At 34.3% G+C, this 113,179-nt stretch overlaps 5 protein-coding genes, 1 long non-coding RNA gene and 1 pseudogene across 12 annotated transcripts; 4 read left to right on the forward strand and 3 right to left on the reverse strand.

Moving 5' to 3' along the window:
• Positions 1 to 722: 722 nt before the first annotated feature.
• On the reverse strand, positions 723 to 7,116 carry LOC128186596 (uncharacterized; annotated as a pseudogene).
• Positions 7,117 to 17,933: 10,817 nt separating this feature from the next.
• Positions 17,934 to 19,782, forward strand: LOC128189194 (uncharacterized). Its single transcript, XM_052860698.1, has 3 exons — positions 17,934 to 18,081; positions 18,488 to 18,601; positions 18,684 to 19,782. The coding sequence occupies exons 1-3, from the start codon at positions 18,027 to 18,029 to the stop codon at positions 19,661 to 19,663; spliced, it is 1,149 nt and encodes a 382-aa protein (XP_052716658.1). The 5' UTR covers positions 17,934 to 18,026; the 3' UTR covers positions 19,664 to 19,782.
• A 3,866-nt stretch (positions 19,783 to 23,648) lies between these two features.
• LOC128189870 (uncharacterized) lies at positions 23,649 to 25,763 on the forward strand. Its single transcript, XR_008244285.1, has 3 exons — positions 23,649 to 23,803; positions 25,192 to 25,305; positions 25,402 to 25,763. It is a non-coding gene; the product is annotated as an uncharacterized LOC128189870 (long non-coding RNA).
• Positions 25,764 to 28,899: 3,136 nt separating this feature from the next.
• On the reverse strand, positions 28,900 to 40,226 carry LOC128189361 (uncharacterized). Of its 5 annotated transcripts, none has more exons than XM_052860935.1 (11): positions 40,161 to 40,226; positions 40,019 to 40,080; positions 34,975 to 35,950; positions 34,396 to 34,702; positions 34,125 to 34,235; positions 33,763 to 33,954; positions 32,701 to 32,973; positions 32,269 to 32,504; positions 31,265 to 31,377; positions 30,835 to 30,895; positions 28,900 to 30,446 (listed from the first exon to the last, which is right to left on the reverse strand). In XM_052860935.1, the coding sequence occupies exons 3-11, from the start codon at positions 35,893 to 35,895 to the stop codon at positions 30,345 to 30,347; spliced, it is 2,316 nt and encodes a 771-aa protein (XP_052716895.1). In that variant the 5' UTR covers positions 35,896 to 35,950; positions 40,019 to 40,080; positions 40,161 to 40,226; the 3' UTR covers positions 28,900 to 30,344. The 5 variants fall into 5 exon arrangements, with proteins under 5 accessions (XP_052716895.1, XP_052716896.1, XP_052716897.1 ...); XM_052860936.1 differs by having other exon boundaries at positions 40,040 to 40,080; positions 40,161 to 40,178; XM_052860937.1 differs by lacking the exon at positions 40,019 to 40,080 and having other exon boundaries at positions 40,161 to 40,221.
• A 2,796-nt stretch (positions 40,227 to 43,022) lies between these two features.
• LOC128190318 (uncharacterized) lies at positions 43,023 to 60,737 on the forward strand. Its single transcript, XM_052862333.1, has 30 exons — positions 43,023 to 43,222; positions 43,383 to 43,486; positions 45,343 to 45,915; positions 46,048 to 46,170; positions 46,285 to 46,485; positions 46,586 to 46,777; positions 46,891 to 47,040; positions 47,261 to 47,631; positions 48,046 to 48,139; positions 50,046 to 50,303; positions 50,463 to 50,756; positions 50,866 to 50,895; positions 51,030 to 51,578; positions 51,670 to 51,693; positions 51,850 to 51,867; positions 51,998 to 52,558; positions 52,662 to 53,027; positions 53,209 to 53,343; positions 53,575 to 54,162; positions 54,265 to 54,810; positions 54,909 to 55,004; positions 55,437 to 55,730; positions 56,146 to 56,409; positions 57,471 to 57,542; positions 57,927 to 58,106; positions 58,310 to 58,558; positions 58,836 to 58,976; positions 59,775 to 60,106; positions 60,202 to 60,334; positions 60,646 to 60,737. The coding sequence occupies exons 2-30, from the start codon at positions 43,414 to 43,416 to the stop codon at positions 60,735 to 60,737; spliced, it is 6,999 nt and encodes a 2,332-aa protein (XP_052718293.1). The 5' UTR covers positions 43,023 to 43,222; positions 43,383 to 43,413.
• Positions 60,738 to 61,754: 1,017 nt separating this feature from the next.
• Positions 61,755 to 67,487, reverse strand: LOC128188768 (asparagine-rich protein-like). 3 transcript variants are annotated; one of them, XM_052860021.1, is made up of 9 exons: positions 67,441 to 67,487; positions 64,897 to 64,964; positions 64,578 to 64,727; positions 64,296 to 64,370; positions 63,826 to 63,972; positions 62,854 to 63,218; positions 62,636 to 62,726; positions 62,364 to 62,461; positions 61,755 to 62,243 (listed from the first exon to the last, which is right to left on the reverse strand). In XM_052860021.1, the coding sequence occupies exons 2-9, from the start codon at positions 64,955 to 64,957 to the stop codon at positions 62,172 to 62,174; spliced, it is 1,059 nt and encodes a 352-aa protein (XP_052715981.1). In that variant the 5' UTR covers positions 64,958 to 64,964; positions 67,441 to 67,487; the 3' UTR covers positions 61,755 to 62,171. The 3 variants fall into 3 exon arrangements, with proteins under 3 accessions (XP_052715981.1, XP_052715980.1, XP_052715982.1); XM_052860020.1 differs by lacking the exon at positions 67,441 to 67,487 and adding an exon at positions 67,123 to 67,405; XM_052860022.1 differs by lacking the exons at positions 63,826 to 63,972; positions 67,441 to 67,487 and adding an exon at positions 67,123 to 67,407.
• A 32,455-nt stretch (positions 67,488 to 99,942) lies between these two features.
• On the forward strand, positions 99,943 to 102,367 carry LOC128188971 (FMRFamide receptor-like). Its single transcript, XM_052860320.1, has 2 exons — positions 99,943 to 100,082; positions 100,399 to 102,367. Exon 2 carries the CDS (start codon positions 100,672 to 100,674, stop codon positions 101,815 to 101,817), a length of 1,146 nt encoding a protein of 381 aa, XP_052716280.1. The 5' UTR covers positions 99,943 to 100,082; positions 100,399 to 100,671; the 3' UTR covers positions 101,818 to 102,367.
• Positions 102,368 to 113,179: the final 10,812 nt, after the last annotated feature.

Raw genomic sequence — 113,179 nt, forward strand, 5'->3', positions numbered from 1 at the left:
CTTACTGCGTTCGACAGGTTTGGTACATGCAAACTCTTAAATTGTATCTTAAAAACATAAGACTTAAAGTATGTATCCTAAATAAGGACCAATGCAATCAGCACATATTACACATGTAATAAATTCTTAATGTTTACTGAACTTCTAAGAAGAGAGATATAACACTCAGTGGGTGTGAATGACTATTGTAAAGGCAAAGTTTACATGTTTAAATGAACAAAGACTTAAAAAGTATTGAAAACATGTATATTTTGATAAAATGTTAACTCTATTCTAATTTTTATTATACATGTATTAATTCCAACACATGTAGAAATTGTTTAGTTGCCTTATTGTCAAAATTTTTTATCAAAAAAGACACTAGTATGTCAACAGAATAAAAGAATGTGTTTGAAGTGTTATAGATTGATTTGTCATAATTAAATCTTTATATGAAAAACATGCAATTTTCATGTGAATTTTGCATGAATTTCATATGAATTTGACACAAATATCTAATCGCATGAAAAACATACGAAAAATTATTCGCATGAAAATTGTACATTTTTCATGCGAATATCATGCGAACATATTCGCATGATATTCGCATGAGAAACTTTTCATCTGATTTTCGCATGATTAGCGCATGATTTTCATGCGAAAAGGAAATCGCATGAAAATTATGCGAGCCACTTTTCCCTGTGTAGTTGGAAAACGGCGAAGAACAATGAAAATATTTTAAATTCCATATTTTCTTTTCAAGGTTAAAAACTTTTTTACATGACCAATTATTTCCAAAAGATGAAAGTCAATTTCGCAGTTTAATAAACAGTTAAACAAGTTCATTTCAAAATATACACTATACAGTAGACTCTTATATGGGAATTAAACATGAACAGGGGAAGCAAAAAATGTTTTGATATGCTATCTAGCATACAGAATTTTTATTTTTCTACAATATACCATACAGGTGAATGAAATATATTTTTGAAAAACCTAAATATCTAAGTATCTTTCAAAAAACTCGTCGTTCCTCTTGTGTTTCTGGCACTAATTGTTTCGGTAACGTTAACGTCTAAATGAGTATTTACACAAGTGTATCATCCAAAGCAAAGCTGAACTTGGCCAGCGTAAGTATGTCTTTTATCTCCATTATCTCATATAGAGCCTTGTGGAAAAAATCAGGTGACTAAACATGAAATAGAATGAAATTAATTAAAAATTAAGAGAAAAATATGTATAATCAAACAATCGGTAATTCTTCATGAGATTCATTGGCAGCAACCTATTAAACTATATTTTTTATTTTTTAACATCAAAATGCTAATTTGTAAAAAAGAAAAGGCTAATCAATTTTACCTCTTGTCTCAGAACTTGCAGATATGCAATCTCAATCCCAGTCAAAGAAGAGAACTTGGAACTATTTAAAAATAAAATTGTTGAATAATGGAATATTGATATCAAAAATGCATCCGTAACTATTAGACGTAAACTCATAATGTATAGCAACAAGGAGATAAAATTACCACAAACACCAAATATCAAATTAAAATGTTATCTATACAGGTAAAGTATGTTATATGTTTTGAAGGGGCATGGCCACGATTTTGGTCAAATTTTATTTTTCTGGTTTTAATATTTGCAATGCTTTAGGAATGCATTTCTAATGATCAAATGAATGGGTGCCAGTCGTTGAGTTTTAAGCAAGATACAGGGCTCACAATTCTTCGTCATGTAAACAAGGCTCTGGTCCTGTTTTTGTTTACATAAGTTCAATATATGAGTAACAAAAACCTTTTTAAAGCTGATTTGTCTATCTTGTTATTCATTTAAAGCATAAATAAACAGTTCCTTACGATTAACACATTTATTTTAGGTCTAAAACTTGAATTTTCACTTCAACATTCGAAATGTAAACAAACGCTTTGTTTACATAGCAAAGAATTATAAGCTCTGTAACTCGCTTATAATGCATCAAATGACACTCAAATTTTGGTTGCCTATTAAAATGCCTTACTAAAGCATTGTAAACATTAAAATCGAAAAACTAATTTTTGACAAAAATCGTGACCATGCCCCTTTAAAATATTAAACAATGTATTATTAGCCACTAATTTTGTTTACCTTGGTAGGTTGTGATGATTAATCCATCTAAGAACATCTGCTTGTTTCCATTTTTTCACTGCATCGGATGCCTGACTTTTCCGTCTTGGTTTTGAAGTGAATGTGCCTGTTCCCTGCATTAAACAAAATGGTTCTATATTAGCTCTAAAGAAAGTCAGATAGTTTTAATGTTCAGTATGGATGTTTAATACGATTTCGGAGTACAATATTGATATTTATTACATGTTAAACTCAATATACGGTGGAAATTTTTTATATTCCACTGTGTGTTCTTACGCAACGTGATGTCATAATTAAACGTTTCGTAGCTTTAGCCAGACTATTGACATAAAATGAAAAAGTAACAAAATAATGTTTCAATTTTTTTTATAATTTGATAAAAATATACCAGAAAATGAAATGTTTGTTTGTTAATATTCAGGGAACTTTTTTCCATGAGTAAAGTTGTTGACATCTTGTGAATGTGTTGTGCGGCTCACAATTATAATAATGTTTACAGAAAGATTGAGGTTTAAGAAAAAAATTAGGTTTAACTTGTGATAAAACGTGATAAAAAGAATCTATCAGGATTTGCGATGGTGTATGATTTTTATCCAACTCGTTGTGCGTTTTCTATCACCTCGCCAAGGCTCGGGAATAGAAACACATGACTCGCTGGATAAAATTCACATGTCATCGCAAATCATGAGAGTTCCTATATTGATTTCTGAAAACAGGGATAAATAGAAAATTGAAAACTCACCTCTGTTGAAGCAGGAGCTGCCTGGGAAATGACTGGTTTCTCTGGGATGGCCTTCCTCTGTCGACTTAGCACTTCCTTAATCAAACCGCTCATTTTGCTTTCAAACGGATATTTATCAGTGAACTCGAAAAATAGCTTGGAGCCGAGAATCAACCCAAGCCACTCTCGGGCCTCATAATTTCTTTCCATTTTGAGAGGAATTATTGGCTTCCTCAGCTTAAAAGCATATTCTGCCTCTATAAAAGTATCCGCACAAAAGTACACTTCATATATAAGCAATATTAAAATCACAGTAATCAGTCATTTTGAATGCCTGTTTGCATTATATAAGATTTTCTAAAAATTGTAAGCAAGAAAATACCTGCTCTACAGGAAGGGCTATCCTGGTACTTTTTGGAGTAACATATCAAAACAATTTCAGCACCCTCAACTGCCTGAGCCATAGCATCTAGAGTGGACCCCTGCATGTCATCTATGTCCATCCAACACTTGACCCCGTTCTCTTGCAGGCTATCACGAATGTTTTTGATTATTTTTTGATTCGCCCATTGGTAGCTAATCATCACATGGCCCTTTTTAGTTTCGGAGTGTGATAGGACTAATTCCTGTTCATAACTCTTGCTTTTATAACCTGTATTATAAAGTAAACTCTGCTAGCTAAAATTTGTAAGCTGGTCTAGATATTTCAAAATAGTGTATCTATAAGCATTTTAATATTGAAAACGATCTATAACATTATCCACTGGTCAACATAAATTTAAGATACCTATTTCCTCATACTTTACTTTGGAAGTGAGCTTTTCTCTCATATTCCAAAGAGCTCCATCGCACGCATTTTTTATTTTTTTGTTTTGAGATGTTCGAAACTTTATCAATGTTTCCATGACTGCATCATCTTGAAGCATTATATCCTGGTTGTCTTTGTCAAATGACAACACCCACAGCGCTCCAAAAGCCTCTTTGAAATTTAAAACAATTTAATTTATTAAATATTTGTAAAATATTATTTTCAATTCTTTTTTTTATAAAGTTATGCTAGAAATTAAATAAAATGAAAATCTTGTTGCAGTTGTAACTGTGCATAGTATTAACATTGTATAATATAAACCTATTTGCTCGTCTTCATGCTTCGATTGCGATAAGGCCACAAGAACTGGCAATGAACCTTCGGCCACCAATGACTTTTTATTTACATCATTTTTCGCTATTCTTCTGATAGCTGAAAAAAAATTAAAAACAGATAATCAGCAGATTCTGATATTTACATACAACATGGACACGAATATTCCAAGAAAAGAATAGTAAACAAGTAAAAATATATTCGGCAAATAACCAGTTAAGTTACATACTAATCATATAACCCGTAATCAAATAACCCTTACATTTAAGATGAATTCCATCGCTCATCTAAGCCATTTACCAAGTTTTTTGCAAGATATTCGGTTATGAAACGCTTTTTAAAAACATCACGTTCAATATCTGACCGATAGTGACCCTCTAAAGCCATCACCAAGAAACTTTGACCACGGCGTAAACTTCTTTTTTGATAGAACCCGTTATACCTTTTCCATTCATTTACTCAACTTAAATGAGAGGACATATAAATATGTTTTGTCTAACCAGGTTCCCCTTCCTCTCTATGACCGAGGAGACATTTCTTTTTGCAGAGGATTCTAACCATCAGAACCATATTCTTAGACTGCTGTCTATCTGACCAGAAGTTTAAAAAAATGTATCCTTGCTATTTCTATTTAAGTCTACAAAATACACAATAGCGGATAAGACGATTTTTATCAATGAGTGTATAATCACGACATGATTACTAAACCATATTTTCAGAAAATTTTATAGCACTGGGATGATGTGGGTCATGGATTTCACAACTTTCAGTCCTCTAAATACTAAAGCAGAAACATAGTAAGGAAGCTAGTATTTTCATGCTCACTTATTTTAACATTTTAAAGGAAGATAAAAAGTATTACGTGTGGATATACATTATAACATCATTTTACTTTCAGGCTAACAAATTGTTAAATCAAAGTACAGATATTACTGAAAAGCGCTAACCTAGCTTGGTTGTAAAGGAAATTCACTTTGTGCAAGCTTAGTTTATAAGAATCGATTTGATATTTCTATATTTCAGCTTCGATATGCGCAATATATTTCCTTATCACTTCGTGGCAACCCCTGCAGTGATGTACGTAAGCCCTGCACATTAAATTCACAATAGCCCGAGCAACAATAGCTCGTGCAATTATGTACGTAAACCTCTAACCAGTTTAAATGATGTATATTTCTGCTCATAGGGAGCAGTTATTCGATGCGATGCACCGGAAGCAGAAGTCTAACGACAATAAAGCGATGAGCTATGCTTAGCACTTTAAAAACGGGTGACACCTTGAAATTATTTTTACCAAATATATTTTATTTACACTTTTTTAAGAGACAACAATCCTCTTACAACAAAAACATTGCATTATTTAAAGGTAAACATTTATTATAACCTCACCAAAGATATTTGTGGTGCTGTTTTGTCATTCCACATGACCGTCACCTACTAGTATTTATATGTTATTATTATTTTTCAGATATTTTCACTCTTGATAGTCATAAACAGTTTTAAACTAAATATTGTTTAATTTAAAGAAATTTCACATAAACAATGATGATAAGGCCTTTTAGTTTTCAAGAGAATAAAATTGTCTGTTCATAAAGGACGACTTATGCCGCACAATTTGCAAAGACGGGAGAAGGACAACGCGGCAATAGCTCACATAAATGATTATAAACTAATAACGTGTGAAAACTCTGTATAACTGTTTTGTCCCTGATCATATATTTTTAACTATAAAACTACCCGTGATGATATGTAAGTTATAATTACTTCTGGTTAATTCCATGGCAGACCAGCCTTTACATCTTCGACGGCGGTCATTAAATGCGTAGGTTAAACATTTCAGAAGAAACTTGAAGAGATCCCTATTTGTTTCTAGATGCTTAGCTTCAGAGTCATCGACCAAGTCAGCCAGGGTAGCTAGAGTAACCAAAAGAATGGAATCACTTCTGGATTTTAGGTAGGGCAAAAGCACTTCAACAAATCCAATTTTCCTCAGCTCAGTATTGCAATTTTCGCTTTGAGCAATATTGTGAATTATGGATATATAGTGATCAAGAAGTTCGTCATCATTTTCCTGTGATTAAAAAGATAAATGCATTGTACTAAAACGTTGAGACAAAAGACGATTCTAGTCACACGGTATACCTTGTCTCAAGCAGGCTGCTTAATTTTTAAACACACTTTAAGACCTTTTAATTGTAAAATTTAGAGATTAAGAATTTTTCTATAAACATTTTCTCTTATGAAATTTTATCAAGAATTTGTGTATTGATTGGTTTACGTCACCTTAACTGTGATCTAATATATTTCTATTTTGGAAATGATATTAAAATTTACAGTAGTAGTTAAATGCAAAAACACGATTTTCCCCTAGATAACAACAATTTATATCAACATCGATATATTCATAAATTCTTGAAAATATTTGTCATTTGAAAACAAACTTGAAATTAATCACTATTGAATAAATATAAAAATTTACAAGTACGATAACACACCCGCATGTTGTCCTCCAGATGACTTGATGTCAACCTCTGTAAAGCCTTCAGGATCTGGGGCAGGAATTCGCCATGTTCCACCAGTAAGTGACAGTGCCTAGCATTAGCATCAGTAAAGTTCAGCAGTGTTCCCAAACAACTGTTCAGTGGCTTACATACTCCATCGATCAATTCATTTTCCTCATCATAATATCCTTTATTTAAACAGAACACAACTACATCACAGGCTGTTTTTACTCCGTTAAATTGAACAAACACATCTCCGAGCTCTTTTTCAAATTGATGGTTAATTTCTAAGCTTGCGTGATCTAAAGCAGAACTGTGTCTTCCCAGATCATATGCTGCCTGAACAAAATCTTCATCAAAAAATTCCTTTTCATTAAAGTGTCCAATAATGTCCGAAAGAATATAAAGATTTTTTTCAAGAGATTTGAACGTGTTGGTTTTCATTTCCTCAATTTCGTTCTCTGTCAGTAAGATACTTTTCTCCGACATGGACTCAGTTTCCTCTAAATCACTCTCTTCCAGTACCTGATCGGCTGTCATTTTGTTCGATGACATATTCGAATGCTTTTCTAGCATATCTTCGTCAGTCGATAAGGTCTGAATTGGCTAACAACAATAGTTTGTTCTCTCTTGGACGTTACGGAACCCATCTATATATATAATTTAAAAACCTTATTCTGAAATCATTGTAAGTTCTATGGTCAAAACAACGACATTGAGAGCTGCTCGAGACAACAAAATTGTTCCATTATTTAAAGGTAAATAACCCAAATCATATCATATTATTGATCAATAACTTTGATAATTAAATGCAAGCATATGTACATGTAGATCTTATCGAAAGGGCACAAGAAATTGTAACTTCTTTTGATAACACATCACTGAGGAAACTCTCATAAATAGCCCTTACCTTTTTATTTCATACAGCTTTCATAACAAGAAATCTTCCGAAACCGGATTGTATACATGAAATTACCATATAACTTGCATAAAAAATTACCGTTATTTCAAGCAAAACAGTGATAGTTTCTGTTATGTAAAATCTTTGATATAAAGCAAGTGTTTGGATTATTCATGTTATAATAAGTACGTAAATAAGTACGTACAATCTGTGTAATTTGATGTAAGGTAAAAGTCTGACAAGACGAACTGCGATTTTCTAACAGAACTGATTTCATTTTAAAACTTAGCTACCTTTGCTTTATCATTTATTCATTATTTTCTGAAGAAACCGTAAACCTCTAACAGGTGGTTTGTTAACTTGCTGGTTGGTATGTTTGAAAATAGAATCGTTCGCTCTTCAGAGAAATCAATATATTGTGTTGTAATATAAGTTTATCCAATAATACCATGGAACTTTCGTTGCGATGAATACATACAGTATCGAACGTTTTATAGCTGAACACTAAATCAATAGATGTACCTAATTATTGACAGTTAGCAATTGGTAATAATGCATGATGGTTAATATCAATGGTACTTTTCCATAAGGAGAAGAGAGAAGATGTTTAAAAAAAATTCAATTTATATTCTGAAGTATGCCCCAGGTTATTGTTTAAACACTTTTTGATGAATTTCAATGACAATATACATACCCGTGAAAGAAATACCTTTGAAATAGATGGAAGGGAAAATATTCAAGGTATCCTCATTGACACATTATTATTTTTCACTTAAAAGTTTACAGGAACGAAAACAAATTTCTTACGAAGATTTATTTCGGAAAATGTTCACATCTTTTCACCGATAAAAAGTGCATCACAGCATGGCAGTGCCCCATACCACTAAAATTATATTATAACCAGTGTACCATGAGCAAAAGAATATTTTGGTGGTTTTTATACAAGATGGAATTCGTCATAGTGTAATTATTTTTTCCTCAAATAAACATGAAATATTGTCTATTGAAAGTACATTTATAAAGTAATTACAGCTCCAGTACAGCACACATTTTTTAGTTAAATTGCTTTCAAGATACCTGTTGTAAAAATAGCAAAGAATAGCAAAGTTATTTAGAAAGCTACTATCATGGCATTTTATAAAAGTAAGATAGATATCAGGTCATCTATATTCAAAGAAACAGTATAGTTCATTTTCCTCATCTTGATAGTTTCTTTTTTTTTAAACGCGGCTCAATAAAAGAATAAAAATTGTGCATATACTGAAAGTTTGATTCTTTTCACTGCAATAATAAACTTGTGATTGTGTGTTAAAAATATTCCGGAAGATAGAACTTTCATCAAAACTTAAATTTCTTAGTTCAAGCTAAACACTTTAGGCACTGTCCACTATATTTCTCTTTTATTTCATCTATCCCTACAACCCCAATATACTGTAAGACGTTTAAAATCCACGGTGTAAAACTTTCACGATTTCTAATAAAGTACCAATCGGGATTAGTTTAATTTCACGCTGTTAGAAAATTAATTGATCAGAACATAATAGAATATACGATGGGTTAAATTTCGCGGGAAAATGATAAATCGCGAACATAGTAAAATTGATATCATCGTGTTTATTTGCTAATACACCGTAAGCCGCAAACCCCTTATGAATTAAAATTATTTTGCTGTAAAGGTCTCATCTGTGTGAACGTACAATTTTCCTCTGTGTCGCGATGAAATTATTAAATTTCAGGCTCCTTTTCAAACTCGAAGAACACTAACATCAAATATATAGATTAATGCATCATTAACAAACAAAATGTGCACATAAAATAAAAAATAAATGCATAAAATGCAAAGAGCACGAAAAAAAAGTTTCAGGTGTGGGCTTAAGTGTAACGAAATCGAAGGGGTTATTTACCTGTGTGACTATGCCTATTTTTGAGCGGTGATAAGAGATCTCTACTCTTGGTTCAACCTTAAAACGTTTTTTTAATTGACACACTTCACGCAGAAAGAAAATGAAAATCCCTGGCAGATCTAGATGTTTAAATATTCTTAAAATAAAATGATGTATTGATAACAAAAGTAGAATAATTATTTTTATCACTTACAAGATATCATGTTCTTATTTGTGCTTTATTTTCATCTCTTTTGATCATTTTCTAGTAAATTCTGACTTTGCGCCCTCTTGCTGAAATCCACGCTGAAAAAATTACGATCGATGCCCATGTGCTGTTGAACGAAAGGCTAGGATTGCAATGTTTACTGTATGGTCTGTTTAAAATTATTAGCTTTGGCGAAATATTTTGAATTTCACGAAGCATAATTTTTGCAATATATATATATATATATATATATATATATATATATATATATATATATATATATATATATATAACTTTTCAGAAAAATTCATGCTTTGTATTTTTCATTCATTGAGAATTTATTGCACAATATGAGCTGTAGGAATCTAATAACTATGTTCTAATAACTATGTTGCAAGTTGTACTTTCTCAAGTTAAATATTTGTACATGTATCAGTTAAGTGCACAAAATAATAAAAATATTCAACCAAAAGAGTTGTTATAAGAGGTTGTTGATGGCTTGTAATCAACTGGAATAAACCATTGAGACTTGCATAGCATTTGGCTTTGCTATATCTTTTTGATTCCATTGTTTATTTATATACAATTGAGCATCTTAATCCCAACTTTAATTTGACTTCATTATCTGCTTTATTATATCTAAACCAATAATTACATTTCTTTGAGAGAATTCATATAAAAAAACCTCTTTCTTTGAGTTTAAAAAACCAGAACTACTGTTTCCTCTGTTTTGTTGTCATACATGATTGTGGGTGGTATGTTGCACTACCAACCCTCTTGGATATGTGTCAAAAGAAACCCTTAAGGTCGGTAGCGGGTTTAAAATTTTGCGCCCTCTGCGCAGGGTATTGCGCATTACTGTTGTAAAATGTAATGATACAGGTTATCATGTATCGTTTTTATTTCAGAAAAAATTTTTATCAAAAAATTATTTTAAGTGAAATGAATCGTTAGAATAATGTCAGAAGTGTTTAATTTTTTTTCGCCGCTTCTTCAAAATCGACGTTATTGTCGTCGGAGTAAACGTCTTAGGATGACGTCAGTTGAGACTCTGATGAAACAATTGACAACAATTAACGTCGTGCATTTTCTATTACAGCGTCAACAATTAAAATCAAAACTATAATTTGCAAAATAAAAACATATACGCGACCCTTCTACGTTCTGTGTCAGTGGAAATGTATTTTTTCTTCTAATAGAAAGAAAATTTAATTTGTTTCGTAAACATCCTTTTGTTTTATACAATTCTATAATGTAAAATGGCTGGCACGGCACGTTTATAGGATCAAGCTATGAGGACGGCTATAATTTAGCAAAAAGTTTACTTATACGTTAACCTTTCATCGCTGAAAATTTAAAGAAAATCGTATGTTTGTAGTTTTTTAAATATGAAATTGAAAATGAAAACCTTCATTTTCCTGTATAATCCTATATAAAATGTCGGTGATGAATCGGACATACGACCAAAATTTGAGCGCGTCAATTTACTTTATATTTTGCACATATTTAACTCATAAGTTAACATTTCACTGTAAAAAATTTAAAGGAAATCGTTATTTGAAACATTCTCCCCCGAGACTCCTTAACACAAAATGTTTATTCGTAGATACAAAAATGGATATTGCCTAAGAGTATTCATTTAAGACTTTTGGCATCCGTGTAAGTACATGTATGTTAAACAGACAAACCAAAAGCAACAAATGAAGTGTAATTTTACTTACTACACTTTGTTTGAACGTTTCATAAATTTTGGCCCTTACTCAATTCTTTAAAAATAAATCCTTTCAAAACTTTTTCATTTATACTGATCTTAATTTTGAACAATTTTTGTACGACCAAGAATATGAATCAAGGAATTCATTACATATATATTGAAAACAATAGGTATAAATTTAAGAACAATGTTTGATTTTAAAAAGGCTAAAAAAATAGAGAAAGTTTGTTGATTGTGATGGACATTCGAACAATCTAATAAACGGCTGCAATGTCTATATATATATATATATATATATATATATATATATATATATATATATATATATATATATATATATATATATATATATATATATATAGATATATAGATATATAATTTAAAAGGAATAGCTATTGATACAACCTAACATACCTTCCAATAAGAATCGAACAAAATTAGTGGCCGATGCAGGATATTCTTAATTGAGATAACATTGAGAAAATATCGAAGGGAATTTTTAAAAACGTATTTACTACACGTCTATGTAAACTATTGATCTACAAGCTAGATTAAGTACTCACTTTTCTGTGCTATTGGAGGGATAACAGGGTGATTTTCGACCATTTAGTCAACTGAAATGTGACTGGTAACTACAGGTAACCGAATAACATAGCTATGTAAATTAGACCGTAAAGTTAACATTCCGGGTTTTTAAAAACATGGAGATTGTTGATTGTGATTGACATTGGAAAACTGGCATAAATGTATGTATTATCTATATATAGAATTAAAAAGAGCCGGATTGCATACCCACCAAGAAGTACTAAAGAAAACCAATGACAGGTGAAACATATCCTAAATTGAAGTAAAATTGAACAAAATCGAATGGAATTTAGAACATAAAATATTTACTAAACTGAATTACTAGATAAATTTTATATAATCAGTTAAGTGAAATGTGACTAAATCGTTATAAAAGCCAACTGGGTGAGATAACTCTGCGAATTTGTCACCTGTTCAGACCGTTAAGTTAACATTAACTTGGCTAAATTACGCAGATGCAGCTTGTACCTTTTTTACCCAACAATTGGGTCCTTTTAACTCTACTACAGTTGTTTTTTTCTGCTACGATTTGTTGGGATGTTAACCCTCTTTAATACGAATGTTAAAATCACTTGACAAAATGTCCCATTTTTGGAAACAAAAAAGGATTTTACATGAGAGTTTAATTTACCACTTACATGTATGACTTGTGGTATGCCCGCACGCATGTTACATTGACAAAAGACCATGATGAGGTGTAATTTCACTTACCAACGCTTTGTTGAAATTCCTGCAAGTGGTATATTTTCAAAGAATGTTTTCTTGCTTATGATATATTCACTGACTTATTTCTCGGAAGATCTATTCTTAGATAACATTCACCCTAGAAAAGCCATTGCAACGTGTGCTTTTCCTCCCAAATGATTTTTGTTAGACCAGACATTTAAATCTTGAAAATCAATAAATTTCAGTCATAACATGATATGCAACTACGTGTCTTGGCAATATTTAGTTAGTCTTCTTTATTTGATTGTTACATTACTAATATTATTCGTCACTTAACTATTAAAGATAAGAGAGGATGGTTATCTTGGTGTTAGAAACAAGCATAACAAAACAATTACAGAAGTGGGTGTAATGAAACATTTTTGAAACAAAATTTCACAGAAATTGTGTCACCTCGTTAAACGTTATAAGATTTCAAAAATTGTTCCAAAGCATTTAAATTGCTTGAAGCTATTGGTTTTAAATGCAACATTACTTCTAAAGCAATTTCATAAAACTTATTAGATGAGACCATTTAAATTTCGTAATATGATCTGGGTGTCATCTAACATATTAAGAATGCTCAATTCTTTTAAATAACTTTTGACTACATTTGAAAAGTCAAAAGCATTTTTATAAATGTATATGATGTAAATGTTCACTCAGCAAATTTCACAAACATCCATAAGTTTTTGACAAACTGAGCACTGTTTGGAGAGTGTCCATGTAAATGACGTCCTTTTTATCTAAAACAATGTCAGTTGGATTAGTAAAATTCCTCGAAACATCCCATTTATACAGATCCCATTTTCTCAAATCCTCCCACTGTTTAAAGAATATGTTGCTCGTTGAGTTGTTTTCCCAAGTGTATTCTTTTTTCATTATTCGAGCAACTACTAGTATATCTTGAATCTGTGTTGGAAAATACAGGTTTAAAATTCAAAGGCCATACCCTTTTCAAACGGGAAATAATCGTAAAACTGTGGGGGAAAAGGGGGTGTCTTCTTCTTCTTCTTCTTCTTCTTCTTCTTCTTCTTCTCAAGAACCAATGCAACAGTATTGCCAATATTTTTTATGAAAACTTCTATATATAAAGCAGATTCTAAATTGTACAAATGATGAACCCTAGTCTAATACTGGGACCCTTAAAAGGGATCAAAATATATGTTGTAAGCGTGATCTGACCATGTGTCCGTTTATATAAGATGGGGCTCGATATTCTGAAACGAAAACAAGGCACTTTATTTGTATTAACTGTCAGAATCAGACGTCAATTTTGATTAAATAGGAATATTTTATGAAATACTGGTAGATCGTAGTTCTGAATTCAGTTCTACAGTAAACTATGCCAATTGTTTTACACCGACTTTTGAAATTCTTTTGGTGTATATACTTATTAGAATGAACATAATTTATGTTTTTAAGCTGTAATAGAAGTCTAACTATGTTTGATCTAATTATGTTAAATTGGCAGGCCGATCAACATCAAATTATTAGGGTAGACTGATTTAGTTGGATTTTTTTTATTAATAAGTATGAACTGTAAAGAACAATATTAATAGTCATATTAATGTTCTTGAACATTGCTGAGGGTCAGAGATCGTTTAAAATTAATTGACATGCATACTCGCGCGCACGCACGCACGGCATTTTGCTTTCCTACTGTCTGTCAGTCTGTTGTCCAACAGTTTCCATTCATTATCTTGCAGAGCTTGCACATACTTAAAAATTAGTCATCTTTCATGATCAGGAAGTCATGTGACAAGATACCAGGTAGTATCAGTTTTTAATATGCTATTAGAGAAGTTAGGTTTACACTAAGGTGTACAAGATATATATAATTATTTTTGGTGCAGCATCTAATGTTTGGGCATTAGGAGCAAGTCAGCAGTCTATTACAATTGAGGGTAAATGAAAAAAGTGCTTGCTTAATTATATAAGACAGTAGCTTCTCTCAAAAACAATCTGAAGATATTGAAGATGACTGACATTATGTCATTATTCTAATTTATGTCAACATTTTGTTTACATTATACAAGAATCTGGATTGTTGCATGGATCATCGATCATCAAACATGTTTTCTGTCATGCAAGAAAGTCTTTCTATGGCACTGATCTTCAGCTCGATAGACACAAGGCATCCATTTTCTGGCAAGGCAAAGGGGGCATGACCTGTGGTCAGCTTTTCTCTTAGTAAAAACATTACTAAGGGTGCAAGATCCACCTCAGATTTTCGTCATACCTTGTGGCGGCCATAAGACATAATGCAAAATGGGGCTAAATTAATTGAGCTGCTTCAGATTTAGCATAATCAAAATCTCAATTTCAAGATTGTTGCCATCCACCATTTCAGTTTGGTCCAAGATTCTGCCAAGGGATGTATGGAGTGGTGGGAGGAATCCAGTTGTTTCAAAAGAGGTAGGGAAGCCCGAAACGAACAAAAAAGGGCTGTTGTTTCTGTACAATAAAAATTGGGTGGGAAACAAAAAAGATATTCTGAGCTGTACATCGATTGGCCTGGTTTGTTTGCTGCAGACAAGCTTATGGTCTTTCTGACCTGGGCAATACTTTTTGTATCGCTTGCAACATACACTGCTAAGACTGTTGTCTGACACAATTGTGTTCGCGTCGCCTCGAGAAGAAGAGGAGGGGTCATTTGCTGCGCTATGTTTAAAAGGTTCATTGTTATTAATACTTGACGGTGAATTCATGTTGTTTTTCTTTCATCTAGTCAAATTGGTCTCAGAAATGTTGACTTGGGAATTTTTTTTTTAGTTTCGTACTTAGTCAATCCACAGAACATTTAACTATTGATCAGCAGGTTGTTTATTTTTTATCATTTCAATCAAGGGCACCAATTCACCCCTGTTATAATGTACGCGTCTTTAAGATAAATCCACCACCCTTCTCTTTTTGGATTATAGGGGAAATACCAGTAAACCAGTTCATGACAACTTCATCGTCATGATCTTCACAAAGCAATGACTAATTACTTCCATTAAAACTTTTCTGTTCCTGTATCTATTTTCAAAGAAAGTCCCATAAATCCTGCCTTTCCGATAGCAGTTGTGTCATAGCTGCTAACTACGTTTAGATCGTTGTTTGTTCGACTCAATCTTAACCAAACAACGTTTTTCATGACCAATGACTATTGGATTTAGATTCATTAATAATATTACCACCAAAACCAAATGAACGAGAAGATTATTTACTGTCATTAAGATAATCATATAGGGAAGCTAATGTATCAATGATGCTTTGTTAACACCAGTATCTACAACAAAAAGAAAGGGAATTCATCCGCCATAAACCCTGCTGTATTATACCAGATTATCAAATATGTCATAAATTAAAAGATATACAGAAAAGGATTAAGAGTAAAGTATGATGGGACTCTTGTATATATCGGTTTAAATGAAAAGTTCTGTTCTTTGGCAGACCTGGGTTAATGGTAATGTGTAATGAAAATGAATTTTTTATGAAATGCAAGTAATTACACCTACTTTTCATTACATTACTTCCATTAAAATGCCAGTAATGACCATCACTTTTACACTTGAAAAACATTGAGCTTATTTCTTTTTACTCAAACCCCTTTACACTGTAACCATTATTAATATAACTCAGTAGAACTAAGCCGAGTAGTTTGTTGAAACACTTATCATAATATGTTCACAAGAGGAATAAGTGAATTTGTGTATATAAAAGGTTGGTTTACGGTAGAAATAAATCTGGATAATTTAGAGTTATCGTATATGGATGAGGATCGGATATCGTTAACATCAATTTGACCCAATATTTAGTGTGATTGGACTTACCAACGTTAATACCTGTTTGAGATATATTTCGGTAAGTGTTCTCGTTGAATGATATGACCTGTTTATCTTGAGACCAGTCGTGAAAACCCCATCGAGACGAGTCCATGTGAATTATAAAACACTCTCTATCACACTAAATATTTTTATATTGAATCTCAAATATATTTCAGGCAAAATCTTTATGTCCAGTCAACAGCTCAAAATTTGTAACTCATGCAAGCGCAAATACAGCTTTTGGAACAATGGTCATACCAGGCTGAAGCTAGAAGCCACAAACAGCAGCCACTAAGCCCGTAGAAGCTAGCATCCAAAAGGAAATTCATCACAGTAATGAGAGTACTCGAACAGAAAATTATATTTTACTTTTTTACCGGCATATTTTAATTAATATCAAGGAAATTTATGCCTGAATATTTTCTCTGAACCTTCACACTTCGGAGGCAGTAAAGCTCGCCTGGATAAAATTATAAATGTGTTTGTGTGTACTTAATTCAATTGAATATTGGTGAAACGAATAGAACGCACCCATAAAAATGGTATGACCGGACATCCCTTAAAATGAACTGTTCCAATGGTATATAAGTGAGTGCAGCCTGCAGCTGAGGCAGTCTAGCTGAGAAGCTCGAAGGCGACACATTGGCTAGGGTGGGAATTAGAAATAGTTTCACCATCAGTATTGGTATCTGGGGAATTAAGTTGGGAATCAGGACGTAGTAGATCTGCATAAGATTGAGGCACCTGGTTCCCAATATTAATAGGAACCCAGTAACGGGAAGTCTGCAGTGACAGCATACCGAGTCTAAAGAATACCTGGTAAAGTCTCTGGTGAATCTTTTTAATAGAAGCAAATCACTAAAGCTCAGGAGGAGTGGAGGAAAATCTTTTTATAATCGGATCAATTAAAATACTCAGAGTATATTAGGAAAATTATTTATCCCTTAAAATGAACCGTTAGATTTATTGTAGGTGGTACATTTATACAATACAATACATTGGTATTTGTATATACGAATGCTTAAAAATTGATCTCCGAGTCTGTTTACTTTTCTCCGAAAATAACATGCATCAAAAATCATAGAAATCCTCGTATTATTGCAAAAAAGCGACGATCAGACAAATTATATAGTGATCTTATTCTCATTCAAAAATTAGCCTCAATCGTAACTTAAAACGAAAGAAATTCAAACATGAATTTGGGATTATTTTGTGTCAGCCATGTTTTAAACTTTGTCTTATTTTAACATATCAAAACTTAATAGAGGTTACAAATGGTCCATTATCTTCCTTATCCTTGAAGTGTGCATCAAACGAATACCAAGGCAGTGTAGGGGACAAATGGGGCTATTATTTTCTGGTCTCAAATTTTGGCTGTAGGAGTACCATCAAGTGGCTCCCGGGGGTTTGGGCTCAACTCTGGGATTTACATCTCACTTGAGATTGACCACAAGAACTTGGAAACATTAGAATTAAGTAGAGGACATCAAGAGCTATTCATAATAAGCGTTAGAGGGCACCTATGACCCCTACAAGGGTCCAGTTAGCTTACCCAAACTTTGTTATATTTGTCTATATCCATAAAGTAATATACTGTGTACTTCATAAATGTGTGGAAATAACTATTGTGTCAAACCCCTTATCCGTTGTAACGAGGATATACCATGATTTTGAAGATAAGAATCGTAAATACTATTCGTCTAAACACTGAATTGGAGAATATTTGCGCGACACTTGGCGTTTAAAACCAAAATGGGGGTTCAAAATCTAATAATATTAGTTGCGTGGATTTTATTCACTACTCAAGGTAAAGTTATGAAAACAATTTTCACAGCTGCCTTCTTTCTTTTGTCCTTTTTATAGATGTCCAAAGTAATGTGAATATATATGGTTTTTCTCCTTCATATTCTCTGTATTTGATACAGAGAACAAATTTGAAGTTCTTCAAATAAATTCGGTAATTTTGTTGCGCTTCGAGTACATTAGAAAAAGGTTCAAAAAACTATCCAAGCGCATAATACTAGTTATAACCCCTGGAGAATACAATTATCTGATAAACGGTACTAGAATCATCTTGTTTTTCGCGGATGTTTCAATTCCTAACACCTTTTCTTTATACAAATATGAATTAATAAAAGTCATCATTGCATTTACATAAATTTATAGATATTTTTTAAATAAAAAATTGAATATCGTTTTGTTTTATGTCAAAGTTTGTTCGGTTGATGGTCGAACTCTGGCTGAATGTCTGCTAGATGTACAACACGGAGTCTGTCAGCAGTATTCTCACATAACCATTTGTACAAACGACGGGAAGGTTCATAACGGTAGGTACTCCCACAGCAATAACAACCTCTTGTATACCACCTGCATGTCCACTTTTACCTTTCCAATATTTTCTTTTGGTAGGTGTTTGTGACTACCAGAGGGCTATTTGTGATGCGTTTTATGTTCACAATGAGACTCTATCAGTGGTAGGAACTGGTTCAAACGGAGTATGTCATAGTATCATCCACCACAGTACATCCACATCACCCAAACCTCTCAGCAACACAGAGACCAGAGTGTTCGAAGCAATTGCTCATGGAATAGACAGTCGGCTTCTAAGAACTCAGTCGAGTGGAACAGAGGTTTCAGAGGCCATCAAAATATTCTCCAAACAAGATCACATACACGGTATTTACATCAGAAACCCAAACTGCTGGGCCCATGACATAGATTTAACTTGCATTTCACCTTGGAACAGCAAAGGTCAGGCGCGTAGAGCGGGCACGCTTATATCTCCTCGTCATGCCGTCTGGGCAAGACATTACAACATACCTGTCAATACTACCCTGCGATTTCTCGACATGAATAATAAAGTGGTGGACCGGAGGATTATTAAGTCTGTCCCCCTTCCCGTTCCTGCGCATGCCAACTACATGAGTGGTTACGACATGGTAATCGGACTTCTCGATCACGATGTTCCTTCTTCCATCACTTTTGCTAAAGTTTTGCCAAGAAATTTTACTAAGATCTATAGCACCCACCTGCACCATGCTCTTCCGGTTTTGAGCACTGATTACGAAGAGAAAGCTCTAGTTGACGACTTGAATGCAATGAACAACAAAATGGTGAGCCTGTCAGCCCCAATTTTGTCATACCGCCAAGCTTACTATGAGAGTAAAATTGTAGGTGACAGTGGCAATCCAAGCTTTTTCGTCATAGACAACCAGTTGGTGCTATTGTTTGTTTTCACGTATGGGGGCGCTGGATCTGGGACATCCGTTCAGTTCCATTATGACGACATCAATGACGCAATGCATTCATTGGGAAGCAGACACTCTCTCTCAGAAATCGATCTATCTCAATATGCCACCGAGTCACAAATAACCAATGTCTTTGGTTAGATATCACTTGTAATTCGTTGAACTTCTTAGCTGTAAAGTGATCCTAATTATAATGAATTATGAAATTAGACCTAGTAGCATTGTATAGCTTAATAACACATGGTACGCACAAGGTCCTAGCAATGTGTTTTTTTTATTCCTGATTACTTAAACTGACTCATCAAGACTAAATATTAATGTTTATTAATTTATACTAAAATAATGAGCATTTTAGGGCTTTACAAACCCTCAATGGTACTTTAAGTTTCTGTATGGATTCGGGTTAAGCCGCGATAAATCATTGATCCGCCCAGCAATGAATAGCTCTACACTTTTGATCGTGGTGGACATGGTATACCCTACAGATACCCTACTGCTTATTCCTAAAAGCAGAAACAAAAATCGAGAGTGTTTATGAAAAAAGAACTAATTCTAAAACTGTTTCAAATCAAAAACTATTTATTACTTAGTTTAAATGATTGAGTTCAGTTCTACCCAAGTTGGAGTTTGAACTCTAAACCTGCAGAACCTACTTATAAGCAGTGCGCCACCAGTGCGCCTACCAATTCAAAATATACTATACATAAATAATGAGCAAAACTTCAAAGGCTACGATGAAAAATATAGCAAGATACAATTTTTTGTCTAAGTGCGCATGAAATATGTTTAAAAAGCATGATAATAAAAAAACACGAAAAATGAGTAAACACAAGATCTAGAACACGTGATTATGTGAACTAACGTACTAATAAAATACGTGTACATGTAACGTTGGAATCAACTCAACCATCAGATCATACTTAGGGATTACGTATATACAGGTTTGAGATTTCCAAAAATAGTTTTACGAAGTCCTATGCCAGAATTCAAAAACTGTTTTAAAAACTATTTATAACAATGTTATCAACAAAATCTGATATTGATAACCATGTTTTGTTCATTTGATGAAGATATTCTACAACAAAGGTATATTAATATTGAAATAGAGGAAATTCGGACAAGTTTTTGCTGTCACGCTATGGAAAAAATCTTAAAGAAAACTTTGATCATTGACCTTACATAATGTTAATGTCAACAGCATACAGGCGATTAAAATAGTTTTAGGCAAAAAATAGTTTGGAGCTCCTATTATTCAGTGTTTTGCAATTACTCGATCAAAAAAATGGTACAATTTTGAAAATTGAAAGAGGAAATTCGCACTTGCATAAAATCAAAGTAAGAGCTTAACAGATTCATTGAAATATGAAATTAGTAAAGCTATTCGTATTTAATCATTTTCCATTCACCAAATTATTTCTATTTCAAATAAGTTTAATATAAAGAAAACATTGGTAAATATGTGGACAATTTTGACATTTTTTCAATAAACATTAAGAGGTAAAAGTTGATCATTGACCTAGTTCTTTAGTGAAAAATAGCACCACAAAAGTAAGACTACAATATACAATAAGTAGTTTTTCGTTCATATAAGTGGAATTTCTTCGCATCTCGAGTAATCGTAATCTCTAATCTGGTATTCTATTTCAAGAATGCAAAAAATTATCATAAGAATATAAATAACCTTCTTCAGTAATGCTTATTGTAACAACTTCATGAATAAATTAATGATATTTCAAAATAATCTATGATCATCAACGAGTATAAATATTGGTTTTGATAAATAACTTTTGACTTCCTCAGGAAAGCAGACAAATGATTTTAATTTGTAACGTTTTCAATTTGTCTGCTTACCTACCGGCAGTTATATAGATGACGTCAAATATATTCTATCTATCTATATAATGAATTATAAATAATATATATAATATATACAAAAAATAATAGTACAAAAAGTATAAACATTAATAAATGTACACGCTGGTCTCAGCTTTATAAATTATAACAGAGATTTACAAAGGATAACTAAAAAAGACTACTGTAGATTATGAAAATAAGCTATTTCTTTTTGGTATAAGATGGAAGTTGCTTTCGCATGTGTCAAATTTGACACTTGTGATAGATAAACTAAACCGCATTTGTTGTGACGTTTGTAGTTTCTGGTCAGTGGTGATGTAAAATTACCCTCCAAAGAGTTAACCTTGTATTGATTTATTAATTAATGATCAATTAATAAATTATTTTGTATTAGTTATAAACAGCAAAGATATATCAGTGTTTTGCACCATACAAAACCCTGTTCCAATGATTCAAACCAATAAAATGTCTGTATACTTTAAAGCCGCATGGTCCGATGTTTTGGCTATTACAGTATCAAATGATTTCCCACATAAACCAATCATCTCAGAAAGTTATAAGCTTTCGCCTATTTACATCAGAAGAATTGGTTTGGTTTCAGTGTTACAAATATTCAACAAAAATAAAAGTAATTTCTTATACGCATACAAAATAATAAAAGATATTCAATTGTCAAAAAAATAAAATTATTCTAGCTTCTATCATGCAAGTTCATTAGCAATACCATCCTCAATAGGAATTAACGGAGGGTTAATTTTTAGCAAAGAAGCCGTTCAATACCAAGAATTTTTCACAAGATATTATGGACTCGTCTCTGGAAAAAAACTATCCCTCGAACATAATCTGAAATTAATATTAAATATTCATTAGCAGTAAAGGATCAGTGCCCTCTCATCTTAAAACATTTAAAAAGATTCCAATAGTTTGAGATTCACATCAAGCATTTGATTCACATCCTCATTGTATTTGCTATTATGTTGTAGATCCTGTCTGAATAAACAATAAAATTCCGGTATTTACACCAGTATATCCTCTAAAGCAAATGTACACTTGGCCAGAGTTGGAAGATTTTTTATCTTCAACATATAACTCAATGTTTTGAAGAAGAAATCTGGAGACTGAAAAGTGAAATGATATATTTTTAAAAAAAAAGGATTGCAATGACAAATATAATTAATACTTTTATATTGTAGTTTAAATTCAGATTTATTTTAATTAAAGTAACTAAGAGGGCAGGAGAGTTATTGCCATTAAAACGATATAAATCTCCTGAAACAAGGGCTTTTGAAAATTTTCAAAATACAAACCTTATTTGAATTTCACTTTCTTTACAAAAAAATAGTGAATAAATAAAAATATCATATTTAGTTTTAAGTAAATCAAATTTGTTGACAATCTAGTGTCCTTCAGGAGTCTGATTTATATGTTTCAATTCAAATTAACAGAACCATAGTTGCATTACAAATTACATAATCCAACACAGAAATTTTACATTAATTTTACCTCTTGTCTCAGAACCTGTAGAAATGCAATCTCAATACCTGTCAGTGAAGAAAACTTGGAACTACAACAAAAATTGAAATTTACAAAATTATAGGTATACATGTAATTGCCTGATTTCCTAAACTGGGTTATTTCTAAACCAATTAAATCCACAAAAATTAATATTTATGAATAAGATATTTAATTTCTGTATTGGCGGTTGTACATTTAACCGATAATTACAACATGGCCTTGAAACAACATTATACGTTGCTTTAAAGTATATATATCAAAATATTTTAGAGTCTTGGAATTTTATTGTTACTGTTAATTGCGATGAATTTTACGGGCAAATGGCAACAAGGACTTTGTCCTCTCCTTTACCAACTGTAAGCTGTCGATCTTTGTTTATTCATATACATGTGTATATACACGTACCTGCATGTTATCAGCTGATATGGCAAAGCAGAGGTAGGATATTTCTACACAACTTGGTTACTTAACCTGCTTGGGCTGAAATTAAGATTAACATAAATATACATAAATATACGGTATTTCCGAATTCTTATTAAATGATTTCGCTAAACGATACTTCCAGCAAAAGGTTAATTTCGCGAAATTGGTAACTCATGCAAGCGCAAATACAGCTTTTGGAACAATGATCTTTGCAGGTGTCGATTTTGTTTCTGTTAAGTTCGAATAAATCGAGTTTATATCCATTAAGTAATGTTCCGTGTACTTAAAAACTTTGTAGAAATAATTTTTGTGACAAACCCTTTATCTGTCGTAACGAGGATATACCATGATATTGGAGATAAGAATCGTAAATACTATTCGTCTAAACACTGAATTGGAGAATATTTGCGCGACACTTGGCGTGTAAAATCATAATGGGGGTTCAAAATCTATTTATATTAGTTGCATGGATTTTATTCATTACTCAAGGTAAAGATATGAGAAAATTTCAAAGCTGCCTTCTTTCTTTTGTCCTTTTTATAGATGTCCAAAGCAGAAAATGTGAATATATATGGTTTTTCTCCTTCTGAAACTCTGCATTTCATACAGAGAACAATTAAATTTGTAGTTCTTCAAATAAATTCAGTAAATTTGTTGCGCTTCGAGTACATTAAAAAAAAGTTCAAAAACTATCCCAGGTCATTAATATGTTTTACGGTGCTACCGTTCTGGCGAGCGCAGCAAGAATTACACACACCTTGCATCATTGTCGACTTATAGTTTTATTTAGGTATCAATGAACGTCAAAGAATGTTTGAGATAGTATTGCTCTACAATAAGTATGCCAAAGGTACTAATTTTAATGGTTATGATACATACAGTACAACCCCCTACCCAGAGAGAGAGAGAGAGAGAGAGAGAGAGAGAGAGAGAGAGAGAGAGAGAGAGAGAGAGAGAGAGAGAGACCGGTTCCTGTTTGTTGGTGTGTAATTTCCCACTTTTAAATTTGATGGTCTGACTATATGCAATATCTACATAATTTTTTTTACTGTTTATTTTATTTTTTCATTTTATGCCTTTTTATTTAGTTCAAAATGTCCTATTTCCTCCCTACTCATATACTTACCTGCCTACTGTACATGCATGCACAATTAGCTTAAAAATAGATCGATATAACAGTAAAGTATGGCTCTTGCTAGTATATATACATAACATCTCTATATTAAATTTTTTTAAAAACAAATCATATGTCAATGAGGCAGGTATCGCAGTCTATACTGAAATAGCCAGTACACTCATTACAGATGTTTGATCCACCTCTAAATTTATCGCGGGAAATATAGCGCGAGTGCACTGTGACGTCATCCATGACTTTGTTCGTCTTTGTTTACGTTTCTCGACTCAATACGGAGGTATGGAAGCATGTAACAAATCTTTTCAGTCTCGCGAAAGCATATGCGGTACTCAAAACGTGTCTTCAAACTTTAAGTCACCGTAAATTACGAGTTAAAAGTCGGTCATTTTTGGCATAGCACCACGGGTGAAAACATTAGAGAGCATTATGGGACGTAGACAAAAAAGTTTGTTTGATAAACTGTAGGTTTAGCTCGTTCTTTTTCCCGCGCACACTGGTTCTTAGAGCTCGCTTCGCTCGCCAGCGCTGCGCGCCGGCGAGCTGCGCTCGCTATTATATTTATAACCCCTGAAGAATACAATAACCCGATAAGCAGTACTCAAATCATCTTGTTTTTTCTCGGATGTTTCAATTTCTAACATCTTTTGTTTATACAAATAGGAATAAATAAAAGTCATGATTGCAATTACATTTATAGTTATTTTTTAATCAAAAAATGATTATCTTTTGTATTGTGTGAAAGCTTGTTCGGTTGATGGTCGAACTCTGGCTGAATGTCTACTAGATGTACAACAAGGAGACTGTCCGCAGTATTCTCACATAACCATTTGTACCAACGACGGAAAGGTTCATAACGGTAGGTTCTCCCTCAGCAATGACAACATCTTCAATGATTGTTGGATGTCGTTGCCACATGTCCATTTTAACCTTTACAACTTTTTCTTTTGGTTAGGTGCTTGTGATTACCAGAGGGCTATTTGTGATGCATTTTATGTTCACAATGACTCTCTATCAGCGGTAGGGATTGGTTCAAACGGCGTGTGTCATAGTATTATCATGGGGTGATATCTGAGTTACTGTTATCTATTCATAAATGTACCTTTCCCTTTGTACAAGGCAATAATTCACTTCAGTTATAATTGCTTAATAATTTCATTTACTTTAACACTTTGATTTTATTGACTCCCTCATATTGAAGTTTTACTCTGTGACATATATCACTCGTGCTTAAGTGCTAATTTCTACTGTTTTCAATTCTTATTTATATTGTGCTATACATCATTGTCGGGAGAGGGGAATTCAAATAAAGTGCTTTTTTACCATTTAAAGCATTTTAGTCTATTGTCGTCGGATATATAGAAACACCTTATTTTCCCCGGTGATAGTATCACCCCCACAGTACATCCACATCTCAACGAACTATCAGCAAGACAGAGACCAAAGTGTTCGAAGCAATTGCTCGTGGAATAGACGGTCGACTCCTTAGAACTCAGTCGAGTGAAACAGAGGTTTCGGAGGCCATCAAAATATTCTCCAAACAAGATCACATACACGGTATTTACATCAGAAACCCAAACTGCTGGGCCCATGACATTGATTTAACTTGCATTTCACCTTGGAACAGCAAAGGTCAGTAGCAATAGAGCGGACACGCTTATTTCTCCTCTCCATGCCGTCTGGGCGAGACATTACAACATACCTATAAATACTACCTTACAATTTGTCGATATGAATAATGAAGTGGTAGAGCGGAGGACAATTCGGTATATCCCCCTTCCCGTTCCTGCGCATGCCAACTACATGGGTGGTTATGACATAGTATCGATCCTTCCTCCATCTCTTTTGCTAAAGTTTTGCCAAGAAATTTTACTTAGATCTAAAGCACCCACCTGCACCATGCTCTTTAAGGTTTTGCGAAGCTTCAATGGTATCTACAATATTCTGTATGGATTCGGGTTAAGCCACGATAAATCATTGATCCGCCCAGCAATGAATAGCTCTACACATTTGATCGTGGTGGACATGGTATGCCCTACAGATTGGTCTAAATGTCCCGCTTATTCCTAGTAACAGCAACGAAAATCGAGAGCGTTTATGAAAACTAATTCTGATACTGTTTCAATTCAAACACTATTTATTAATAAATGATTGAGTTCAGTTCTACCCAAGTTAGTGTTTGAACTCTAGGCCTGCAGAACCTACTTATAAGCAGTGCGCGACCAGCGCGCCTACCAATTCAAAATATACTATAAATGAACAATGAGCAAAATTTTAAAGGATAAGATGAAAAATATGGTAAGATACAATTTTTTGTTTAAGTGCGCATGAAAAATGTTTGAACAGCATGATAATAAAACAACACGAAAAATGAGTAAACACAAGATCCAGATCACGTGATTAAAAGAACTAACGTACTGATAAAATACGTGTACATGTAACGTTGGAATCAACTTAATTATGAGATCATACTTAAGGATTACGTATATTCAGGAATTATAACAATGTTATAAACAAAAACTGACATTAATAACCATGTTTTGTTTATTTGGTAAAGATATTCTATGACAAAGGTAAATTAATATTGAATTAGAGGAAATTCGGAGAAATTTTTGCTGGTACGCGATGGAAAACATCTCAAAGAAAAAAAAAATTATTAACACAGATTGCATATGCCGATTAATTTCTGAGAAGAAGATTTTTAAAGATTTACTGCATATATTCCTATGTTAAACTTCGATCCCCCATTGTGGCCCCATCCTCAGGTGAGCTAAAAAGGTTAAGTTTACAATTCAATAAGTGGGTTTCTGGAAGAACAGATTTTGAAAATTTTCGTAAAAAATATTGACAATTTTTTTTACACTTTTTTAATCTTTAGCTTTTAAGATCTGTGTACAAACATAGAATTGTGAGCAAATCTCTGTATCTTGCTTATAATTCGAAGCTTAACACTCAAATATGGTTAGTAAATAGACATTGTAAACAACATGCACTACATGTATAACAAATAAAGAACACAATTTATTTTTTCGAAATGAATCATATATATATACATGGATATACCTACATATTTCCGTAAGCGATATCAAACTCTATTTAAACTGAATAAACTAGAGAAAATGCCGAGCATCTCAACAAAACCTATTGCATTAATCTACCATTACGCAAAAGATAATGTCGAATTACCGATAGAATGAATTGTATTTCAGTACCCCTACATCAGATTTTGCTTAATTTGCGCAGGTAAACAGTTAACGTAACTGTTTGATTTACCGAAGTCTCTGATTGATTTGATAATTAAAAATCACGAAATACAGACGATAGTTTCCAGGTTACAAAGCATAAATAATGAAAACGAAACGAAAATCAGAACAAGCTAACACCAACGTCATGTGTGAAAACTGTCAACGCATTGAAATATTTAGCCTCAATTTACTTCACAAAATCGGCACCAATATATTCTTCATGTTTCAAAACTTCCCTTCATACGCGAGCTGTTGCACAACAAGCAAATTCATCATAGTCAGATCGACCCTTTTTCGTTTAATGTCATGGCTGCTTTAAACAAAGAACCTCGTTTTAGAAGTATGGAATACAAGTCTTGATAAAATGGGTATGCAAACCCGGGCCGTGGCAAAATAAATGCCGGGGCAGATCGGCAATCGTCAATTCCAAATACGCATTATTTTGCAGCAATATCTAAAGCGAATACAAATATACTAGTCCATCAAATATCCTAAAATTTTAATGAGATTGGCAGATTAATAACTGCCAATCTTTTGTTTTGTCCAGGCCAAGTTTTGCCTACCCATTTTACCGGATGCCGAGCCCGATTGAAACACGCCTTTCCTTTATTATTATTTTCGTAATAACTTCGATTTGAAACAAAATTACCCCTTAATTTTTGCAATTTATATTTTCCTTCCCATAAGGATAATTTATGCTAAACTACGTTGAATTTGCCTCGGTAGTTCTTGAGAAGAAGATTTTTAAAAATGCACCCCCCTTTTTCTACAGTTTCAAGGTTTTCTCCGCTTTGAATACAGATCGGACTTTAATTTTTGCAATTTATATTCGCCCTCCCATAAGGATGCTTTGTGCCAAATTTGGTTGAAATTGGATAAGCAGTTTTAGAGAAGAAGTTCAAAATGTAAAAAGTTTACAGACGGACAGACGGACAGACGGACGACGGACAAAATGTGATCAGAATAGCTCACTTGAGCTTTCAGCTCAGGTGAGCTAAAAATTTCTGGCCCAAAACATCAAACACGTATTGTTCATGTACTGTTCTAGTACATATAATTCAGTTATATTTGAGAAACAACAATGCATTGGGGGTGGGGGGGTGCGAGAAGGGGGTGGGGTAAAGATATTACCTCATAAAAATTTAGTCAATATGATTAGTTTCTTGTAAAAAAATTTTACACTTTTCAAACTTTTTGTGTCCCCCCCCCCCCCCCCCCCCCGGGAAAAAAGTTGGAGTTAAATTCGTTCCGTTGAGATTTCATCTTTATAATATTTTAATTTGAATAAATGTCGCCTTTTTTCAGCAAAATAATTGGGCCAAGTACCGCCTCTCTTGTTGCTGCATGCCTTCATAATTGTGAGTTATCAGAAAAAAAAGTATAAATATTTTCTACAGAAGTTATCTCTCTTATCTGAGGGACATCACACCTTGATTAATAAATTAATGATATTTCAAAATAATCTATGGCCATCAACGAATATAAATATTGGTATTGATAAATAACTTTTTACTTCCTCAGGAAAGCAGACAAATGATTTTAATGTGTAGCGTTTTTCAATTTGTCTGCTAACCTAACGGCAGTTATATAGATGACGTCAAATATATTCTATCTATCTATATTATAAATTATAAATAATATATAAAATATATACCAAAAGAAAAAGTATAAAAAGTATAAATATAAATAAATGTATACCCTGGACACAGCTTCATATATTATAAGAAAGATTTACATATGATAACAAAAAAAGACTACAGTAGATTATGAAGATAAGATATTTCTCTTTGGTATTAAATGGGAGTTGCTTTCACATATGTCAAATTTGACACTTTTGATAGATAAAAGTTAACCCCATATATTAGGACGTTTGTAGTTTCTGGTCAGTGGTGATGTAAAAATTACCCCTAAAAAGTTAACCTTGTATTAATTTATTATTTAATGAACAATTAATGAATTATTAATTTTGGATTAGTTATAAACAGCAAAGATATATAAAAGTTTGGCACCATACAAAACTGTTCTAATGAATCAAACCAATAAAAGGTCTGTGTATTTTAAAGCTGCATGGTCCAATGTTTTGGCTATTACAGTATCTAAAAATTCACACAAACCAATCATCTTAGAAAGTTATAAACTTTCTCCTATTTACATCAGAAAAATTGGTCTTGTTTCAAAGTTACAAATATTCAACGAAAATAAAAATAATTTCTTGTACGAATACAAAATAATAAAAGATATTCAATTGTCAAAAAACATTAAATTATTCTAGCTTCTATCATGCAAGTTCATTAGCAATACATTCCTCGATAGGAATTAATGGAGGGTTAATTTTTAGCAAAGGAGCCGTTCAATACCAAGAATTTTTCACAAGATATGATGAACTCCTCTCTGGAGAAAAGATGTCCATCTGACATGATCTGATTTTAAAAATAAAATATTCATTAGCAGTAAAGAAGGATTAGGGTGCCGCAGCAAGAAAATATTTTATACTCGACCACTTTACTTGGTTTTTCTTTTCAAGAAGATCAAAAATTACACGATCAGTGCCCTGTCATTATAAAACATTTAAAAGATCCCAATAGTTTGAGATTGACAAAAGTCATTTGATTCTCATCCTCATTGTATTTGCCATTATGTTGAATTTCAGTATTTACACCAGGGTATCCTCTAAAGCAAATGTAAACTTGGCCAGAGTTGGAAGATCTTTTATCTTCAACATATCATTCAATGTTTTGTAGAAAAAATCTGGAGACTGAAAAGTGAAATGATATAATTTTTTTAACAAACCAAGATTGCAATGACAAATATAAAGATAACTTATATTTGGAAGTTTAAAATCAGATTTATTTAAATTAAAGTAATTAAGAGGGCAGGAGAGTTATGGCCATTTTAACGATATAAATCTCCTGAAACAAGGGCTTTTGAAAATTTTCAAAATACAAACCAAAAATATTTGAATTTCATTTTCTTTACAAAAAAATAGTGAAAGGCTTAAAATATCATCTTAGTTTTAAGTAAATCTGATCTGTTGACCAGTGTCCTTCAGGAGTCTGATTGATATGTTTCAATTCAAATTCACAGAACCATAGTTGCATTAAACAATTACATAATCCAACACAGAAATTTTACATTAATTTTACCTCTTGTCTCAGAACCTGTAGAAATGCAATCTCAATTCCTGTCAGTGAAGAAAACTTGGAACTACAACAAAAATTGAGAGATTTTAAATAAACAAAATTATGAGTATACATGTACATGTAATTGCATGATTTCCTAAACTTTTGGTGATTCTTAAACCAATTAAATCCACAAAAATTATTATTCATGAATATAGATAACATGGAAAATCTCAAAAACAAGCACAGCTGTTTCTATTACTGCAGAGTTGTCATTAAAGTTGCACATAATAGCAATTATTTGGGATATGAAATCATAAAACTGTAAAACCTTGCAGGAGGGAACCGTACCATAGGTGAGATTAATATATAACTGTATCAGTTTGCTGTTTACTGTTGTTATTCATTATATTTGAGGGGATAATGATTCAACTGTAATGAGCTTTCTGTTTACCTCGCCAATTTGTGATGATTCATCCATCTCAGAACATCAGTTTCTTTCCAGTTTTTCACCACTTCTGATGCCTGAATTTTGGTATTGGGTTTTGAACTTGATGTCTCTACTTTCTAAATCATGAAAGAAGGTACATTAATGTTAAACAAAGATATTTTTAGAATGTGACATTTTTTTCAAAATGTGATGGATTTTAATCTAATGATAAGGTAAAGTTTAATGTCTCAAAAAAACATTCATTTGATGAAGTGGTTTCACATATCAACCACAATATATCTTAAATCTTCAGGTATTTTCAAAGTTTTTTATATATAAGGATAAAGATTAGGTAAAAATGCTTGACTGTTTATATAATTGTAAGGCCATACCAATATAATTTCTAGTTCGTTGGACACTCAATGAAAATAGGTATGAGCAGGCGAGCGATTATATAATAAAATTATTTCTATCATACTAGGCAAAATTTTTAGGCGGTACATAAATAAATTTGTGCAGACAGTTATATTTTTTCTACTTGTTTCTGATTTATAAATTAAAAACTATTGAAAATATGAAAAAATATAGAGCGGAAATAGAACAGAAAGCAGCGCATTATTTCCTGGATGCGGGAAATTAATCATAATATTATTTGTACAGTTTTATTAAAATACCAGTGAGGGTTCCGACGAACAAGAAATTCTATTGGTGTTTCCTAAATGAAACGTTTTTTTTTTCAAAGGAGCTGACACTTCTAAGAAATTTTCTGATTTTCAAAAGAACCACCTTGTCACAGATATTTATCGCCCTGACCACTTTGACAATCAATATTTTTAAATAATCAACAAAAGTGAGGTCACAAAAATTAAGTCATTCCAAACATATATATGTATATATATATACAATGTATACATGTATTGAAATCACTGGTTAATCCAGAAATAAAGTTTTGGTGAATAAAAGTTGTCTTAAATATCAAACAAGTGGGAATGTGGACAGAAAGTAAATAATCAGTAGAATATACTGACCTGTGTAGGGGCAGGAAGTGTACTGGAAATGACTGGGTTTTCTGGGATGGACTTCTTCTGTCGACTGAGCACTTCTTTAATCAAGGCACTCATTTTGCTGTCAAATGGATATTTATCTGTAAACTCGAAAAACAGCTTGGAGCCAATGATGAATCCGAGCCACTCTCTGGCCTGATAGTTCCTCTCCATCTTCAGAGGAATTATTGGTTTTCTCAGCTGAAAGGCATATTCTGCCTCTGGAAAAAAAAATTACCATCCTAAATTTTGATGAAGCTTCAGATGTTGGCAAAACTTTCTATGGTTTGTGGAAAAAAATTAGACTTCAACAAATTCTTTGTTCTCTTACAGTTTTTTTTATCGGCAATGTAAAAGATATTTGTGATTTGCATCATAACAAATAAGTGATTTTTCTTCATCACACAATGTACAAACCAGCTCTACAGTTAGGGCTGTCCTGATACTTCTTGGAGTAACAGATCAGAACAATTTCAGCCCCCTCCACTGCCCGTGCCATGGCGTTCAGTGTGGAGCCCTGCATGTCATCTATATCCATCCAGCACTTGATCCCGTTGGCTTGAAGATTGTCCCGAATCTTCTTGATTGTATTTTGATTGGCCCATTGGTAGCTGAGCATCACGTGACCTCTACTGCTTCCAGCAGAATTAGATTGTGTCACATCCGTTTCACTTCTATTGAATTCTTTACCTGTATAATTAAGCTCTAATACAACATTGTCCATAAAATTCAAAGCTTATCATCCTCTTCAACTAGTGTTAAAAAATGTGTTAAATTCAGCTCATTGCACATACAAAGGGTCATTTTGTTAATTAAATGTCAATATTGATGCATGTATCAACTAGCTATTCCAATGCTGAATTAATGATGGCTTAAAAACTACATCTCTGCTAGAAAATAATATAGCAATACCTCATTCAGACTTTTTGTAAATGTTTTTAAATGGTATGGATTGGGTTCCATTTCAAAAGGTCACATTGTCTGTCTGAATGAGTATGTGATATCACCTATTCGATTTAATTGGCTCTGTCAACAATTCAAAAAGGTGGTTTCCATTATTTCATAACATATCCTGTATGATTTATTTTGTACATGTATATATATGATAATAGGTTGCTTTAAAGACAACTCATTAAAAAAAAAGTCTTCTTTTAATGCAATTATCAATAAAAGTATTTAAAAATATTATATACATAAGGAATTCTACAATACTTCTGTATGCTGATTATTGCGCTTGGAGTATTTGTAAACTTCATTTTCATAAATAAAAAATAAAAGAAAAGTTATCCATTATTCCGTAAGTTGTTTCATCAAAGCAATAGCTGAAAGGCTACTACTGCTAAATGGTTAGAGGAATGGAACCTAAACATCCCAAGCAAGTCAATGACAATATTATCAAACAAATAACAATTGTTGAGAAAGGTTGATTTTCTCCAACCCACAAGTCATAAAACAATAACAATACTTTACTTAACTTACCCAAGTCCTTATACTTTTCTATGGCACTGAGCTTTTCCCTCATATTCCAAAGGGCTCCTGAACATGATTTCTCAATTTTTTTGTTCTGAGATTTTCTCGAGTTTACAAGAGCTTCCATGACCGCTTCATTTTGAAGCATTATATCCTGGTTCTCTTTGTCAAATGACAACATCCACAGTGCTCCAAAAGCCTCTATCAAATAAATTAATTCAATTTCACACACAATTGAAAAGATAAATTTTTTTTATTTTGAATTCAATGACATTAGGAATAGTGTTAAGAAATGCATCAACGTAAAAAATTCATAACATAGAATAAATTCATGGATCTTAATTTTGAATTGAGATCCTTTTCACCCTTACCTATCTGTTCATCTTCATACCTAGATTCTGTTAAAGACACAAGAACTGGCAAAGAACCTTGTGCTACCAGAGACTTCTTATTAACATCGTTCTTCGCAATTCTTCTTACGGCTAGAAGGAAAATATATGATTTATATAGATACTTAACATATTCTACTAGGCATTAAAAAAAATGTATAAGTTGTCTATTGTTCTATACTCTTTAAATACCAATATATCTTGAAACTCAAATAATTACAAGAATAAGTTGTAGATAACCTAACATAATTACTTCTAGCTAATTCCCTTGCAGACCAGCCTTTGCATCTTCGATGGCGGTCATTCATTGCGGATTTCAAAGTTTTCAGGAGAAACTTGAATAAGTCTCCTCCGGTCTCTAGATGCGCGGCTTCCGAGTCATCCACAATGTCTGCTAGACTGGCCAGGGTCGTTAGTAGGATCTTGTCTTTGCTTGATTTGAGATAGGGTAAAAGTACCTCAACAATGCCCATCTCCCTCAGCTCATGGATGCAGAGTTCACTCTGAGCAATATTGTGAATTATTGAGTGGTAGTATCCCAACGCTTTTTCATCTTTTACCTACATAAAAAAAAAAAAAAACTATATCTGATACTCATAATATAAAGAATTCTTATAGATGTAGAATTATTGATTTTCAGGTATTAATTATTTTACACAGATTTCCTAAAACATGCTGTACATTTCTAATTCATGGACACTGGTTCTACCAATACAAATTGTTGTGAGCATTTATTTTGTTTACTATGTGGATATTTGCTCTCATGAACCAAAGTATTATGTACAGGAAGGGATAACATGCTTGAAGATTTACATGAAGTAGGATCACATACCCGCATGCTGTCCTCGAGATGACTTAATAACAGCCTCTGTAAAGCCTCCAGGATCTGGGGCAGGAATTCTGCATGTTCCACCAATAAGTGACAGTGCCTGGCATTAGCATCAGTAAAGTTCAACAGTATTATCAAACAATTGATCAGTGGCATTGACACTCCCTGAATTAATTTGTTCTCTTCATTATAATATCCTTTCTTTTGACAGTACACCACCACATCACAGACGATCTTCACTCCTCCAAGCTCAACAAACACATCTCCAAGCTCTACTTTGAATTGGTTATCAATATCCAAGCTTGCTTTCTTTAAAGCAAAATGACGACTTTGAAGATTAAATGTAGCGTTCTTGAAATCTTTGTCAAAAGTTCCTTTTTCATTTAAGTGCCCATCGATGTCTGAAAGAATGTCAAGATCTTTCTTCAGAGCTTTAAATGTTTGGGTTTTCTTTTCTTCAATTTGCTCTGCTGTCAATGGGACCTTTTTTGTCTCTGACACTTCCTCTGTCTCCTCAGCATCACTCTTATTCTCTTGTTCTTCATTCTGATCTGCAGTAGACTTTTTAGATGACATCTCAGTTGGTTTCTCGGCCTTCTTTGATGGTGCCTGATCTTTATCATGACCAGGTGAGTTATCCACAGCTTTACTATCTGCAGACATATTTGATGTGGTTAATATGCTTTCTTCAACTTTCTTATCTAAATCTCGTGTTGAATTCACATCTGTCTTGTTATTCACTTCCAATGTTTTTTCTGCCTTGTCCACCGAGCTGTTTACTTTATTTTCCGTTAAATCATTCTTTATTAAAGGCTCTGTGGTTTTAATTGAAATTTGCACTTCTGGTGCTTTATGATTTAAAATGGGGTGTTCCACAGGTTGGATTTTGGTAGGCTGGTTACCCTTGGAAGCTCCTGATCCCATTACATCAAACCACTCCCATCAGGATCCATGCACCACTCAAAATATCTAAATCAGCCTAAAAAAAACAAAAAAATAAAAATAACAAGAGGCCCAGGGGCCACATCACTCACCTGAGCAACAATTGCCTTAATTCTGATCAAATTAGCATTACAGTATCAAAATATCTTGACAACTAAGTACAGTAGATCTTGCTAAAAAAAAATAGAAAATCTGTCAATTTTTATCCACCTCTTTTTTTGGGTAAATACCAAGCCCCTTTTGTTGTTGTACCTGTAAGAAGATTTTTCTCTATTCCAATTTACCCCCCCCCCCCCCTCCATTTCGTGGCCCCCCTTTTCTCTAGGGAATCATGGTTTCATCAAACTTAAATCTGCATAACCTGTGCTTTCACACTAAGTACTGAGTTTTGGACCGAAAACTTTCCCAGAATATTTTTAAAGATTTTTTCTATATATTCCTATGTAAAAATTCAAACTGCCGTCACGGCCCAGCCCTATCACTAGGGACTGTGATTTTGCAAACTTGAATTTACACTATCCGAGGATGCCTCTACACAAGTTTAGGCTTTTCTGGCCAAATAGTCTTTAAAAAGAAGATATTAAAGATTTTCTCTATATATTCCTATGTAAAAATTCATCCCCCATTGTGGCCTCACCATACCCCATGACTATTATTTAAACAAACTTGAATCTTTACGATCTTGGGATGCTTCCACTTAAATTTGGGCTTTCCTGGCCTTATAGTTTTGAGAAGAAGATTTTTAAAGATTTTCTCTCTATATAAAAATTTATCCCCCATTGTGGCCCCGCCCTACCCCCAGGGACCATGATTTGAACAAACTTGAATCTACATTATCTGAGGATGGTTACAATTTGAGCTTTCTTGGCCATAAAGTTTTGAAAAGAAATTTTTTTAAAGATTTTCTCTATATATTCCTATATAAAAATTTATCCCCTAATTGTGGCCCCACCCTACCCCTGGGGACCATGATTTGAACAAACTTGAATCTACACTATCTGAGGATGCTTCCACTCAAATTTAAGCTTTTCTGGCTTATAGTTTTTGAGAAGAAGATTTTTAAAAAAAATTTCGATATATTCCTATGTAAAACATGACCCCCCTCTTGTGGCCCCACCCTACCCCCGGGGACCATAATTTGAACAAACTTGAATCTACACTACCTGAGGATGCTTCCATTTTAATTTGAGCTTTTCTGGCATGATAGTTTTTTAGAAGAAGATTTTTAAAGATTTTGTCTATATATTTCTATGTAAAACTTGATCCCCTAATTGTGGCCCCACCCTACCCTTGGAGACCATGATTTGAACAAACTTGAATCTACACTATCTGAGGATGCTTCCACTCAAATTTAAGCTTTTCTGACCTTATAGTTTTTGAGAAGAAGATTTTTTAAAAAAAATTCTGTATATTCCTATGTAAAACATGACCCCCCTCTTGTGGCCCCACCCTACCCCCGGGGACCATAATTTGAACAAACTTGAATCTATACTACCTGAGGATGCATCCATTTTAATTTGAGCTTTTCTGGCCTGATAGTTTTTTAGAAGAAGATTTTTAAAGATTTTGTCTATATATTTCTATGTAAAACTTGATCCCCTAATTGTGGCCCCACCCTAGCCCCGGACACCATGATTTGAACAAACTTGAATCTACACTACCTGAGGAAGCTTCCACTTTTATTTGAGCTTTTCTGGCCTAATAATTTTTTAGAAGAAGATTTTTAAAGATTTTCTCTATATATTCCTATGTAAAACTTGATCCCCCCATTGTGGCCCCACCCTACCCCTGGGGACCATGATTTGAACAAACTTGAATCTACACTACCTGAGGAAGCTTCCACTTTGATTTGAGCTTCTCTGGCCTAATAATGTTTTAGAAGAAGATTTTTAAAGATTTTCTCTATATATTCCTATGTAAAACTTGATCCCCCCATTGAGGCCCCACCCTACCCCCGGGGACCATGATTTGAACAAACTTGAATCTACACTATCTGAGGAGGCTCCCATTTTAATTTGAGCTTTTCTGGCCTGATAGTTTTTTAGAAGAAGATTTTTAAGGATTTTGTCTATATATTTCTATGTAAAACTTGATCCCCCCATTGTGGCCCCTCCCTACCCCTGGGGACCATAATTTGAACAAACTTGAATCTACACTACCTGAGGATGCCGCCACACAAGTTTGAGCTTTTCAGGCCAAATAGTTTTTGAGAAGAAGATTTTTGAAAAATACCAACAAATTTTCAATAATTCTCAATTATCTCCCCTTTAAAGAGGGCGTGGCCCTTCATTTGTACAAACTTGAATCCCCTTCACCTAGTGGTGCTTTGTGCCAAATTTGGTTGAAATCTGCCCAGTGGTTCTTGAGAAGAAGATGAAAATGTGAAAAGTTTACAACGCCAACGCCAATGCCGACAACGACAACGACGACAGACAACGGACAAATTGTGATCAGAAAAGCTCACTTGAGCCTTTGGCTCAGGTGAGCTAAAAACAAAACAAAATTCAGACTTAGTCCAAAAATAAGACAATTCCTTTTGTAATTGCTGTTCATTTTAAATTAGACTATTTCTTACATAATCAGTTGATAATCATTGCCTGACGTCATGACGTCAGGCATATATAAGGTTTAAAAGTTGCAATCTCCGAAACAGTGCAGACAATGGGACAAGCAATATCATGATTTTTCACAAAAAAGATTAACCGATGCATGTTTAAGAGGTCAGCATTTACATTCACAATTGATGAAAATGTTATATGGCATGTAATAACAACAGCGAGCAAGAGTTTTCAAGTAAATGGGACGTTCACCGTGCAGTGCACGTGTGTAATCCTGATTTAAAAATAGATCAGCATTACGGCAAAAAAGCGGAAGGGGGTCATCGCAACAAGTTGTAACATATTTTCTATAACGGTACAATGTAAGTAATGATTGGTGTTGGATTATCATTATTACAAGGGAGTCATCAGTTTGGATTAAAACAAATATATATTTATACAGCTGGAATGTTTACTGGAGGAACTAAATCGCCGAAGCGGGGTGTGACCCGATTTTCGTTCAGTTGGGCGATTTCATTAACCTTGAAAAGGGACCATTATTCGCGTGTCTTACTAAATGTACATTACTACATTTAACAATTACTAATCAAGTGTGTTTCTTAATTTGTTAGATTTCTTCGTAAACATTAGATCCAAAGTATAATATACATGTATGTAGCTGTTACAAAAGAAATGTCAAAAAATTCATCTAACCCTATCCCAATGGATGAGTTCATTCGTTGCGTGAACCCAGGATTTCGCGCCATAATGTCTCATTCATAGTTTTGCGCACCGATTAGTTGATGAGCTGTTGGGGTCATGCGAATACCCCAGAGCACATCATGTGTTTACATCACAGGCACATATCATCGGGGGTTGGGGTGAGGGGGTATGCTTTCCCCTCCCCACTCTTTTGGCAGCTGGCACTTTTCTTAGCTCTATATGATAAATGGAAATATCATGGATTTGCCCCCCCCCCCCCTCCACTTTTGTAGGAGCATGCACTAAATGAAACTGCAAATAAGGAATTCTAATTTAATTGAAGTTACAGTTAAGGTTTTTTTTCTTTCACCCTTTTTTAATTGCTTGTCAAGATGATTTTGATGAAGCTGCCCACACACATTCAAAAACAATACGTGTTTGTATACCCTTTCATATTTCATATGGTTGGAAATTTTTTAAAATGCCTTTCAGTTGATTTTGCATCTTCATATAACAAATACATGTACAATTTAAAAAAAACTCGACTATTTACTCTCCAGATTTCAAGCTTACATGCACTTATAAATATAATATGTGTACATTCCTAATAAAAAAATGAATTAAATAAATAAATGAATTTCAAGTGATATATATGTACATGTTCTAGATCGAAGAAAAGGCGGACATTTCGTCTTAAATTTTCACGTTCCGATTATAAATTTATGATCAGCAGCGAAAATTAAAATTAATTTCTAATAAGATAGCCTAATTGATACATGCATGCTTCCATTGAATAATTTTGTTTAGTCAGGCAAGCTTTTTGGAAAGCTATTACTTGTAATATTTTAAAGTTTGATATAATTTACCTTATCAACACGTTTATTCACCTGTGACCCATCCACTGAGGGTGTAGCTAGGTCTAGGTGCGCTGAAGTAGAAAATGTAGAAAAAAAATCCTTCTACTGTATCAATTGGCTATTTGTTTGGTTTTCATATCAATGTCCTTACTTGTAAATGATTTAATCCGGTTGTTTTTGTTGTTGACTATGTAAACAAACATTACCTTGATGTCATTTTGCATTTTTATGACTCCCGAACCCGACTTAATTCTCACTCGTTTAAAAAAAATTGCGGGTTTTGTAATATTGATCGTCGCTGTTAAACCATCGTCGGAAGCCAATGGTTTTTTATCCGTTAGTCTAACGGATAGAAAACCATTGGCTTCCGACGATGCTGCTAAACACACTCTCAGTGATACAAGTTTACTCAATTACACGTGTTTAACTTAAAAAAAAAAAGAAAATGATAAGTTGTACATAAGAATTTTTTCTCTGCGGTATACTTTTTGACGTACGGTGTGCATGCGCGAATCCAGAAAATATTTCCAAGGGGAGGGGGGGGGGATGAGACACATTTTTGGTAATTTTATAATTTTAATTTAAAGAAATTTTAATTCTGCAGGAGGAGGTCTAGACCCCTCTGACACCCCCCCCCCCCCTTTCTAGATATGCGCATGATGGTACGTGTTGTCATTTTCTTTATAAAAATATATGTATTAGATAGCGAAGTTTTGATCATCTTCCCAAGTCAAGGGTTTCTGATCCGCTGTACTCTACATAAATTGTTGAGCATGTTTATGTAGAGCACAGCGGATCAGAAATCGTTGACTTGGGAAGATGAGTTTTGATGTACAGAAACTATTTTAGTCCAGTCGGGAATAAATCGACAAACCAATGATCATATATGAATACAATTAAATAAAGAATTTGAGCCAAATTTATTTTCTTGGCACAAGCACAATTACAGAAGGTGGTTAATTTCTAGAATTCTTCAACTAACAACAAACTACATGTCAATGTAAATTGCACTTAAATTATTTTTTTATACACGCTAGAGCTAACCATTTTACCCAATGAATTACATAGGTTTTTCCTATTAGTTTTTAAATTTACATAATATTTGCAAGAGAAGAACAACTTGTAATTCATTAAAAAAAATTAAAAATATACAACACAGGCAAGTGGCTTCGAGGGGGGCCGGGCGGCTGGCCCCCATTTTTTCTTGCAGTAACTTTTTTTTTTGATTTACGTATAAAAAAAATGAATTATCTAATACCCCCCACTTTTTTGTGGGGGTGTAAAAATTTGGAATGAAAATAAGGTGAAAATGAAGATATAGATATACTAACCCCCCCCCCCAAACGGATTAGGATTTTGAAGATTTTAAAGAGTTGCCTTTTTTTTTCGCTTGTCAAGATTTTTTGGATGGGTCTGTCCCCCTCCCCCCCCCCCCCCCCCCCCACTTTCAAAAACGATGCTACGTGCTTGCAACCCATAATAAAATTAGAATTAATAAAACTGAGAGAGAGAGAGAGAGAGAGAGAGAGAGAGAGAGAGAGAGAGAGAGAGAGAGAGAGAGAGAGAGAGAGAGAGAGGCGTGGGGAATTCTCCTGACGTGACTGAATATCATTCCACGTGGCCCGCCTGGGGAAACTTTACACGGATTATACGAGATTCATTCACGTGTAAATGTGCCGTTATCTCTAAACATCGCCTTGGGTCTAAATTGAAAAATAGCAAAATTGTTTTACCATTCACTCAAATGCTGAGCGTTTGATTGCATTTTAAAAAAGAAGTGACTTGAAATTGGGCTTGGTAAAATGTGTTGCGAGTAGGAATATGTATACAACTGTTTACAACTTCCGTCAAGTTTTTCAAGATTAGTACAATTTAGGTTGTAACTTCACATCACTTTTAATTAATGCAAGAATTTGTTTTCATATTTATCTGTTATTATGTTTCTTTATACCTTATATTTAAACATGCCACATGTATCTATTTACTTAACCAATAAAGAGAACAAGATGTTTATTTTAAGCAAATATAAAATGCATAAATATATTTGATGGATGTATATGGGGCTTTTTTTCGCTGATACATTTGAATATGGGTAAAGACTTTCCTTCGTCTAGCCGATTATATGCATACATAGTATAATATATCTGGTGCATGCATATATAAATTTGATTTTATATACATTTTTAAAACATATCAAAATATGTTGAACTGGTTCTATATACCATTCGAAATTAAAGATATCTATCTATCTATCTATCTATCTATCTATCTATCTATCTATCTATCTATCTATCTATCTATCTATCTATCTATCTATCTATCTATCTATCTATCTATCTATCTATCTATCTATCTATCTATCTATCTATTCTGAACTTATAACAAATATTTATTATGTTGCATAGATAAAATAAACTTTTGACAACATATCTAATAAGTTTTTAAAAAGATAACTATATTTTGCTACTTCATAACGTATTCTACAAGCCGTAGCGGCGAGAAAGATGGGTTCAATAGATAAATATACAAATAATTGTATTTCTGTACTATAAGTATAAATATGAACTGTGATTTTTTACTTTAAAAACTTTTTTTTAATATCCCAAATGAAAAAGTTAATTATATCTAGAATTCTAATATACATGTATACTACAACATGGTATAATTGACAGCTCTGCATTCTGTTGTACAGTAGCGTATGGCCTTGGCTTCGTTCATGTTTGGCCTCAACTTCAGGACATTTGATGTTTTATTTCATTCTAGAACTGAATCGAACCGTTAACGCATGATTACTCAAAGTTGAAACTAATTTTATAGGTATAAATTGTATATATCTTATGTTTTGGAATGGAATAACCTTTGTAAAACTAAAATGCGTTGATAAATCAATTATACAGTGTATTATATTAATAATAAGACTTCTCAAAATAGACCACTATATGTAAACTTATATACGTGTATTTGAATTGCGGTCCAGCAAGGGGCGACAAAAAGGTGGAAATCTATTTGCAAAACTACGACATTTATTGCTGTCCCGATAAGATAACGCCGATCCCCGGGGGGAACGGACTACCCATGATGGTCAGTAGAAACCGTCCACTAGTTGTGTATTGAAATTCATCGGATGAGACAGACGATACCTCCACGGGAAATTGAATTCATTTAAACTCTTCAATGATTTAATTCATCACAAATCAGATTGAACAGATTAAGGTAAATTCGCCTTTTTTTTATTAAAGTTTTAAAACATCTTTTTTTTATTTTGAAAATTAACTTCGTAACTTACGTGTACAACATAATATTGATTAATCAGATTAATTTTTCAAAGTGAACAGTGATGATGGCCCACATATATTTTTTAATTTTCACGCAGGGCTTAATTAAGGGAGTTTGATTTGACAGGAATGGTACACATCTCCGCGGTCCTGCTGCTGCTGAGCTCCTATCATGGAGTACTTGCTCAAAATATACCCGCATGTAAGTCGACTTCAGAAGAATGCATAGAATTTCCACAGTTTTCCGTTTTACTTTGTTTCTTTTGAAAAACTGTGCATCATAATTTGAAAGACAAAGAATATGGGCTAATAAGATGGAGCAATTTATATTAGAAAAAAAACCTTTCTTTGAAAAAATAATTCTAAAATGATGAAAGTATGCAAATGTAAAGCAACAATTCTTACTAAAGTTAGTTAGAATATGCTCAAAAACACGAAGAAAACAGATATAGTCAAAACTGTTGTTGTTATCAAACTCTTCGTTTCTTCACAATGTCGTTGCTTCTCTGATAACCCGATCACTGAGCTACTCAAGTCACAATAACCAAGGACACAAATTTATTCACAAAAATGCGGGGGTTTTTTCAATTATTTAAAGCCATATATGAGCTGCAGTTTTCATGTTGAAAGAAGATGGATGAATAAGGCGTGTAAACTGCCCATATGTGGATAGACAAGATACTTTAAAATTAAAATATGAACAAATCTTATAATTCTTTCTAAATTATTGAAAACAATGTATATTTACCATTAAATATGTTAAATATTTAGAATAGGTTGATTTAAATTGGCGTATGCGTGTCAAAACCTCCAACTGGTGCCATTTTTAGAACTTCAATGCCTTTTCTTTTATAGAGTGGGTCTGGGCTCCATATTTTTGTGATAGTCTATATAAGGTTTAAAGGAAATCAAACAGATTTCAATCAACAAAAACGTGGAGAGATGACCCACTATACTTTAAAAATGTCATTTTATATCCCAAAAATTTAACGTTTAGAGAAATACTACAAGTCCGTAAATTCGTGGTTGAAGTTGCATTTAGCATTTCACAATGAAGTATGTTATGACTGAAATGGCTCAGTGGTTAGAGCACCAGACATTAGGTAACATTATAGAGCAAGGGTTTTTAGGTTGTGGGTTCGATACAACCAAAACTTTAAAATTTATTTTTTTTTCTTATCGTTTGTTAAAATATTCAAAACTGAATAATGTTAGAAATTGTGCGTTTGTAAACTTGTAATATAACATCATCTAGTAAATTTGGTAGGAAAAAAAAATTAATTTGAAATTGTAATTTGCGATAAAACCAAATGGGCATTTGCGCTATCTTGTCCCCCCATCTTCTTTTTTTTATGAAAATGTTATTTTTTACTGAAATGACAAAAATATCATGGTTTTTTAATATCTTTTAGCCATATTTTTGTTTGAAAAGGCCGTCAAGAAGCCTTAAATGGAGTATGATTGATTTATTGTCGTCCTGTACAAAAATTCATTTGCTATATATTCCTTAGAAGAGAAATCTTTCCTCTGACAGAAATTAATGGTTTTTCAAACCTTATTCATCATAAAAGTTAAGTTATATGCAGAATTATCATACTAGCAGCTTTTTGTAGGAAAATAAAATTCTAAAAATACAGCTCATATTGCTTTAAAAAACACTCAAATTGTGATGCAAAATGAAATATCAAATATATATTGGGTTATTGCCGAAATTGTTTGCTGTTGAAGGCTCTTCTTTTCTTGTACTCAAACCTTGACAAATATTATATTGAACGCAAACCCGTAAAATCTACAATCGGCATTGAATATCTAAACAAAATTACATCATTTTAAGATTTTAATAGTACTTTTTAGGGAAAAGTAAGATATGCTGTTTTGTTTTGTTTTTTTACTTACTGAGTATCACTTTTCTATGGGAACTACATTCGCACCTTAATTATTCAACAATGCCCGTTGAGTACCAAACAGTACATTCAATAAGAAATAATTTTGATAAAATCTAACAGTTCACTCAAAATGAATTTGATATGCCAAACTAGTGTCCTGTTCTTTTTGCAGTGGCTTCATTCTCAGGCCAGTGTGTTGGACCAGGAGCCGTGGCGTTTGCTCTCGATGGTTCAGAAAGCATTAATACGACTAATTTCGACCAACTTAAACAGTTTGTCAAAGCAAATATAGACCAATTCGTTATTGGGGCAAATAATATTCAGATCGCCGCTTTTGTGTTCAGCCAGCAGATTGGGGATGGGTTTCAATTTAGCGGTCAAGACACAAAATATACAGTGTTTGCCAAGTTAGACGCACTGAATCTAATCAGAATGGCCACTTTCACCGACGTAGCCATCAACGAGATGATTCGACTTCTCATACAGCCCAACGTCCCCTCCCCTAAGGTGGGCGTGGTCCTAACTGACGGAGAATCCTACGACCCTGACAAGACCCGGATAGCCGCCATCACAGCCCGCGCCATAGGCATTACGCTCATCGCAGTAGGAATCGGCGTCACGCCCGGATCCTCGGCTGCGACAGAGCTGAACGCAATAACCGGAAATCCATCACAGGTTCTACTAATTAATGGATACAACCAGTTGACGAACCTGACAAGTATACTTAGCGATTTACTGTGTCAAGGTCAGTTTGAATTAAAATAAAGTATTTGAATCATTAATTAAATATAAAAAAAAAATACTAAAATGTAGATATCATTTAATGAAATACATGCATGTTTTAAAAAGATAAAAAAAACACTTTTGTCCTGCTTAGCAATAACGACAACCACAAGCACGACGACAACAACAACGCCTGCACCAACAACTACACCGATCCCGACAACCCAGAAACCGACATTACCTCCCCTGACAACGCAAAAACTGCAAACCGATAAAAGTAGGTCAACTGATGAAATAGCGGGATGGGAATGAAGAGGGGGTTGATATTTGCTGTTGAACTTTCCTTCCGTGATATTTGATATGCTTATTTTTAATGGTGGCCTTATTTCAGTCACTAACCCCCTGTGTGAGGGCTGTATTATAGCTGACGGGGTGGGCTATAACAGGCACGGCTCCAGCTGCCAGCGCTTCGTGCAGTGTTACCTAGAGGACGGGACGGCGGTGGCTGTGGAGAAGAAGTGCGGGTTCGGACAGTTCTTCTCGTTATCCGACCTGACGTGTGTTCACTCTGAATTCTCAGACTGTCCGTACGGTAATAATCCTCAACAACTCCTATGATTACTAGCCCATATTGATACAATTAAAGTTATTGAACTTTGAAATGAAACAAGTTGTTTCATTTGTTTGCTTAGATCCCTGTATTGGACAGCCAGACGGCGCAAGTTGGAATATGGGTGAAAATTGCCAGGGATACTGGACCTGTATGAACGGTCACTCCATGCCTTCGTGCTGCGGGAACCAGACAAGATATGTCTCAGGGACCGGATGTACGGCTGACACGACGTGTATTGAGGCGTGTCCACCCAAAACCTCAGTTTTACCATGTATGTCTTGGCATTCAGTCCTAACTCAACTTCCAGTTAGTGTGTACCCGTATCTGAAATTTTGTTTCCCATTTGCATATACGTATGTGTATACCTAGTGTTTTTGTTTGCAGTTAACTGTGAAACCCAGGCCGATGCTGACCCTAGCTACTACCTACAGAATGTGAGCGGAAGTCTGCTGCGGCGGCGCTGTGCTCCCGGAACTCACTATGACAGCGGATCATGTGGTTGTTCCATACTTATCACTGTAGCACCATCAACAGGTACATACCCCTTGTCGTAAAACTCTTAGGAAAACATTGATGCATAATAAGTTTTAATTCATTTTTTTGTAACATAGGTAATGATATGCCAGGTGGCAGTAAAAAGAAAATTTGTTGTCATGTTGTAAATTTTGTATTTACTGCCACCCGGTCAATTCAGAATTTGCTACATGACATTACTGATAGTTTGTCGTTTATGTGGATATTTCTTGCTGTGTAGCGTGTTCCCCCATGCTGTATCACTCTCTGTCGGACCAGTACTTCTACGACGCCCACAACATCATCCCCGTGGGAATGGCGAACGTTGCCGTCTCTATCGGCTCTCTGGCTTTTGGCGGGAACGGCGAGGTCAACATTTGGCGCTTGGCCAACTATGACTTTCAGAACGTGCTGGTCGTTAGGTTTGAGTTGACGGTAGGGACGTCGGCCAGCCCTAGAACGGAACAGGTTCTGGTGAATTGTCTCCACTCTAACGGGGTAATGGTGCCAGCATCTGTCGACATTCAAGTCATCAAGACACAGACGGCTGCGCAGTTAGTTTACACGATCAGAGCAGGCGGGCAGTCAAAGACTCTGACGTCAGCAATCACGGTACCGTAATCAGCCACTCTACATGTAGTCGATGCCCCTAAATAGACGTTGAATTTTGATTGGAAATACTAGTAAATATTATCGATATGTTCAATGTGAATATTTTTGGAGGTCTTCCAAATCCTTGTTTTTTCATGGGGTTTTGAATGAGGATAATAATAAAAGATAATTTTTCCCCAGGATTTACGTTATAATACGATAACACTGAGGTGTGATTATCTTCCAAATCCCTGTTTTTCTTGGATTTGTGGGGCCTTGGGGTGGATGAGGATGGGGGGGGGGGGGTGATGGATTAGGATAATAGTATCATCTTGACTTACGCGATGATATGATGAAATTGAAGAATTAAAAAGGTCATTTTTAGCCGTATTTGTTTGAATTATTATTAAAAAATGTGTTTTGATTTCCTTGCAGCCTGGCGTTGCTACAGAGGTTGTGTACGCCTATGATGGGGCAGTGTTTGCAGTGTACTCTGGTCCTGGGACCGAATCTTCAACCGCTCTCAAGGGTTAGAACATTTCTCAGTGAATGAAGCTATATATTTTCCAGAATTTGATTACGATATTTCTATAACAATATTGTGTTGTTGTTGTTTAAATAGGAAATGTAGAGAGACGACAAAGTGGCTTTCTTCTGGGAAGACCCGCGGATATTTCGAGTTCTATTAATAGACTGTCGGGAATCATAGCAAAAGTAAGAGCATATGTATTCAATTTACATGTTTACTTCATATATAATACTTTTTATGATCTATATAAAGTCTTTTTTATATTTATTCTTACCATAATTTCATTTTTCGAGAGTTCAAGCTATCAATATACATGTATTCAGAGATATTTTTACACAATGTATAGCGATTCATTTCATAACGTTCCAATCAAAGTTTGACTATATACACAGAACTGTTTTTATATCATGTTCTCTCCTTTTAATAGTTTGAGGTCTACAGCTGTATTAGTGACTACATCAAAAACCTGCTGGTTTCGATGTGATTTCTTGTGAATATGTCACCTTCCATTTGATTGGCCACAGTAAAACTTCATCTGTGATTGGATAACAAAGAAAAAAATGCCACGTGATTGTGATTTTGTATGACAAGACTGAATAATATTTATAGTTATATTTATTGAACAAAATGTTAATTTTTTAATAAAGTTTCTATGCCATCAAAACCAGTTGTTTGTCTAATGTGTTTCTGTCAAATACCGCTTTTCTCATTTTGAATAAATAAATTTCAATATATTTTTGGTGTTCATATTTTGTCCAAAGATCAAGTTAATGAGCAATAAATAGTTTCCAAATGGAATGAACTGTTTTTGCACCAATTAATACAACACACTCTTTTGCTTTTTCCTTAACTTGAATGCAGCATGAATTTCATACAATACTTATAATGATTAAAAATAAAATACATTTATATAGACAAATATGCGTTATAAAATTATCACGGTGAATTAATACACATGCATGTACATGTAAATTGAAACACCCTAAATTCTTAAGTTTTTTTAAAAGTAGATCTGAAAAAGATTCTAACTGATAAAAACTTAAAATCGTGATCTGGTCACCATTCTTGTCCCCATCCACATGTACATTTCCGCATGATAATGAATCAGATAATTTTAATGAGTTGCCGAGAACGACGCAGTAGCTACATCTGTGTTTCGTTGATGGTGTCCGAGCTTTGGGGGTTACGGTTAACCAGAACCGTTCATAAAGGATACAGCACAGGGAGAGCTCAGAGGGATGTCTGCAATATAACGCTGTCAACAGAAAGGTAAAGGAATGTAGAATTTCTTAACTCTTGAATAAACTTGAAATAAACTTTTACTATGTTCTTGCTTTGAAGATGATATGATATATTCCAGTTAAGTAATTCATATCGTTCTTTATTTTACGGTACAGAGTGTTTTTTAAAACAAAAATTAATAATGTAAACTGTTGCTTGATTTTTGTTCTTTTGCTAGATTTACCATGCAGTTTCAGGGGTTTCCATTGACGTTTCTCAGTATTTTATTTCTTCAAGTGCAGTCTAATTTAGCAGGTATGGGTGCATGTAAACACATAAACATAACATTTACAACTGTATTTGAACTGTTTTAGCTCTAGAGACGTATAGAGTCCCATCACAGTTGTCAATCCATATCTGAAACGTATTCTCAGTTTGGTAAATACCGGTAATTAAACAAAGAGTAATTATGAATACATTAAGTGTGTGAAAAGTTCGTCTGTTTTGTTTGTTTTTGACAAAGTATATTAAAGCTTGTAAAGTAAAATTGTGTTATACATGTACATGTATTTGCTATGGTTAGTTTTAATTTAATGAGATACCCAATTGTATATTTATTTTCACAAGTAGGAAAACATAATCAAATTATCACAATCATTCTTATTTATCTCGCTAACTACTTCAGAGACTGTCTGCAATGGACGGGTGAATCTGGTCGTTGCCATGGACTCTTCCTCTAGTCTGACATCCATACAGTTCCTTCAAATTAAAAACTTCACAGCGAAAGGACTACTGAAGAGGTTCACCCAAACAAACAGCATCGCCACCGTGTCGTTCGCGGATAATGTGGAAATCGTCACAGACTTTGGGGAACTGAACAGCGATAAAATCATGATGTATAACTCCAATAGAGACTACCACACCAGGATTGACTTTGCTATAGGTATACAATTGTAAATGATCACAGACGTGTGTGACACATTTCATTTAACAACAAACCTGGCTTGGTATTAAATTGCTTCTGATATAGAAATAACGTGATTTTTATCATTAAGCTTAAAAAACGCATTTAGGAATAATACACAAAATTCATATATTACAGGAAACATGACAGATATGATGTCCAATAGTTCTATACTTGATCAGAGTGTTCCGAAGGTCGCCTTAATTTTGACCGATGGAAAAAGCACGAGTGGTATCGAACTTCTTCATCAGTCTGCAATGTATGCCGACAGAAACAATGTGTATGTGATGGCCATCGGGGTGGGCGAGGAAGTGAACCTGTCCCCCACGGAACTTGATAACATGACCCACGGGATAAACGAGCACCAACAAATCATTCCCTACCGGGATCTCACAAAGTCTGTGGACCGCATTGTCGAACAGATCTGTTATCGTAAGTTCTTCAAAATATACTTGGAAAATTGAACTCAGGAGTGTGGAGAGAAGCAGTAAATATGATGTTGCTTCATATTGAATTTAAAGAAAACCTATTTTTGTTTCAGTTTCACAGAACGGGCCTCTAAGAACTGGAGGTAAATACCTACTAGTAACTGTATCAAAACCCATTTCATGAAGAAATGTTTGGGTCAATATCACATAAGTTGACAGTATTTATTTTCGTTAGTTTGCCTTTAAAAATAATTGACCGCTTTCATCTTTATTACAGCCATACGAGGACGCTACCTTTTAACAATCGTTTTTGACGTCACGATTCAGAGCCTCGATTTGACAAAACAACTAATAGCCAAACTTTTGGAATACATCCAGTATGAAAATCCTTCGGTAAATCTGATTATAGCCAGTGTAACTGACGGACCAAACTCCATTGGACGTTTTGACGAAGCTTCAAGTCAGCTTGAAGTGCTGAAGTTCATAGAACACATGACGACATCGTCTCATCAATATTTTGACGCTGTAGCGGCTTACGACAAAGTTGAAAGTGACTTTCTGTATGCGCCTAGTGATTCTTCCAACATCGCATTGTTTATTACTGATAAACCTATTCAGACCGACGATTTCACTTACACACAGAACTACTTTAAGACAAAGTCGGAATCAAACAGCGTAGATGTGCTCTTTGTTGGGGTGGGGTCGGCGGTGAGCCCGGACTCGTCCCTCGCTTTGTCTGGTTTTAGAGTAGCTCACAGAATCATCGCGTCCAACACCTCAGTACTGACAAGCGGACTCAACAATATAATCAGAGCAATCGGAACAGGTAATATTAAAATTTAAATTACATTACATACTCCTTTGCAATTATTTTAAGAAAATTTGCAATGTTTAAAGTGAATTTTCTTTTCATTCAGAAGTCCTCAAATACCCAGTACCAGGTATGTTACAATTCATGTGTATTTATTTGTTCTAGAAGAATGAAAAGAAATATATATTATTCAAAGTACAAAATAAAATTAAGAAAGGAAACAATAATTAGGAATGAAAAAGTAATAACAATTGCAAGACCAAATAAATTTATCATTTCTTTGCAGTAAATGTATCACATGAAGGTAAGAGACGTAATTTATTGTTATTCATTGCATTAACTAAACATATATATCTTGGGCTTACTCTGAACGAATGAATACCCACTTACCAAACTTCTTCCAATTTCAAAGGCTTTCATTGTTTTACATTCAGCATTCCATGGTCCAGCGGAGATTTTGATCGGATATAGTAACTGTCCACACATGTTCAACATCGAGAAATTCAACAGATATAATAAATTTCTGGAGAATGTGGTCAGAAACATCCACATGGGACCCGACAACGTTCAGCTGACCTTAGCAACTTATTGCACTGGTATTAACTATGTCACCAGCATTAAGGATTACGTCATAACATTTCACGTGCCGTTTGGTCTACAACGAGGAGGCGTGATTACACAACTGCAGTGGACAACCGAAAACGTCATCAGGGAAGTGTTGGATGTTTATGATGAAGTAGAGTCTGACGTAAAGATAGCAATCGTTATCATTTCTGATCCTTTCATGGAAGAAGATTTGACTGGACTTTTAAAAGAGGCGGACGACGAAAACATTTTGATTATGCCTCTTGCATTGTACCATGATAATGTCACAAAGGAAGGAATAGAGGAGAAAGTTAATAAAATGTCTACAGCTATTCCACCTTTATTCGTGTCTTGGACTGACCTAAGATCTAATGGGGTAGTGCAAACAATGAATATATTGGGAAAATACTGTAAGTAATTTTTCTGAGACATTTTGAAAAATATATTTGTCACGGGTTTCCAAATACATTATAAGCATGTTATTTTCCTTTTTGTCTTTTTTTTCCTTTACAGTAACTGGAAACAGAAACGACATCCTCATTTCAGCATCCAGTATGAATTTGAATGACGACTTGTTAAAAAATAACTTGAAACTCTATGTTAGGGAGCTACAAAATGTCAACAACCGAGAGACGTCCTCCACACTCGAACAGAAAATGATCACAGATATTCAATTTTACAGCAGAAACATGCTTAATGACAATGTGCGAAACATGCATGCGGGACTTCATGGTATTTTGATGAGTTTTTTGTTCTCAGAGGACCCAACAGAAAACAGAATTGGTTTTGTGATTTCAAGGGGATCTTCCTCTAGTCCCAGTCTTACACTATCCACCGCCCGCCTTTTACAAGACGCAAATATCCAAATGTTTGCTTTAGGTACGGAAAGTATATGAATTTGTATGAGCAACACTTTTTCAAAATGTCTTTATTTTGGTTTTTTCCTTTCTCTGGTATATGAAATAATATGCAGAGTCTGTCCAATGGTACATATATAGAATGAATTGCTCCTTCTCTTGTGTTTGTCGACCTTACGGTGTTAGTTCATGTATTCCGACAGGTTATGGGGTAGATGGAACTAGAGACAGGGAACTCTCCTCGATAACTGGAGATGAAGCACGTATAACAAAGCTTACATCAGCATCTGACATTATTGGAGCAATGAACTCTGTTAAAAACATGATGGAGTCTGTCAGTAAGACTACGTTTACTTTTCTTAGTTTACTTTACTCTGTCCCATGATGTTTATTCGAAACATTTTTTAAAATTATTTCACAATCATAAGTATCTCAAGATTCTAACAATATTTATTCACTAGAATGAAAATATTACCAACATTTAACATGGGACAGAGTAAAATATCAATAACACAACTATAGTCCCTTTTTATAATATAATGACATAACTGGATGATGATTGTTTTCAGATTTGGACACGGATAAAGCGACGCATATTTCCGTTGCTCTTGATACTTCTTTGAATGTCACGGATACAGACGTAAAGAATCTGAAAGTTATGATTAACATGTTCATCAAGCTGTGGTCTAATGGCAAAAACCTGTACTTGACATTTGGACAGTTTAACAGACACTACTACCCTGAGTTTGTCCGCCAGGCCATTAGCGACACCACGCATACAGAGATGATGCAGCGGGTTTATAGCTTTGAACGTCAGAGTCCACGTGACAGTTCCCACCAAGTTTCACGAACCCCACAAGCTCTTCCTCTCCACATTACAATCAGAAACCTGCATCAGACAATGAAGGCTTTGGGTTCCCCGGGCAGCTCACAAGTGGTGGTCATGATGTTTGACAAGGAACCTGTAGACATCCTGTTAACGGATATTGCAATCAGAGAGGCTCGTATTGATAACGTGCATTTTGTAACGATTTCAATTGGAATTGACTCATACCCGGATACTTTTACATACACCCTTCCATTGTACTCACTTGGTGACGTGAGCTCTAACGCTATGGGAACCCTAAACGTTACTTTGCAGTCTGTTTTACCACAAGGTACATGTAATTTTTGTTACTTCGACCTTTTAACATTATAGTCTGTTTGTTCCAGTATGATGTTTGGGTAATTATCTGAAATTTACACATTCAAATTTGTAGGTCAACTGGATATGATATTTGCTTTGGATGCTGATTCTCTTATTTCCAATGAAGTCATGAATTGGATGAAAGTGGCCACACAATTTCTGACGTCTGGGATGTCGTCGCGCTTTTCCAAATACGGCGTTTTCACATTTTCTGATCAAATTAAAGAAGTTGTTGATTTTTCCGATTATCAGAGTGGAAATCTGGTTTCGTATTTGAAAAGTATATCTGGTTTTGCCAGGCATCCGTCAATTCAACCGAAACCAAGCGTGGTGATAAACAAGCTGCATAGTCTGATTGACACCTCCATGTCTACAGCTGCAAAGATAGGTCTTATTCTGATTGATGACGACACGGATAATGACAAAGACTTGCAGTCGTTTTCAACTGAGGCTTGGGAGAAGGGCCTAAATCTGATCTCTATTGGAGTCGGTAAACACGTGGACCAGCAAGAGGTCACATCAATCGCCAGGTTCCAGAGCGACCATTACCTGCAACTCCGAGACTGGGACACTTTGAACACGGACGGGTTTTCGTGGGCAATACAAACGTTCCAGAAATGTTAGTTTTGTTTAACATCAATCTATGTTTTAATATCTCATGACGGTTGACATTCTTGGTAACATCAATCGTGTCTTTTGTTTTGTTTTTGGTTTAAGTGGAGCCGTTACATCTGTACGTTAAGGAGACTGTACCACCAGTAACTACCCCGTCCACCACGCCCTCTGTACCGGATACCACGGTCGTTCTGGAAGGTAACTCTTTAAAAACATTACAATTATTTGTTCTGGAGGGTAACTCTCCAAACAAAATAATTTTGTTATATGCAAATTATTTGTTCCAATACTTACCCGGTCGACTTATCACTAGTGCTTTCGAACATTGGCATATACGTTCATTTTTTGCTGGATATAATCATGTTCAGAACCATGAGACCAAAAAGTGTAGGTTATTCCTTCGAGAAGAGGTCAAGTTGTACGATACTCCAAAGTGACTTGAAAAAAAAAAACCATTTTGATATGTGGTGATATTTTTAGACGATGCTATATTAGAAGGCCATGTACCGATAGCGCTGGAAATTTTTCAAACCCAAATCACAGAATGATTATTTTAAATACAAATTTAACCCTTGTTATATTAAAGTGTCTAATTTCTTACAAAAGATAACTAAGATTAAATTAACACAGAATGCAGTGGTGTTGTTGATATTGCTTTTGCCATGGATGCCTCCGGTAGCCTTACAACGCAAATGTTCAACGCAATCAAACTGACTGTTGCAAACACAATCGCCAACATGAAACTTTCTAACAATGACGTAAGAGTACGAGGCATCGTGACGTTTGATGACACCGTACAGGAAGTTGCAGAAGATATCAATGATAAGGTACTGCTGAGGGAACTAATATTTGGAGCTGTTCACACGAAAGGAATGACAAAAATAGATCTGGCCATCACAAGACTAACGGAGTACCTTCTCTTAGGTTTATTACACTTTACTTAATTCATCGATATATTCTTTTTACAAAAGTAAATTCTTGTTCCATAGTCTTTTTAATTGAGGGTTTTTTGTGTGAAGTTGTTCTCAAATGCCGACTTTTGGTATTGTTTTTGCAATCACTGTTATTTCTTTTGAAAACCGATCTGAATTTACGTTGAAGTTTTAACACTGTTTAAGGTTTTGCGTTAAGAAAAAGCTGTAGCAAAACCATTAAACTTATATTGGAAAGTACTGAAAGTTATTTTTTTTTGGTTTTACTTATAATCGGACACCCTAAATGAATTGTCTTCAATGAAAATGACGTAATCAATGTTTATGTTTCAAGTTATTCTGAACGGTCATAACTCATATTTTTTACAACTATCACATTAACTGAAATTACAATTTACTTATATCAGAACCAAAACGAAATGCCAGGCGAATAGGTGTTGTCATAACAGACGGGAAGTCGATGAAACCTCAAAAAACCCGCGAAGCCGCTGCAGCAGCAGTGCGCAACAACGTCACAATGGTTGCTATGGGGATCGGAGGACCGACTGATATTTCATATACCGAACTTATGGATGTAGCAAACAATGTTACTGACAACTTCCTATGGCTAAAGACCCTACAGTCGTTCTTAGAGAACGGGACAAAAGTGTTGCATGAAAGAATATGCAGTGGTAAGACGCATGTTACTACTGAATTATTTTTTATATACTCTACCCAAAGATATTTATGCAACACATTTACCTAAATTATTCGATATTTATCTATACCTCAGAATTCTAGGGATGTTCATTGAATAGTCTACGGAATTTTGCACTGCAACAGTCATGAAAGTAACCTTGGTAACCTTGAAAAATTGTGCGAGGTTTTCCGAGTGACTTCCGAACTGAGAAAAAATTGTCAGCATTTACCATTATAAACTAGGTTTATCGACTTTTGACTATAGTTTACGAACCGCAAACTAAAGTTACTGATTCGTTAACTATATTAATTTAGATTTTTAAAAACATGTTTAAAGGTTGTAAACTATAGTTTACGAATGCTAATATCCGTTTTTCGCAAATGATTTTTTAAGTGTTAGAAATGTACGTAGATATAATGAAATATAGATTAACGTCGATGATTATAGTTTTCTGTCCGTAATGTATAATTTATAGTCGATAAACCTAGTTTCTCGACTGTGAAACTATACATGTTCTGTATACATGTTAAGCATCAATATTATGGTACAGACTATGGTAAATTTTTGTCGGAAAAATGATATATGTATGCTCTGTCCGTCTGTCTGTCTGTCTGTCTGTCTCTCTCTCTCTCTTATATATATATATATATATATATATATATATATATATATATATATATATATATATATATATATATATATATATAAACTTAAAAAAATGAAAACACAAAGATCGAGTAAAACATAAGCGCTTTCATTTTCTTCAGATGTTTTACAATACTTACAGTAAAGTATTGTAAAACATCGGAAGAAAATGAAAGCGCTTATGTTTTACTCGATCTTTGTGTTTTCATTTATTTAAATTTTATATATATTTCACCGACCACTGAGATTTTTCTTGGATTTATGTGTGTATATATATATATATATATATATATATATATATATATATATATATATATATATATATATATATATATATATATATATATATATATATATATATAGCTGTAATGGCATAGTGTACAGTATGTGTTATTGTTATTTGAACAGTAACTAAGGGCCAGGACTTGATCACCACAACAGCGCCCCCTGTTGTCACAAAAGACCCTAACAGCCCAGAAGGTGACATTTAGTTGAGTTACAATACTTCAGTCTTATTGTCTAGCTTTCAGAAAATATTCAAACGCTGAAGACTACGACATTTTACCGAGCTAGTTTTGAACGTTGACATTTCAAATTATTTTAAGCCAATGACCTTCTGCACTACGTGATTATTAAGAATTTGAATAACTGATCTCTTTCATTTACATTTTGAGGACAGTTCACGAAGTCGAAGAACCATTTCACTTAAACACACCCAACATCGTCAAGGATTTCTCTCTGTGCACTTCTAAATTATACTTAATTTTGGCAGTGCGACAAACCTGAATAAAACAAGAATAATTGTATTCGGAGGCAAGGTATTATATTGGTAATTTGTAATCCTATATCAATTTACGTTTATAGAACTATGTGCAAGGTGCAGTTGTATCGGGAGAGTGACGGTTTCAGACCCCTCCGACTGTAGCATATATCATGTCTGCCAGGATTCCAAGTATGTGGCCACTGAGTACTGCGACCCTGATAAGTTTTGGGACACTGTTTCACAGTCCTGTCAGCTCCCCATGTTTGCCAATTGCGCATATGGTATGTTATCATACCAAAAATAAGCAAAATAATTTATTAATGTTTCTAGAGAAAAAATATGGAATCGCAGATAAATTGAATATATAAAGGGAAAAACTTGAGAAAACTTAAAGCCTCGTAAGAACAGAATTCATCCATATTTTAAAGATATACCTAGTATCCAAGTATTTCCTAATTTTGTCTATGATGCAACCTTTGGTCAGATTCCTGCCACCTCCGACCCGACGGTTATAACTACACGACCCTCCGCCTGTTGGAAGAGAAGCGTTGCGACCAGTTCTACACGTGTCTGAACGGCCGCACCAAGAAGCTGTGTACCTGTGGGGAGAGGCTGGCTGATGACGTCATGATCCACCGGAAGTACGATCCGCTGTCTGACCACTGCGTGGACGATCTTGATGGAGAATGCTTCACAATCATAGACAACAGGCATCAGAAAATCACAACTCCTGGTAAATAGGCCCACGGTGTTATCATTCAGCAGAATTTGTTTATATATATTCATTTTTTTCTTCAGCCGCCCCCCCCCCCCCCCCTCAAAAATACACTGAACGAATCTTGACCTTTTTTAGAAAACAATGTTCTTTTTTAGGATTAACATATAAATTAAATGATTTACTGCTTTTAAAAGGAACAAGCTTTTAAGAATAATTCCTTTGATGTTTTTAAAAGCAAAAATATTTACGAAAATAGTTTGAATAAGAGCTGTTAATTTTGATTGGCCTCTAGAGACCTGGGTTTGCTATCTGAGAGCGACATCATCCAAGTACAGTTTCATCAACCTTAAAACCAACGCAGTGCAGAAGTGTCCGGAGAACCTTGTGTACAGCTCCGATAAATGTAGTTGTGTGGAAGAGAGTTCTCCTCGAGGTAATTCGGAGAAAATGGGGTATAGGTGTAAAGGATCTGTGATCGTCCCCAAGATTTAATCTGACATCTTTATAAATCATTTTTCTAGTAGTGCAAACTTACAGAGTCAATTCTGCAAAACAGCTTTATTCTTCATGAATTGGAAAATTTCTGGACAATTAGTCATTATCTAACCTTTAATGAAATGAATTTTTTGAATGCATTAATGTTTAATTCTATTTTATATCGGTTAAACGTTGTCTGGCCATTTGAGCCCTATCATATTACTGACAATAATTATTTCTGACAACTAAAAGTTTTTTGTTTTTTTTTACTGTCACTCATTTACAGTTATGTCAGCTCTATCATACTTTTTTTAAAATGATACTGAAAATAAAATATTATTCTATAGATAGATGACAGATTTTTTCTTTTATTGCTCTTATACCAAGAGATATTTAAAAATTAATTCATTAATAAGTTCGTCAATCATTGGATATAATACAATTCATAAAATTAATTTGCTTCGTAAAGAACAATGTGTTTAACAATCATTATTTTAATTCACGTGTGTCAGATACAAATAGAATAGAGAGAAGGGAAGATTAAGCTTCCATTATTTGCTATTTGAGTTTTAATCCCCATTAATTAAGATCTAAATATTTCACTGCATTTTATTTTTTTTTTGAAAGTTTGCTTTATATACTCCATTACTATTTTTCGTTCATTAGTGATATCACAAAGTGACATCGAGTTTCATGACAGTGTCTTGTATCCAGAGTCTTGTGTTTTCAAAATATTGACTTGTTTCATTTTTAGTAGACATATGCCTAGCTAATGTGGACTTGCAATTCAATAAGCGGTCCATGCAGTTTTGGAACGTGACTCTTTCTGATGGCCAGGGGGTGTTCGATGGGAAATCCCTGGTCTCCATCAAACGACTTGCCGGCCATTACGCGCATGACTTTGCAGTTCGAGTTTCACTGAAAACTGACTCTGAGCAAGACATGACATTGTTTGAAAATGCAAACTGTCAAGAAACAAACCTGCCAAGTATTAAAGTGTATGTGAAGAGGGCGCTGCGATCAATGGCAATCATCGCACAGATCAAAACCGCTCACGGCTTTGTTAAATTTCAACTGCAGTCCACGGTAAGTTAAAGGTTGAACTCTCCTTTCCGTAGATTAAGAATATGTCTGAAGTATGCCCTTTTTTTACTTGTCCTGTCTATGTTCTGTACATCCAGGCCCTGTTCCGTGGCTATCAGACCACTCTCACATTGGCAGCCAAGGCCCATAAAGTGGCCATGTGGACCTCCTATCGTGTCGCTGGCACTGACCCAGAAACGCGCGAGACAGACATCACCTTAGACTTGCCAGGTAGTCTTTATAAATATTCTAAAATTTAATGTCAGAACCAAAGAAACTCCACAACCAAAGTTAAATGATGTCATATTGTATTTGCAATAGCTGAACAACACCTTCATTGTGATTCCCCTTTGAGCCTGGGGAGTGGAGGAGACCCAAGCTTACGTCCATTTAAAGGAACAATAGATTTTGTAAGTAGATAGTTACTGATTCGTTTTCGTATGCACAATTTGTCAGTTTCTAATCAAGTTATATCTGTCTGGCCTATTCGCTTCAGCAACTTTTATTTTAATCTATCATGTCTTTTTGGGTTCATATTTCAGTTCCAATGGTACTACAGCTGTTTACCAGAGGATGTGGCGGACTATTTCAACCGCGCATAAACAACGTCTTTTCGCCTGCATCACCATACTAATCAACCTGGCAAAGATCTCGCGGAAACGCCCAGATTATTTGGCGCATAAGCTTCAGTGAAATTTAATAAATATGACAATGTTTTAAATAAATTATTTTGCATTTTCATATGTTCTCTTTGAAAGCATGTCTAACCCAAGATGATAAGTTGATGGTTAGCTGTTTCGTGTTGCACAGGTTGGAACAGGGTGATGCTAATTGACGAATCTTTAGCAATTGTAAGCAGAATGTAAACCTCTGTGGTCTGGTCCTGTTCTTAGTACAACATCGCACCTTTCATGAAGGGCAATAGAAGCGATAAATAATCAGTGTATATTGCTAGACAGGTATTTATACAGGAATTCGGTGTCAGCTCTTGTAGGTCTGTGAAGTTAACACCAAACACAAATGTACAATAGATTTATGAAGACGTGTAACCTCGATTCTCTTTATAAATAGCATTTTATTTCGAAATGTGTTTTAAAACTTAAGTTAGATAGGTGGAATGAATTAAATGGCTATCAGGAAATGAGTTTTTAACTCTCTGGATTAGCTACACGTGTTATTTAAGATAATGAAGGGATTAATAACTTTGTAGAAGAGAACACTTTAATTACGAAGCCCATCAACATTATTTCCAATATTCTTTCGGTGATGAAGCCCTGCTTCTTTTCGAACGCCAAGCAGTTAAGGTGCAGAAATCTTTGATGAATAATTAATACCATTTTTGTTAACTGGAATTTTTGTTGAATTTGTCAAGTTTCGTTCTTTTATCTACATTTGAATCGTTTGTTTGAAATAAAAGGCTGTTTTTCTTCCTCAAAATTAAAAAGCTATAATATAATATCATTGCAAGTAAAAACGTTTGAAGTTATTAATATAATTCATTACTCTTGATGTTGATGTTTGAAAAGTTGAATACATAAATGTAAACGTTTATTTATAAAACGCATCAATTTGTTCCTGATTATTGATGTGTAGAATGTCAAATGAAATAATATCATTTCAACTGTTGCAAATAATATTAAAAGAAAACAAGTAAAAAATATCATTTTTAATGGGGAAAATGGCGATAAATATAATTATCTGAAATCAAATGAGGTATCATCAGCAAACAGTTATATTTACAATTAAATAATAACAGAATAAAACAGCTACAACAAAGAACTGATAAACTGAACTGGTGCATCTATTATAAACAACACATACGAACAAACAGACATGTAATGTACCTGAGTATCTCACAAACTCGCTGCCATGACAACACACAACAGCTTATTTTCGGTTCCAATGAATCAGTACTGGGCATGCAGTATAAACATTAGAAAAATCGAACGCGGTATTCTATAAATTAATATAGTTCATCCACGTGACGATATGGGAATTCCTTGGAGAACTTCTATTGGATAAACTAGGTCGGCTGACGATCACACGGGGAAAGATCCGTCAACAACCGTTAGACCGGATTTCTGTCCACAAATAAGTCCGGGCTAGGAACTTCCGGTAGAACACACTTATAAAACTTCAGCTGAAACGGAAAAATAGCAATTAAAGTGCGACAAAAAACCAAATTGTCATGTACTAGGACGAAGAGCCGTGTTTAAAATCTAGATTTATTTTTCAAAGGCGAAATATTGTTTAAACTTACGTCATCAATATATCCAACGTATGCTCGCTTTGACCCGCCAGGTCCATTTCTCGGACATTGTCCTATATAGATTCCTTCTGAGCGACTCTCTATATTACCTTTAAATCAAGAATGCTTGATTTACAATCTATTTAATATTAAGTATTACTAGACTTTTGAAGGTTATAATGCATATTAATAAAAATTAAACGGCATTTCGAGACATTTACTTCAAAACAAAATCTGACAACCAGAAAACAATCTAGCAGCCACAATATATGGTAATGAAGTACCTCGAACTTGTACAGTGGCCTCTCGGTCGTTCACTTTTCCTTTGAAATATTTCCCATCATACGTGACTGTTACATTTTTCCAGCTTTTCGTCTGTAATTAAAAACGCCGAATGTTTATCTAATAGTGTGACATATTGAACATATACAAAAATACTTCATCCGATTTATATTAAAACTGAAGAATATTTTAATTTGTCTTTGAACAGAACAATTCTTACAGGATAGGGGACAGCTATTTCCCGCATTTCAGAGCCCTTGGTTTTTATTCGGAACACGACTTCTTTGGTGGCGCTCCTGAGCATGACCTCAATGGATCCCATGCCCCTCCTCCCAGCGATGGAGTGCTGACAGTTAGCAAACAGAGTTTGTTCTCTGTCCCCGCCGTCCCACTCGAAGAACCGGAACTTGACGGTCATTTTATGCCCGAGCCACGAGAACATGGGAATGTTTAGCTGGGCTTGCTTGTTGAACTGGCCAGCATCCACCACCGATTCTACTCCCTCGTTCCGTACGTAAACTTGCATGTTGGAAGAATCAGCAATCGGCTTGGAATTAAAATCTAATGCAAAACTAGGTCTGCATACTGAAAAGAAATGGTATATTACAGCAAATGAGCATGGGTCTTTCAAGGGAGAAAAGAGACAATAGTTATTAAAAAGACGTTTTGATTTATATTACTGAGTAGTTATTTATCTCTTTTAAGCTATAAACTCTATTATCATAATGTCATTTCACCAAAGCAAGCAGCAAACTTCTGTGAAGTGCGTGTATTTCTTACAAAGCATGCAAGGATAACCACATTCCCAATTAACAACGAAAAAGTAATTTATAAGAGTCGATAAAAGAGTTGGATGGTCATTGCTGTTTAAGGACTATTCAAAGCTCCGGGTAAAAAAGAACCTTTTATAAATATGCAGTGAGTATACACTTTACGTTCCTGATATATCAATGTTTAAAGTTATAACTTTTCTTAGTTTATGTCGAGAAATTTTAAATGATATTTTTCCTGATGAATTAAAAAAGGCACTTGTAATAGCATATATTAAACCATTGACCACCCAGTTTCTTCATGTCGAAAAAGTCACAGGAGAGTAAGACAGGAGCAACACTACAGGTTATAAGTACAGCTCCACTACGTTACGCCCATTCCTTCCTCTATGGCGGAAGTGACGACATACCACGTGACTTACTTGAGGTAGATATGGGCGCTCTGTCTATACACATGCATTCCTCCTCATTATACAGCGTGCCATAGGCACAAGGACGGGGCTTCCAAGAAGACGAGTGCATGAACTCGAGGTAAAAATGTCGGTCTACGTGAGGCTTAAACAAGCAGGCTGCAAAAATAATTGAAGAAAGGTCAACTTACCTGTCTGATCACCCTGGTGGTCCGTAACAATAATCCAGCAGTTGTGAAGACAAACGGTGAAAATCTTTTACTTGTTTCATTGAATTCAGGCGAAGCAATATTTGTGAAAAGCAAAGGTGTATATTTGGGTTCTATATATGTGTAAAAGCTTTGTGCAGCTTATAGGCGAAGTGGCAATGCTTTTGACAGTCGTGGAACTATATATTTTCTCATATGTAAGGAAGCGTAAAATCTATTCTAAGTGGAAGATTCTTGGTAAAAAAAAAATATTTTCTTATTTTTTATACTCACGAGGTCTTGTTGTAGGGACGAGTGGGTCTACTGAAATTCGTGTTGTCCGTCTCATTGGTGGAACAGTGGGTCTCACTAAAAGCAGTAACATACTGGCAATGACCACAAAGATATCAATCACTATAACTGACAAGTGTAAATCGGTCACCATCACATGTAAAATGCACATTATAACAATAATCATTGAAAGGGTTGCATATTACCAAAAAGCATACACTATTTAATTTTCTGGGCAATGAATTTTTTATATTTAATAATCATAAAACATAGAACTGCACTTACTGGTATAGTCCATATCGTTGACACAGACACACGCCTGTTGGTCGAAAACGGTTCCATTAGCACAATCAAAAACCTTTGATTGTCCAGTCGTAACCACCTGGACTGTGAACTGGTTCCTGGTCCCTGGTACAGACTCCAGCACACAGCCAACTGTTCAAAGAAGAAAAGGCATTTATCAGCAACAACCATAGAAAATCCTAGTCAAACTAAATCGTTTCTGTAAAAATAGGTAGTGTTTACAAAAACTTTCATAGTGAATTTCGTCAACCATTGCACTGAAGTTTCCATTTTATTCAGAAAGAAAGCCAGTCGTACTCACTTGTTCGCGAGTCTACTGCTCCGATAAAGAGAGACCCAACCAGTACAGCCAAAACACACATTCTTGATCTGTTGGATAACAAAATAAAACCTAGACTGTTAGTAGCCGACATCCAATGCTCTTTTTGCTCGCTAGTCGCGGAGAATTTAAGTTGAGCTACACAGATTTCTCCCCTGTTGCTTCCTGATTTGTACCCTGTCTGTCTGTCAGAGCTGGCATATTTTTAAAACATTCTGACACTGAGCATCTGTCAACCGTTCGATGTGCACTTGTACTTGAAAGTCTTATTAACCACATCATTCTTACTTTTAATTTCCGTTATTAATTTTACGTTATTAATCCTTTCAATGACATTTTTTTGTCTGTGATTGAATATGTGGGTTACCAGTCTAGATTTTTCATGGCATTCCAATCTTTTAAAAAATAGCTCATCTATATGCATTAATCATATAGAAATTGATTTCTGCTTCCTTCAAAATTTTTTTTAAACTCCAACGTGCATATATTTCATACATTGGTCGATATGGTTCGGTTATCTGAAATACGTTCATTCGCATCATAAGAAGCAGATTACATCTCTCTGAAAAAGTTTTCTGCATAAATGATTTATTTTTTAAATATTTGATACATAAACATTTACCTATCACCATGTGAATTAAACGAATGGTGTACACTGATCAACTGAATTAAATTCTCTTAATTGATTGCAAATCAATCAAAGGAAATACAGGTCAATGAATTAAATAACCAAAGGAGAGAGCGGGCTTGCCTTTGTGAACAGTATATATTTAGGCCATAAAACCGTCAAAAGTGATAATATTCCTGTCAAGCATACGTTTAATGAACAATTAATGGCTGTCTCAAAGATCAAACTAAAAATAAACATATAAATGTACTTCTCATTACCCTGGGGGAATATGTGTGAATATTTCGCTTGTATATGGACGGCGACCATGATCTGCGGTAACTGTTGGTTAAATGATTAAACGTACTGGACACATTCGTAGAATATAAGAATTATATTTGTGTTTGAGGAAAACGCACCGCTGAAGAATACGTTAGAATGCACGTGCACATTAATTTGAAATTTGTATAAGGATTGAGAAATGATGCGTTTAATTGAGAAGGAAAACGCAGTTACATGTATTTAGATTGAATGTTTGTTTTTAGTTTCCCTAGTAACATAGTCTATCTCGATCAAAAAATTTGATGGCAGAAGCGTATCTACCTTCTTGTGTACATGTATTGAGTTTGAAAGCAGGTTATATTTTTCTTTAATCATAATTTTTATTTGTTAAGTTTCTCTTTAATTCACATTCCAGGCATAAATTAATTTGTGTTGGGATTACCAAAGTTATTCTGAACTTAATGTTCCTATATTGCGCTAATCTCCGAGAAATTAATCTATTTACAGGCATAGCCTTACATACATATACTGCACGTATTGCAGATTGTATATGTAAACATGCCGTAAACATGACAATACAGGGACAAGCAGTTTATGTTTATTGCACATTAATAAGCGTACATTTCTGTTTGTGACAAGCAATTCACGTACAAAAAGCTCATAAATGACTTTTTACCATCATTAACTGCAAAACAATATTTCTTGTTCAGTGAATTTCCATTTTAGCTAAATTAATTAATATCTAATTAGAGAACACCTGTTATTGTGTGTTTGAACAGCTGATTTTCTTTCAAGATTAACGACAATTTTGACAGCATGAATATATTTTGAGCTCTATGGTTTTCTGTCATGCTCACAAAATTTGGTCTTTTTGTTTGAGCTTTTTATCATGTTCAGATAAAATACATAAAAACCATACGTGAATAGCATGTCCTGATTGTTGTAAAACTTCATAAACTCAATAATATAGTGACATGAAAACATTCTTTATTGCTTGCTAAATTTTATAAACTCCAACGCAAACGTTTTGATTATCTTACAAGCCATTTCATGGTCATTTACGTGTAGCTTTTGCAAAATTGATCATGCAAAAATTAATCCATATTTGTATTTTCTTAAATACTCTAATAAGACACCATGTCTCATCACACATTACATCCCTTCGGATTTCATTACAACAATCAAACGACAATAAAAAAGCAAGCAATTGAATTTTTTAGATTACTAAGCAGTAAGTGCGAGCAAAAATAATCATCTAGGTTTGACGGAAAGAAAACTTTCATTTTTTATGCAAAAATCATTGTGTCAAAAAGGGTTACCTTCAAATAGGTCTATTATCCCTCTTCCTAATTTAGATAAAAATTGCAGAAGACTGAATCAAATGGACCGTACAATTTTCCAATCAAGAATGCACGGGCACCTGTTCACAGCATGCGTCCGTGTCTCAGTAAGGCATGTTGAGCTCTGAGAATGGTTCGTCACGTATAGCGCACACAGATGACAATAAATAACTCGCCGTCACATTCATACAACTTCTACAGTATATACAAAAATACTGAAGCAACCTCGATGAATGTCATGGCTAATAAGAGCGAACAGAGACCGGGCGAGTGGATCGAGCATCTTATATAACATACCGTATGACAGGGCCCGAACACGAATGACCGAAATCCCACCTTGTTCATACGTCGCCTAATTACTGGAGACCACGACCCGACTCTGCATATTTCCCCCTCGTTTTTCGTCTCCAGGTCATTTCCTTTAATTATCATATTGACCATAGATCTCACATTATTTCAGGCATGATTTCAGCTTATTTACGCAGTTCAGACGTAGGTATCGAAACCACAAATATTGACCCTTTGTCAACAAAACATGTAAACATATAAACAATGTGAACTAGCAGAGAAGCGGGTTCACGTCCAACAAAATAAAATGCATTTGTCTTTTTCAAAAGTGCACAAGACAAATGGTTTGCATAACAGTAAACGCGTTTATGAAAAGATAACGGCAGCTTTCTTCTTCATAAAATGTAAAACCCTGATTACCTTCATTAATTAAAACGCCTTAGTTGTGGATTGCGTAATTTACATGCAAATTATATGCAAGAAGAGGCAATTTCATTTTGTTTTGATTTTTTTTTTCATACATCTGAAATTTAAAAAAGAGTTGTGAGAAATGGTGTTTTAGTTTAATGGAGGTTACACGAAGGCTATTAAGTCTACCTAATTTTGCTCGTCAAGAATATTTGATGTAGTGTTAGAAACGTACAACAATTTAATTATCAAGACAACCTCTTTTTTGTATAATCGTGGATTAAATTCCGTTTCATAAACTGTTAAATACGCAGCACACCGGCTGTTGGTCGTGCGTAAAGTTGATGTGATCGCTACGGACAAACTTTACAACTGATCAGAATCTTCAATGTTTTAGTTTGAATTTTTTTTGGGGGGGGGGTGTAAAGGTTGTTAAAAAAGTGAATAATTTTCTGTTGTGACTTGTGACAAGTTGATTTGATGTTAATTGTTATACTGAGGTGGTAACTAAAAAAAGGCGGTGGGAAGTGGTCTTTTTTAAAAATGTTTTGTGAAAAGAGAAGTAAAAGAGAAATCGCCAGAATGTGAAAGAAATATTGATACCGGACACAAGTTATACTTGAATCAGTGTAGTCGAGTAAAAGTATGGCTTTAATAGTTGAACAATTATACAAATAGTTGAGTGATCGTTGATTTATTTCCCTTTAATTTTAAGTTTCTTTTTCTCTAACAAAATACAACAATATGTCTCAAAATAAGAAATATTTGAAATTCACAAATATATGTTAAAAATTATTTGATTTTAAAAATCTTTTAAAAATTATTCAACTTATATTTTACTTAAGAACTCTTTCTTCTCGTGATGATAAAACATATTGATTCTTATTAATTAACGCTAAGCTTTGGCTGCACGCTATTCAAGTCACAACCATGCGTGATGTGTAGTTTATCATTGTAGCTACTCTACTTTGGTGGGTTTTATGAAAACTGGTAAACAAGTTTATTCAAATTGCCGTAATCTTCCGTTACAACAAATTAAAATATATGATTAATAATTCCCTTTGAATTACATTCTGATATTAAATGTAAATGTTGACAATATTTGAATTTTGATAGATTACTTCATCATTTAAATAAAAACCATTTGATTGATTTTACAAGTCGTGTAGTATAGCAATGTTATTTAAAATCAAAATGGACTCTATGAATTAATTATATCAATCACAGAAATATTCACTCAACTTGTTAAATTTAGATCTTTTTGAAGATTTTCCTTCCTTTCTAATCTCAAAAAGAATCTGTTCAATTAAAATAATGATTTATGTTTCTGCACTACACAAAGCAACAATTTTATGAAGAGGAACTAATGCACCTACCGATAGCATGTGATCTATCCCCGGACTTTGATGAAGTAGTCTACAATCTCGGCTCTCTGGTGCCTCGCTTCCTTTGGGAATGATTACGTCGGTTCTATGCGACCAACCTTAGTCATTACCGAGTAACCAGCAGGTAAACCTTCCCATTTCAACCGAACAAAACCCCATTTTTCGATAGTTTTTGGTGCAATGAATCCTTTACTTCCGAAGAAACCACATCTTTGATCGCTATTGTTAGAAAAAAGGCGAACTTAAAGGAAGTGTTCCTCCTCCCCCTAATCGCTGCTCTCTTGATTTAAATAAAAATCCCCTAAACGTTTTGTTTCATTGAGACATCTGACTAACCCCCAGAAGCTACAACCGTTTTACACGTCCTACTTATCAATCAATGCGACAAAGTTCATTCCTCGATTAATTGTGATTCTACTAATAATAACTTTTTTCGGTGTATTCGTGTTATGACAAATTAGCCATCGATTACACAATAACATGACGTATTCTCTTCCTGACAACAGCTGTTTTTTTAGTAATCTATAAACAAGTTCGATGGAACTGGAAAAATTCAAATCAATTCAACTCAGAAATTATCATCCCTCCTTCCCCCTTGACAATATTATTGATGGTACATTTCACCACCGACAACCTCCCATTTCAAAAAAGTCGTTGTTTTAATTGCTTAAATTGGTTTGGAGAAAATTCGGTTTAAGATCTTTTATTTAAGGACAATCCCATTTAGTGATAAAAAATATAGTTTAAATTAAATTTCTTCATCATCTTATGGTTCATTTTGGTTCATTTGGTCCATTCGGGTAAACAGATGCAGGCGTGAATGTACCTTTTAACCTGTGGATAAGAGGTAAAGCACGTCCAACTCGGTTGGATGGAATGGTAAAGTAGGATATGTACGATAAGTTCCCATCTTCTCTTTTCTCACCTTCATTTACTGAAACACTAATTTAACCTTATCGTAAATAAGACTCACATTTAGAAATAAATTACGTAAATAACTTATGATTAAAAGTAACAAAAGTCAAACTTTATGGCATCATTATGAAGCTATACAGGAAGACTGAAATAAATTCGCCAAACCATGACGAAAAAGTCTGTAAAATAAAGAGAAAATGACTTACAAACCGAATTATAAAATCTATATAGCCCCCACAACCCGGTTTCACCGTAAGGCGACTGAAATGATTAAATACTTTCTTAAATACTGATATCTGATTGGTTTAGATGCAGCGTTAGCAACACAGTTGGCAGTGGGTAACACAACGAATTGTTACACATGCGCGTAAATTATGTGCGAACAGTTCGCCGTCGAATTCACGTCATTCCTGTATAATAACAGTGAAGTTCTCTTTAAAAATTAAAACATTCAGTATAATAAAATAAACTGTGTCTGGTTGGGAGGGTAACAGTTGAAATAGACACTCGGAGATTAAAAACCATTGTCAACCTCCGCTTCGTTTGGGAGGGTAACATGTTTTCTCGGGGCGTCAATATCAACTGTCACACTCCCAAACAGACACTATTTATATTCTATCAGAAACACCTTTAATTATCAAACTTGCAGCTCAAACTTGGGAGGGGGATGAAGGGGCAGAAGGAGATAACAAATGGTCGGCGAAAAATCCTGGACGTTTGGCCTTTAAAGAGTTTTATTGGTATGCATTGTTGTTAAATGCTATTCTTTACAAAAGAAGCACATGTTGCATGGTCGATTAATAAAACTGAGATTAATAACGAGTGTACACAATTCATAGACATTATTGACATTGTTTAACCAATTCACTCAGGCACGTAGCATCGTTTTTGAAAGTGGGGGGGGGGGCAGACTCATCCAAAAAATCTTGACAAGCAAAGGAAAAAAAAAGGGGGGGGGGAATTTAAACTTTCCCAAAATTTTCAATTTCACTCCTCATTTCCTTATTTTCATATCAATTTTACTTACTCCCAAAAAGTGTGGGGCCAACTCCATGATAATTCAATTTTTTATATGTAAATTTTAAAAAAAATTGTTGCTGCGAGAAAAAGTGTGGGGGGGGGGGGGGGGGGCAGCTGATGCTACGTGCCTGTCACTTCAATAGATCTTCGTGTGGACTTCATAATAATAAAGTACAGCTGATACACTTTGGTACAGCACCGCTGTCTGTCAGTCAGTCTGTCCATTCCTTGTTTTCAAGACTTTTTGGTATGATTTGTTGGATTGATTTAAAACTTGTCGTGTAGCTTTATAATGAGATACTAGAAATCAAGTTTGAGATTGATTGATTATTGAATATCTATTTAACTGTCACATTCTATGTATAGTTTTGCACTGTTTTATATATATATATATTTTAATTCAATGTGTATCATGTAAGTTTATTCTTATGATTATAATTTTGTATTTTACATGTATATATGTTTCATGTTTTAGAAGATTTTTGCGATATAAGCTAGTGTTTTGTCTTAACTTCTTGTTCATACACACCTCATGGTATATCATCATATACACGTCAAGATTATATTTGTGTTTGTCATGCAGAAAAAAGGAAGGCATATAATACAAATATTAAGATATCAATGTGGATCGTACAAAAATCACAAGGCCCTTTGTTTTTTCACACACCTGAACTGCGTTCTTTGGGCGAGCAAAACGAATGTGTACGACGTAGTTTTTTTTTTATTAAAAGCGAAAAAAAATATTGGTATTTTGCCATATAATAGATTTCCGTGTGAATGACCTATTTCTAATCCAACATTTTCGTGCAAAACTTGTTTTAATGCTCCCGAGATCGAACATTTTTACTCCGATAAGATACGAGGAAATTAACCAGTTAACCCATTAAAACATAGATTTTTAAAAATGTAGATCTTTTTCAATTTAAATCTATTCACGCATTTCCTGATTTAAAAGCATCTTGGTGTTGATAGTAACAAACTGTTAATACAAGGTTTATGTTATGAATGAACAGAACATACCTATTTAAATCGATGTGAAAAATAATAGATCAATCTTTATTATTCAACCTCGGTAAACTTAGGGAAATGATAGAGCTTACAAAACTGCCATCAATTCATTACATGTCAGGATGATGCAAGTATTTGATTTATATTATTTATATTTCTCGTTTCATATATTTCTTTTTATTACTACTCATATGTTGAAACTGAATAAATTGATTCTAAGTTAAAGTAGATGCAAATCAAATCAATGTACCCTGTAGCTCGATCTTTTTATCATCTCGTCCAGCAGAATAGGGTTGATAGTGTTGGAAGCCATTCTCCCTGTATTCTAGCATTCATACTTCCTGCACAATATTTGATCGTTGTAAATTGATGAACCGTCTATAACTCTAGTATTCAACTAAACTTTAGTATTAGTTGTATCAAAATCAAAACATGACAAATTCAAACATTAACTATTGAGTCTTTTTCTAGGATAAACTAGACAGGATTGATCTTATGCATCAACGTGCACATTCAATGTTTCTGTAATACCTGTGTCATGTTGTAATTTTAGTTGTTGTCCTTTAAAAACTGCATTAAACACCATCCGTATTCATTAATGACACAGGTTTACGATAAAGTTAAACTTGATGAAATATCTACTAATTTTATTTGACTCAATCGCTTGACACCAACGTCCAGTCTCGCGACGTTGGCCAATTTATGGAAGTTTTCTCGTTTTCATGAATATTTACCATTTTCACGCACCAACGAGAAAGCAAAACTTGTTTAGTGTAAAAATGTGTACACAAAGTTCGTGTTAAGAAAGTTACTTACATAGGCATGCGCAAGCATTATCGTGATTGGTGAGATTTCTACATGAAAGTGTGAAGGAGCCAATCGCGAATATTTATGAAAAAAATGAATTGTCCTTCATGCGAGGCAGACCTTGCGTTTCCAAAGATTTAACGCTTATTTAACCCAAGTCCTTTCTGACTCTCAATTGATGGGAAACAGCAGCAATACTACATTAAAGTATTACAATTCAAAGGACAACCGTGTCTTTGGAAAGTAAGGCTTTCTCTGGCGAGCACTCTATTTTCTCACTTTATTCTTCACACGCGTGAGATTGCATTGTTTGATATAGATGTAAATCTGATTTCTAGCTGTTTTTCGTATTTACCGCAAATAATCAATTAACCTTTTTATGAAATTGGATGCGGTTTCTCAGTAGCAGTACAGTTGTATATTTGTGTGTGTGGAGTTGGCTGGCACATGCTCGCCGCGGGTCTTGGTTTCGATTTGGTCCTCTACAAATGTCACACTCATCATTCTCTATGCATTTTGTTGGATTTTTTTAACTGTAATAATGCCCTACCTGCCTTTGTGGCTAATTAACCTTTGTAAAGGGTTGTAAATCAAAACACATCTTAAAACTGAATCTAAATGAAATAATATACATCTCATTATAATTAAGCTGTAATTCACTTCCTGTAAATGTACATGTTAAAGTTGTTTATAGAAACACCTGTTGTCTAACTCATTTAATATTGACATTTAAGAGCTTAAGACTTTCTTTGTTAATTCCTTCGATTCATTGATATTTTCAGGGTTTTTATGTTACAGTTCAATAGGTGCTTTAGAATTAGCCGTCAAGGTAAAATAAGGTTGTCAAAACATCAAATATGGCATTGGTTTTTGTAGCAATAGATAAATGGAATTATCAATCACTGGTCTTTGTAAAGCACTGGTTGAGTTAGTTCAATACCAAGACTTCTGGCGTATCTCTACAGGCTAAAAGCGTGCAATGTATGTCTACATTTAATTTAATCATTATGAAAAGTGCACTGGAGAGCAAACAGTGCCAATGTAAGCCCTATCTATAGATAAAGGTCAGAAATACATGTACAAGTTGTTGAGCTGCATAATATTGTAATTTTAATTTATACATGTAAATCTTCTTGTTCTTCTACATTCTTTATAAATCAGCAAGAGTAAATAAGTGTGTTGTATAAAACTTTAGAGCTCAACAATATCAGTAAATGACTTTTTATACAAAACTCTTTTTCTTTGGAACATGGTCTTTTAAACGGGATGCACTGTGAACGATATAATTAAGTGTCTAGAATACAACCGATTTGTATCATACATTTAACTGTACGAAAGTATCACGCCGAAACCCTCTATCCAAGAATTTAAAACAAACGCGTGGTTCGTCTGTTGTTGAGTTGTTGAGTTCTGCTTGTCAATGACGAAAAAGGACGTTCTGGTATCTTTTTTTTTTGGAAGGGGGGATAAAGAAACCATCACTGATATCGCATTCAATAAAAGTTGTTTATGACTATTCACCTAGACCGATGGATCGCTCTTTTTGTATCCTCTCATTAGTATTGTTAGGAAAGTCATTTTACATCTGATGAAAATGTTTAAGTTTGATTTTTTTTCCAATATTAAAATCTGGAATTTAACTACGATATCATTGCATAGTTTTTGTAGCTATTTTTATATTACGCTATGCCCCGTTAGCTATTGATTGATGCATACATGCTCTGCATTTTGAGTGTGAAATAATTTTAGTATTAATAAATACATTTATATAAGGACCTCAAAATTTTAAAGAATTACAAAACAGAGAAATATGAATAGGAATTAGATAGGAAACGTGCTGATTCCTGATATTGATAAGAAATCAGATTTGTGGTAAAACCGATCAATTCTAAAACATCAAGGTGAGACCAGCCATTTTTCAAATGTCGCTCATATGATTTAGAGATTTGATTATAACACGTTGATAAAAAAATTTGACCGCAAATTTACAATTAAGATTTCAGCTCGGTGACATACATCCACTTGATATGATGAGAAACAATGTAACGAGAGAGAGAGAGAGAGAGAGAGAGAGAGAGAGAGAGAGAGAGAGAGAGAGAGAGAGAGAGAATTGCTACAGTGTAATAATTATTATAAGGAGATACAAACAACTGCAGAGTGATATAAAACAAAACCTTTCCCGTCTATCGTCTGAGAAAGCGTGGCGAATTGTGATGCACGACGGCTGCAGTATAAGAACTACATGTAATTATGTTTAAATTGCAATAATTTTAGTAAACGCTTATTTAAAGATAACCTATGCATCACAAAAATGGCAGTGTACACAACAACAAAGCATTTACGTTAGTATGTCCCTGGAACTACATTTGCTTAGTATCATTTAAATCAATTAAAAATATGTGATAATCCATAACTTGTTTGTTTATGGCATGTAAAACGTTGTATATTGGATAACTTTGTGATTGATACTCAAAAATCTGTAAATCTTTAATCGTTTGTTCAGTATATTGTGATGTATAAATTCATTATCTTAAGATGTATATATGTATGTATATAAAATATCTTGTGATGTATGCGTTCAATATCTTGTGATGTTATGTTTGATAATGCTGTGTATTTTCATATCTTCTGATGTCTGTTTAATATCTTGTAATGCATGTTTGATAATTTGGGGATTAATACTCTATATCGTGTGATATATATTCAATATCTTGTAATGTTCGTTCGATGTGTATTTAATATTTTGTTATGTACATATATATTCTATGATCTTGTGATGGACATTATATAATGTATGTAATGTATGTTCAGTATCTTGTAATTTCCTATAAGACATTCATTAATATCCGACTGAAATCCCTTCCGTATAAGTTCGAGCTTAACGATTAATGTAATGCCATTTTACTTCATTATTTGTATGCACGACATGCTTCATTCATGCCTCTTTGAGAATGATGTCAACAGATTTCAACAACACAACAGTATATTCCTTCTTATTTTCAAAAGAGTGTTTCGATCAACGATATTTGTATTCTGTATTCACTGAATTATATAAAGTGCAAAGAGAGTAACATGGCGGATGTTGAAAGCAACATTATACCTGATTGCAAACTCACAAATTATCCAGTGTGAGTCCAACAAACCCACAAATTATCTAGTGTGAGTCCAACAAACTCACAAATTATCCAGTGTGAGTCTGTGAGTCCAACAAACTCACAAATTATCCAGTGTGAGTCTCTGAGTCAAACAAGCGAGCTGTGACTGTCATTTGTTAAAACAAACGTAGAACATTTTTTTTCAGATATTTATTTACAAAAGTACATGTTACAAAACAATATTCAAATATATTTGTAGTAATAAATGTATTATAATAATTACATGTATATTAATGATAATAATTATAAAAGTAATAGAACCTTTTTAACAAGGCCTTGGACTTTCAGTAAGACGTAACTATCTATTTCTTGCGTCAAAAAAAGTTAAAAATGACGCTGGTTTCAAGTGTAATATACACCGATTGCGTAGATTTAGCCCAATAGCCAGACAAATCTTGTTGATTTCAAAGAGCAATGGCTGATTGGCTAGCAATGAAATAGACAGGACTACGTCACAATGCTGTTTGACACCAACGTCCCAAAGTCCAAGCTCTTGTTAAAATGGTTCTAGTATTAGTAATAATATTACTTATTAGGTTAGTTACTGACTCACTACGGAAATATATTGGGTTGATCAATCTCATAGATGGCGAGGCGAAGCCGAGCCTTCTATGCCGAGCCTTCTATGAGATTGATCAACCCAATATATTTCCGTAGTGAGTCAGTAACTAACCTAATAAGTGTTTTGGTTTCTCGAGGACTATCAAGCGACATATCTATTCACAAATAGCGATGATCTACGCAAAGCCATGTACAAGATGCCTAACATCTCGTCCAATTTAACTCATTTAAACTCTTCAAAATTTTCAATCTCACCTTTCAAATACTCTTTCAAAATCTTTGCGTCACCCATGTTTACTTACAATGTTTTGTTGCCATTCAATTTTAAATGTTTTCTACCTTTCCTCTGCAGAGATTTGAGCAAATTTCGACGCTTCCATTTTGTTCTGCTCCAGACAAAATAATGTGACGTCAATATTCTAAGGGCAACTACTCTAATTTTAAAGAATTACAAAGGGCAACTACTCCAAATACTTTAAGAATTTACGGCATGCAGTTTATGTATAAAATACTATGAAATGTATAATGAGTAAAAATGAGTAAGCGAAGCGTCGACCAATGACGGCCATATTGCCTAATATTATTTCTCACAGAACAAATATAGAGATATATGAGGCAATCACGTGCATTGGTTAAACCAATGAAAATGTGACATTTCAGTCCAAGGGAAAACAACACCTCATATCTGTCTAAGTACTATATGTAAATATAAAGTTACAAAAATATTTTATACAAATCATAGTTATTTTTTTACAATGATAATATTATTATTAATTGATTTAGATATTCTGAATAAAGAGAAGGGTACAGAAATATTGAAGTCAGTAGGTTGTAATGAAAAAAAAGCGTTTTGTAGGGAGGTAGATCCGTCGTCATCACAGAGTCTATATTTTACCTCCTATTTATGTGAAAAACCATGGACCAGGTCATCCATGGCTACATAAAATTAGCTACTATTTATCCAAGAGCGTAGAACATTAATACTAGAATTATAAAAATTGTTTTCATCTTACCGAGATATCTATCACTGAATATCGACGTTTTGTCACGCGCAGCTAGCGGAGAGAAGTGATATCCCTCCTGGCTTTCATTTTATGGTAAACATGTAGATGCCACAAATCTTCAATAATAAGTCATTAACCACAACCCACCCTTCCCCCTTAAAAAGGGAGAAAAACGTGTGTACTTCTGTAGTGCTATAGAAGTACTCAAGTTTTACTCCTATTCAATTTTCAATAATATTATACATTTTACCATCGATATCGCATATAATAGCGAGCGCAGCTCGCCGGCGCGCAGCGCCGGCTAGCGAAGCGTGCTCTAAGAACCAGTGTGCGCGGGAAAAAGAACGAACTAAACCTACAGTTCATCAAACAAAATTTTTTGTCTACGTCCCATAATGCTTTCTAATGTTTTCACCCGTGGTGCTATGCCAAAAATGGCCGACTTTTAACTCGTAATTTACGGTGACTTAAAGTTTGAAGACACGTTTTGAGTACCGCATATGCTTTGGCGAGACTCAAAAGATTTGTTACATGCTTCCATACCTTCGTATTGAGTCGAGAAACGTAAACAAAGACGAACAAAGTCATGGATGACGTTACAATGCACTCGCGCTATATTTCCCGCGATAAATTTAGAGGTGGATCAAACATCTGTAATGAGTGTACTGGCTATTTCAGTATAGTCTGCGATACCTGCCTCATTGACATATGATTTGTTTTTTATCTTTTTTTAATATAGAGATTTTATATATATATATATATATATATATATATATATATATATATATATATATATATATATATATATATATATATATATATACACTAGCAAGAGCCATACATTACTGTCATATTGATCCATTTTTAAACTAATTGTGCATGCATGTACAGTAGGCAGGTAAGTATATGAGTAGGGAGGACATAAACAATAGGACATTTTGAACTAAATAAAAAGGAATAAAATGAAAAAATAAACAGGTAAAAAAATTATGTAGATATTGCATATAGTCAGACCATTACATTTAAAAGTGGGAAATTACACACCTACAAACAGGTAACGCTCTCTCTCTCTCTCTCTCTCTCTCTCTCTCTCTCTCTCTCTCTCTCTCTCTCTCTCTCTCTCTCTCTCTCTCTCTCTGGGTAGGGGGTTGCATCACCATTAAAATTAGTACCTTTGGCATACTTATTGTAGAGCAATACTCTCTCAAAAATTCTTTGACGTTCGTTGATACCTAAATAAAACTATAAGTTGACAATGATGCAAGGTACAGTATGTGTAATTCTTGCTGCGCTCGCCAGAACGGTAGCACCGTAAAACATATTATTTGTTAAGGAAGCATTCAAGTCAATAATCATTGTTTTTGCTTTTGCGGCATTTTCTTAGGCGCACAGACTTTGACGTTTTTTATAACGTTAAGTGTCAAATACGCAAAATAAAATGTCATTAGTGGCATTAATGCCAAAAGCTCTACATAATGCGTATGACAATGGTCTTGGCCTTGACTATCGAGTGAGGAGTCGTTTAGCTCTGTGTCTCAGGAATTCGGCTCCAAATCTATGTCAAGTCAAACCATTTTCGTAGATAATAAATTTTAATGCATTCCCGACATTCAATGAAACATGAAAGTCTTTGAACGTCTGTCTTATTTGTCTCCAATACAGGACAACCTGCACCACTGACTATCTATATAGGTTAATTGTAATGAATTATACTCTTCATTACAGTTTTTCGTTCATTTACATCAGACAAGTCGGCAAAGCTAATGATTAAGCAGTTTTGTTTTTTGTTGTTTTTTGAAAACTGCAAGTAATAATACTCAAGATAAGCAAATTTAAATCAGAAAGAATAGTTCATAACACAAAATATGCACATGAATTGTTGTTGATTTACGTATTGCTGGGATATTTCTGACGGATTGATGCCAAATCAATATGCAAATTAATGCCCGAAATGGGACAGCTCCTGATTGGTGTGTCACTAGGTCACATGTCAACGATCTGTCACTGGCGAGTTGCGCAGTGTGCCGCGACCGGAGATATAGGCCAATCGAACTTTAACGAAAAGGCTCTAGAGAAGAAAGATTTCCTGAACGAAAAAAAAATATAGATTAACGATACCAAATATTTATTGCACTTTAAATATAAAAAAATACGTTATTTAAATCTTCATACGCTGCTTTATTTATTTGCTTACGAAAGAATACAGGATATTTCAAAGTTCATATTCTTGATATCTTTTTTGAGAAAGGCATATATCATGACATTCATTCGTAATGTATCTGTGTAACCAATTTCAAATTTATTTCATGGTCTTATAAAAGTTAGTACAAACCTTCAGATACAATTCTACACTGCTCCATGTAAAACGCTGCACGCTAGAAAGATTTTCTGTTATTTAAGGTCTTCCGTTTTCAACGGAAAACCTTGTACTGATTCTGTTGGTAATTAAGGTCTTCCGTTTTCCAACGGAAGACCTTATTGTTTTCGTTCGGTTTCTTTTTAGGGTCTTCCGTTTCCAACGGAAGACCCTCTTGTTATTCTACGGTTTCTTTTTCTTTATTCTTATTATTCTTTTTTTTCTTTTTCTGACTTTTTTGGAGCGTTATTTCTCAAAAACTACCCAACCGATTTGCATGAAATTTTCAGGAGTGATAGAACATCATCGTCGCTACATATTTTAAAATTTTTGCATGATAACGTCACTTCCGGTTTCAGATATAGACGATTTTGTAATTTTTTAAGGGTCATTTTGTCCACGCATCTCCTCCGAAACTAATCAAGATAGAAGCTTAAAATTTTCAGGGGTTGTAGATGAATGTCTGTAGATGTACCCCGATGCTTCCAATTATGAAAATTGCTCAAGGCCTCGAAGCTCGCCTGAACCTGAAAATTAGCACCAAATTTGTCCACGAATTTTTTGCACATTTTCTGTAATACCTTTCGATTTGCACATAAATTGTTATAACATGAAATGCAAAAGTTGTTTCAATTTTTACGAGCTTTCCTCTGATATCAAGAAAACGGGGCTGGCCCCTCAAATTAGGGACCAAGGGGGCTCTAAAGTCTTCTTATTATAACTCTTTACTCAACAATAATTTGTTATCAATTATATAAGCAAAAATGTTCATTGTACAGCTGTTTATCTATATAGTATCATACTTAAGTCATATATTACGTAATTAGGGGTTTCGAGGGGCCAGAAGTTCAAAACTTTGATCATTAATATCTGAAAAAGGAGAAAAATTTTCAAAGCAATGTAGAACAAAGGTTGTTTAAAATGGTGTTCTTGTCAATATGCTACCTTAAATGTTTTTGTTTATACCCCATTTAGGAGTTAAAGGGTCGGCCCCTAAAACACATTCGTACAGATATCCCAAGAACGGTTAACATTTCATGAACACTTGTTGAACAAAATATGTTTAAATTTGCAAGACCTTAAATTTGATATCATTAAAAAGGGGCTGGGCCCTCAAATTAGGGACCAACAGGGCTCTAATGTCTTTTTACAATAACTCTTTACTTAACAATATTTTGTTATTAATTACAGAAGCAAAAATGTTCATTGTACAGCTGTTCATCTATACAGTACCATACCTGAGTCATATATTACGTAATTAGGGGTTTCAAGGGGCCAGAACTCAAAACTATGATCATTAATATCTGAAAAAGGAGAAATATTTTAAAAAGCAATGTAGAACAAAAGTTGTTCAAAATAATGTTCTAAACAATATTAAACCAAAAATGTTGTTGTTAGTGGCCCCGGTAAGGGGTTAAAGGGTTGGCCCCTAAAACACATTTGTACAGATTTCTCGAGAACGGTTTACAATTCATGAACACTTGTAGAACAAAATATGTTTATATTAGCGATACGTTTTATTTGATATCAAGAAAAAGGGGCTAGCCCCACAAGTTAGGGGCCACAAGGGCTACTAAGTCTTTTTATGATAACTCTTTTCTGACCAATAATTTGATATTTATAATAAAGCAACAAAGCAGCTTTAATTGAGCTAAATTAAAAACTGAAATTCGTTTTAAAATCAGACGATGCATTACAAAGATATCGGGGTTTAAAAATTGATTTTTCCGGAAATTTTGTTTCCGCGTCCTTGGTTTAAAAAATAGCGTAATGTTTATAGTAAAATGAACTCGTACCCGAAATAATTGTTAAGTCGTACTTAAACACATTCGGATTCTTTTGTTAAGTCGTTCTTGAAATCAAAAAGGTTTTTGTTAAATTGTACTTAAAATCATTCGGGTTTTGTTAAGTCGTACCAGGAATAATTCGATTTTTTTCATCTTTTTATTTTAGTTACTCTTGTTATTGGTTAAAGAGCTCTGCTTTTTACAGGAACTTCCAGCTTTACTTCCGACATTAACGGAAGACCCACTCGTTGCTTTGCAACGAGCTTTGCTCTAGTTCCCTATTATTATTATTTTTTTTTTTCTTACAAAATTTGTGCAGGCGATTTCTCGGAAATGGCTGAACCGATTTTCATGAAACTTTCAGATCTAATTGATATTAGTCCGAACTCAATATACATTTTTTTATTTTGATGACGTCATTTCCGTTCTTGAGAAAATGACGTTTTAGTGATTTTCAGAGGGTCGGCTTGTCCAGGGATCTCCTCCTAAACGGTAAAAGATATTGAGTTCAAACTTTCAGGGATTGTAGACAATAGATTGTAGATGTGCAATTTGGCATTCAAATTTGTCATACTCAAAAGGCGTTAAAGCTCGCCTGGTCCCGAAAATTGAGACTAAAAGAACGTCGTAATTTTTCATGGTTTTCTTGGTTTATCTATTTTCTGAAAAATATTTTGTTAACACATGTAATGCAAAAAAAGTTTATATTTACAAGACCTTTCATTTGATATCGAGAAAAAGGGGCTGGCCCCTAAAATTAGGGGTCCAAAGGGCTCTAAAGTCTTTCATCTGTAGCCCTTTACTGAGGGATATTTTGTGAACGGTTATAGAAACAAATATGTTTATCTCACAGTTATGTATCCAAGCAATGTAATGATTTTATCATGTGTTACGTAATTAGGGGTTTTTAGGGGCCAAAAGTCCAGAATTTTGATCACATATATCTCAGAAAGGTAAAATATTTTGAAATGCAGTATAGAAGAAAAGATGCTCAGAATGATGTATTAAATCATATACAATTTTCAAAATTTCGTTAAACGGCCCCTATAAGGAGTTTAGGGATCGGCCCCTAAAATGTTCTTTCCCATATATCTCAAGAACGGTAACGAATTTCTAAACAGTTGTTGAACAAAATGTGTTCAGATTTAAATGACCTTTTATTTGATATCAAGAAAAAGGGGCTGGCCCCTAAAATTAGGGGTCCAAAGGGCTCTAAAGTCTTTTATTTGTAGCCCTTTACTGAGGGATATTTTGTGAACGGTTATAGAAACAAATATGTTTATCTCACAGTTATGTATCCAAGCAATGTAATGATTTTATCATGTGTTACGTAATTAGGGGTTTTTAGGGGCCAAAAGTCCAGAATTTTGATCACATATATCTCAGAAAGGAAAAATATTTTGAAATGTAGTATAGAAGAAAAAATGCTCAGAATGATGTATTAAATCATATGCAATTTTCAAAATTTCGTTAAACGGCCCCTATAAGGAGTTTAGGGATCGGCCCCTAATATGTTCTTTCCCATATATCTCAAGAACGGTAACGAATTTCTAAACAGTTGTTGAACAAAATGTGTTCAGATTTAAATGACCTTTTATTTGATATCAAGAAAAAGGGGCTGGCCCCTAAAATTAGGGGTCCAAAGGGCTCTAAAGTCTTTTATTTGTAGCCCTTTACTGAGGGATATTTTGTGAACGGTTATAGAAACAAATATGTTTATCTCACAGTTATGTATCCAAGCAATGTAATGATTTTATCATGTGTTACGTAATTAGGGGTTTTTAGGGGCCAAAAGTCCAGAATTTTGATCACATATATCTCAGAAAGGAAAAATATTTTGAAATGTAGTATAGAAGAAAAAATGCTCAGAATGATGTATTAAATCATATGCAATTTTCAAAATTTCGTTAAACGGCCCCTATAAGGAGTTTAGGGATCGGCCCCTAATATGTTCTTTCCCATATATCTCAAGAACGGTAACGAATTTCTAAACAGTTGTTGAACAAAATGTGTTCAGATTTAAATGACCTTTTATTTGATATCAAAAAGGGGGCTGGCCCCTCAAATTATGGAACTTAAGGGCTCTAAAATCTTTCATCTGTAGCTCTTTACTGAGGGAAATTCAATGAAAGGCTATAATTTTACAGTTCTGTATCCAAAGAATGTAATGATTTATTCATATGTTATGTAATAATGATATTTTAGGGTCAAGAATCCATAAACTATAACCAGCTATATCTCAAAAAGTAAATTTTTTTTAAAGCAGTATATAGAAGAAAAGATGCTCAAAATGATGTACTTTACAAAATGCAACCTTCAAAATTTGGTTCAGCGGCTCCAATAAGGAGATAAGGGATTGGCCCCTAAAACTTTTTTTTGTCAGATACATGTATCTATTGAACGGTGACGAATTTCAAAACATTTGTTGAACAAAGCTCTTATCCCTGAAACAAAATAGTATCTGGCCCTCAGAATGTAGACCCTGTTTTTCTATTCTAAATCATGTTTAGCTGTTAAATAGCAAAATCAAGATCGAACGTATATATCTCAAGTTCTAAAATCGGACGGAAGACCTCCTCGTTGCTCGCAACGAGATCGTGTCTAGTTCTTTTTATTCTTTTTTTTCTTCTAGACGTTTTTTAAAACTCAAATATCTTGCTTGTTTGTTGTCCTATAAAGTTCAAATTTTTAGAGCTTATTTGTAGTTACTATTTCTCAATATGTAATGAAAATCGTTGAAATCGACACTTCCGGTACCGAGTTATTCCCCTTTTTCCCAAAAATATAGGCATTCTTGTGCACGCAAAGGCTCTGAAACCGCTCACAGCATGTGTTACAAAGTCACATATCTTAAAAATAGAGAGTTTGAACGTTGTCCTCCGAGTTTTGTTTTTACAATTTTCCTCCTTTAAAGTTTCAAAAAATTAATTTGAATTTGTGTTTCAAAAAATGCTGATTTTTGGGTGTGTTTTTGTTTTGTAGCTCTTTAGTTTAAAATTTTCTCTAAACACATATAGAACAAAATATGTGCAAAATATCAAGGGCTTTCACCTGACACCATTGAAAAAGGGTTGGCCCCTTAAATTAGGGGTCTAGAGCCCTTAAAAGTCTTCGCTTTATAACTCAAAAATGGTTAATATTTCGCAATAGCTGTCGATAGAAAAGTTGTTCATTATTGTGTTATCAATGTCGTTACAAAATTATTTTGTACCGGTAATGCGAAATATGAGTGTAAAAAGCTTGTCTTGTTAACATGTACCTGTATTCATTTGGCAAGTAAGCGAATCGTCTTCGTGCGCATAACGTACATAAATTAACAGCTGAAAGTGTACCAGCATATACGGGATGCTTTGATTCATTTGAAAAAGTGTCTAAAAAGTATACGTGTACATGTTTTTCTTACAGCCTTTTTTTTTTAGAGTCACCTCTGTTTAGGTCCCATAGTGGACAACCGTTAAGAAAAACAAAAACGAGAAAATATAAACGTTCTTTTTCTTATCTAGTGAGATACATAAACTAGATTTAAAAAAAAAATAACTTCCATGAAATAGATTTGAGTCATTTTACTGCAAGCATTTCAAATCGACCTAAATTCTTTAATTGTTGTGTGCGTCATTACATAACCCATCTCGCCCGCGGCCGAGAAAATCGATCGCCAAGGTCCCGGATGGACTACCTAGCGGTCAGCGGTTATCTAATACACAAGAATCGCGTCTGTCATATGTGATTTTATTTAGCCGCAAACACAAGAATCGTACACAATGCCATTAAAGCTTACTATTCTTAATTTGAATTAAACGATAGAGTGTCAATAAGAAATCGTTCTGTTTAATCATAAAAGCAATGCTATTCTCGAACTGAAGCAGTGTCAGACAGAAAGATCAACTGTGGGATTAAAGGGGGAAAAAACTTATATTAATTAGAGTTTAGTAATCATACTGCAAACATTGTAAATCTTCCTGGGTTCTGAGCTCTCTATGTGTGTTTTACCTTTACGTAAGTCGGCCGAGGAAATCGGTCGCGGCTGCACTACCTAGAGGGAAGCGGTTATCTAATAACAAGATATATATACAAGAAATGTTTCAATTTTATGTTCTTAAAGTTTGTTCACCTTCAATTTATTTAATCAAACATTAGAATGTGAATTGAGAAGCCCCTCTAAAAATTGATATAGGCGATATTATTCCAAATCAGAAACATCATCAGACATAAATCAATAGTGAATTTGTAATTCTAAAATGTTCTAAAAACTATACATGTACTAATAATGTTATAGATAAACAACGAAAAACCACAAAGATTAAACCTTAAAATGATGATCACCCCTAGAACATAGCCAAGGAGATCCCGCGCGAGTGGACAAGTGATCCGCGGTAGCTTCGTGTTCTTCTACATGTACTTTATCACACGTGCATGTTTATTGATATTTTGTACGATTCCAACTATTTGTTTATTCGAGATTTTGACCGGTACATGTAAGATTGACTTGTGTTTCAATTTAAGATTTTTTTATTTACCCACGAATATTTCCACTAAATACTGCTGAGAGGTTTTATAGCTATCGTAGAAAGTAGTTGACATCTTCATAAGGTTGCACATAAAATGAGAGAGAGAGAGGGAGAGAGAGAAAGCTCAAAATTGGAAGCATTATTTAGCCGAATATAGAAAATGAAACAGTCCCCAAGCGTTCAAGGCAGGATAAAAAAAAATCAAATATCAAATTAACACATGCGGTAGAGGCAATTGCAACTTCGCTGGCCTTTCCGGCAAGTTTGGAAATACACCTCGAATGTATTAACATCACCGGATGTTAGAATTTTATACAAAATGGAGTCGCTTCCCATTAAAATAAGTATCGGCAAGAAGTCTTGTATGTCGTTTCTGTGTTATATTTTAGTGTATATTGATACCTTTAATGAAGTATAGCTCACATCTCAACAGATCATAAAATGTGTTGTAATTATATCAAGTTTTATAAAAAGGGGGGTTGTCATGGACGCCTAGGTAAAACATTCGAGGTGTTTTTCCGAGCTTGCCGGAAAGGCCCGAGAAGTTGCGATTGGCTGTAGAGGCTGACACGATAAAAGAATTGTCCAGAATTGAGAGATTTAGTGATTATTTTTAGAATGTTCACATGAGTTCTTAAACAAGATTTGTTTAGATTTTATCGGTTTCATGATCACAGTGCAAGGGCTTTATTTTTTTTCAAAATGTGGCGAAGACCTATTTTTGGCTACTACTTAACATGTGTACATTTTTCTCCTCAATGTATGTCACTTTCCCACCCGTGTGTTTATTTGGTCAGTCTATGCTAAGTCAATCCGCTCCACGTGCGACCGAAATATCGTGTCGCGTCAGCGATCAGAATATTGCCCCCGGGCTGCAGATCAGCAATTGATAAATAATTGAGTAACATTTGGAAGGATGCTTTCACTGCAGCGGTCAATTGTTAAACAATAAGTGTCTAAATATTCGATGTCAATCAACCTCACATTAAAGGTGCGATATCGCAATCTGAGAATGTGGATAAAAAATTAACCTGTTGAACACGCTAAACTTCTATTATAATAGTTATGAACAGAATAAAATATATATTATCAGAGACATAAATAACTTAATAAGTTATTTATGTCTCTGGTTTTATAAGTTAACAGTTTTAAGTCAAAGATTAAATAAAATTTGTTCTCAGGATTAGAAGTAATGATATAGAGTACTGCAAGTGTCAACAGTTTCTTATTTCTTTGAAATAATTGTAGTAGTTCAATTGACTTGCAGACTATAATATAGCGACTTTTCTGCCTCCCAAAAATGTATGCATTTAATTGCGATAGATATTTGTTCTTGGGGATTTTACTTATTGTTATATGCACATTGAAAAAAAAATCATTGAAGTTGTGTAGTATGAGGTTGTAATGCAGATTAAGTGACCTAAAACTCAGCTGAATATTTTATTTTTAATCTAGCTTGTCAAAATGGGAGATTGTTAATTTGTAGTTTGTTAACTCTGAAAAAGTCTAGAACAGAAGAAATAAAGTCTTAATAGCTTTTGCTACATCTTCTTATTTATGTGTACGCGTACATAAAGCTATTTTAGATTTTTTTTACTGTATGAAAAAGTGTTTTTTTTCCTAAACCTTAAATTTAAATATATAGAAATTCAATATCTACATGTAACATCTCAATGAAAAGACATTATTGGACCCCAAGGGTTTCTTATCCTTTCCGACGATGATGAGAAGAACTCAAATGTGCATACAAATCATACATTTACATGTATATTTATATGTGATATAATAGAAATAATTGAAAAATATAGGTCTTTTTTTGTGCCGCACAAAACGGGCGAAAAGGATTTTTATACTCCACGAAAATAAATTCGGGGGGGGGGGGGGTAAATAAAAATCACCTTGTCCGTCCGTACGTCGTGTCCGGTCTATATCTTTCTGATGGAGAAACATTGGAAGTGTTCTTACTTCATACAAATATTACTCATTACCTGACAAAGCGTCATGACCTAAACCCAAGGTCATTTGGACAAAGTAAAGGTCACTGGCAGGAAAAGTGCAAAATTTGTTTCCGGTCCACTTTGGAATTTATTACTTCACACAAAGATTGCTTATGACCTGAGGGTGTGTAATGATTTGTCCCTAAGTCATTTAAGGAAAAACATTGGGAGTTTCTATTTCATGTAAAGATTCCTGATGACCGATGATGTGTCACGAACTTGACCCAGGGTCAGTTGCGTAAGTTCAAAGTGATATTAAACATGTGTCATATATTGTATTAATGGAAATGAGTAAAAGCTAGAGTTTGACATAAAGATTACTTGTGACCTGTAAATATACCCTGCCTTGTCTGACTCACTAAAGAAAAAGAACCATCCATTATTCTCTGATAGAGAAATACGTGAGTAATGACTTCTTTCTTAGCGGGGATATCATTTGTGAGCTTGCTAACAGTACCTTTTAGATGGTCCAGTGGGAGCAATGCCCCCCTTTCTCTCAGCCAAAATTTCCCTTAAGTTAACGCTTAGAAAATTGATTTTTGGGTCATTTCCCCCACCACCACATCCACACTTTTATTATAATTAAATTGATTATAATTATACATGTACATAAATGATGTACTTTTTAAAGTTATCCTAAACTTGAAGTAAGTTAAACGAAGAACTTGCCTGGTATGAAAATAATACTTTGAAATTGAGTCTCGTTTTCGATTTCTTGAACTTATTATTATCATATTGATAATCCAGTATCATTAAAAACCATTTCCCTTCTCCTTACACTCGCCAGGTTCTGATAGACCTGTATCAATAACAGACTATCTCCACTTGACCTCAACATTTGCATACAATCTAAATAAACACCTTCTTAGCAATGATATGCCTTTATCTGTTTAATGAGTGGTGCAATACTCAATCTAGAGGTTACATAGAAAACAGGCATGAATTAATTTTATTTTGTCTCCATTTGAAGAGTTCCAATCAATTTTCTAAAGCTCTAATTGTTAAGAAGAAATGGTCGTGTAAAGATGACCTTTTATCAAAACAGGGTCTGTCAGGCTCTGACAAGTGTCAGGAGAAGGAAGTGTTTTAATCAGACTGATGGACAATCCTTTCGCGACACGAAGTTGCGACGGAAGACCTACTCGTTGCTTTGCAACGAGCTCGGCTCTAGTTTTATTTTTCCATTTTTATCAGCAACACCTTAAGGAAACAATAGCATAGGAACTGCAACATTTTCTTTCGTTTGCCCTTTAAGAATTTTGGGTGTGTATAATTGACTAACAAATTGGGGAAATACAATGCCTATAAGTGGATAGCCCCAAATGATACCCTTTATTATAAAACAATTTGATTGTAAGTAATACATTCGAATTATTTTAGGAATGCCCCTATTCTTTTTTTTAATAAAAGTAGTTGTCTAGATATCCCTTTCAATGTTTTACTTGTTCATTTTCTTTCAAAATATGGTTAAACCTTTTAGGCCACCTGAGTCACTCAGGTGACCTATTGGAACTGGTCTCCGTCCGTCGTCGTGCGTTGTTTGTTACACATTTTACATTTTTAACTTCTTAAAAACTTCGTTGCCAATTATCACCATTTATTTTGTGGAGCATTTATATGGTAAGAGGAATCTAAGGTTTGAAATTCATGGCGGCTTTACCACCTCTGGGAGCCAAATATGCAAAAAGGCCAAATTTTCAGCAATCTCCCACAAATGATAATAAAAAATTAACTAAATGCGTGGTTACCATGTCCATGAAGCCTTCTGAAGCAGAAGTAGTTAATGAAAATCAATACTCCCTTTCGGTTATCTAGAGTATAATTTATGACTTCCTGTTTTAAACTCCGTACTGTTCTCTGAGGCTTTTGTCACGTGACAAAGGGTATATAAAGCGGAGACAGACAGCATTCTCTCACCAGAGGTCGTGCTACACAAGCTTCGCTTACACCTCTGTCAACACCGGAAAAGCTCTGTCACGTGATCAAAACAAGCATGGCGAGAACATGGCATTGTTGATTTGTTTCTTCTGTACAATCAGCCGAAAAGGGAGGATATTAACGGCCAAAGACTTAGTGGGCAAGTTTAAACTATCATAAGGTTTAACATTGCAGCTGGTTTGTGTAAAATCAACGATAAAGGCTTTTGGAAGTTCAACAATTCACTCCTCTAGGATCAAACTTATATTAATCTAGTGAAAAGTAATATACAAAAAGTTAAAGAACAATATGCTGTGTTTCCGTATAATCCTGCAAGTATCCATACAGTTAAGAATGACGAATTACATTTAGTTATTGATGATCAACTTTTTTTGAACAAGTTTTGCTGAGCATAAGAGGCGCTACAATACACTATTATTCCAGACAAAAAATAAAAGAATAAAACTACTGGAAAAAGAAATTAAACAACTAGAAATATTGAGGAATAGTAATGATTCAGAGGACATTATTCAAAAATTAACTGATGCACAAAACAATTTGGAAGAATTCAGAAAAGATTATATTAAATATTTATTTATTAGAACAAAACTTAACTGGATTGAACAGGGTGAAAAGCCAACAAACTTAGTTTAGAAAAAGGAATTATGCTAATAAAACTGTTAGCAAACTTATGCGCAGCATTGGTACTGTTATTACCTCACAGGAAGGTATTTTAGCAGAAATTGAGACGTTTTATAAAAATTTGTATTCCTGCTATGATAAAGAATTACAAGATGTTGATTTTGAAACTACTGTCGATAAGAATTATATTAGAGTACTTGATGAAAACATGTCTAATAATTAAGAGGGTTACATAACTACCTAGGAAGCCTTATTGGCATTGAGAAGCATGAAAAACAACGTCCAGGAACAAGTGGTTTTACTACAGATTTTTAAAAAATTTTGGAAGGATCTTGGATGCTTTTTATTAAGATCAGTAAATGATGGATTTGATGTTGGGGAACTTTCTATTCACTCAAAAACAAAGTATTATATCTATACTGCCAAAAGGGGATAAACCAAGGGAGTATTAACTAATTGGCGTCCAATATCTCTCCTTAATGTGACATAAAAATAATTTCAGCATGCATCGCAAATAGAATTAAAAATGTTCTTGATTTCTAAATACATGATAGTCAAAAGGGCTTCCTCAAAGGTAGATTTATATGAGAAAATACACGAATTATTTATGATGTAATTGATGTAGCTCAGGACAAACATATTCCAGGTATGATTACACTCATAGATTTCGAAAAAGCTTTTGATTTTATATCATGGAAATTCATGTACAATGCATTACATTTTTAACGTTGGTCCTGATCTTATCAAGTGGGTATCAGTACTATATAATGGGGCCAACTTATGCGTTATTTAAAATGGTATTTTTTTCAAAAAAATTTGAAATAGGCAGGGATGTCGACAAGGTGACCCAGTATCCCCATATTTATTCAACTTATGTGTAGAGATATTAGGACTTTTGATAAGACAAAATAAAAACATTAGAGGTATTAAGATAGGAAAAGAGAAAGTATGCCTATTACAATATGCAGATGATACAGTTCTTTTTTGGATGGATCTGAAAAAAGTTTAAAAAGCGCACTTGATCTTCTTTCTCAGTTTTCAAAATTTTCTGGACTAAAACCCAACAATTCTAAAACAAAAGTAATCTGGATTGGCTCAAAAATTAATTCGAATACAATTTGCAGTGATACTGGTCTACAATGGACGACAGAACCTTTTACAATTCTGAGTAACTGCTAACCTAAAAAAAAACATGGAATAATTCAATTTTGATAATAAACTAAAACTAGTTCAGAAAGAAATTAATCACTGGTTAAAAGGATTTATTTCAACACCGGGAAAAATTACAGTTGATAAAAGTTTACTTTTATCAAAATTCACATTTGAGAATATTGTGAAATATTTACAAAATTACTATTCTTAGAGAAACTTATTTTGGAAAATAGATTTTATCCCCAGAAAATGGTCAAGATGGGCATGCCTCTTTAATGTGGCATTATATGTAATAAGACCTTATCATTATAACTTTTATATTTACTTTCCCAACTTTTGTGTGAGTGGTGTGGTGTGTTGTGAATGGATGGTATAGATGTATTTGTATTGAAAATGAATAAAAAAGTTTTTTAAAAAAAATCAACGATGAATCGGGAGCTTGCAGAATCTGATTTTTTCAAAACTTTCAAACATCTGTCAAACTAGATCATGTGGTCAGATTTTAATTTTTACCTCCGCGAAATAGTTCTCCCTGTAACTTTGAAATAAAAATGAATAAAAGTATTAAAGATTTAAATTGAATTATATTTAATCATATCTAGAGATAAAAGAAGTAAATACGTTGATTTTGGATACATTTTGCCAACCGTTTCGGTTTGTACAAGAATCTTGTACATTGGACGTTTACAGAGGTGTAAACGAAACTGGTCTAGCACGACCTCTAATGAGAGAATAAACAGACAGATCGATGGAAAATAAGGCATTAGTAAAAGCTAGGTCTTACGTGCCTGAATAAGGCCTTTGAGACCTGAAAATAAAGCTTTTGTACCTATAATATAATCGACTTGGCAATATCTATATTTTATTCGGGGTAGCACACTTTCATAGTGCCTGTTATACATAAGAGCGCAGTAGCAAGCACTCGCGCTCTTGAGAAAAGAAAGGAATAGTGTCCATATTGTACGTAAATTAAAATTTGTGATTGAAAAAATTAATTTATTCTTCTTAGCTCCAGTAGAGCAGCCTTGTTAAAAAGAACTCAAAAACGTTACACTTCTATTAAAAGTATGAAATCCATGGCCCCTGGATCAAGGGGTTCAGTGCCTAGGAAAGGGGACAATATGGCCTTATGGCCACACCAAAATGATTTATTGTTCGTCAGACATTTAGCGAAAAAGGGTAGGAGCGGGCGAGCGATTAAATAATAAAATTATTTTTTATAGCAAAAATTTTAAGGCGGTACATAAATAAATTTTAGCGGACGGTTATATTTCTAGTACTTGTTTCTGATTTATATTTAAACTATTAAAAATGCAAGAATAGAGGGGAAATGGAACAGAAAACAGAGCAGAATTTTCTGTGGGAAATTAATATTATTTGAATACTTTTATCTAAATATGAGCGGGCAGGGTCCGACGAACAAGGACTTATCTTCTCTACTTTCATACATATATGCCCAAGAAGTATTCTACCTAAATTGTAAAATTCATGGTCCCTGGGACAGGAGTTAAGGCCATTGTGTGGGGCGAATATTGTCACATAGTAAAACGTATTGATTTAATAATATTTTCTTCTGTACTATCTATTAAATTTGTTCCACTTTTTAGCTCACCTGAGCTGAAAGCTCAAGTGAGCTATTCTGATCACATTTTGTCTGTCGTCCGTCTATCTGTCCGTCTGTCTGTCTGTAAACTTTTCACATTTTCAACATTTTCTCTAGAAGTTTAACATAGGAATATATAGAGTAAATCTTTAAAAATCTTCTTCTCGGAAACTAATCAGCCAGGAAAGCTAAAACTTGTGTTGAAGTATCCTCAGGTAGTGTAAATTCATAGCTGTGAAAACCATGATCCCCAGGGGTAGGGTGGGGCCACAATGGGGGGGGGTCAAAGTTTAACATAGGAATATATAGAGTAAATCTTTAAAAATCTGCTTCTCAGAAACTAATCAGCCAGGAAAGCTGAAACTTGTGTGGAAGCATCCTCAGGTAGTGTAGATTCAAAGTTGTGAAAAAAATGACACCCCCGGGAGTAGGGTGTGGACACAATGGATGGAGGGGGGTCAACGTTTCACATAGGAATATGTAGAGTAAATCTTTAAAAATCTTTTTCTCAGAAACTAATCAGCCAGATGATTCTATATAATTGTTAAGACTTTGGCCCCAGGACAATTCTTCGGCCTCACAAGAAGGTTCAAAGTTTGATGTAGGTTTATATCCCATATATAAATAATTGTTAAGGATCTTTTTGAGAACTGCAATACTCCACATGATATATGACTATAAAATTATCCTGTTAGAAAAGGGATTTATAATTATAAACATAAGAATATCCAGGGGGAAAATGGATTTTATTTATACAGGATCTATATGTATTATTGTACATTGTCCTGATAATTTGTATTGTGGCTCCATTAAGCTGATTTTATCATACTTATTGTTCCTCAGGTGAGCGATGTGGCCCATGGGCTCTTGTTATCTATCTTGCCTATATTAAACGTGTATTTTATTCTGGGTAATTGCTGCGTGTCAACCACTAACAATTTTAACTTCACCTTGAAAACTACATGGTAAATTGTCACTTGGTAATATTGAATCAGATATGGGCTCTATTTTAATTAGGAAATCTAAGCTTGTAGAAATAGATTAGGGTTATGGTACTCAGGTGACCGTGAAGGACCACTTGTCTATTTTTTTTAAACATTTTTAGTGCAGTCAAGATTTATAAAAATGCAACTAATAAACTTGATCAAATGGGTGACTGGAGTTAGAGGTTTTTATTCGAATACCCGGTTTGTCAGGGATTCTAAGAACCGGTTTCCAAGGCACAACTTTGGTTTAAGAGAACAGGAACAGCAATATACGCATGATTTTACAATGAGATTTGCATTATTCAGCTTTTTTGTACTCAAACGTTTGATATGTTCAATAAAATATAGTTATAGTATTTCAATAAATAAAAAGAAGATATGTTTAAACACCTATTAATGAAAAAAAATTTAATGCACGGTTTAAAAAATGAAAGACACCACAAGTGAATCTTTTTAATTACATGTTTCTCTCCCAACTTTCGGCCTAAATGGGAAACTAGTAACTAAAAATTTTGTTTTGAACGTCATACAGCCTTAATGGGATCGAGTTTAATCTTTTAACAACAATCACGTGCACATATCACACTAAATAAAGATTAACAATGAAAAACAAGTTTTTCTTGATGCATCAAATCCGTTTTATTATGGACTTATAAAAATGTATCTAGTTGATTCCCTTAACATTAAAATGGAACTAAAGTTATAAAACGATCTTAAGAATTCAAATTCAACATGAACAAGGAATACGTTTTAAAACAACTGTCAAACACTGCTCCATGACCTTTGGTAAACAACTGTCAAACACTGCTCCATGACCTTTGCAAGTCTTTGTAAACTAAATTATGTCAATAATGCTTAAAAGCATCGGAGGCCTATGTTCTTCATGTGAGAAGCATTCAACGCGATATTTTTTTTTTATCAGTTTTTAAAGCCCACTTGGATTTTGCGTAGTTGCCTGTTTGAGGGCCAGGGCCAAGTTCTATCATATCAATTTCATCCAAACCAGTTTGCGATTCATTATTTCCGAATTCTGAATGAAATCCTATTGCAAAATGTGATAGTTTTCGTGTGGATAAACAGTTGTGATTAGGTTCACCTATTCTTTCTGAGCTTTCCGTCCTAATGTTATGATTTTGATTAGAAAATTCGATTTCAAGTCCTATGCCTGTTTGAGGGCCAAGTTCTATCATATCAACTCATCCAAACCAGTTTGCGATTCATGAAATCCGAATTCTGAGTGAAATCCTGTTTCAAAATGAGATAGTTCTAGTATGGATAAACATTTGTGATTACGTGTATCCATTCTTTTTGAGGTTTTCCTCATAGGGTTATGCTTAGGTAAAAATTTTGGTTTAGACGACGGAAAACCCAGCTTTGCATGCCTGTGTTCGTGGTTTGGTAATCCCAGTCGGTCCCTAACCTCCCTTAGAAGACTATGCTTACGGTTAGCAAAGTCGATGTCAAGTCCTAAACGTAAATACGCTTTCAGTGGACCGACAGGAAACACTCTAGTTTGAAGTTGGTCATAATTTACAATGATTATATTTCGAACGCGGCTGTCCTCTTTGAATAAATTCCAAGCATGTTTCCACTCAATGTTTGTCCATATGGAATCTTCATCTTCCTTTGTATAATCAGAGGAAAGAATTATAAGGAAATTTCTCGACTTACTTATATTACTGACAATTTCTTTTTCTTTGGAAACCCCTACATCTCCATTGATAGAATGAAAGTACACGTTGTAGTGTTTTGCAGCCAAGAATGGATGCAAAGTGAGTGTTATCCAGGAAATTAGCATACCATGGTTTTCACGAACAGATATGTAAACGTCATACTCATATTGTCCAATGTGTTTTCTTGCAACGTGTAAACGTTTTGTTAATAAAAATATCTCAAAACGGAAGTAATGTGCGGTAACTAAAATTCCACTTGTTATTAAAAGTAGAACCGCAATACCAATTGCCAGACTCTTGTAGTCGAAACCGCTTTTACAGTTCAAGTCCTTGAAATTAAACTTAGATATGGGAACAATTCCTGAAGAAGTGATGCAATATATGGTCGTTGTTTTGGAAGCATTATTGTCACATCCTTGATCCGATCTGCTCGTTAACCATTGCGTTTGCCATTCTTCCTCACACCCGCATGTCTGCCTAATCGTCCCCATGTTCAGTGCGCAAGGATCCCTCACTTTAAACACTGACGGTATTTTTGTTAACTCGTTCCCATGGAGATCCAGCAAGATATTGTTGATGGTCAGCTCTTTGGCAACAGATTCTGGGATGTGATTTATTTTGTTGTCTGAAATATCTAAAACAGATATGCGGTCAAAGTAAGATCTATTTTGTAACTGTGTTATCTGATTTCCTGTAAGTATTAGAGTTATATTTTTGTCGCCAGGAAGCTTTTGTGGGAGTTCGGTCATGTTTTGATTTGTACAGTTGACAACAGCTCTGTCTTGGCTTGGCTGTTGGTAACAATGACAACCACTAGGACAGTTATCTGATTTTGATACATTACAAATAAACTGATCCAGTTTTCCCTCTTTGGTTAGCCAGGCGATGGATTGATTTGCGAGCTCTGGTGGATTAAAACATTTAATATCGAAAAAATCTCTCCAGATATTCTTTATCACATCTTTTGACAACTCGAGGAAAGGCTCCATTTTGCAATCACACGTTAAGTTGCAACCCCTGAAATCAAATCCAAACCCAAACACTTTCCCTAGCAATGTTAAGTCGGAAATTCCTAGCTTTGTAAAATCAGGGAATGTTGTAAAGGAATTGTCCTCAAAATTGACGAATCCTCCATCTCCAAATGTTATATCTGTGTTGAATTCAATCGAAAGAATATTTGTAAATTCGGTTATCTGATTCTTCTCAAAATTTATTTTGCAAAACGGTTGTTCGATTACCATATTGGTTATGTCAATTTGCTTCAGTTGATTTTGACTAAAGTCTGCCAGATACAATCCGATGGTGGAGTCGGAAATTGCATTTGGTTCAATATGTTTTATTTCGTTCTGAGCGAGATCTAAAACACGTAGATGAGTCATTCTCAGGAAAGTGTCATTGTGGATTTTTTGGATTCGGTTTTCTCTCAGTATCAAGGTATCCAGATTAGATAAACAGTTGATGTTTTCAAGTTTTGTCAGCTTGTTTCCGGAAAAATCGATCTTCACTAAGTTTCGATATGAACATATATTTTCAGGAATTTTGTTTAAAAATCCATTTCGATGATCAATAATTTGTGCTTTCTTCGCAAGAATGTCGTCTGAAGAAACTACTACAGCCATCCCTTTGCGGCTAAGGTATTCTAAGTAAATATTTTCAGTTTCACTTTGTTGCTTTTTCCATAGAGGAATTGCCTGACACCGGCACATCTTTTCGATATTAACTTCCTCTTTATCATCACAACCTGAATTAATACATGGACAAAGTAAATCTGATCGGTTAAGTCGAGACTCATTCCACTGAAAATAGTTTTGTTGGTAGCCATTTGTAAAAGACAGACTGTATATTAGAGAGATGAACATTATCTCGGAGTTAAATTTTATTCTTTCCATCGTGTCCGACAGTAGTTTCAAAATAAATACGTGTATTCTGCTCAAGTTCCCACGTTGGTCCTTTCAGTGGACCAGTTGTGTCTTCATGTACACAATGGATTTTAGAATCCTTTGTTTGATAGACTTATCAGTTTAAATTGATACTGAATTAGCTAAACATATCAATAATATATTGATTAATTTTTAAACATTGCCAATAAATACATTACGTCTATTAACATCATATATATTTACCGCGGAGGGTCTTCCCATATCTCGTTGATAATCAGCCAATAAGGCGAAGGAAATCCCCACAAAAATTTAAAAGCAAATTTTAAAAAACTAATTATAAAAACAAGTAATTATGGAATTCAGTATTATTATGCAATGCACAAAATCTAACAACGTCCCGTGCACAATGACCTTTACAGTATGAATAATCATACGAATGTTTAAGATTTTATAACAAAGTTTTAAATAGTTCGATTGCGTTATTGCTTATATATCTGATACTCGGTCGTCTAGTCGTTAAGTTTTCCTGTCAAATTGTGTGTGAAATTTGTCCAATCGGCAATTCTTTCATGAATCAAGTTATCAAAAAAAAACTTTGCATTAAAACATGGAGTTTACCATAAGTTTCTTTACAACACGAAAAACAACAGTCAGCCAGGTTCGTCGATAAAAAGGGAAGTTAACTTACGCCAAGATTGTGGCAGCGGTAATTTTATTGGCTAGTATAAAGGTCGCCCTGTGGTTAACCCTGGACGCAATTTTGTTAGATTCTATATAGCGTATCATAGAGGGACAGATTTTAGGACATACCGGTATCACATTCTTTAAGCGCATACCATTAAGCCCGAGATGAAGAAACACCTTGTTGTAGTTACAAGTCCACATTTTTTTTTTCAAAACATAAATGTTGTTATTCTGTAAAACGTTTCTGATAAAGTTAAAGTCTATTTAGACCATCAAATGTCGAAAGTACGTAAAAACCCTTTATTATAGAGGCCTACAAATCCTTTGAGCTATAAGAAAATATCCAGTTAGTGAAATGAAGAGAAAAGTCTACAAGAGTGAGAATGTGGATGTGTTGTAAGATCCAGAACGTCAGGAACGAAGTCCTTTCAGTTTGTTCGTTTTAAATGAATAGCCTAATTGAATTTTTACGATATTCCCTGTAAGTTCGTCGGCCAACTCACTTAATTTTTAAGATTTTCTAGATAATTTTGTTCTTTATTTAAAAATCAATCGCTCAAGGTATCAGTTTACCATATTTTATGATTTAGATATTGTGACGTTATATAAGCTTTTACAACACATTGAATATTCAGGGAAAGAAAACGGGCTCGTTTGACGGTCAACCAGCTAAAAAGGTCGGTTCCCTCTGGTGTTACATTAAAGCAGACGAAAAAAGCCGCAAAAAGAATATTTGGAGGCAATTCAAAAAATTATCTTATAACTTAATAACGGAGGAAGAATTTGCAGGCTAAGTTGTCAATAATCTGTTGATAGATCTTTTTGGGATTTCAATAAACTATATTACCATGTCTTGATTCACATGTTACTAAGTGAAATATTCCTTAACTAATTTCAAATTATGTGTAGTGGAATTTTTTGAGAATCTTTTATTAGATGTACAAAGAGATACGTTAAAATGACCATGGCTCCAAGTCTCGATAATTATGGGCATTATTTACTAGGTGTAAATTTACCTTTCTCATAAAGTTGTGCCTTCGGAGAGATATGCAACGTGTAATAATAGGTTCCCCCTGACCTTGGTGTTTTAACAAATGTATTTTTTTTTTGGTGTATCTAGGTCAGACTAGCTCTTTAAATGGAGGCCATGGCTGACAACATGACAACTTCAGCGATATAATCTGTGGAAACTCGAAAAATCGGGTAAGATCAATACTGTGACTTTGTTTTATTTTCATAAACAGAAAGTATAGAGTCTTGAGCTCATCTGCGTTAACAAATGAATATAAAGAGAAAGGAAGGGCTTTCTGTAATAAGTCATTACCTAAACCTTCATGGTAACTTGAGTACCCCTATCTAATTTACTATCAACTGTTGGCTTTTTACTTTGTTAACTGAACAGCTTTTCTTTTACTAAAAAAACGAATATAATTTTATGTTTGTCTTATTCTTTATGTAAATATATTGTGCACTTACAACACATTAAATATATTTTTATTGTTTATTTTTGTTCTTACAGGTCGATTACACCAAGGAAATAGATGGTCTCTGTATACAATAGATTCCACTATAACCTAAATACTGTTTAGTCCAAATATACATTACATGTATGGTAATATGTTTATTTCAAAAGACAAAAAGGGAGAATTACAGTTCAGTTATTCATTCCAATATATGTCGCCCTTCAACTCCCTGTGTTATCTGGTGTTTACTAGGGAAAGACTCTCGTAACACCATGCCAAGCACATTCTAAATATGAAAAAACAAGGATAAACAGCTTTATAAAAAGATAATGGTGAACGAATCACATGTTTTGACCATAAACTGTTCGTCTGATGAAGAGGATTTCAACACCACTTCGGTTTTCACAGAAGAACAGATTAGGATAGTGAGAACACTTCATTATTACTTATACGGCATAATAATTCCCGTTGTTTGTTTATTTGGGATTCTGGGTAATATTCTGAATGTCGTCATTTTCACACGGAAGAAGAATAAAGGAAAGTCGGATGAAGTGGAGTATTGTACAACCATATGTTTGGTGTCTCTTGCAGTATCCGATATGATGTTTTGCATAGTTACATTCCCATCTGGATTTCAAAATGTCAGGCAGACGATATTTCATCGAAGGGAATTTATGTTGTATTACATAATGTTTAGCTCTGCCTTTATAAGTGTATTTATATTAAGTAGCACAATGTTGACTGTGCTAACAGCATTAATGAGATACTTAGTAGTATGCCATCCCTTCCGCTCACATCAGCTTATATCAGTTAAAGCCACGAGTATTTGTGTAGTCGTGGTAGTTCTCATATCTATAGCATTCAACTTTGTTTCTTTTTGGCAATACGTAACGGATGACTGCATGGATGAAGACTATACCAAGATTCATTTAAGTTCCTTATTTAGCAACTCCTCCTTCAAGTACACACAGAAACTACTGTGGGCTGTATTTGGAAACTTCGTACCATTATCCATCTTACTTTACTGTAATCTCCAATTAATTCGCGCCTTACGCCAAAGCCGACAACTTCGTCTGCGCCATAGTCGGGACGAGACCTCCTGCTTGTCTGCTCATCGCCGAATTAACATCACCCTGGTCACTATCATCATCTTCTTCATCATCCTTGTGGCTCCGTCAGAAATCACCAAATTTATCATGCTTCTGAACAAGGATGAGGGATTCAGCTATGTTGTTGTATCCCTAGTCACCAATACGCTACAATGTATCAACTTCTCAGTGAATTTTGTGTTGTATTATGTCATCATTGCTCCGTTTCGACTAACTTTACATGAATATCTTCGTTCTTCAATTCGTACCATTTGTCGAATGAAAAAGGAAAGCAGATCCTCAGATAGGGTAGACAAAGAGCCACAAACTGAGATGCTGCTTTTTAGGAAAGAAAACCATCATAGACACCCATCCAGCTTTAGTTAAGAGATAATATTGTTATTCCTTGAGAGTAGATATCCATCAAGTGTGTCAAGTATCTACTAAGCTTCTGTTTACTAGATTGTTTTCAGTAATATCGTCTGTGAGTGTAAATCACTTTTGTTAAACATTGCAACGTAGATAGATAGATAGATAGATAGATAGATAGATAGATAGATAGATAGATAGATAGATAGATTATGTGATATTGGTATGATACCTAGAACCCAAGAGCAGCTGAGGCCGACATAGACTTTAATTATTGTGTTAAGTTGTCACATTGAACTGTTAAGAGGTAAAATGTTAAACCATTATGTATGTAAATATCTGCTGGATGTGGATTCTTGTTGTTTTGTCCATAGACATGTAACTTACGCTTAGATTAGTAATCATCCGCGATTAACCCGGGTTGATCATTTCAAACTTATGTTGTGTGTATATTTAATTTTGTTGCATTTGTTTATTTGTGTGGGTTTTCCCAAAAGTTGTGTGTTTATTGGCATCAAATAAAATAGTACTCAACGGCCAATGTTCGCTAAATAAAAGTAAAATCAAACATCTTATTCTCATTTTTGGGAGTTAATTTTTATCAACTCTCCTATGCAGTTACTCTGGGAAACCTGAAGTAAAATTGAACCTAATCACAAATCATCATCGCTGACAACACTTGTTGTACTTGAAATTAATCGATTAATTCGATGTAATGTATTCAAAGGCATTTTTTTTCAAGGGAACTAATTTATGAATACTTTGAAAATAGTCAGAAGCATTCTTTTTCAAGGGAACTTTTTTATGAATACTTTGAAAATAGTCAGATTTTAAATGGTACGACCAATTTAGATAATTTTTAAAGTCGTGTGTATTCCTACGCCAGAGTTCAATTTTACAGATTTGCTGTCATTGATATCTACAGCGGTATAGCGTTTCGGTGGGAGATTGTTCAATCTAAAGATAGAACCAGTACTTCCGTAAACAGGACTTTATTTTTATTTGTTTGTTAAAAAATTGATTGAATACAGTTTTCCAGAAATATTTCGATTACTGATAGATAATGCATAATAGAGTTTGATGGCGTTAATTCTATCTTTAATATTACACAACATGATTCATATGGGATTTTCTATCCATAGCTCGGAATTTTTGGTCGGAAAAGTAGGGGAATTCAGAGTAAATAGAAAAACATGTGCGTAATTATTTAAATACAGATAAGTAACTCTCTGCCTTGCGAAATCAAATATCAATGATTTTAAAATAAATAATAATCGATAAAATCAACTCCAGTCAGTACTTCCATACTTTGATTCTGTACAAATAACGCATTTCACAACAACAATCTTCATAACATCAAAATATGAACATCTGAAACGTATAACATTACGCTGCCAATGTATCCTTCTTCGGCGAAAAGTAGCTTCCGTTAATCTAAGTATACGTCAATGCATGCATATTTTGTACCTTCTCGGAGCCAATGTAAAAACGTGTAACTCGAATACATTGGCACAAGAGATGGGTAATCTTGTTCGCCAAATAACAAGGTTTGTAAAAATCAAAATGACAATTTCTCTGTTAACTTTTAATTGCTGGTCTTGATTTCCATATCGTTTTTTGAAACAAGGTATATTGCGTAATCAAAGTACTCCTGATGTTGAGGCCAAAATTAAATAAATGGTTAAGTTTTTGGAGGATTTAAAGTAATTAATGGGGGTTAATAATACTCCTCTTTTCCATTATGGGTTTAAAGCAAAAGCGTTTATATTCTGAGATCCTCTTGATGAGTAACACGGAAGGGTTGCAGAGGGACAGACAGAAACACGGAGATTTTTTTCTCATGTGAAACATATACTAAGTATGGTCAGGGTTTTCGGAAAAAGTTTACCAATAAAATCGTCTAACGTTAATAAATTCATTCATATATTAATTTTTGAAAGTCGGAACTATTTTATTTTCTAAGTGATATTCAACAAACAATACGAAAGTAGTCCTAATATTCCGTAAACTGAGCAGACAACTTTATTCAATCTTTAAGACAAAAATTCATTGTTCCTTGGTCATTTCTTGAGCAAAATTTGTACCTGATAAAACCTAGCACAAATCATAACTTGAAAAACAATAAATAATTAGCGTCAGCCATGTGGTGCAATATACAACCTAGTTTAATATCTAATTTTGATTTAGATTGTACAATATCCATTTTTATACTTTCATGTTATATATACTGAAATCTGATTGGTTTAGACGCAGTTGGTATTCTGTTCTATTACCCTCAGCATTAGCAACACACTTGGCAACGGGTAACACAACGAATTGTTACATGCGCGTAAATTATGCGCGTACGGTTCGTCGTAGAATTCACTTTATTTCTATACAAGCTTATCTTTTAAAAAGATTGGTGAGCTAGCGCTGTACTCATCACAATACACAGAAGCAGATTTCTAAAACATTGGTTTATATGTCTGAATAGATCAGTTATAAAATAAGAAGGCACAGTGGTGTACTGGAATTGTGCTGGAATGAGGTCTCAATTTAGAATTGTGAATCTAGAGTGGGCTTCACATCGGCAATGGCATAGCTCATTGATGTGCCTTAATCATTATGTATCTACTATAATTTGAATTTCAAAGAACCATTGGTACTGTCATGCAGCAATCGTATCTTCTCGGGCCTTTCCGACAAGCTCGGAAAACATATCCGGGGTTGTTTTCCGAGCTTGAAGGAATTTTAAGATAAAGCTACATTGTAGCTAATTCTATAATACATTGTATTTAAAATAACTTAGCATTATAAGACCTAAGCTACTGTTAGGGATTTTTTTACATTTACAATAAACACACAAAACTTCAAGTGAAGATTATAAAACGAAATTCAAATGGTACAGTTTATCTACAGTTGTACAGTATTCCCAGAATCCCCTACAATGGCGTCGAGCATGCGTATTCAAGTGAAAAGGACTAACGTAGTTGCTAGCGCTCGAAAGAGCTAGCAATAAAAGCAGTAAAATTTTCTTTAAAAATAAGACATTCAGTGTAATAAAATAAATAGTGCCTGTTTGGGAGGGTAACCGTTGAAAATTGACACCCCGAGAAAACCATTGTCAACCTAGGCACTATTTGTATAATATCAAATTTTCGTCCGGTTTACAATATCGTGCATTCTGTAATAAACTGCACGTGTTCTTTGATGTGCACGCGAAGAAAGACAACCTTTTCTATCCATATATTGATTGTAGACTATGTTGAGTAAGATTGCACACACAAGCACTCTGAAGTTGACTTTAAAAAGATGCCTGAGTTTCTGATAGACAGCGTCCATGTAGTTTTTGGAAATCAAGTCTTCCAACAATCTGTTGGAACTCCTATAGGTACCAATTGTGCCCCATTGTTAGCAGACCTATTTTTGTATTCTTATGAAGCAGAATTTATTTAAAAATTTGTACGTGAAAAAAATAAATCAATCGCTGTGGCCTTCAACTCATCAGGTATATCGACGACGTATTATCAATTAACAATTGTTTTTTTTCATACTTACTTCGATTCGATATATATATCCCAGTGAACTTGAAATAAAAGATACCACAGAGTCTGCGTCATCTGTTTCATATTTGGATATTTTACTGGAAATGGACATTGATGGTAACCTAACAACAAAACTTTATGATAAACACGATGACTTCAATTTTTCTATAGTCAACTTTCCTTACTTATGTAGCAATATAACTTCATCACCTGCATATGGTGATTTTGTCTCTCAGTTTATTCGATACACAAGGACATGCTTTTCGTATGAATAGTATCTGGGCGAGGCAAGCTACTGACAAACAAGTTGATAAAACAGGACTATCAACAGCCTCGTCTTAAGTCATCTTTTCGTAAGTTCTATGGTCGATACAACGACCTTGTCAGCAAATACAATCTTTTACTGGGTCGCATGCTGACTGACGTTTTTCATACTAATTGTTAGATCATAATTAATCGCCTAATTGTCTACAGACTTTTCCGTTTTTTCCCGATTACGACAAAGAGCACACGGCGGGTGTGACCGGTCAGCAGAGGATGCTCACTCCTCCAAGCCACCTGATCCTACCTCTATCTGTGTTGCTCTGCTTCGAATTTGTATTTCGTTTTATGGATCTTTGAGATGGTTGAAAGTTTGTTATTGTCATTTTTCATTCATTATGGTATAATTTTAAATAACAAATTTCTAACCCTTTATCTTTTATCTAGATTGTAATAACTTATGTTATATGTTTAATAAATACCAATAACTAGAACTCATTTCTAAGTGTGATTAGAGTATTTTGCTGCATTTCTATAGTTTACCCAAAGATATCAATGCAGCACATTTAGACGATTTTTTATTCAAATACCCGTACTTTTGAAAAAAGTACAATTGAAATTGATGAAAAGGAAAAAAAATCCTAGATTTCTTCATTGACATTATGTCGTTTTTCAATGAAAAAAATTCCCAGGAACGAAAAAAGTTTTTTACGTAGATAATGATAATCTGACATCTTTTTTCCATTCGGAAGTCACTCGGAATAACTCGAACAGTTATTTCAACGTAATCATCTGGGTAAATTCATGTTTGTTGCAAAGCCAAATCCCTGTAGACATTTTGTTAATATTTAGCAATGTATTGTAACACGACAAGCTAGAGGGAGGGTGTAATGATTATATGTAAGAACAATAACTCTGTGTGTAATGTATGTTTGGATTATTGCCCTTGATTAAAAAGTGTCTGAAAGGCATAGTGTTCCATGTGATGGGTCATTGACAATCGATATTAATCTATAGTAATCCAGTGCTTAAGGATACTACATTGGCGACGAGGATTGTGAACAGACTCTATGATTGAGAATGGCGCAGTTAATTACGACTGATTTAGGGGGAATGCCTACATTTGACTGTGATGGAGAACCGACTACGGTAGGATCAGATGGCAAAAATGGCGCAGAGCTTTTGAGTTATTTGTTGTCGGAAAATGCGGCACAGAAGAGAGCATTATTATTGCATTGCGGAGGTATGAAGATGCAAGATATTTATTTCACATTTCCCGCGGCTCGCGAACCTGACGGAGATGAGACGGTGTACGACATAGCTAGGAACAACTTGACAACTACTTCCGGCCTAGAGTAAACACACCATTCGAAAGGCATGGATTTCGTTTGATGACACAAGAACCGACAGAGAGTGTGGATCAGTTTGTGACTCGATTGAAACAGAAAGCGCAACATTGTAATTTTGACAATGCAGACGAACATAATATGTTTTACGGTGCTACCGTTCTGGCGAGCGCTACCAGAATTACACATACCTTGCATCATTGTCAACCTAGTGTTATTAAGGTATCAACGAACGTCAAAGAATTTTTGGGAGAGTATTGCTCTACAATAAGTATGCCAAAGATACTAATTTTAATGGTTATGATACATACAGTGCAACCCCCTATCCTGAGAGAGAGAGAGAGAGGAGAGAGAGAGAGACCGGTCCCTGTTTGTAGGTGTGTAATTTCCCACTTTAAAATTTAATGGTTTGACTATATCTACATAAATTTTTTAACTGTTTATTTTTACATTTTGTTTCTTTTTATTTAGTTCAAAATGTCCTATTTTTATTTCCTTCCTACTCATATAAATATACTTACCTGCCTACTGTACATGCATGCACAATAAGCTTAAAAATGGATCAATATGACAGTAAAGTATGGCTCTTGCTAGTATATATTTATATAATATCTATATAAAAACAAATCATTTTTATAGAAGACTCATTATACAGATGTTTGATCCACCTCTAAATTTATCGCGGGAAATATAGCGCGAGATCACTGTGACGTCATCCATGGCTTTGTTCGTCTTTGTTTACGTATCTCGACTCAATACGAAGGTATGGAAGCATGTAACAAATCTTTTGAGTCTCGCCAAAGCATATGCGCTACTCAAAACGTGTCTTCAAACTTTCAGACACCGTAAATTACGAGTTAAAAGTCAGCCATTTTTGGCATAGCACCACAGGTGAAAACATTAGAGAGCATTATGGGACGTAGACAAAAAATTTTGTTTGATGAACTTAAGGTTTAGCGCGTTCTTTTTCCCGCGCACACTGGTTCTTAGAGCTGCGCTCGCTATTAGGGATAAAGTCATCGAAAAATGCAAATCATCTCACTTACGTAGGAAATTACTGGAGAGAGGGGGTGATTTGACACTCGAGCAAACGTTAACTACAGCAAGGGCTTATGAACAAAGTCAACAACAAGCTACCGGAATTGAAGGAGGAAGGAATTCAGAAGCTTTTGTGAATAAAGTAAGTGTACGAAAACACAAACCGAACTCAAGTATAACTTGTTATAGGTGTGGTCAAAGAGGACACATTAAGTCAGATCCAGCATGTCCAGCCATCGGTCAAAAATGTCTTAAATGCAACAAGCCCGATCACTTTGCTAAGTGCTGTAAATCTTTCTTGTCTGAAGAAAGCTGAGACTTTAGGATATTTTGATCCAAAAGCGAGAACTCAAGTGATAGCGGATGCCAGTCCTGTGGGGCTTGGTGCAGTGTTAGTACAGATACAACAGGGAGAGCCCCGTATTATTTGCTTTGCAAGCAAAAGTTTGACAGATGTTGAAAGAAGATACTCGCAGACCGAGAAAGAAGCCCTAGCACTGGTGTGTGGGCGTGTGTATTTGTATGGCATCGAATTTGATTTGCTGACAGACCATAAGCCTTTACAGTTCATTTACAGCAAGAAATCAAACCTGTGTGCACGCATTCAGCGATGGGTATTGAGACTCCAACCCTTCCAGTTCACAGTAAAGTACATTCCCGGACACAAGAATGTTGCTGATGTACTTTCTCGACTGTGTATATATAAATCTGATGCACCCTCACCAAGTGAAATATCAGAGGATTTTGTGAGATTCGTGGCTCTGCAAGCCGTACCAAGAACATTGACGATTCAGGAGGTGGAGAAAGAGTCCGCTGGAGATCTTGAGCTACACAGAGTGAAAGAAGCCTTACTAACTGGAAATTGGACAGATTGTGAGGAAAGCTATGTATCCGTTAAAACTGAAATGTGCAGCATAGGAAAGGTGATCCTCAGAGGTACACGTATTGTGATTCCAACCAGTTTGAGGGAGAGAGTTTTAAGCGCTGCTCATGAGGGACACCAAGGAATCACTAAAACCAAACAACGACTGAGAGAGAAAGTATGGTAGCCAAAGATTGACAGTGATGCTGAACGTGTTTGCAAGAAATGTTACGCATGTCAAGTAGTAGGAGGTCCATCGTCACCTGAGCCTTTACGCCGTAAAGTGCTTCCGGATTATCCATGGCAAGCTACAGCAATTGATCTAATGGGACCGTTTCCAACAGGAGAATCAGTATTGGTGTATGTGGACTATTACAGCCGTTTCTTTGAAACTTTCATTTTGAAGAACACAGGATCAACCAAGATCATTGAATGTTTGGAGGAGATTTTAGCTCGATATGGTATTCCTGACACCCTGAGGAGTGACAATGGAGCCCAATTTCGTTCTGCAGAATTTGAAAAGTTTTTAGAGGAATACGGCATCAACCATGAAACATCAACACCTTATTGGCCACAAGCTAATGGAGAAGTCGAGCGACAGAACAAGCCTTTACTAAAGGCTATCAGGACAGCTCATTTTGAGGGAAAGGATTGGAGAAAGGAGTTGCCAAAATTTCTATCAGCTTATAGAAACACACCACATACAGTAACTGGAGTTGCACCAAACACACTCATTTTCCGATATCCAGTGAAGACCAAGATTCCCAGTTTTCCAGGGAGAGATAAGGAAGATATCCGAGTTAAAGACTGGATAAAAAAGAGAAAGAGAAAGAATATGCAGAAAAGAGTAGAAACGCATAATACAGCCAAGTACAAGTTGGAGACCAAGTGTTGGTTCAGCAGCCAAAAGAAAACAAACTTTCACCTGCCTTTGAGACAAAACCATACGAGGTCGTTGGACATACAGGAAATGAAGTTTTGCTGAAGGCACCACATGGAGGTACATATCGCAGGAACGTAAAGCAAGTGAAAAATCTGGAGATTGACAGTAGCGTTCCACTTGATGATGCAGATGATGTGACCGACCTAGAAAGTAAAGTACCAGATGATGGGGACGACCTGAAGATCACTGACATGGACGATGACCAGAAGATTGACACAGACCGTGGAGACTATGTGCATACAAGACCAGTTCGGCAACACAAGTTACCGGATCGGTTCAAAGACTTTGTTTTGACATAAAGTGAAAATTTTATGGACTGTTTAAAAATTTATGACGTAACTCATTTCAGTGAATTTTATCTTGATTTGGACTTTAAAGTTAAACCTAAGTTCAGTTTAAATTTCAAATAAATTTGAATTATGTTTAAATTTAAGAAAAGGAGGAATGTAATGATTATATGTAAGAACAATAACTCTGTGTGTAATGTATGTTTGGATTATTGCCCTTGATTAAAAAGAGTCTGAAATGCATAGTGTTCCATGTGATGGGTCAGTGACAATTGATATTAATCTATAGTAATCCAGTGCTTAAGGATACTACAGAGGGGGTCAATGAAGAAATCTGGGGATTTTTTATTACATTAAATAAACATCGTACATGAACCCTGGGGTTTTTATATTTATGAAAATGTGCTGCATGAATATCTTGGTAAAGAGTACATGTATAGATATTTGAATGTACCTACGATATCGAAAATGCGTATGTCTTTCAACTTCATCTGGCATTTTGAAGTAATGCAATGCGTACAATTTTTATTACAGCTTTTTATGGCTAGGTAGCAACAGTGTCAGAAAAATACATTAGTGCTGTAAATATATATTTTTTACTTTAAGTATACGTCGGTCTTCCTCGTGTCAATAGGTTAAATCGGCTTAGTTTAGTAAATCAAGCGGAGCTTTAGTACGTGTAACCAAGTCATTAAGGGTTGCGTTTTGTTGAACTCTGACGCACAACATGTTGAACTTCCTCGTTGAGTGATAAACATTGACGACCTATTTTTATAATAAATGTGCTTCACTCCATAATAATTGGTTGTTCGTGACAATGCTTTAAAACATTAAAAAAAAATACAAATGCCATACGTATTGATAATCGATTCCAAGGTTAAAATTAGCGATAAGATTTTTGGTCCTAGCAAATATGAACGTACTTTCATTTATCAAATTTAACCGATACGCCTCTCTTGAGCAACTGTGTATGATACTGTATATCATATACAAATGGGTTATTTTTATAGCGTTTTCCTTCTTACATGTTTGAGACCGGGTTTTTTTTTTAATTTCAATGCTGAAAAATACATGGAAAATATCTACAGAATTTTGAAAGCAATCTGAAATTTACAAAACAAAGGGAACCATTGACACTCAAGAAGTCAATTTATTTTCTTTGGTTCAAATTTGTGGGCTTTGGGGGGGGGGGGGGGGGGGTGCAGTCTTTATTTCTTGAATCTTGAACGGACAATTACATTGGACAGTATTTCTCCTTTATATCTAATTAAGTCTCAATGAATTTTCAAAGCATATAAAAACTGTACATATGTAATAACATGATGTAATGAAGCATGGAAAAAAAATCAAAACGAAAAATGAAATCAAATACTAACCCAGGCACGTATCATCATGGGGCCGGGGGGGGGGGGGGTGCCCACTTTTTCTCGCAGCAACTAATTTTCTTATTTACACAAAAAAATTGAATTATCATGGAGTCGTCCCCCCCCCCCCCCCCCCCCCCCCCCCACTTTTTGGGGAGAATGTAAAAAAATTGGTATGAAAATAAGGAAATAAGGAGTGAAATAGAAATTTTTACACCCCACCCCCCCCCCCCCCCCCCCCCAATTAGGATTTTGAAGATTTTGTAAAGTTCAAAATCCCCCCCCCCCCTTTTTTTTTTGGCTTGTCAAGATTTTTTGGATGAGTCCCCCTCCCCTACTTTCAAAAACGATGCTACGTGCCTGAAACCGGCTTTTTCGGTTCAAATTGCATATTCTTTCCTTAGTATATTTGTTATTCAGTTCTAAAATAGCAAACTCTTATTACAAGAAAATCTATCTGACTATAGTTTTCAATTCTCTGTTATTAATAGGCCTACAATTGTTTGTTTTAACGTTGATTAACTGCGAAATGTTTATTTGTATTATGGACTTTGTGTATAGTTATATCTTCTGAATACCTTGATTTAAAATTGAGAATTTTTGAATATTAAAATTAATATATTAATATTCAAAAATTCTCAATTTTAAAAGCAACCTTAACGTATGACTGATTTGAACATTAAACATGTATTCATTGACATTATGTTTGCAGATATGTTAAAAAGCCTTTTAAAAACTTTTTTAAATAAAACTTTAAAGTTTCAACATATTCTGAACACAATCATCAAATGTAAAAATCAAAGCTGTAAGAGAAGTGTAATAATATGATATTACAACAAGTAGTTTTAGGCGCCAACTGCCGATCTGCACGACATAGGCTCGAAACTCATAGGTGCTTTTTTAAAAAAAATTTATTAGAACTAAAAATAATGTATTTTATTTTAAAATAGTAAATAATTTGAACAATAATCATTATATCGATATCATGAATATCTTTTTCTCTGAACCAAATTGATATCTCAAAGTGCCTTTTACCACCTTAGAGCAATCTCGTTTCATATCTGTGTCAGCAATCTAACCTTATCTGTGGAACTACCTGTTACACTTGTTTTCTTCCTAGTTGAGTCATTCAAAATTTGTATTTTGATAAATATTATGTAACCAGGTTTAAACATTGACATTATCAGCCCTGGTATCTGAAGATAAATCAGAAGCAAATATTCTCTGTTTGTAAATCATGACTATCAAGAAACTGGAGCTATGATGACACCCCTTCTCTTCCAGAAAAATTAAAACTTGACGTTTGATGAAAACAAAGAACTATTTCTTAATATCAAAATACAATGTGTACAAATAACAAATTAATGTTATTTTGTAAAAAAGCGCTAAATCTGAATTAACACAGCAAGAAAGAACAACATAGTGGAGACAAAACCATTTATCTTTTTTACTGATGACATTTTCTTCATAAAGATATATCAATTTGCACAAGAGTAGGTGGTTTGTGATATGGCAAAGTATAATCTCCCGTTTGTGTGATATCATTTAAATAAAACACATTATTTTTGGAGTCATTCTTGTATTTCTTCAATTTTCTTTGATTTTCTGATTTCCTTGTCTCGTCATTTTCTAGATATGGGAAATTCAGCTTTTCGTTTTCTTCAAAACTTTGAAGATTCGAAAATGCATTTTTAAAGAGTAATTTATGTGAAAACTTTGGTTTAGACGACGGAAAACCCAGCTTTGCAGGCCTGT

The sequence above is a fragment of the Crassostrea angulata genome, chromosome 6 (genome assembly GCF_025612915.1).
Source record: "Crassostrea angulata isolate pt1a10 chromosome 6, ASM2561291v2, whole genome shotgun sequence".
Classification (NCBI taxonomy): Eukaryota; Metazoa; Mollusca; class Bivalvia; order Ostreida; family Ostreidae; genus Magallana; species Magallana angulata.

Excerpts from the sequence above, each read along its gene's own strand:
- LOC128190318 (XM_052862333.1), top strand. The coding sequence starts at position 43,414 with ATGGTACACATCTCCGCGGTCCTGCTGCTGCTGAGCTCCTATCATGGA. Across the intron at positions 47,041-47,260 it reads CACTGTAGCACCATCAACAG|CGTGTTCCCCCATGCTGTAT; the intron begins GTACATACCCCT and ends CTTGCTGTGTAG. Across the intron at positions 47,632-48,045 it reads CTCTGACGTCAGCAATCACG|CCTGGCGTTGCTACAGAGGT; the intron begins GTACCGTAATCA and ends ATTTCCTTGCAG.
- LOC128188971 (XM_052860320.1), top strand. The coding sequence starts at position 100,672 with ATGGTGAACGAATCACATGTTTTGACCATAAACTGTTCGTCTGATGAA.
- LOC128188768 (XM_052860021.1), bottom strand. The coding sequence starts at position 64,957 with ATGTGTGTTTTGGCTGTACTGGTTGGGTCTCTCTTTATCGGAGCAGTA. Across the intron at positions 63,973-64,295 it reads CGTCCCTACAACAAGACCTC|CCTGCTTGTTTAAGCCTCAC; the intron begins GTGAGTATAAAA and ends TTATTTTTGCAG. Across the intron at positions 63,219-63,825 it reads AGCGCCCATATCTACCTCAA|TATGCAGACCTAGTTTTGCA; the intron begins GTAAGTCACGTG and ends ATTTCTTTTCAG.
- LOC128189361 (XM_052860935.1), bottom strand. The coding sequence starts at position 35,895 with ATGGGATCAGGAGCTTCCAAGGGTAACCAGCCTACCAAAATCCAACCT. Across the intron at positions 34,703-34,974 it reads ATCTCGAGGACAGCATGCGG|GTAAAAGATGAAAAAGCGTT; the intron begins GTATGTGATCCT and ends TTTTTTATGTAG. Across the intron at positions 31,378-32,268 it reads CACTTCCTGCCCCTACACAG|AAAGTAGAGACATCAAGTTC; the intron begins GTCAGTATATTC and ends TTCATGATTTAG.
- LOC128189194 (XM_052860698.1), top strand. The coding sequence starts at position 18,027 with ATGGGGGTTCAAAATCTAATAATATTAGTTGCGTGGATTTTATTCACT. Across the intron at positions 18,082-18,487 it reads GATTTTATTCACTACTCAAG|TTTGTTCGGTTGATGGTCGA; the intron begins GTAAAGTTATGA and ends TTTATGTCAAAG. Across the intron at positions 18,602-18,683 it reads CGACGGGAAGGTTCATAACG|GTGTTTGTGACTACCAGAGG; the intron begins GTAGGTACTCCC and ends TTCTTTTGGTAG.